The 144,179-nt window shown below is 46.1% G+C and overlaps 2 protein-coding genes and 3 long non-coding RNA genes across 11 annotated transcripts; 1 reads left to right on the top strand and 4 right to left on the bottom strand.

Moving 5' to 3' along the window:
* Positions 1-44,969: 44,969 nt before the first annotated feature.
* Positions 44,970-64,363, bottom strand: LOC113924235. Its single transcript, XR_004819915.1, has 5 exons — positions 64,138-64,363; positions 62,587-62,705; positions 47,902-49,591; positions 47,545-47,699; positions 44,970-47,141 (listed from the first exon to the last, which is right to left on the bottom strand). It is a non-coding gene; the product is annotated as an uncharacterized LOC113924235 (long non-coding RNA).
* LOC113924233 lies at positions 61,384-62,334 on the bottom strand. Its single transcript, XR_003520596.1, has 2 exons — positions 62,276-62,334; positions 61,384-61,710 (listed from the first exon to the last, which is right to left on the bottom strand). It is a non-coding gene; the product is annotated as an uncharacterized LOC113924233 (long non-coding RNA).
* Positions 64,364-65,327: 964 nt separating the features above from the next.
* ZNF596 (zinc finger protein 596) lies at positions 65,328-86,679 on the top strand. 4 transcript variants are annotated; one of them, XM_027597694.2, is made up of 6 exons: positions 65,328-65,357; positions 75,993-76,075; positions 77,699-77,825; positions 78,710-78,805; positions 79,260-79,342; positions 79,800-83,353. In XM_027597694.2, exons 2-6 carry the CDS (start codon positions 76,064-76,066, stop codon positions 81,042-81,044), a joined length of 1,563 nt encoding a protein of 520 aa, XP_027453495.1. In that variant the 5' UTR covers positions 65,328-65,357; positions 75,993-76,063; the 3' UTR covers positions 81,045-83,353. The 4 variants fall into 4 exon arrangements, with proteins under 4 accessions (XP_027453495.1, XP_027453492.1, XP_027453496.1 ...); XM_027597691.2 differs by having other exon boundaries at positions 79,797-83,342; XM_027597693.2 differs by having other exon boundaries at positions 65,340-66,001; positions 79,797-83,349.
* Positions 82,886-92,461, bottom strand: LOC113924234. Its single transcript, XR_003520597.1, has 3 exons — positions 92,245-92,461; positions 89,364-89,470; positions 82,886-83,012 (listed from the first exon to the last, which is right to left on the bottom strand). It is a non-coding gene; the product is annotated as an uncharacterized LOC113924234 (long non-coding RNA).
* Positions 92,462-96,072: 3,611 nt separating this feature from the next.
* Positions 96,073-131,707, bottom strand: LOC113924578 (zinc finger protein 14-like). 4 transcript variants are annotated; one of them, XM_035726133.1, is made up of 7 exons: positions 131,482-131,707; positions 121,940-122,096; positions 121,253-121,379; positions 120,423-120,518; positions 119,788-119,870; positions 114,540-114,577; positions 96,073-97,361 (listed from the first exon to the last, which is right to left on the bottom strand). In XM_035726133.1, exons 2-7 carry the CDS (start codon positions 122,042-122,044, stop codon positions 97,331-97,333), a joined length of 480 nt encoding a protein of 159 aa, XP_035582026.1. In that variant the 5' UTR covers positions 122,045-122,096; positions 131,482-131,707; the 3' UTR covers positions 96,073-97,330. The 4 variants fall into 4 exon arrangements, with proteins under 4 accessions (XP_035582026.1, XP_035582025.1, XP_035582027.1 ...); XM_035726132.1 differs by having other exon boundaries at positions 114,540-114,580; positions 131,482-131,704; XM_035726134.1 differs by lacking the exon at positions 96,073-97,361 and adding an exon at positions 108,963-112,273 and having other exon boundaries at positions 114,540-114,580; positions 131,482-131,704.
* Positions 131,708-144,179: the final 12,472 nt, after the last annotated feature.

Below are 144,179 nucleotides of genomic sequence, written 5' to 3'. Positions count from 1 at the left end.
CACAGAAACCTGGTAAGCCAGAAAGGGCTGGCAAGACATATTCAGGATACTAAATGAAAAGAATGTGCAGTCAAGAATACTTCACTCTGCAAGGCTGTCATTCAGAATGGATGGAGAGATAAAGAGCTTCCAGGACAGGCAGAAACTGAACGAGTATGCAACCACCAAGCCAGACCTACAAGAAATATTAAGGGGGATACTGTAAGCGAAGAGAAAACCCCAAGTGTGACATGGACAAGAAAGAAACAAAGAAAATCTATAGACAGGGACTTTACAAGTAATACAATGGCACTAATTCCTATCTTTCAATAGTTACTCGGAATGTAAATGGGATGGATGCTCCCATGAAAAGACACAGGGTTGCAGATTGAATAAAAAAGCAGGACCCATCCATATGCTGTCTACAAGAGACTTAGTTTGAGCCTAAAGACACCTCCAGATGGAAAGGGAGGGGATGGAGAACCATCTACCACACTAATGGATCTCCCAAGAAAACTGGGGTAGCAATCCTCATATCAGACAAATTAGATTTTCAAACAAAGACTATCATAAGGGATGAAGAGGGACACGATATCATACTTAAAGTGTCTATCCAACAAGAAGATCTAACAATTGTAAATATCTATGACCCCAATGTGGGAGCAGCCAATGATAGAAAACAATAACCAAAGTAAAGAAACATATTGATAATAATACATTAATAGTAGGAGACCTCAACACTCCACTCACAGCAATGGACAGATCATCTAAGCAGAAGATCAAAAAAGAAACAAGAGCTCTGAATGACACATTTGACCAGACAGACTTCGTAGATATATACAGAACAATGCACACTAACACAACAGGATACTCATTCTTCTCAAGTGCACATAGAATGTTTTGCAGAATAGAGCACATACTGGTGCTCTAGATCAGGTGTCAGACACAGATGAGGTGTCAACTGATACCAAAAGATTGAGATGATTCCCTGCCTATTTTCAGACCACAATGCTATGAAACTGGAACTCAACCATAAGAAGAAATTTGGAAGGAACTCAAACACTTGGAAGTTAAAGAGCGTCCTGTTCAAGAATGACTGGGTAAGCCAGGAAATTAAAGAATAACTTAAACAATTCATAGAAACCAATGAAAATGAAAACACAGTATTCAAAACCTATGGGATATGGCAAAGGCTGTCTGAAGAGGGAAAACATAGCCATCCAAGCCTCTCTCAAAAAATTTTTAAAAATCCCAAATGCACAAGCCAAACTTACACCTAAAGGACCTGGAGAAAGAACAGCAAATAAGGCCCAAACCAAGCAGGAGAAGAGAAATAATAAAGATTAGAGCAGAAATCAATGAAATGGAAACAAGAAAAACAGAAGATATTAACAAAACTACAAGCTGGTTCTTTGAAAGAATTAATAAGATCGATCAACCTCTGGCCAGACTTACCCAAAAGAAAAGGGAAAGGAGCCAAATCAATAAAATCATGAATTAAAGGGAAGAGATCATGATTAAAACCAAGGAAATAGAAACAATGATTAGTAATTATTACCAGCAAGTATACACCAACAAATTAAGCAATCTGGAAGAAATGGATGCATTCCTGGAAACTGATCAACTACCAAGAGTGACAGAGGAAGAAATATATTATCTGAATAGACCAATAACCAGCAAGGAAATTGAAGCAGTCATCAAAAACCTCCCAAAAAAAAACAAAAGCCCGGGGCCAGACGGCTTCCCAGGGGAATTCTACCAAACATTTAAAGAAAAAATCATACCTATTCTACTGAAGCTGTTTCAAAAAATAGAAATAGAAGGAAAACTTCCAAACTCTTTCTATGAGGCCAGAATTACCCTGATCCAAAAACCAGAGAAATACCCCATCGAAAAGGAGAATTATAGACCAATATCCCTGTTGAACATGGATGCCAAAACACTCAACAAGTTCCTAGAAAATAGGATCCAACAGTCCATTAAAAGGCTTATTCACCATGATCAGGTGGGATTTATTCCTGGGATGCAAGGTGGTTCAACATTAGGATCAATCAATGTGATAGAGCATATTAATCAAAGAAAAGACAAGAATGATATGATCCCCTCAATCAATGCAGAAAAAGCATTTAACAAAATACAGCATCCTTTCCTGGTTAAAACTCTTCAAAATATAGGGATAGAGGGAACATACAGCAATATCACTAAAGCTATCTATGAAAAGCCCACAGCGAATATCATTCTCAACAGGGAAAGGCTGAGAGCTTTCCCCTTAAGATCAGGAACACAACAGGGATGCCCACTCTCACCACTATTGTTCAACATAGTACTAGAAGTCCTAGCCTCAGCAATCAGACAACCACAAAACAACAAGAAATAAATAAAAGGCATTCAGATTGGCAAACAAGAAGTCAAACTCTCTCTCTTCATAGATGACATGATGCTTTATGTGGAAAATCGAAAAGACTCCACCCCTAAATTACTAGAACTCATACAGCAATTCAGAAACATGGCAGGATACAAAATCAGTGCACAGAAATCAGTTGAATTTCTGTATACTAACAATGAGACTGAAGAAAGAGAAATTAAGGAATCTATTCCATTTATGGTAGAACGAAAAAGCATAAGATACCTAGGAATAAACCTAATCAAAGAGGTAAAGGAGCTATACACTAGAAACTACAGAACACTGATGAAGGAAATGGAGGAGGAAGACACAAAGAGATGGAAAATTGTTCCATGCTCATGGATTGGAAAAATAAACATTGTTAAAACGTCTATGTTACCCAGAGCAAGCTACACGTTTAATGCAATCCCTATCAAAATACCATTGAAATTTTTCACAGAGCTGGAACAAACAATTCTAAAATTTATATGGAACCAGAAAAGACCCTGAATCACCAAGGGAATGTTGAAAAAGAAAATCGAAGCTGGGAGCATCATGTTGCCTGCCTTCAAACTACATTACAAAGCTGTGATCATCATGACAGCATGGTACTGGCACAAAAACAGACACACAGATTAATGGAACAGAATAGAGAACCCAGAAATGGACCCTCAACTCTATGGTCAACTACTCTTCGACAAAGCAGGAAAAAATATGCAATGGAAAAAAGACAGTCTCTTCAATAAATGGTGCTGGAGAAAATTGGACAGCCACATGCAGAGGAATGAAACTGGACCATTGTCTTAGACCATACACAAACATAAACACAAAATGGATGAAAGACCTCAATGTGAGACAAGAATCCATCAAAATCCTAGAGGAGAACACAGGCAGCAACCTCTGTGAACTCGGCTCCAGCAACGTCTTTCAAGACAGGTCTATAAATGTAAAGGAAACCGAAGAAAAATAAATTTTTGGGACTTCATCAAGATAAAAGCCTTCTGCATGGCAAAGGAAACAGTCAAGAAAACCAAAAGACAACCGATAAAATGGGAGAAGATATGTGCAAATGACTTATCAGAGAAAGGGCTAGTATCCAAAATCTATAAAGAACTTATCAAACTCAACACCCAAAAAACAAAGAATCCAATCAAGAAACAGGCAGAAGATATGAACAGACATTTATGCAAAGAAGACATCCAGATGACCAACAGACACATAAAAAAGTGCTCGGGAGGAGGGAAACAGATGGCAGAGGAGTAGGGGACCCTATTCTAACTGGTCCCTGAATTGACCTGGGTATCTACCAGACCACTCTGAACACCCACAAAATCAGCCTGACATGTAAGAAGATATATCTGGATCTCTACAAACAGAATATCACAGGCAGGTTTTTTCAAGGTATGAAACGGGAAGCTGTGATTCTGTGGAAACATACTGGAAGATAAACAGAAGGGGGAGGGAGCCGTTGGGATCCTGCACTTCCAGTGCACAAAAGCCTCCCACACTGGGGACAGGACTCACAGACCGATAGCAGCGGGCAAAGGACCTTAGGGCAGCCCCACGGACTAAAATCTGGAGTGTCAGGGCAGCACATGTGAACTGGGGGCGGCTGGTGGTTTTAGAAGCACAAAGGGCAGAGATATGCCCGACCTGGAGGTGAGGACTGGGAGTGCTGCTGACGGGGTGCACAACCCAGGACACTGCAGTTTACAGCAGCACAGACAGAAATGGAGATAGTGTGGCCTGGAGAGCTCACTGAAGAACAGACTGCAATCTCTCTGCTCCGAGGCAGAGGGTTGGAAACGGTCTCTTCTGCCCTGACTCTCGGAATAGATGCAAAAAGCCACCAGGGAAAGCCGCCAGAGAACAAAAGCCCCCAAAAACCGGTTTTCACTGAGCCCATCCCCCACCACAGGGTCAGGGCAACTCTGCCCCAACAGGGTTGCCTGAGTAGCAGCACAGCAGGCCCCTCCCCCAGAAGACAGGCTGGGAGAACAAAAGGCCAACAACCCTAAGGCTCCTATAAAACAGGTGCGTCTTGCTTGGGTTGTGATCAATAATTTGGACTCTATACATTCCCTCAACCACCCCTCAACAGAATGACTAGGAGGAGGAACCCCCCGAATAGGAAAGACTCAGAGACTGTGACGTCTACCACACATTTACAAACGGATACAGAAATAACCAAGATGTTGGAAATGGACTTCAGAGTAACAGTTGTGAAGACAACGGCTAGAATGGAGAAATCGATTAATGGCAACATAGAGTCTCTAAGGGCAGAATGAAAGCTGAACTGCAGAACTTAAAAATGCTATCAGTGAGATCCAATCCAGTCTAGATAATCTAACAGCTAGGGTAAGCGAGGCAGAAGAACGAATTAGTGATATACAGGACCAATTGATAGAAAAGAAGGAAAAAGAGGAGGCCAGGGAAAAACAACTGAAAATCCATGAAAACAGAATCAGAAAAATAAGTGACACCATGAAACGTTCCAGTGTCATATTTATTGGGATCCCTGGGGGGTGAGAGAGAGAGAGAGAGAGGAAGAGTATGTTTGAGCAAATCATAGCTGAGAACTTCCCTAATCTGGGGAATGAAACAAACATTCATGTCCTAGAGGAAGAGAGGACCCATCCCAAGAAAAGGAAAACAGGCCAATACCCTGGTATTAATAGTAAAAGTCGCAAATCTTAGAACCAAGGAAACCATCTTAAGGGCAGTTAGGGGGGAAGAGATTCCTTACATACAGAGGGAGGAACATCAGAATAAGATCAGACCTATCCACAGGGACTTGGCAAGCCAGAAAGGCCTGGCAAGACATATTCAGGGTACTAAATGAGAAGAACATGCAGCCAAGAATACTTTATCTGGCAAGGCTTTCATTTAGAATGGATGGAGAGATGCAGAGCTTCCAAGATCAGCAGAAGCTGAAAGAATACGTGACCACAAAGCCAGCCCTGCAAAAAATATTAAGGGGGGTTCTATAAAAGGAGAAAGACCCCAAGAGTGATATACAACAGAAATTTACAGGGACAATCTATAGAAACAAGAACTTCACAGGCAACATGATAACAATAAATTCCTATCTTTCAATAATCACTCTCAACATGAACGACCTAAATGCTCCCATAAAACGGCACAGGGTTGCAGATTGGATAAAAAGACAGGACCCATCCATATGCTGTCTACAAGAGACTCATTTTGAACCTAAAGATACATCCAGACTGAAAGTAAAGGGATGGAGACCCATCTCCCATGCCAACGGACATCAAAGGAAAGCTGGGGTGGCAATTCTCATATCAGACAAATTAGATTTTAAGCTAAAGACTGTAGCTAGAGACAGAGAAGGACACTATATCATTCTTAAAGGGTCTATCCAACAAGAAGAGCTAACAGTTTTAAATATCTACACCCCCAACATGGGAGCAGCCAACTACATAAGCCAACTGTTAACCAAAACAAAAAGTCATATTGCCAATAATACATTAATAATAAGAGACCTCAATACTCCACTCTCAGCAATAGATAGATCGTCTAAGTAGAAAATCAACAAAGAAACAAGAGCTCTGAATGACACAGTGGGCCAGATGGACCTCACAGATATATACAGAACATTCCATCCTAAAACAACAGAATACTCATTCTTCTCGAGCGCACATAGAACTTTCTCCAGAATAGACCACCTACTGAGTCACAAATCAGGTCTCAACCAATACCAAAAGACTGAGATGATTCCCTGCCTATTTTCAGACCATAATGCTTTAAAACTGGAACTCAATCACAAGAAAAAAAATTGGAAGAAATTCAAACACTTGGAAGCTAAAGACCACTCTGCTTAAGAATGCCTGGGTCAACCAGGAAATCAAAGAAGAACTTAAACAATTCATGGAAACCAATGAGAACAAAAACACATTGGTCCAAAACCTTTGGGATACTGCAAAGGCGGTCCTAAGGGGGAAATACATAGCCATCCAAGCCTCACTCAAAAAAATAGAAAAATCCCAAATTCACCAACTAATTTTACACCTTAAAGAACTAGAAAAAAAAGCAATAAACGATGCCTACACAACACAATAGAGGAGAAATAATTAAGATTAGAGCAGAGATCAATGAATTAGAAACCAGAAACACAGTAGATCAGATCAACAAAACTAGAAGCTGGTTCTTTGAAAGATTTAATAAGATTGATAAACCACTGGACAGACTTATCCAAAAGAAAAGAGAAAGGACCCAAATTAATAAAATTATGAATGAAAGGGGAGACATCATGACTAACACCAAGGAAATAGAAACAATTATTAGAAATTATTATCAACAACTATATGCCAGTAAGCTGAGCAATCTGGATGAAATGGATGCCTTCCTGGAAACCTATAAACTCCCACAACTGAAACAGGAAGAAATTGACAACCTGAATAGGCCAATAACCAGTAACGAGATTGAAGCAGTGAAAAACCTCCCTAAATACAAGAGTTCAGGGCCTGTTGGATTCCCTGGGGAATTCTACCAAACATTCAAAGAGAAATAATACCTATTCTCCTGAAGCTGTTTCCAAAAATAGAAACAGAAGGAACGCTTCCAGACTCATTCTATGAGGCCAGCATTACCTTAATCCCCAAACCAGGCAAAGACCCCATCAAAAAGGAGAATTTCAGACTGATATCCCTGATGAATATGGATTTCAAAATCCTCAACAAAATCCTAGCTAATAGGATCCAACAATACATTAAAAGGATCATCAACCACAACCAAGTGGGATTTATCTCTGGGATGCAAGGGTGGTTCAACATTGATAAATCAATTAATGTGATAGAACACATTAATAAGAGGAGAGAGAAGAACCATATGGTCCTCTCAATTGATGCAGAAAAAGCATTTGACAAAATACAGCATCCTTTCCTGATTAAAACTCTTCAGAGTATAGGGATAGAGGGAACAATCCTCAATTTCATAAAATCCATCTATGAAAAACCTACAGCGAATATCATCCTCAATGGGGAAAAGCTGAGAGCCTTTCCCTTAAGATCAGGAACACGACAAGGATGCCCACTCTCACCACTACTGTTCAACAGAACACTAGAAGTCCTACCAACAGCAATCAGATGATATAAAGAAATAAAAGTTATTAAAATTAGCAAAGAAGTCAAACTCTCTCTCTTCACAGATGACATAATACTTTATGTGGAAAATCCAAAAGACTCCATCCCCAAATTATTAGAATTCATACAGCAATTCAGTAATGTGACAGGATACAAAATCAATGCACAGAAATCAGTTGCTTTCTTATACACTAACAATGCAACTGTAGAAAGAGAAATTAGAGAAATGATTCCATTTACAATAACACCAAAAACCATCAGATACCTCAGAATAAACCGAACCAAAGAGGTAAAGAATCTATACTCTAGGAACTACAGAACACTCACGAAAGAAATTGAAGAAGACAGAAAAAGATGGAAAACCATTCCATGCTCATGGATCAGAAGAATAAACATTGTTAAAATGTCTATGTTACCCAGGGCAATCTATACTTTCAATGCCATCCTGATCAAAATTCCAATGACATTTTTCAAAGTGCTGGAACAAACAATCCTAAAATTTGTATGGAATCAGAAAAGACCCCGAATCGCCAAGGAAATGTTGAAAAAGAAAAAGTTGGGAGCATCACGTTGCCCAGTTTCAAGCTATGTTACAAAGCAGTGATCACCAAGACAGCATGATACTGGCACAAAAACAGACATATAGACAAATGGAACAGAATAGAGAGCCCAGATATGGACCCTCAATTCTATGGTCAAATAATCTTCGACAAAGCAGGAAAAAATATGCAATGGAAAAAAGACAGTCTCTAATAAATGGTGCTGGGAAAATTGGACAGCTATATACAGAAGAATGAAACTCGACCATTCTCTAACACCCTACACAGAGATAAACTAAAAATGGATGACAGAACTCAATGTGAGACAGGAATCCATCCAAATCCTAGAGGAGAACATAGTAACCTCTTCAACATCGGCCACGGGAACTTCTTTCAAAATACCTCTCCAACGAACCATGAGAGGCTATGGACTCTGAAAAACAAACTGAGGGTTCTAGAGGGGAGGGGGATGGGGGTTGGGTTTAGCCTGGTGATGGGTATTAAGGAGGGCACATTCTGCATGGAGCACTTGGTGTTATACACAAACAATGAATCATGGAACACTACATCAAAAACTAATGATGTAATGTATGGTGATTGACATAACATAATAATAAATAAATAAATAAATAAATAATAAAATGTAAAGAAATACCTCTCCAAAGGCTAGTGAAACAAAAGCAAAAATGAACTTTTGGGACTTCATCAAGATAAAAAGCTTCTGCACAGCAAAGGAAACAGTCAACAAAACAAAGAGGCAACCCACAGAATGGGAGAAGATATTTGCAAATGACACTACAGATAAAGGGCTGTATCCAAGATCTATAAAGAACTTCTCAAACTCAACAGCCAAAAAACAAATAATCAAGTCAAAAAGTGAGCAGAAGATATGAAAAGACACTTCTCTGAAGAAGACATAGAAATGGCTAACAGACACATGAAAAAATGTTCATCATCATAAACCATCAGGAAAATTCAAATCAAAACCACATTGAGATACCACCTTACACCAGTTAGATTGGCAAAAATTGACAAGGCAAGAAACAACGCCATCCTGATCAAAATTCCAATGACATTTTTCAAAGTGCTGGAACAAACAATCCTAAAATTTGTATGGAATCAGAAAAGACCCCGAATCGCCAAGGAAATGTTGAAAAAGAAAAACAAAGTTGAGGGCATCACATTGCCCAATTTCAAGCTTTGTTACAAATGTTGGAGAGGTTGTGGAGAAAGGGAACCCTTTTACACTGTTGGTGGGAATGCAGGTTGGTACAACCACTTTGGAAAACAGTGTGGAGGTGCCCAGAAAATTAAAAATAGAGCTACCCTATGACCCAACAATTGCACTACTGGGTATTTACCCCAAAGACACAGATGTAGTGAAAAGAAGGGCCATATGAACCCCAATGTTCATAGCAGCAATGTCCGCAATAGCCAAACTGTGGAAAGAGCCGAGATGCCCTTCAACAGATGATGGATAAAGAAGATGTGGTCCATATATACAATGGAATATTACTCAGCCATCAGAAAGGATGAATACCCAACTTTTACATTAACATGGATGGAACTGGTGGAGATTGTGCTAAGTGAAATAAGTCAAGCAGAGAAAGTCAATTATCATACAGTTTCACATATTTGTGGAACATAAGCAGTAGCATGGAGGACATTAGGAGAACGAAGGGAAAATGAAGGGGGGGTGGAAATCGGAGGAGGAGATAAACCATGAAAGACTATGGACCCCGAGAAACTGAGTGTTTTAGAGGGGAGGGGATGGGGGATGGTTTAGTCCAGTGTTGGGTATTAGGAGGGCATGGACTGCATGGAGCACTGGGTGTTATACAAAAACAATGAATCATGGAACACTACATCAAAAACTAATGACGTATTGTATGGTGACTAACATAACATAATAAAATTAAATTAAATTTTAAGAAAAAAGAAAGCAAGCTGGAGTCACCATACTCCAATTTCAAGTTAGATTACAAAGCTGTAGTCATCAAAACAGTTTGGTACTGGCATAAAAAGAGAAACAATGGAACAGAATAGAAAACTCAGAAACTAACCCACACATATATGATCTTAACTCACAACACAGGAGCAGAAAATATACAATGGGGAAAGGACAGTCTCTTCAGTGAATGGTACTGGGAAAACTGTACACTAAATGCAGAAGAATGTAACTGGATCACTTTCTGACACCACACATACATTTTAAATGGATGAATGACTTGAACCTAAGACCTGAATCCACAAACCTCCGAGAAGAAAACACAGGTAGTAAGTTTCTCAAACTGTTTTTGGCAAAGAGGCTCCTAGATCGGACACCAAAAGCAAAGGCAACAAAAGCAAAAATAAACAAGTGGAACGACATCAAACTGAAATCTGCATGGCAAAAGAAACCATCAAGAACTTAAAAGGTGACCTACCCAACGAGAAAAAATATCCGCAAATCATATGTGTGAGAAGAGGCTAATACCCAAAATACACAAAACACTCATACAAATCAAAACAAACAAACAAACAAACAGAAAACCTGTATAAAAAATGGGGAGAATACGTGAAGAGATGCTTCCCAAAGATGGCACACAGGTGGCCAACAGACACAGAAAAAGTTGTTCGACATCACTAATAGTCATCAGGGAAACATAAGTCAAAACCACAATCAGCTATCACCTCAAAACTGTTGGAATGGCAATCGTCCCAGAGACAGACACCAGGTATGATCAAGGGTGTGTAGACAAGGGGACCCACTGCACTGTTGGTGGGAATGTAAATTGGTACAGCCACTGTACCAACAGTATGGAGGTTGGTTCCTGAAAAAAATGAATACAACTATCATATGACCCAGGAATTTCTCTACTGAGTAGATTTATTTGGAGAACACAAAAACACAAGGTCAAAAAGATAGATGCACTCCCATGTTCACTGCAACATTATTCATAGTAACCAGACATAGAAACAGAGACCTTGGGAGCATTATGCTAAGTAACCCAGACACAGAAAGACAAATACCAGATGCTCTCATGGACATTCCACATGGAAAAAAAAAAAAAAAAAACACTGAACACATAGATACTGAGAACAGACTGGTGGTTGTCAGATTTGGGGATGGGGGAGGAACAGAGGAAGGTGGTCAAAGGCACAATATTTGAGTGATAAAATCCGTAAGTCATGGAATGTTCTGTGCAGCATAGAAACTAAAGCTAACCCTGCAGGACGGGGTATGGATTCCCCCACTATTTGAAAAGTACAGTGTTCTTAGGAATCTATTCACAGCAGGAATGGTGTATTAGGAAGGAATTAACATTCATTTATACAGGAAAATTAGTGAGCATGCTCAGACTCCAAAAATGACTTCTCTTTGCCTTTTCTTAGGCCTCAGGACACAACTTCCTGATGGATGCCCAAAATAAATGGGGATAAAGCACAACAGATGCTCACAGACACAATTCAAAGAGCTGGTGGCTGGACGTGGAGAGCGGTTCCCAGGAAGGAGCTGGTTGGGGTGTGTGCCGCCTGTGTAGTGGCTTCCAGCAAAACAGATGCTGAACGCGATGCTCACATTTCAATGTTTTCCATAAGAGGGAAATCCTCTTAGGTTTCTTCCTGTTACTGAAGCTGGGTAATGACATAGATCTTTCAAAAAAGCCAAGTGTCTTACTGTGAACTTTTAAAAAGTGGAGGATATTTGTACTTGAAAGTTGCTGAGGAAGTAGATGTTAAATGTTCTCCTGGACACAAACATCAGCAGATCCACCATGAAAGTCACCTTGCTCAGCATGTGGAACACGGACTACCTCCTACCCCCAGAAACATCCTCCTTCCCCTTGCTAAGGACAACCAACCACAGCTGGAAGTTACCCCAATTCTTCCTTTCTCCATTGCCAATATCTAACCCATCGGCAAATCCTGTGAGCTCCATCTTCAAAATGTACCCAGAATAGGACTGACCACTCCTTCCAAGGCCAGCTGTCTGGTCCATACTAGAGCCCATCTCTTGCCTGATTTCCTGGAAAAGCTTCATCATGGACCTCTCTTGCCCATCCTCAACCTCTGTTATCAGTTCTCAACGCTGTAGCCAGGATGGCCCAGTGAAACACGGTCCCATGGGGTCACGCCCTGCAATGGCTTTCTGTCTCCCTCTGTCACCTCCTTGAGGTCATGTCCTAAGCTGTCTCCTGTGGCCACAGGGTCTTCTTGCTGCTCCTGGACATACCTGATATGCTTCTGCCCCAGGGCCTTTGCACATGTTTTCCCTTCCATTTAGAATGCTCTTGATGTGGTATCACTCACCTTCTTTAGATCTTGACTCAAGGATCACCTTCCTAGTGAAGTCCCACTAGACCCTAGCCCTATGTGAAATAGCAAGCACCACCCCACCTCCCTCAGCACCCCAGCCCTGTCTCCTGCTCTGTATTTCCATAGCAGTTATCACAGTCACCAGTCCAACTCGTCAGGGCAGAAACAGAGGCCTACACTGACAGTTTCACCACTGACTCCCTCCGATTTCCTGGTCCAAAGCCCCAGAGGAAAAGGTGCCCCATGGCTCTTGCACAGCCAGGGTGCCCGAGACAAGGGGTTCCACCTACTGCACCCTGAACTCCATCAGGAAAATGAGCCATATGAGGAATCCACCAGCACATGAAACCTGAAACCAGACACCTTCCTCGATTACAGGTGAGCACTCACACTTCCTCTCCTTGCCTGAGGAGCTCATCTGAGAAAGCTGAGCAGAGATGCACCCCAAGGTCCAAACCTCCCTCTGGCCAAGGCCCTGGGAAACAGACATCTCTCCTCTCTGCACCAACCACCTATGATTGATGTCCAGAATACTCCTGTGGTCAGGCAGAGGGTTGCACCTGTCCCTCTTTCCTGTGACATCATCACAAACCAGGCTTTGCTACACAGTTTTCAGGAAGGAGCCTGCAGCAGGGTCAGCAGACCGCCCAGGTTCAGCCTCAGTCTCACACATCAGGACCCACACAGAACTAGACCTCCATGGAGACTGGTGTCCTGTGTGGCCTCAGAACCTACGAGCAGGAGCTGAGATTTCAGTTCCAAATGAAAAGTGACCTCTTCCACACAGCACAGGAATGTGGAGAGAGGATTTCTCAGGGGTGTGGCTCTGGAAGAAGTGCTTCTGCTGGCTGAATTCACAGACATCAGGCAGAGGACATCTGCTGTGCCTCCTCTGAGGAAGCAGGTGGCACACTGGGCAAGAATCAATAATGCTGCCTATGGGCCACTTCCCACCAACCACCCTGCTGAGCCAAGGGCTTGAGAACCAAACAGGAAGCACCTGTCTTATCACATTTGCAGCAGGAGGGCTAGCCAGGGTGAGGGGGTGAGGGGAGACCCCAGTCCCTGTCCCTGTAGCAAGCTGGCCTGCCCATCAAGAGCAACGGTCCACCACCATGGCATCACAACCTCTCAGGTATCTGATCCAACTACCTGCCAGGCTCAGACTTGCTCACACAGTGAGTCATAAGACCCAGCGACTTCTTTCCACTCCAGCTCAATGCTTCTCACAGAGAAGCAAACTCCAGCCTCACAAATGTGCTCATCATTAGCTCTGGAATTCCCTGGGTTGTGTCTACACTGGCCCAATTACACAGACCAGCCAAGTGACTCAGTGTGCTAGAACCTCGGACAACATCCTCGCTGAACACCAACGCTTCCAAGTCCAAGTTTCAAACCTTCAACTCACTGGGCACTGAGCACCATGTCAGCATCAACACTGCTCTTTCAATTCACTTGTCTCCCATTCCTTAAAATCAGAAACCAAGCTCCAGTCACCGCTCTATTTTCCCTTCAGAGAAATAAGGCAAATGATAAAATAAAACACTACGTGTGCAGAGCACACTTCTAATCAAAATATAATTCCTTGGTCTTTCTCATATGGGCAGACCTACATTACCAACACTAATGAGAGATACCACAAGTTCAATCATCATTATATATTTGAACTTGTGTTTTTCCTTTTGATATTTGTATCTCAAAGTCAATGTCTATATTGCTTTCTTTAAAAGAACAATAATAATAATGACATGGTCACATAAGTGTCTGGATCTCCATAGCCAGACAACATGGCTCTGGTCTAGATAAGGATGAAGACACAACCTCAGCCCAGGAAGCAAAGCCACACCCTCAGGGATTCCCAACATGACTCGAGGGTGAAGAGTTCCTTTGCTACGTGGTTTTGTCGGAGTACAAAGGATACAGGCAAACTCCAGCATTCATTCTGTTTTCTACATAAATTCCCCCAGTTCAAGTTGCAAGTGACTCACCGAGTCAAGCTTCCAGAGCCCAGGAGGGGCCACCAGGTAAGCAGCCCCTCAGGGAAGGCTAATATGAGGCTCGATTTCCTTTGGGAGCACAATGAGCCCTCCCCGAGCTCCTAAAGAACCTACGTTCCTTCTCCATGTGTCCCTCTCACAAAGGGCACTGCACCCTGTATCAGCTCTGAGGCTGTGTTTTATTTTAAAACATAATTTCTAATATCAGAATGTGGTTCACAGAAGAGAAAAACATGAACACCCACAAAGGATTCTTTTAATATTTCAAAAGATCATTTTCTCATTGTTTAATTAAAACAGGAAATAAAAACACACAGCCCTTTCCACTAGCAGGTCCGATTTACTTCACTGATTGAAAGAAGTGCAGGAAATAAAAGAGTAACAGATGTTCTGATGATCTGTCATTTCCATCATCTAAGTTAAAACTTCACACACTTGCAAAGAAAGAAGCACGAAGAAACATCTTGGCCTGGAAACTCTGAGTCTGAATTGGAGTGACAGGGACAGATGATGAGGTTGTCCTTGTTGGGTGAGGCCAGTGGCACAGAAGAAGGTGCTCTGCCAGCTGTCCACCTGTACCTCATTTTGTGCTTTAAGTTTGAGTCTGTTTCCTCATTTGCCTCTCTCTTCCAGCCCCCCACTATGTTCATCTGTTTCTTTCTGAAATTCCATACAAGTGAAGTCATATTGTATTTGTCTTTCCTTACTGATTTTGTTTAGCTTAATCCAATCTAGATCCATCCACATCCTTGAAAATGGTAATATTTCATTCTTTTTGAAGCTGGGTCATATTCCATTGTATATATATATCTCCCACATCTCCTTTATCCATTCCTCAGTGCATGGACTTTGGGACTCTCTCCATAGTTTAGCTATTGTTGATAATGCTGCTATAAACCTCACGGTGCTTTTACCCCTTCAAATCTGCATTTTTGTATCCTTTGGGTAAATATCTAGGAGTACAATTGCTGGGTCATAGGGTTGTTCAGTTTTTAGCTCTTGGAGGAAACTCCATACTATTTTCCAGAGTGGCTGTACCATCCTGCCTTCCACCAACATTGCGGGAGGCTTCCACTTTAAGCAGAACATTACCTGCCAGCAATTTCATATGGAGGCAACAGGAATTCTGTGGGATAACCTGACTCACCCAGCATCAGGCAAGCAGTTCCAGAATTCACCCCAGGGCTCCTGACGCCAAGCCCCTTGAAGCCACCAGCATGCCTCTATCCAGGAGAATTCCCAAACACTCTCCTTCTGACTTCACCACAAAAGAAAAATACAGAGAACATTTGGCATGTCCAAATATCTAGATGATACATTTAGTCAAACTAGGAAATCAAGCTCAACTTTTAAATGGTAAAAGGCTACTTTGAATCATTTTGAATTTTCCCTCTATCCTCATTGTAACTCTTTGTATGAAAAGACTAATCAGTTATGAAACATCACCTTTGACAAATGACAAGACATCATCCAAGTCTGTATCTGACGACAAAAAGCCACCTAACTCTAGATGCTGGCCACTCAACCATATCCTAGGTCCAATTGAATAAACGCTGTTAGATGAAGGAACAAATGATATATTAAAAACACACAAAGAGTATATCTCATCTTCCCCTTCTAATACAAGTGATTTCCTAGGAAACAGTTGTTCAAAATACATTTGTAAGCAATAAACGAACAGAGAAAATGGGATCCCCTGCAACGTTCTACCTGCAGGGAAATTAAGTAACTCCTGCACCAAATCCAGAATGCTGACAGCTACTTAAGTCTTACTTTGTGGCTCAACTAGAGAAAAGCAAAAAGCCCAGGAGGTTTTGGGTTAATGAGAAGTTTTACCTCCAGTCCTGACATGCATATGACATTGAACCAAATGTACCTGCTGCATTCACTGAACGCTGATGTCCTGTGACAAGCTGCATCACTGACTCAGATGCTTATGTTCAAAACATTGGGTCTCCTGGAGCCAGAGCAGAGAAGTGCTGTCAGGTGGGGATGAGAAGGCACCTCCGACCTATGGCCTGCACACCTGCTTCAGTTTCTGGGAGAAGGGGAAACACATACTTGTTTCTTAAGTAGTAATGGTCATCATTCTAAAGTAGACCAATGATATTGTCTTTTTTGGAAAAGCGAAATTACTCTTCCAAATTAACCCTCAACTCATCTGTTCCTCATGCAACTTGAGTGGGGTCTGGTTTACTCCAGCCTCCAGGCCCCCACCTGGAGGACCCACCTGCATGATCCTGACAGCCCATTACCACCAACCTGGGGGACACGGGGCACAATGCTGAGCTGGTGGACGGCTCTGGGGGTTGTTACCGCCACACCTGTGCCTGGGGGAACCGGGACTACAGCTCACCACTGCCTACTGTGAAACAAGCCACACTGTCACGCCTTCCTGCGTCTCTCCAACTGCAGCTCACCAGAGCCTCCAGGGGCAGCAAGCTGCAGTGGGACAACTTCCAGCGTCTCTTGCACTGAAGCTCACCACTGACTCCAGTGGCGGCAAACTGCACTGTCACATCTTCCTGTACTGTAGAAGAAGGCAGCTCACCACTACCTCCAGTGGCATCAGCTGCATTGCAACGTCTTGCAGCGTCTCTTGCACTGCACCTCAACACTGCTTCCAGTGGCGGCAAGCTGCACAGGCACTTTCAGCATCTCTTGCACTGAAGCTCACCACTGCCTCTGGTGGCGGCAAGTTCCAGTGCACGAAGTCCAGCGTCTGTCACACTGCAGTTCAATACTGCCTCCACTGGTGTCAAATAGCACTGGCACTTCTACATCTCTCTCACTGCAGCTCACCAATGCTTCCAATGGCCCCAAGCTGCACTGAAACTTCAAGCGTTTTTCCCAGTGCAGCTCACCACTACCTCCAGTGGTGGTTATGGGGCACTTCTAGAGTCTCTCCTACAGGAGCTCACCACTGCCTCCAGTGGCAGTAAGCTGCACCGTCACGCTTCCTATTCTATGGCCACTGCAAGCCACAGTGTCACGACTTCTAGCATCTCTAGCACTGCAGTTCACAACTAACTCCAGTTGCGGCAAAATCTGCAGTCATATCTTCCTGTGTTGTGGAAGACTGCCGCTCACCACTGCCTCCAGTGGCAGCAAGTTGCAATGGCACGTCTTCCAGCATCTCTAGCACTGCAGCTCACCACTGCCTCCTATGTCGGCAAGCTGCAATGTCATGGTTTTCTGTAATGTGGACGAATGCAGCTCACCACTGCCTCCAGTGGTGGCAAGCTTCACTGTCACAGCTTCCTGTCCTGTGAACGACTGTAGCTCACCACTGTGTCCTGTGGCAGCAAGCGGCACTGGCTCATCTTCCACCTCCATTCCAATATCTGTGGTTTCCCGACTTGTTAATTTTAGCCATTCTGACTGGTGTGAGGTGGTATCTCATTGTGGTTTTGATTTTAATTTCCCTGATATCGGAGCACCTGGGTAGCTCAGTTGTTAAGCATCTGCCTTTGGCTCAGGTCATGATCCTGGGGTCCTAGGATCGAGCTCCACATCAGCCTCCCTGCTCAGTGGGAAGCCTGCTTCTCCCACTACCCCTGCCTGAGTTCCCTCTCTCACTATCTCTCTCTGTCAAATAAATAAACAAAATCTTTAAAAAAAGAATTTCCCTGATATCTAGGGATATGGAACAGTTTTTCATGTGTCATTTATTTGTATGTCTTCTTTGGAGAAGTGTCTGTCCATGTCTTCTGCCTGTTTCTTGACGGGATTCTTTGTTTTCTGGGAGTTGAGTTTGAGAAGTTCTTTATAGATCTTGGATACTAGTCCTTTATCCAAAATGTAATTTGCAAATAACTTCTCCAATTCCCTGGATTGCCTTTTAGTTTTCTTGACTGTTTCGTTTGCTGTGCAGAAGCTTTTTATCTTGATGAGGTCCCAAAATTTCATTTTTGCTTTTGTTTCCCTTGCTTTTAGAGACGTATCTTGAAAGAAGTCACTGTGACCAATGATGAAGAGGTTACTACCTGTATTCTCCTCCAGAATTTTGATGGATTCCTGTCTCACATTGAGGTCTTTCATCCATTTTGAGTTTATCTTTGTGTGTAGTGTAAGAGAATGGTCTGGCTTCATTTTTCTGCATGTAGCTGTCCAATTTTCCCAGCTCATTTATTGAAGAGACTGTCTTTTACCCATTGGATAGTCTTTCCGCTTTATCAAAGATTAATTGACCATAGTGTTGAGGGTCCATCTCTGGGGTCTCTATTCTATTCCATTGATCTATGTGTCTGTTTTTGTGCCAGTACCAAACTGTCTTGGTGATCACAGCTTTGTAATATAGCTTGAAGTAAGGCATTGTGAAGCCCCCAGTTTTCAACATTCCCTTGGCTATTATGGGGTCTTTTCTGGTTCCATACAAATTTTATGATGGTTTCTACCAGCTCTGTGAAAAATGTCAACAATATTTTGATAGGGATTTCTTTGAAAGTGTAGATTGCTCTGGGCAGTATAGACATCTTCACAATGTTTATTCTTCTAATCCATGAGCATGAAATGTTTTTCCATCTCTTTGTGTCTTCCTCTATTTCTTTCATAAGTGTTCTGTATTTTCCAAAATATAGATCCTTTACCTCTTTGTTTAGGTTTATTCCTAGGTATCTTATGGGTTTTTGTGTTATTGTAAATGGGTCAATTCCTTAATTCCTCTGTCTTCGGTCACATTGTTAGTGTATAAAAATGCAACTGATTTCCGGGCATTGATTTTTTATCCTGCCACGTTGCTGAATTGCTGCATAAGTTCTAATAATTTTGGGGTGGAGTCTTTTATGTTTTCCACATAAAATATCATGTCATCTGCAAAGAGAGAGAGTTTGACTTCTTCTTTGCCAATCTGGATGCCTTTTATTTCTCTCTGTTGTCTGATTGCTGAGGCTAGGATTTCTAGTACTATGTTGAACAAAAGTGGTGAGAGTGGACACCCCTGCCATGTTCCTGACCTTAAGGGAAAAGCTCTCAGTTTTTCCCCATTGAGAATGATATTCGCTGTGTGCTTTTCGTAGATGGCTTTTATGATATTGAGGTATGTTCCCTCTATCACTACACTCTGAAGAGTTTTCATCAGGAAAGGATGCTATATTTTGTCAAATGCTTTTTCTACATCAATTGAGAGGACAATATGGTTCTTGTCTTTTCTTTTATTAATGTGCTTTATCATGTTGGTTGCAAATGTTGAACCACTCTTGCATCCCAGGAATTAATCCCACCGGGTCATGGTGAATCATCCTTTTAATGGACTGTTGGATCCTATTGTTGAGTATTTTGGCATCCATGTTCATCAGGGATATTGGTCTGTAATTCCCCTTTTTGAAGGATTCTTTGTATGGTTTTGGGACCAGGGTAATCCTGGCCTCATAGAAAGAGTTTGGACGTTTTCCTTCTATTTCTATTTTTTGAAACAGCTTCAGTAGAATAGGTATGATTTCTTCTTTAAATGTTTGGTAGAATTCCCCTGGGAAGCTATCTGGCTCTGGACTCTTTTTGTGGGGGGAGGTTTTTGATAACTGATTCAATTTCCTTGCTGGTTATTGGTCTTTTCAGATTATCTGTTTCTTCCAGTTACAGTCTTGGTAATTTATAAGTATCCAGGAATGCATCCATTTCTTCCAGATTGCCTAATTTGTTGGCATATAATTGCTTGTAATAATTACTAATCATTGTCTCTATTTCCTTGGTTTTAATCGTGGTCGCTTCCCTTTAATTCATGATTTTCTTGATTTGGGTCCTTTCCCTTTTCTTTTGGCTAAGTATTCCCAGAGGTTGATTGATCTTATTAATTCTTTCAAAGAACCAGCTTGTAGTTTCGTTGATCTCTTCTAATGTTTTTCTCGTTTCTATTTCATTGATTTCTGCTCTAATCATTATTATTTCTATTCTCCTGCTTGGTTTGAGCCTTATTTGCTGTTCTTTCTCCAGGTCCTTTAGGTGCAAGATTTGCTTTTGTATTTGGAATTTTTTTAATTTTTTGAGAGAGGCTAGGATGGCTATGTATTTCTTTCTTAGGACAGCCTTTGCCATATCCCACAGGTTTTATTTATTTCCTTAAATTATTTATTGTTATTTTAATCACCATACATTACATCATTAGATTTTTATGTAGTGTTCCATGATTCATTGTTTGTGCATAACACCCAATGCTCCAGGCAGAACGTGCCCTCTTTAATACCCATCATGAGGTTAACATATCCCCCCACTGCCCTCCATTCTAGAACCCTGTTTCTTTTTCGGAGTCTATTGTCTCTCATGGTTCGTCTCCCCCTCCGAGTTACTCCACTTCATTCTTCCCCTCCTGCTATCTTCTTTTTTTTCATAACATATATTGCATTATTTGTTTCAGAGGTACAGATCTGTGATTCAACAGACTTGCACAATTCACAGCGCTCACCATAGCACATAGCCTCCCCAATGTCTATCACCCAGCCACCCCATCCCTCCCACACCCCGACCACTCCAGCAACCCTCAGTGTGTTTCCTGAGATTAAGAATTCCTCATATCAGTGAGGTCATATGATACATGTCTTTCTCTGATTGATTTATTTCACTCAGCATAACACCCTCCAGTTCCATCCATGTCATTGCAAATGGCAAAATCTCACTCCTTTGATGGCTGCATAATATTCCATTGTGTATATCTACCACACCTTCTTTATCCATTCATCTGTCGATGGACATCTTGGCTCTTTCCACGGTTTGGCTATTGTGGACATTGCTGCTATAAATAATGGGGTACACGTACCCCTTCGGATCCCTACATTTGTATCTTTATGGTAAATACCCAGTAGTGCAATTGCTGGATCGTATGGTAGCTCTATTTTCAACTGTTTGAGGAACCTCCATACTGGTTTCCAGAGTGACTACAACAACTTGCATCCCACCAACAGTGTAGGAGGGTTCCACTTTCTCCGCATCCCTGCCAACATCTGTCTTTTCTTGAGTTGTTTATTTTAGCCATTCTGACTGGTGTGAGGTGGTATCTCACTGAGGTTTTGATTTGGATTTCCCGATGCCGAGCGATGTGGAGCACTTTTTCATGTGTCTGTTGGCCATTTGGATGTCTTCTTTGGAAAAATGTCTGTTCATGTCTTCTGCCCATTTCTTGATTGGATTATTTGTTCTTTGGGTGTTGAGTTTGACAAGTTCTTTATAGATTTTGGATACTAGCCCTTTATCTGATATGTCATTTGCAAATATTTTCTCCCATTCTGTGGGTTGTCTTTTGGTTCTGTTGACTGTTCCTTTTGCTGCGCAAAAGTTTTTATCTTAATGAAATCCCAATAGTTCATTTTTGCCCTGGCTTCCCTTGCCTTTGGCGATGTTTCTAGGAAGAAGTTGCTGTGCCTGAGGTCAAACAGGTTGCTGCCTGTGTTCTCCTTTAGGAGTTTGATGGACTCCTGTCTAACATTTAGGTCTTTCAAAGATTTGGAGTCTATTTTTGTGTGTAGTGTAAGGAAATGGTCCAGTTTCATGCTTCTGCATGTGGCTGTCCAATTTTCCCAACACCATTTGTTGAAAAGACTTTTTTCCATTGGACATTCTTTCCTGCTTTGTCAAAGATGAGTTGACCATAGAGTTGAGGGTCCATTTCTGGGCTCTCGATTCTGTTCCATTGATCTATGTGTCTGTTTTTGTGCCAGTACCATACTGATGATGACAGCTTTGTAATAAAGCTGGAAGTCCGGAATTGTGATGCCGCCAGGTTTGCTTTACTTTTTCAACATTCCTCTGGCTATTCAGGTGTCTTCTGGTTCCATACAAATTTTAGGATTATTTGTTCCATTTCTTTGAAAAAAGTGGATGGTATTTTGATGGGGATTGCATTGAATGTGTAGATTGCTCTAGGTAGCATTGACATCTTCACAATGGTTGTTCTTCCAATCCATGAGCATGGAACGTTTGTCCATTTCTTTGTGTCTTCCTACATTTCTTTTATGAGTGTTTTATAGTTTTCTGAGTACAGATCCTTTGCCTCTTTGGTTAGATTTATTCCTAGGTATCTTATGGTTTGGGTGCAATTGTGAATGGGATCGACTCCTTGATTTGTCTCTCTTCTGTCTTGCTGTTGGTGTATAAGAATGTCACTGATTTCTGTGCATTGATTTTATATCCTGCCACTTGACTGAATTCCTGTATGAGTTCTAGCAGTTTTGGGGTGGAGTCTTTTGGGTTTTCCACATACAGTACCATATCATCTGCAAAAAGTGAGAGTTTGACTTCCTCTTTGCCAATTTGGATAGCTTTGATTTCTTTTTGTTCTCTGATTGCTGTGGCTAGGACTTCTGATACTATGTTGAATTGCAGTGGTGATAGTGGACATCCCTGCCACGTTCCTGACCTTAGGGGGAAAGCTCTCAGCTTTTCCCCATTGAGAATGATAGTCACAGTAGGTTTTTCATAGATGGCTTTTATGATATTGAGGTATATACCCTCTATCCATATACTCTTGAATTGTTTTGATCAAGAAAGGATGGTGTACTTTGTCAAATGCTTTTTCTGCATCTATTGAGAGGATCATATGATTCTTGTTCTTTCTTTTGTTAATGTATTGTATCACGTTGATTGATTTGCAGATGTTGAACCAACCTTGCAGCCCAGGGATAAATCCCACTTGGTCATAGTGAATAATCCTTTTAATGTACTGTTGGATCCTATTGGCTAGTATTTTGGTGAGAATTTTTGCATCCATGTTCATCAAGGATATTGGTCTGTAATTCTCCTTTTGATGGGGACTTTGTCCAGTTTGGGATCAAGGTAATGGTGGCCTCATAAAATGAGTTTCGAAGTTTTCCTTCCATTTCTATTTTTTAGAAAAGTTTCAGAAGAATAGGTATTAATTCTTCTTGAAATGTTTGGTAGAATTCCCCTGGGAAGCGATCTGGCCCTGGACTTTTGTTTGTGGGGAGATTTTTGATGACTGCTTCCATTTCCTTAGTGGTTCTAGGTCTGTTCAGGTTTTCTATTTCTTCCTTGTTCAATTTTGGTAGTTGATACATCTCTAGGAATGCATCCATTTCTTCCAGGTTATCGGATTTGCTGCCATAGAGTTGCGCATAATATGTTCTTATAATTGTTTGTATTTCTTTGGTGTTGGTTGTGATCTCTCCTCTTTCATTCATGATTTTGTTGATTTGGGTCATTTCTCTTTTCTTTTTGGTAAGTCTGGCCAGGAGTTTATCAATCTTGTTAATTCTTTCAAGGAACCGGCTCCTAGTTTCATTGATCTGTTCTACTGTTCTTTTGGTTTCTAGTTCATTGATTTCTGCTCTGATCTTTATTATTTATCTTCTCCTGCTGGGTTTAGGCTTTATTTGCTGTTCTCTTTCCAGGTCCTTTAGGTGTAGGGTCAGGTTGTGTATTTGAGACCTTTCTTGTTTCTTGAGAAAGGCTTGTTTGCTATACACTTTCCACTTAGAACTGCCTTTGCTGCATCCCAAAGATTTTGAACCGTTGTGTTTTCATTTTCATTGGTTTCCATGAATTTTTTTAATTCTTTAATTTCCTGGTTGACCCATTCATTCCTTTGTAGGATGCTCTTTAGCCTCCATGTATTTCAGTTCTTTTCCAATTTCCTCTTGTGATTGAGTTCTAGTTTCAAAGCATTGTGGTCTGAAAATATGCAGGGAATAATCCCAATCTTTTGGTACTGGTTGAGACCTGATTTGTGACCTAGGATGTGATCAATTCTGGAGAATGTTCCATGGGCACTAGAGAAGAATGTGTATTCCGTTGCTTTGGGATGGAATGTTCTGTATATGTCTGTGAAGTCCATTTGGTCCAGTGTGTCATCTAAAGTCTTTATTTCCTTGTTGATCTTTTGCTTGGATGATCTGTCCATTTCAGTCAGGGGGGGTGTTAAGTCCCCCATTATTATTGTATTTTTGTCAATGTGTTTCTTTGCTTTCGTTATTAATTGCCTTACATAATTGGCTGCTCCCATGTTAGGGGCATAGATATTTACAATTGTTAGATCCTCTTGTTGGATAGACACTTTAAGTAGGACATAGTGTCCTTCCTCATCTCTTATTACAGTGTTTGTTTTAAAATCTAATTTGTCTGATATAAGGATTGCCACCCCCAGCTTTCTTTTGGTCTCCATTAGCATGGTAAATGGTTTTCCACCCCCTACTTTCAATGTGGGGGTGTCTTTGGGTCTAAAATGAGTCTCTTGCAGACAGCATATGGATGGGTCTTTTTTTTTAATCCAATCTGATAGCCTGTGTCTTTTGATTGGGGCATTTAGCCCATTTACATTCAGGGTAACTATTGAAAGGTATGAATTTAGTGCCATTGTATTGCCTGTAAGGTGACTGTTACTGTATATTGTCTCTGTTCCTTTCTGGTCTATGCTGCTTTTAGGCTCTCTCTTTGCCTAAAGGACCCCTTTCAATATTTCTTGTAGGCCTGGCTTCATGTTTGCAAATTCCTTTAGTTTTTGTTTGTCCTGGAAGCTTTTTATCTCTCCTTCTATTTTCAATGACAGCCTAGCTGGATATAGTATTCTTGGCTGCATATTTTTCTCGTTTGGTGTCTGAAGATATCATGCCAGTCCTTTCAGGCCTGCCAGGTCTCTGTGGATAGGTCTGTTGCCAATCTAATGTTTCTACCATTATAGGTTACATATCTCTTCTCCCGAGCTGCTTTCAAGATTTTCTCTTTGTCTCTGAGACTCGTAATTTTACTATTAGATGTCGGGGTGTTGACCTATTTTTATTGATTTTGAGAGGGGTTCTCTGTGCCTCCTGGATTTTGATGCCTGTTTCCTTCCCCACATTAGGGAAGTTCCCTGCTATAATTTGCTCCAATATACCTTCTGCCCATCTCTCTCTTTCTTCTTCTTCTGGGATCCCAATTATGCTAATGTTGTTTCATCTTATCGTGTCGCTTATGTCTCGAATTCTGCCCTCGGGATCCAGTAGTTGTTTATCTCTCTTTTTCTCAGCTTCTTTATTTCCCATCATTTGGTCTTCTATATCGCTAATTCTCTCTTCTGCCTCATTTATCCTAGCAGATAGTGCCCCCATTTTTTTTTAATTTTTTACTGTTATGTTAATCACCATATATTACATCATTAGTTTTTGATGTAGTGTTCCATGATTCATTGTTTGTTCATAACACCCAGTGCTCCATGCAGAATGTGCCCTCTTAATATCCATCACCAGGCTAACCCATCCCCCTACCCTCCTCCCCTCTAGAACCCTCAGTTTGTTTTTCAGAGTCCATCATCTCTCATGGTTCGTTCCCCCTCTGACTTATTCCCCTTCATTCTTCCTCTCCTGCTATCTTCTTCTTTTTCTTTTTTCTTAAAATATGTTGCGTTATTTGTTTCAGAAGTACAGATCTGTGATTCAACAGTCTTGCACAATTCACAGCACTCACCATAGCACATACCCTCCCCAATGTCTATCACCCAGCCACCCCATCCCTCCCACCCCCAACCACTCCAGTAACACTCAGTTTGTTTCCTGAGATTAAGAATTCCTCATATCAGTGAGGTCATATGATACATGTCTTTCTCTGATTGACTTATTTCACTCAGCATAACACCCTCCAGTTCCATCCACGTCGTTGCAAATGGCAAGATCTCATTCCTTTTGATGGCTGCATAATTTTCCATTGTGTATATATACCACATCTTCTTTATCCATTCATCTGTCAATGGACATCTTGGCTCTTTCCACGGTTTGGCTATTGTGGACATTGCTGCTATAAACATTGGGGTGATGCCCCCATTTTTTATTGCACCTCATTAATAGCCTTTTTGATTTCGACTTGGTTAGATTTTAGTTCCCTTATTTCTCCCAAAATGGTTTCTCTAATAACTTCTATGCTTTTTTCAAGCCCAGCTAGTATCTTTGAAGTCATGATTCTGAACTCTAGGTCCAACATCCCACTAATGTCCGTATTGAGTAGGTCCCTGGCAGACGGTACTACCTCTTGTTCTTTTTGTTAAGGTGATTTCTTTCATCTTTTCATTTTGTCCAGAGGAGAATAGATGAATGAGAGAACAAAATGCTAACAGGTTAACAACGTCCCCAGAAAATATACTCTAAACAAATCAGAAAAGACCTGAAACCAGGGGAAAGAAAGGTAAAGAAGGAAAAAAGAAAGAGAAAAGAAAAGAAAAAGATATAAACAAACAAAACCAAACCAAACAACAACAACAAAAAAAAACAGAATATGATCAAATATGATCAGGGTGGTGCATAGATCAGTGCCACACATTAGATTTTGGGTGTATTTTGGTCTGTTAGAAGAAAATGTCTCCTAAAATTTTAAAGAAAGAAAGACTTATATATGTACAAAATAAGGACTGATATGATGAAGGGATGGAATATGACTGTAAAGATGAAAATTATTAAAAATTTTTAAGAAGGAATTGATACAAAGTGTTTGAAAAAAGAAAGAAGAGGATTAAAAAAAGAACAAAAGAAAGGAAGAAAAAGGGGAGAGAATGTGATCAGGCAGGAGAGTAGAACAAAGCCATACACTAGAGATTTAGGGTATATTTTGACATGTTAGAAGAAACTGTATCTCAAAATTTTAAAGAGAGAACAACTTATATATATATATGCCAAAAATAAGTGTAACTACTATGAAGGGATATAATGACTCTAAAATTTAAAAATAAAAGTGTTTTTTTTTTAAAGAGATTGATAAGATGTTGGTTGAAAAAGGGAAAAATAAAAATTCAAAAAAAAACAGTTAAAAAATTAACTTTGAAAGACTAATGAGTCATGGTAAAAAATGAAGCCATGAATTCTATATGCAGTCTTCCCCTAGTGCTGGAGTTCTCCCGTTCTCATTGATTGGTAAACTTGGTCTTGGCTTGCTGGCTGTTCTTGCTGATCTTCTGGGGGAGGGACCTGTTGCTGCGGTTCCCAAATGTCTTTGCCGGAGGCGGAATTGCTCCGCCCTGGCTGGTCCGGGCTAAGCAATCTGCTCGGGTTTGCTCTCCGGAGCTTTTGTTCCCTGCAAGCTTTCCGTACAGCTGTGGAGGACGAGAGTGAAAATGGTGGCCTCCCAATCTCCACCCGGGAGGAGCCTAGAACTCGGGGCCCCGCTCCTCAGTGTGCCCCCAGAGAAAAGCAGCACTCCGTGCTCACCCAGCCTGTGACCGAGTGCCTCTATCTCTGGCACCCGACCCCATGTGGAGTCTCCAAACCCAGCAGATTCCTGCACTGTGCTCCCGTGCCGCTCCTCCCGGGGGAGGAAGGGGAGTCTCCCCGGATCTGCCGCTTGTTGGGTCCCTGCTGGAGGAGCTGTGGCCCGACAGGGCCGCAGATCACAGTTTATGGCAACCCCGAGCTGAGAGCCCGCGCCTCGGCTCCGTCTCTGCAACTGGCTTCCCCGCTCCAATACCTGGGAGCTCTGCCGCACTCATGCACCCCCGGTCTTTCTGTGACCCCGAGGGTCCTGAGACCACTCTGTCCCATGAGGGTTCCATCCCCCACTTAGCCACTGGAGCGATGTCCCTCAGCAGAGCCGACTTCTAAAAGTTCTGATTTTGTGCTCCGCGGCTCTATCACTTGCCAGAAGCGGCCAGCGGAGGCCCTCCCCCGCCGTCTATCCTCCCGAATATCACCTCGGATTCACTTCTCCGCACGTCCTACCTTCCAGAAAGTGGTCGCTTTTCTGTTCAGAGAGTTGTTGCTATTCTTTTCTTCGATCTCCTGTTGAGTTCGTAGGTGTTCAGAATGGTTTGATCCCTATTCAGCTGAATTCCTGAGACCAGACGAAATCCAGGTCTCCTACTCCTCCACCATCTTGCTCCGCCCCCGTATCCCATAGGTTTTAAAACCACTGTGTTTTCATTTTCATTGGTTTGTATGAATTGTTTAAGTTATTCTTTAATTTCTTTATTGACCCATTCATTCTTTAGTAGGATGCTCTTTAACCTCCAACTGCTTGAGTTCCTTCCAAAAGTCTTCTTGTGACTGAGTTCCAGTTTCACAGCACTGTGGTCTGAAAATAGGAAGGGAATCTCTCAGTCTTTTGATATCGGTTGAGACCTGATTTGTGACCCAGTATGTGGTCTATTCTGGAGAAAGTTCTGTGTGCACCAGAGAAGAATGAGTCATCTGGTGCTCTAGGATGGAATGTTCTGTATATATCTATGAAGTCCATCTGGTCCAGTGTGGCATTCAAAGCTCTTACCTCTTTGATGATCTGCTTAGGAACGTGTCTATGAGCTGTGAGTGGAGTGTTGAAGTCTCCTACTACTAATGTGTTATTATCAATACGATTATTTTGGTTAATAGTTGGTTTATGTAGTTGGCTGCTCCCATAGTGAGGGCATAGATATTTACAATTGTTAGATCTTCTTGCTGGGTAGACCCTTTAACTATGATACATTGTCCCTCTACATCTTTTACTACAGTCTTTTTTTTAAAATCTAATTTGTCTGATATGAGAATTGCTACCCCAGCTTTCTTTTGAGGTCCGTTGGCATGATAAATTGCTCTCCATCCCCTCACTTTCCATTTGGAGGTGTCTTTAGGTTCAAAATGAGTCTCTTGTAGACAGCATATGGATGGGTCCTATCTTTTTATCCAGTCTGAAACCCTGTGCCATGTGATGGATGCATTTAGCCCATTCACGTTGATAGTAACTATTGAAAGATATGGATTTAGTGTCATCATATTCCCTGTAAAGTCCCTGTTTCTCTCAATTATTACTCTTGGGATCTTTCTTCCATTATAGAATCCTCCTTATATTTCTTGCAGTGCTGGCTTGGTGGGCACATATTGTTTCAGTTTCTGCCGGTCCTGAAAGCTGTCTCTCTGTCCATTCTGAATGACAGCCTTGCTGGATAAAGTATTCTTGGCCGCATGTTCTTTTCATTTGGTACCCTGGATATGTCTTGCCAGCTCTTTCTGGCTTGCCAGGTCTCTATGGAAAGGTCTGACATTATTCTTATGTTCCTCCCTCTGTACATAAGAAACTTCTTCCCCCTAGCTGCTCTCAGGATAGTTTCCTTGGCTCTAAGATTTGCAAGTTTCACCATTATATGCCGTGGTATTGGTCTATTTTTATTGATCTTGGGAGGGGTCCTCTCTGCCTCTTGGACACAAATGCTTATTTCCTTCCCCAGATGAGGGAAATTCTCAGCTATTATTTGCTCAAATATACCTTTTAGACCTCCCTCTCTCTCCACCGGCTTGGGAATCCCAATAATTCTGATATTGTAACATTTCATGGTATCATTTATCTCTCCAATCCTTCTTCCATGTGCTACTTGCAGCCTATCTCTGTTTTCCTCAGCTTCCTTCCTTTCTATCAGCTTATCTTCTAGATCACTAATTCTCTTTTCTGCCTCATTTACCCTGGCTGTTAGAATATCCAGTTTAGACTTCATCTCATTCATAGCATTTTTAAGTTCCACCTGGTTAGATCTCATTTCTGCTCTTAGAGATTCTATATTGTCATTAATGCTTTTCTCAAGCCTAACTATTGACTTCATAATTGCTACCCTGAATTCTGTCTCTGACATCTTGCTTAGCTGTTGCAGAGTACATTGTCTCTGGTTCTTTTCTTTGTTGGGAGTTCCTCGTCCTAGTCATTCTGTTGAGGGATGGTTGAGGGAATGTACAGAGTCCAAAATATCAACCATGACCCAAGCAAAATGCACCTATGAAAAAATCTAAAGTGGTTGAAAGCTACCACAGATATGTCATAAAAGCCAGGATAATCCAAAACAAGAAAAAAGAAAAATAGAGGGGGGTGGGGAGAGAGATTATAATCTCTCACGGTGGACTCAGCAGGGTGATTTGCTGGTTCCTGCTTGATTGTTGGTCTATGTGTTAGAAGACACTATATCTTAAAATTGTAAAGAGATCAGAACTTACATATATAGCAAGATAAAATTGAATAGAGTGAAAAATGGGCTAGTATGGGGCATAAATCTATAAAAAGAAAATAAAAGTTAAGAAGTGACTTAAAAACACAGGTTGGGAAATACGAATTTATTTGAAACAGGACCAGGGTTAAAAAAGAGAGAGAGAGAAAGAAAGAAAAAAGGAATAAGAAAAGAAACTAAAAAAGAAATGTAAAATTTTAGCCTGAAGTATAAGCGAGTCATGAGGGAACACCTGGAGCTCCCTATATTATTTTCCTCTGGCGCTGGAGTTTACAGTCCCGTGGGAAATAAGCTTATCATTCACCTGTTCTTCCAGTCTGTCTTCTGGGGGAGGGGCCTGCTGCTTGGCTTCTCAGGCGTCTTTGCCTGAGTGGAGTTGCCCCATACCTTGTCAGAGGGATGGGCTTAATGTGAGCTGGTTGGCTGTGCTGCTTTTTTTCCCTGGCATCTTTCAACTTCTCTTTAGAGGGTCAAAGAAAAGATGGCCATGCTGGAATCTCTGGCCCAGGCCACCATGTTGTGGTTCCCCCACCCCCCCACCTCTCAGCAAGTCCTCCAGGTCAATCCTCTCCACCACTGTGCATACCAAACTCTACAGACTCACGCAATTTTTGCCCACCACACCTCTCCTGGGCTAGTCATGGGGACCTGCAAGCATCTCTGCTTTGTGACTTTGGAATTGCTAGCAGCCAGGGGCTCGCATGTGCACCCTCTTCTGCAGCTCCCAGGTCATGCTGACTGCTGCCTAGCATCTCCTCTGGGGCCACACCACCCCAAGAGCTGTCCCTGTCATGGGCACAAGCAATTCTCTATCTCCCCTAGGATATTAGACAGCCTGCACCCACTAGTTCTTTTCAGGGTGGTCAGGCAGAGGGCAGTCTCCCTACTGGCTCAGCTAGCAGTTTAGGATGTCCGGAGCTGAAAATCCCCTCTGGGCTCGCTGACCATAACCAGTCTCCCCACTCTATTGCTTGGCCGCTGTATCTGTTCGGGCTCCCCCATTCATTCTGGATCTCCTGGAATCCTGAGACCACAATGATCCCCCTAGAGTTCTGCCCTACTTACCCCCTGTACCCTTTTCAGAAGGGGGTGCCTCTCACTGGAGTAGATTTTCAAGGGTCTCGATTTTTTTGATCCGGTGTTATATCACTTTCCGGCAGCCAGTTTATGGAGGCTCCCTCCCCCACTCTGCTTAATTTTGGATATTTGCCCTGAAGATTCAAGGTTCTGCACCTCCTACCACAAAAAAAAAAAAAAAAAAGTAGTTGTTTTCCTGCTTGTGGAGATCCAGATAAGTCTTACATCTCAGGTTGAATTTGTGTGTGTTCAGAATGGTTTGATAGATATCCAGCTAAATTCAAGGGACCAGATGAAATGAGGTCCCCTACTCAGCCACCATCTTTCCTCAATCCCCATATTACAATCTGGCTAATTGAATTTGAATTTAAAAAATATATAAAATAAAATAAATAAAAAATAGGGGCACCTGGCTGGCTCAGTTGGTTGGGCGACTGCCTTCAGCTCAGGTCATGAGCCTGGAGTTCCGGGATTGAGTCCCACATCGGGCTCCCTGCTCAGCAGGGAGTCTGCTTCTCCCTCTGACCCTCCCCCCTCTCATGCTCTCTCTATCTTATTCCCTCTCTCAAATAAATAAATAAAATCTTTTAAAAAATAAATTAAATAAATAAACAAATAAAAAATAAACATAACAGTAAAGAATGTCAGCGAACCACATGGGAAGAGAGCAGGAGAAGAAAGGAAGAAAGAAAAGTACAAAAATAGCAGATAACAATTAACAAAAGTTCAATAAGTACATATCTGTCAATAATTACTTTAAATGTAAATGGACTAAATTCTTCAATCAAAACAGAAAGTGGCTGCATAATTAAAAAAAAAAAATCCACCTATATCCTGCCCACAAAAGACAAAACTTCATATGTAAAGAAACATAGATTGAGTGAAAGGATGTAAGAAGATATTCCCTGTACATAGAGACCAAAAGAAGCCCAGTGTAGCAATACAAAAAAAAAAAAAACAGATTTTAAAACAAAGACTGTAATAAAAGAAGAACATTCTATAACAATGAAAGTGTCAATCCAGCAAGAGCATATAACATTTATTAATATCTACGCACCCAACCTAGGACTCTCTAAATATATGAAACAAATATTAACAAACATTAAGGGAGAAAGACAGCAAGACAATAGTAGGGGACTTTCACACTCCACTTACATCACTGGATAGATCATCAAGATAGAAGATCAATAAGAAAACATCAGCCTTAAATGACACGTTAGACCAGATGCACTTAGCAAACATATGAAGAATATTCCATCCTAAAGCAGCACTGTACACGTTCTTCTCAAATGCACTTGGAACATTCTCCAGGATGGATCCTGTATTAGGCCACAAAACAAGACGTGATAAATTTAAGAATGTTGAAATCATATTAAGCATGTTTTCTGAAGTTGTTTCTTTAAGAATGAAACTAAAAGTTAATCACAAGAAGAAAATGAGAAATTTATGAATAAGTGGAGTTTAAACAACATGATACTGTGCATACAACGAGTCAACGAAGGAATCAAAAAAAATTAAAAATGCCTTGAGACAAATGAAAATGGAAACACAACAACACAAATTCTATGGGACACAGCAAAAGCAGTTGTAAGAGCTAAGTTCATAGCAACAGTCTTCTAAGAAAGAAAAGAAGGAAGGAAGGAAGAAAAAAGAAAAGAAAGAAAGAAAGAAAGAGAGAGAGAGAGAGAGAGAGAGAGAGAGAGAGAGAAGAGAGAAAGAAAGAAGAAGAAAGAAGAGAGAGAGAGAGAGAAAGAAGAAAGAAAAAAGAAAGAAAGGAAGGAAGAAAGAAAGAAAGAAAGAAAGAAAAAGAAAAAGGAAGGAAGGAAGGAAGGAAGGAAGAAAGAAGAAAGAAACAAGAAATTTTCAAGTCAATAATTTAGCTTTCAACTAGAAGTTGAAAGAAATAGAGTTCAAAGTTAATAGAAGGAAGGAAATAATAAAGATCAGAGTGGAATTAATAGAAACCAAAACCAAAATTACAAAGATCAATGAAACTAAGAGCTGGTTCTTTGAAAGGATAAACCATATTGACAAATATTTACCTAGACTTGTAAGGAAAAAAACAAAAAATAAAAGGCTCAAATAAAATTAGAAATTAAATAGAAGTTACAAATGATACAACAAAAATTCAAAGGATCATAAGAGACTACTATGAACAATTATAAGGCAACAAACTGGACAACATAGAAGAAATGAATAAAAGTCATACCAACATTAAAATCTTTCAAGCCTAAATCATGAAAAAATTAGAAAATCTGAATAAAAAGTTACTAATAAAGGAACACTGTAAAGAAAAAAAATTTATACATATGGGTGGTGTAGTGGGTTAAGCATCTGACTCTTAATCTCAGCTCAAGTAATGAGTTCAAGCCCCACATTTGGCTCCATGCAGGGCATGCAGCCTACTTTAAAAAAAAATACAGTAAGATGATTAAAACAGTAATCAAAAATCTCTTAACAAAATTACTAGACCAAACAGCTTCACCAGTTAATTCTACCATTCCAAGATTTAAAACTATCAATCTCAAACTACTAAAAATGAGAAGGGACTGCTCATGTGTTTGAATGACACACTGGACCAGATGGAACTTCACAGATATATTCAGAGCATTACATCTTAAAGCAACAGAATGCATATTCTTCTAAAATGCACATGGAACATTATCCAGAATAGATCACATACTGGGTCACAAATCAGGTCTCAACTGGTAACAAAATACTGGGATCATTCCCTACATATTTTCAAACCACAATACTTTAAAATTGGAACTCAATCACAAGAGAAAATTTGAAAGGAACTCAAAGACATGGAGGCTAAAGAGCATCCTACTAAAAAATGAATGGATCAATCAGAAGTATGGTCTGCCACTGATCCTGGGCTCCCAGCCAGGGGCTTGGGGACTGCATGGAAGGGCTGGATTGCTTTTGGGGGGAGGGGTGCTCACTGGTGACACCGCTCACCATCCCCCTCTGCACTCTGCAATCCAGGCTCTGTGCCCAGCTTACTGATCTTCTCCCTTCCTGAGTCAGCCTCCACTGATGCCTCCAGGTCCTCTGGCCCAGCCCTGCACTTAGCTGGACCCTGAGAGGGAGTCTGCATTCCAGGCCAGCTGGGTGGGGGGTATTCAGTGACCTTTGCATCCCCAGATGTCTAACCTACCTGGTCTTGCACCCTGAGGCTTTTGGCCCAGGGTGGGCATGGTTCTGGGGCTCAGAAGACTTTGGGGCCACAGAGCAGTTGGCAGTGATGAGGGAATGTAGGGGACTGGTCAGGTGTGGAGCCATGGGTCTCATGTACATCCGCCGCGGGACTGGGTCACTGTACATGTGCTGTGTGCAGGTCCCCTGTGCACACCTGGCCATGACACACCTAACTGGCCCTCTTGAGAGGGAGGCCTATGTGCCTGGTGCATCTGTCCCCCACCTACCCTGGGACGAGTGGCCATGTTCAAGCATTCCCATGTCCAACCCTCAGGGACAGTTGAGAACCTGGGTCAAGAGAGGCAGGGACTGGCCCAGGACAAATGAGGGGTGCAGAGCCCAAGGAGCAGGGCTGCTCTCCAGTCCTAGGCCAGCCCCAATGCTCCCATGAGGTTCGCTTTGGGGGTGAGAGCCCCTCAGATCCTCGGGGATAGTTACCCACCCCATCCCATGTGGGACATGACCTTGGCATCCCCAGGCACGTAGAGGCATGCGCACCTGCAAACCCACCCACACACACCACTCTGACTGCCCAGCTGGGGGTCAGAAGGGGAGGACACCCTGGGAGCGAGGTGGGTGACAAGAGGGGGAAAGAAGAAAGAGGTTGGAGACAGCTGGGCCATGGGGCAGGGCATCAGGACTCCTGGCAAGGACCCAGATCCAGAGCATGGGGAGGGGAGACAGGCCAGGCTGATGGTCAGGGGTCCCCAAGGGGCCCAGGAGGTTGCCAGTGCGCTGGGAGAAGACAGGGTCTGGGTTCCGGTGTCCACCACCCTGGGCACTTGGGAGTAGGAAGAGATACCCACCCCCAAGTCCAGAGGGCTACAGCACAAAAGGCCTCAGCTTACTCTGCTGTCACTTGGGCTGCAGAGATGCAGTGTCCCAAGGGTCCCACAGGCTTGTAGAAGAGCCTGTTGGCCTTGGATCTCCATCCCCGACCCCCTGTGATCCCAGTCTGGGGAAAATGTTTTCTACCCCCTCGAGGTCCTTCTCAGCAGAGGACAGACTCGGGGCTTGGGAGGCTGAGGACCTGGCTACGCAGAACGGGGCAGAGCACAGGGCCACCAGTCTGGAGACCAAGGTCAGGGCCCTCCTTGTTGTAGCCTCAGGGTCCCCATGTGGAAGAGGATCCAGAATCACTGCTCTGGTCAGGGTGAGGAGGCCTTAGGAAGGACTGGAGCACCGGGACCGGAGAGGGAAACGGGGACAAGGGAGGCTTCTGAGGTTTCTCACATCGCCCATGGAACCCACAGATCCTGCTCCTGGGAGAGACACAGACACAGAGACAGAGAAGGAGACGGAGAATGAACACAGGACAGAGGGAACCAGGAGAAGTCATAGACTTTCCTCCACCAGCTTGGAAATGACATCCCGGCATTTTGTGCCATTCCATTCCTGAGAGCGCCGTCACATAGGCCATCCACCCTGGAGGGCAGGGGATTCCACAGGGATGTGTGACCAGGACTCAGGGGTATTAGGGGCCACTGTGGGGACTGCCCAGCACACGGGCACAGACGAGGCCCTGGGACCTGAGCCTAACCCTAATGGGAGCCCCTGGAAGTCTGTGTCACCAGGGGACAAGGTCAGAATCAGTTCATTACTACCATCCCACGGGGGCTGGGACACAGGCAGGAGGGGGGTGGCTTTGCCTGGACCCCAGAGCAGACCCAAGCCCCTCTGAGCTGTGTTCCATGCCAAGCCCAGCTCCTTGGCTCATCCTTGCATTGCCAAGTATGCACCAGCCTCCTGTGATAGCAGGTACGGAACATGTGTAAGGTCCTACTCCTGATGGCGTCCCTAGAAGTAGAAGCCAGAATACCCCGATGTGCAGATGGGGAGCCTGGGGAGGCCCTGAGAGGCACGGGGTCTGTCCTGGGTCACAGCCCTGGCCACACGCAGGACCCCAGTCTGAACCCAGCTCTGTGCCCTCACAGCGGGGACACCAGCTGCACCAGGCCCCCCGGGGGCTAGGGATGGGCTGTGTGGGTGTCACTGTATGGATGGGGCATGGGGGAGGGTGAGCATTGAGCAGCTGGGGGGGTCCCTCGGAGGGCTCTTGTGTGAGGAGGATATTGGGTAAGGGGACCCCAGGCAGTGGTGACCTCACTTCCCTGACAACAGAGCCCAACAGAATTTGGAACCCTGGTAACCAGGCACCCACATTCCACAGACAGCCTCCTGCCCAGCTCATTTTGTTGGAGATCCTCAAACCAACATGTTTCCCTGTTGCCTGAAGTCCAGAGGCTGCAGGCTGAAGAAAGTGCGCCTTGCAGACGCTGTCCCCCGCTGGGGATGTCATGTCAGGGCTCCCCACCGCCTCTGGCCATTTGGCCGGAAGGACAGAAAGGTGACACCAGGAGGCCCAGAGCCAGCCAACCAGCCCCACTCACTCTGATGACCTGTGTAGCCCCAGGTGCCCTCCCTGTGTGTGTGTGTGTGTGTGCGTGTGTGTGTGAGTGTGTGTGTAAAGTGGGGTCATGGGGTGGGGCCACCCCGAGCAGGAGCAGGCTGATGAGGGGTCAGATACCCAGTGGGCAGGTCATGTTCAAGGTCAAGGCTGGCTGTGTGGGATGGGGTGTGCGGGCGCTGCCCCTTCTGCCCGAGGTTTATCCCAATAGCCCTGCAGGGATGGGTCACTGCATCCCGGGTGCAGGGCTGTGTGTGCACAGGTGTGTGTCTGATCTGGGAGCAGCAGGGGGACTGGGCAGGAGGACATTGCGGATGGCCGGGCAGGGCTGTGATGCCTCAGGGCCGGCTACCGGTCCCTGTCTTTGCAGAAGGCCACGGAGGACATGGAGAGGAGGCTGCTGGACATGCCCTCCATCTCCTCGACAGAGGGGGTGACCCCACAGGGGTCCCCAGGAGCAGATGCTGGGGATTGTAGGAGAAGACCTCCAACACCACCCAGACCACCGTCCCAGGTGGTTGTCCACTGGACAGTGGTCCAGGAGCCGGAGCCCACAGAGGCCGAGGCCGAGGGTGAGAAGGCTGGGGCTGGGTGTTTGTGGTGTGTGGGGATGGGTCAGTGCCGGCCTCACACGGAGGAGCCCCCAGAGGCTGGTGTGGGGCCAGGAGGAACAACTGGGCTCAGAGCACCCAGCGGGTGGACTGCAGTTGGGGAGACGTCCCCGTGAAGGTTCCTTCCCGGCTGTGGCTTCTCCGGGAGGCCCTTGGCTGGGCTCTGTCTCTGCAAAGGCCTGCAGAGAGCAGGCACGTGGGTGAGCTTTTCTCCTCTCACAGCTGCTCCACCACCTGAGGAGCTAGAGCCGGATCTGGAGGGAGGGCTGGTGCCTGCAGTGACTTCAGGAGGAGACCAGGAGCCTGCAGGTGACCTGGCACCTGCCCACGGAAAGCCTGGCCCTGTCCAGGAAGAACTGGCACCTGTGCCTGCACCTGCCCCAGCCCCTGCCCCTGCCCCTGCTACAGTTCCTGCCACTCCCCCTTCCCCCACCCCAGCCCCTGCCCCTGCCTCTGACCCAGATCCTGACCCTGCTCCTGCCCCTTCCCTTATCCCTGCCTCTGCCCCTGCCCCTGCTCCTACCCCTGCCAGAGCCACTGTCCCTGCCCCTGCCCCTGCTTGTGCTCCTATTTCTGCCCCGACCCAGCTCCTGACCCTGCTACAGTTCCTCCCACTGCCCCTGCCCCTTCCCCTGCCCCTGCCAGAGTCACTACCCCTTCCCTGCCCCTGCCTGTCCTCCTGTTCCTGCCCCTGACCCAGGTCCTGCCCTGGATCCTGCACCTGCCACTGCTGCTCACCCTGTCCCTTCCCTTGTCCTGCCCCTGGCCCTGCTCTTACCTCTGTCCCTGCCTCTGTCCCTGCCCCTATCCTAACCCCTGCCCCTACTCCTGCTCCTGCAGGGCTCCCACAGCCACATCCAGAGACCACAGCCCTGCAGGGAGAGCTCCTTGTACAATTACCCTTAGTTCCATCACCAGACCCCGATGCCCCACCAGATTGTTTCATCCCCTCCCTCTATGTTCTTTCTCTCTGGTTCATATTAACTGTTATTTTATCTTTTCATGTTCTGTATACTGTTTATTATTTGTTTTAAATAAAATTACTTGTTTTCAGTTGAACACGTCATGAGCATTAAGTACATTCCCAACGCTGTGCCACCACACCCCAGAACATTGCTGCAGAATATCTCTTTCCCCAAAGGAGTCCCCGAGCCAGAAGCCCTCCCTGCCCGTTTCTCCTCCAGCCCAGACCCTGACAACCCCTAAGCTGCTTTCTCTCTGATGTTTCTATAAGTGGAATCACACAATAGGGGCCTTCGTGTCTGCCCCCCTATTTTCAAAGGGGACTCGTTTTCTTCTGTTTATTTGTCATAAAATTTCCCTTATTCGATATTGAAATCCCCGATGGATGACACATCAGATGTAACCATAGAGGCCACTTTAGGAATTATGGGCACAATCTCGGGGCCGAGACCCCTGGTCCTGCTGGGACACCACAGCCTGACCCCAGACAGGACAGGGCTGGTTCCTCCTGTGACCCACACAGAAACCAGGGAAATGCAGAAAGCTGGAAGACACACCGCAAAGGGCAAAAGCATTGCCTACAACCCAAGGCCAGAGAAAGGTTTCACCTGACTCTGGTCCAAACCACGCTCCAAGTCACTGGGTTCCACAGGGACGGAGACCAAATACATGTAAGTGCCAGGGGGAGGGCAGGCATGTGGGGATTATGTGTCAGAGATGCAGGAGCTCCTGGGGAAGGACCCCGGCAAAGGAAACCCTATGGAGGCAGCGCTGGTCACCCTCAGACTGGCAGGTGTCTGGTCTGGGGACCAGCAGCCCTGGGGAGAACGTGAGGAAGTAGTGGTCCCCTGGAGAGAACGGTGACGGGCACCCCTGTCTGTGAGCATCACCCATCCCAGGCCACAGGTGCACCCATCCTCAGCCTCGGACTCAGCCCCGGAAACCCTGGCTCGGTTTTTCACACACCTACTGTCAGGAGTGTTCATCACAGCGGTGCTGGAGAGAGCAGGGAATGGAACAGCACTAATGCCCAAGGAGATGGATGGGATCCACGGTCCTGGTGCACAGGGTGGAGAGAATGACAGGTGGTGCTAATGCGGGCGTGGGGTCTCTCTGCACCCAGAGGGAGACCTCAGGGCCCTCTCCCCTGAGACCCACCATCTGCATCCAGGACCCCACCTGTAAGACCACACGGATGTGATCTCCACAGGGAGAAACCTAGATGGAAAGAGGTGTGCAGCTGTGAGAGAGAACCCGAGACTGGAGATGTGCCCCAATCCCATCCTGATGGTCACCTCAGGGTGGGACTTGCAAATGCCTCTTCTTCTCCCTTAGTGGTGTTTCCATGTTTCATGTACAGTGTGTCTTACTTGTGTAATTCCAAAAAGAGTCAAGTCCTAGGTTAAGTGTTCCCCATGTCTCAGTCATCCGCGGACCAAGTACATTATTCAGTTTTCATCATCAAGGATTTATTACAAGGACAATAAATGTTGATCATAGTAAAGTAAAGAGAAGCAATCTAGAGTGAAAGTAGCAGAGCCTCCCACCGCCGAGAGCCCTAACAGGGAGCGGTCACCTTTCCAGTCCTTCCCCTGTCTGTCCTCATGTGTAAGGTTGCCCGCCCTGGGTCCCATCCCACACGTGCCCGCAGGTCCCTGTGTGCCCCCCTGGGAAGCAGACTCACACCAGCTGGACAAACCCGCCCTGACACTGCTCGGTGACCTCAGCCTCCGGAGCACAGCCCTCCCCCACATTCCTTCTGTGAGCCACACCTTTAATGACACCCTCTGGCAAGAAGGCCCTCCATCTGCCCTGGAGATTGGACGGTGACACACACCTGTCCTCCCACATCCTCCTCCTGGGGCTGTGAGAACAGGTCTCACCAACACGGGCTTGTGCAGATGGACTGGTGTCTGGTGGTGCCCAGACGTCCTTCTGTGCTTAGGCCCCTGGAAGAAACCATTTCTTGTCAACAGGACATGTCTCCTTTTCTTCAGTCTCCCGGCTCCTTTGGCCTTTGGGGGTCGCTGTGCACGCACCCCCTTCCCGGAAGAGCACGCACACGTATGGGAGGTGGGCACCTGTGTGTTCGTGTGCGGCGGGGCGGGTGGCGGAGCGTGTGCTCTTCCTGCAACCTGCTCTTCCAATGGGTGGACGCTGGCCCCTCCATCCCCCTCCTCCCTGGCTTTTTCTGTCTCTGCATGAGAATTTGCCCAGAGCCCGGGCTCTGGACCAGGGGCCATTCCGCTGTTTTGTCTGCATTGCGGAGCTGCAGGGAACATCTGTGACCTGTGACCGTGCTCCTTGTTTATTTTGGACAGGCCTCCAGCATAAAGAGTCTCCCTCTCGTGGAAAACTGATGTGAGGTCCTGCCTGCAGTCTAGCACATCCGCAGTCTCCTTGTCCACTCTTCCCCACATGTGTTACCTCACTGAATCCCCCTGACAATTCCATGAGGAAAGAGGGATCGTTGTTCCATGTCACTGATGGGAACACTGAGGCTTCAGGAGACTTGCCCAATTGCACCCAGCAGAGGGCAGAGCCAGGATTTGAACCCAGGGCCTGAGGACTCTGCGCGGCCCACCTCAATGGGAGACTGCACCCTACAGCCGGGTCCTGGGAACCTTTGGTCTGGTGCCCACATAAGCCTCATGCTGCCAGGGGGCAGACAGGCTGGACCAGGTCCTGGGCATACCCACAGAGCCCAAGGCTGGCCCTTCCCTGGCCACCCTCGCCCAGCTCCAGGCACCACCTGGCCATCCTCGCCCAGCTCCAGGGCTTAGGAAGGAACACAGTCTCCAGCATCAGGTAAGTGGAGTTCCTAGTCCCTGCTCTTCCTCTTTCCAATCCGTGACCCCAGGCACATCTCTCAGCCTCACCTGGGAAATGAGGAAGTAACTGGGCCTGCTGAAGGCTTGTAGAATTTCCTGTGGAATGACTTGTGCATACCTTGCCCAGTGCCTGGGAGGTATTTTGAGCCACTGCCAGGCTGTCCCAGCAGTCCTCAAGGACGCAGAGTCCAGGAAGACCCTCCTCGGGGGCCCTTGCTATTGCTTTGCTCCCAGGATATTCAGCCTGGTTTGGGGATGGGATGGAGAAGACCTGGGACAAGAGCGTGTTGCAGGCAAAGGAGGCTCAGTGGCTGGAGGACAGCTGGACGTGCCCTGTGGACCATTCAGGGCCCATGCTAAGATGCCCTCTGTCCCCATCCAAATCACGGCTCCTGGTGCATGGTCCTGGCTTCTATGGTTTCACTGACTCCCTCATTCATTGACCTACGAGCTAGTAATTCATCATGGCCACCAGCTGAGCTTCATCAGTGAGCCTGACCCTCCTTGCCCTGGGTGGGCCACATGCAATCAGTGGAAGGCCATTTGAGGAAACGGACTGAGGTCCCTGGAGGAAGAGGGAATTCTGCTTCCAGAATGTCTTCAGGCTTAAGGTGCAATGCCAGATCCTCAGGGGACAATTGGGAAACTGAGGCCAGGGGAGAGGCAGAGACTGGCCCAGGACACTCGAGGTGAGTAGAGTCCAAGAAGGGAGGGTTCCCTCCTCCTAGACCAGGGCTCCACCCTCCCATGGGGTTTGCACTGGAAATGGGAGCATCTGAGGTTTGGGGGCCCCCTGCCCACACCCTTCCATGGGGGGCCCTCTTCCCTGGGCATCTCCACCTGGCACAGTTACACACACACACACACACACACACACACACACACACACACACTCTGCCCAGCTGGGCATCAGAAGGGGAGTGCACATAGGGGAGGTGACAAGGGGGAGAGAAGAAAGAGGTCGGAGGCAGCTGGGCCATGGGGCGGGGGCACCCCAAGTCCTCGCAACATACTCAGTGCCTTGAATCTGAGGAAGGGAGACTTGCCAAGCTGATGGCCGGTGTCTTCCAAATGGCCATGGGGCACATGGGCTGGGGCCATCCCTAGGCCCCATCAAGAACTCAAGGGGCTAGGGTTCTGTTTCCATTCCCCTTTGTGTCTAAAACTGGGAGGAACCCCCTAGTGTGCGGGCAGCCAGAAGAGAAGCAGCCTCAGTTTCTTCTTGTCAGTCAGGAAGCTTGGAGGGAGCGACCCCATGGCACGTGCAGCCAGGACACGTGTGTGTTCAGCTGGGTTCTCGAGAGGTGGCGAGTGCACCTTGGACGTCCTGTGCATGGTCCGCAGAGCCTACAGCTCCCGCCCCTTTGCTCCAGGGGCCCTGGGAGGGCCAATGGCATTTCTCAGTCCAGATCACCTGAGCCCTCTGGGAGAGGGCGCCTGTGTCCCCGGCCTGCCATTCCTTGTCCCTCCCCCATCTCTGGGTGGAACCAGTGGGACACAAAGACCCAGAGCCAAGCTACAGAGAGACTCTTCTCCAGCAGGGCTGACACCCTCCCAGGAGTAAACACATGGTCAAGGACACAGAACAACTTCAGCTCCATAGTCACCAAAGTGCACAGGGCACCTTTCCTGCCTTGCTCTGGGGGCACTAGCACAAGAGAATCCTTTCTGAGCAGGGGTCCCATATCCTAAGGCACACAGTGTGTCCTACAAAGGAGGCTTCTGGGTCCCCAGTGTGGCAGTTAGGGTACTAACCAGCTAGAGATCACCTGGTTGGTTCACCGTGTCTTTACAGATGGGGAGGAGCCTGAGACCGGGAGGGTGGTGGGCAGCAGGCCCCAGGGAGTTTTCCCTGGAACTCACCTGGAAGACACATGGACTCCAACCCCTTCATGCTCCTGCCTCTGTCACAAGGCACCATCTACCACCTCCCCAGCCCAAGAGGGAGGGAAGCAAGAACAAACAGGGAGCCAAATTTATGGAGCTCCTGTGGAGCACCAGCAAGGACTTAATCCTCTAAGGAAGACAGAGGTACCAAATCTGACCCATGAAAAAGGTGACTCCCAGAGTTCATCAGTTGGTCAGGGTCTCCAGAAACGAAGAGGTTAGACCCAGGATATGAATCTGTGCCCTATGATGCCAGAGTCGGGGGCCCAGCACTGTGCGATCTGGCCTTGGGACTAACCAGAAAAGCACTTTATCATCGTGTGATCGGGTTTGCAGGCTGGAGCAGAGCACACATACCAACGGTCTGGGACTCATACTTGCAGCACTGCATGAACCGTGTGAGGGGAGCACAGCGGGAAACAGAACCCACGGGACCCCTCACTGCTAACTCGCTGGACACCCCCTGATGCGCGCATCCCACGTCCCTTTCCTCTCTCCCCCAAGGGGACCCCATACTGTCACTTCCAATTCGTTTTCTCTGTCTCTGACCTTCATGGAAGGGAATCAGACAGAGTGTCCGCTGTCATGCCTGGCTACTTTTGTTATGCTTCTGAGACTCATCCCTCTTCTTGGATGCGGCTCAGTTGATTTTTATTTCCATAGAGTATTCCACTCTAAAGCATGTCACTCACTTCATTTACCCATGCCGTGACTGAGCCACTTTTGGGTTGTTCTGTGCTGACAGGTGGAAGAACGCTGCTCTGAGTCCTGCCCGCACACAGGGGCGCATCTGGGTTGGGCGTGCGCCTACCATGGAATGGGTGGGTCAGGGAATAAGTGTGTGTCGATCTTGGGAGATCGTACCAAAGAGATTTCCAAGTTCACACTCCCAGCGGGGTGTGAGAGTTGCCGTGGGGCCACATCCTCACCAACATGAGGTCTGCTCAGCGTATTTCAGCAATGGGGTCTATGCGTGGAAGTGTCTCACCGTGGATACCACTTGCATTTTCTTGAGAAGGAATGATGTGGGCACCCTTTCATACACTTCTTCCCATTTGGCTACCTTTCTTGCTAAATGCCTCGTCAGATCTTATGTCCATGTTTTCTGGTGGATTGTCTGTATGTTGATCAATACAGTAGGTACATATCCTAGATATGAGTCCTTTTGATGTAGCTGGTAGTAGTGGTGTAGGGGTCTAGAACCAATGGCCTAGAAACAGTTCTTGAGACCTCTTTGGCGCAAAAGGGCAGTTTTATTAAATTAGGGGGATAGGACCCCTGGCAGGAAGAGCTGCTGTCCAGGGATTGTGAGGAGCAACTGATTATTATACACTTTGGGGTTGGGGGAAGTAAAGACAAAGGAAGTTATAAATGGATTTTCATATGCTAAAGAGGACTCACAGGATTTTGGAGGCCTTGCTACGGTCAAGCTAAGGTTGTTTTTCCATCTAGCAAGGCATTAACATTAAGACAGTTGGGACTTTCCTGGAGGAATCTTATACTCTGCCTGCCTCAAGTATTTGTCAATGGGATACAGGTTAGGACATTTATGTCCGTTTCCTTCTGCCTTTGTCTCCCACATCACTTTGTCCAATAAAAAGATGACAAATGTGTATCCCCATTCTGTGCCTGCCTTTTTTACTCTCTTAAAGGTGTCTTTTGATAAACATAGGCATTCATTTCAATGATTCCCAATTAATCCATTTTTTTCTTTCTGTTTAGTACACTTCATGCTCCAATAAATCTTTGCTGGCCCCAAGATCTTGAAATTATTTCCTAAGGTATCTTTTAAAAATATTATTCTCTCAGGTATCTTTTAAAAATATTATTCTCTCAAACTTCCACATTTTATTTAAGATCCACCTGGTATTGATTTTTGTTCATGGTATGAGATAAGAGTAAAGATGAATTTTTTTCCCATATGGTAACCAGTTGACCCTGGACCATTTTCTCAGAAGTCCCCTCTGTCACTGCTTTGCAGAACCTCCTTGCTATAAACAAAATGTCCCTGGGAGTGAGTCTGTGTCTGCCTTTATTTAAATGGAATCTTGTAAACTATGGGAGGAGTTAAGATGGTGAAGTAGGGGGACCCTGGGCCTTCCTGGTCCCTGGAACACAGCTGTATTGAGGCCACATCACTTGGAACACCCAGAAAATCGATGCAAAGATAGGAAGAAGGATGTCCGCCATTGGAGGGAGATAGTGGGGCAGGTGCAAGGTGCCTAGAAAGGAACTGGGGGAGAGAAAAGCTGCCCTGCTCTGGTGGGGAGGGAGCCCTTTCTGTGGGGAGAGAAAAGGAGAGGGAGAGAGGAGTTGAGAGAGGGTGGTGTCATGTTTGAACAAGAAGAAAACCTCTTGGACCAGAGACTGGGGAGACGGGAGAACTGAGTGTCACAGGTTTTTTGCACACAGTTAGTGGAGCTCAAACGAAAGTTTTGGAAGTGTGGGACCTTCCCAGGATTGGAGTTTTAGGATGGGCTCCTGGAGAGAAGGAGGGTACTGGCCCCGCACCCTCCTGGTGATTCCTTTGCAGGAGGAGGGACCCCAGACAGAGGAGTGGGGCAGGCTCTCCTGAGGAAGGCAGGAAGGCTCACACCAGTGATGGAGGGCTCCCTCCCATGGAGACTGCTGACTCGCATACTGGCCAGACCTGCCCCTGCCTGGATGGCCGGTGGGGGTGGGCTGGGTGGGCCTGGCCTCTGGATGGAACATCTCCAGGGCTGCCCAGGGGGCTGTGTGGAAGGAAGGGCCAGGCCACTGACTTTGCTGTTTGTCCTCCTACCTCCAGGGCCATCTCCTCCATTCTGGGCCTCTGGCTGGACCAGTACTCAGAGCACTTGTCAGCCCCAGACATTCCCTGCCTCAAGCAGCTAGTGGCCTATATACAGCTCAACATGCCCGGTTCCAACCTAGAGCGCCACGCCCACTTCCCTGGACTCTGCTGGAGGGCCTGGACCCACGGAGGTCATGCCCAAGGTTGAGAAGACCAGGGGTGGGTGTATGTGGGTGTCTGGGGATGGGGCGGTGCTGGGCCCCACCAGGAGATGCCCTGACAGGCTGGGACCAACAGCAAAGACTGGGCTCAGTGCACCCAGCTGGTGGACTGCAGTCGGGAAGAGGTCCTGGTGAGGGTTGCTGGTTGCGGCTTCTCTGGGAGGCTCTGGGCTGTGCACACACAGGTGTGTGTCTGATCTGGGAGCAGCAGGGGGACTGGGCAGGAGGACAGTGCGGATGGCCGGGCAGGGCTGTGATGCCTCGGGGCCGGCTACTGGTCCCTGTCTTTGCAGAAGGCCACGGAGGACATGGAGAGGTGGCTGGTGGACACACCCTCCATCTCCTCGACAGAGGGGGTGACCCCACAGGGGTCCCCAGGAGCAGATGCTGGGGATTGTAGGGAAGACCTCCGACACGACCCGGACCACTGTCCCAGGTGGTCGTCCACCAGACAGTAGTCCAGGAGCCGGAGACCACGGAGGCCGAGGCCGAGGGTGAGAAGGCTGGGGCTAGGTGTTTGTGGTGTGTGGGGACGGGTTGGTGTGGCCCCACACGGAGGAGCCCCCAGAGGCTGGTGTGGGGCCAGGAGCAACAACTGGGCACAGAGCACCCAGCGGATGGACTGCAGTTGGGGAGATGTCCCCATGAGGGTCCCTTCCCGGCTGTGGCTTCTCTGGGAGGCCCTGGGCTGGGCTCTGTCTCTGCGAAGGCCCATGGAGAGTAAGCATGGGGGTGAGCTTTTCTCCTCTCACAGCTGTGAACCCATCTGATCCATCAGAGATGTCTCCGACTGCAGATTTCGAGGAGCCAGGTCCAGGAGTGGGAGCCAGTGCACCTCCAGAGCCAGAGGGCAGACCACCTGCAGCAGCTACTTCTGAGCTGCAGGCCACTTCACCCATTGCATCAGCAGCTCTGGAGGGAGGGAGATGCCTCCAAATGCCACATCTGCCCATTGTGAGGAGCCAGGTGCAGGAACAGGAAACAATGCAGCTTCCATGCGGCTCTGCAAAGACAGGGACTGGTAGCTGGCTCGGGGGCATCACAGCGTTGCCCAGCCATCCTCACTGTTCTTTACCCACTCACCCTGCTGTTCCCAGATCACAGCCCTGCACCTAGGATGCAGTGATATATACCTACAGGGCTTGGGATAAACCCTGGGGAGAAAGATGCCGCCCCACCACACCCCATCCCATCCAGCCAGCCTTGACCTGGGGTGTGAACATGATCCAACCACCAGGCATCTGGCCCCTCATCACCCTGCTCCTGCTCAGGGTGGGCTACCCAGAGTGAGACCTCTATACACACACACACACACACACACACACACAGGAGGGGACCTGGGGCTGCACGGTCGGATCACAACAGTGTCTGGCTGGCCTGGCTGGCTCTGGGCCTCCCTGTGTTACCTTTGGGTCCCTCCAGGCAAATGGCCAGAGGTGTCAGGGTGAGACCTGACCCCGAGTCTGCAGTGTAGGAAACGGCTCTCACTGTCGGCTTTCCTGAGACCACGTCCTCGGGACATCGGGATACAGCAGGATCGGAGCATCTCCAGCCAAGTGAACTGTTTGGAAGGGGGCTGTCTCTAGAATGCGGGTGTCTGTGACAGCCCTTGGGCATCTTGGGGACGCCCTGGCCATCAGCCTGCCATGTCTCCCCCATCCCCCATGCCCCAGGATCTTAGGGGCCCTCATTCCCAAAGGAAATCCCATGGGAGGTGAAGGCCTGGCCTCGGAAGCTGGAACCCTCCCTGTTCCTCTGCTCACCTGCCTCCCCTGCCCTCAGCTTGCCGACTGTCCCACGAGGGGTTGGAGGAGGAACTCCATTAGCGTGGTTCTGGGTGGCCGGTCGGCTCCCACCTTTTGGGTGGACGTGGCACAGGTGCACTCTGGTGGGCACGGTCCTCCCACCAACGGTCGTCGGAGGCAGGTGGATCCTGCGCAGGCGCGCACACGGCCAAGCAGACGGCGCATGCGCGGGACCCCACCTCCCAGCAGGCACGAGCACCACCGAGGGGCTCGCTGTGGGGTCGGTCCCACGGGTCCCGGTCTCCACTGCCTGCTCAGTGACGCTCACGTCCCCTTAGGCCGGGGGCCAGCCCCACTCCCGCCAGGCAGGACCGCTGGACTGAGTGGACATGGAGACCGGGGGACTAGAGAGAAATGAAATATACCCCCCACCTTGCCGCCCTGGCCGCCACGGTCCACTCCAGTGTTCGTCCCGGTGCATGGCTGGTTCAGGGGAAGGGGGAGTGGGGACACGTCTGGGCAGGGAGGAGGTCAGGCCGCGTTTTTCTTCCCTACATCCCCTCCCCTGTCTTCCTGGCAGCACCCCGTCTCCCCAAGATCCGGCACTCAAACACTTTCATCTCCCTGCTTTAATCCCCAACACATCCTCCTGGGGTGGGAGTCACTGACCCCATCTTCAAAGTAGAAAACTGAGGTCCCAAGAGTTCCCATAGGAGCTTGCCAGTCACAGGGCTATGACAGAGCCCTGCTGTGGGTTTGATCCAGATCAATCTGACCTGTAAGCCTGAGCTTGCACAGAAGCCTGAGGAAGTGGTCTTTGAGCCCAGCCTCGGAGGTGAGGCCATCCTGGATGGCCATGGGGAGGGATGGCAGGGGCCTCTGAGGGGCCAAGGCTTGGCAGGCTCCCTGGAGGAGGGTGGTCAGGGTGAGGGGTGCACGCTGGGAAGAGCATCTACCAGATCATGCAGGGCTCTCTGGATGTTGGGCAAGGAGTTGGGGGTCACTGCAGGTTGGGGGGCACAGGGGACACAATCTAAGCAGTCTTTTTAGAGCCACTGCATCCTAGATTTGGAAGGAGCTTGGTGGGCATGTTATTGCCCCCACTCAAGCGTGGGTATCCAAGCACCAGCCAGGGGTGTTGAAGCTGCCTCAGTTTCCTCCAGTGTAGAGTGGTGTTCCTGGTGGTCGTCTGCCTCCTCCCAGACCTGGGCATGCTACCTGGAAGGTCCAGACATGGCTTCCTGTCAGAGTAGTTGTTCCAGTGAGGTCAGTACCCACAGAGGTCTGAGTGAGGGGACGAAAAGGATGCCCCACATGCCCAGTTCAGCAGGATGCTCTTGTACATGGTGCCAATCTTCATGTCCAGGGTGATGGGGATGAGGCAGCATCGCCCACCTGCTGGATGGAGAGCGGCAGCGAGGAGCTGTGGTTGCAGACCCTGAGACACAGCTCGTGTGAGCCCAAGGCTGCCACGGATATGGTGGAGACTGAGGAGGAGGAGGAGATGCTGTCTGAGGCTGAGATGATGCCTGAGGTCTCCAGGGACGACTGGGAGGTCAACTCCAGAATGAGAGGAATTTCAAGATGAGCAGAAACACTGGATTGTGCAGGGCACCCCATGCCAGCGTAGCCCAGAGGCTTCTAGAGACTGAGGATTCCTGGCCTCCTGTGGGTATGGAGTGGGGACCCAAGCTCCAGGAAGGGATGTCTGTCAGGGAGAAAGAGTAAGGAGGTCACCTTCTTTTCCTGGCCATCAGGGACCCTGGGACAAAGCATGTTGATCTCCACATCTGGCTGGAGTTGCTGGCTGAGTGCATGCAGAGCAGGCAGGCAATGTCCCTAATGCTTAGGTAGGGGCTGCATCTGAGCTGCTCACAGGACTTGGAGTGAGGGTTCCTTTCGGTCTTGGGTGCTGTGTTGGGTGTCTGGTGGTGGAACTGGAGGGCTGACATTGCATTGATCAGACACCCTGGGTGAATGGGTGCTCTTGGAGCTCAGACAACCTGGGTATCCATGGACACAGGTGGCAGTGACCCACACATGGGAAGGTGTGAAAGAAGTACACAGAAGACAGTGCCCAGTACCACATAGGGTTTCCTACCCATGGACAGTGCTCCTTGGCAAAATTCAGCTAGTCTTCTTGTTCCCAGAGCACAGAAGTTGCTCAAGGCTGTGATTGGTCCATGGGAAGCCCAGTCAGTCTACTGCTGGACATCATACCTTGCAGTAGGAAAGGTTCAGCCTGAAATTACAGTCTGGGGGTGGCCTGGAATGCCAGGTGAGGTGGAAGTTGCCCAGGTAGCCTGATCCACTCCAGTCTGTAATTGCTTCTCTACCCACAACCCAGACCTACACGGTGGCCTTCTGACTGGCTGGTGTCTGTTACTGCTATTGGGTTCCTCTGGTTAAGAAGAAGGAGGAGAAGGAGGAGGGGCACAAGCAGAAGAAGAGGAGGAAGGAGGGGGAGGAGGAGAAGGCCAAAGTTAGTAGAGCAAAAGAAACTGTGAAGTTAGAGCAGAGATATATGGAAAAGAAGAGCACCCAAGAAAATTAGTGAAAACAATAGTTCTTTTTGAGATTTACCAAATTGATAAAACAGACAAAAATGGAACCACTTTATACCAACAAATTGGCTGAGATGAAGCAGATAAATTTTGAGAAGCACACAAACTACCAAAACTGCCTCCAGAAGAAATGGAAACCCTGAGCAGACCTATAATAAGTAAAGAGACTGAAGCGTAATGAGAACTTCCCAACAAAGAAAAGCCCAAACCTGATGCTTTCCCTGGTGATTTGTCCTACACATTTAAAGAAGATGTAACATCAATGCTTCTTGAAATTCTGCAAAAAGTACAAGAGGAGGGAACACTTCCTACGTCACCCTAGAATGCCAGCATTGTCCTGATTCCAAAGACTGACAAAGACCTTACAAGAAAAGACAACTGCAGGCCAAAATCCATTATGAAGAGAGATGTAAAAATCCTCAACAGAATTCCAGCAGACGGAATCTAGCAGCACACTGACAGGACTATACATGACCAAGTATGATTTACACCAGGAATGCAAAGGCTGTTCAATGTAGCTAATTAATGTCACAGACCACATCAATAAGAAACATGATTGTCTCAACTGATGTAGGATAAGCTTCAACAAAATCCAAACCTTTTCATAACAAGTGCTCTCAATAAAATAGAAATAGATTAAATTGTGATAAAGGAGGGGCGCCTGGGTGGCTCAGTGGGTTGAGTGTCCGACTCTAGGTTTGGGCTCAGGTCATGATCTCCTGGGTGGTGAGACTGAGCTCCAGGGAGGGCTCTGCACTCAGTGGGGAGTCTGTTTGGAGATTCTCTCCCTCTGCCTCTTCCCGCTCTCAGGTTCGTGCACTCTCTCTCTCTAAAATAAATGAGTTTTTAAAAAATTATGGTAAAGAATATTTATGAAAAGACTCATATGTATATCATTCTCAGTGGTGAAAGACTGAGAGTTTTCTCCTTAAGATGATAAATAAGTCAAGGATGCCCACTTCCACCACTTCATTCCAATGTATCATGGAAGTCTGGCCAGAGCAATTATACAAGATGCATAATTAAAAGCCCCCAAATGGAAAGGAAGAAGGAAAAGTGTATTTATATATGACATGAGCTTATATCAAATGATCCTAAGAATTAAAAAAACTCTGTTTGAGATTATAATATTTCCTGCAAGGTACGAGCAAAGAAGACCAACACTTAGGAGTCAATGGAATACCACTGAGAATCAAGGAATACAAACATGTACAGTCAGTTGTTTTCCAACATGGATACCAAGATCATTCAATGAGGCAACAACTGGTGCTGCGAAACTGGATATCCACATACAAAAGAGTGAAGTCACAACATTACCTTACACCATGTAAAAAAGTTAACTCCAAATGAATCAAAAACCAAATCTAAGAGCAAAAACTCTTCACACCCTAGAAATAAACTAAAAGCACATCGGGGTAAATCTTCATTCCCTTGGATTTGGCAATGGTGTCTCTAATATGGCACCCAAAGTACAAGAAACAACAACAACAAAAAAAACAGAGACACAGGACTTCATCATTCCTAAAAACTTTTGTGAATGAAAGGACAATCTCAAGAGACTGTAAAGAAACCCCCCCCCAAAAAATGGTAGGAAATATTTACAAATCATAAATCTGACAAGGGTCTTGCATCTAGACTATATAAAGAACTCCTACAACTTAAAAACATAAACAATCCCCTCAAAAATAGTAGACATTTCTCCAATGAAGATAGACAGATGGCCCAGTAAGCACATGGGAAGATGATCATCATTAGATAGTAGGGAAATGCAAGCCAACACCACAATGATGTACTTTCCATGCCCGGGCAGGGGTGGGCTATACTGAATAAACAGAAATAACAAGTGTTAGAGAGGATTTTGAGAAATAGGAACCCTCATACACTGCTGGGGGAGATGTAAAATGGTAGAACCACTGTGGCAAAGGGTGTAGGAACTCCTCCAAATGTTAAGCATACCATTATCATTTGACCCAATTCCACTCAGTATCTAACCAAAGGAATTGAATACAGGTACTCTAACATAAGCCTGCATTTAAGTGTTCATAGCAGCACTATTCGCAATAACCAAAAGATGAAAACAACCCACATGTCCATCCACAGTTGAATGGGTAAACATGAGGTGTGTTCATACAATGGAATTCATTCAACCATAACAGGGATGAAGTATTAGTACTCGCTGTCACCTGGGTGAACTTCGAGAACATTATACTGAGTGGGAGAAACTAGATGCAAAATACCACATGCTATATGATCCCATGGGTATGAAAAATTCATCATAGGTAAACGAGTAGGAACAGGTGCCAGATTAGTGGTTGCCAGGGAGCAGGGGAGGTAGGGAATGACAAATGGCTGACTGTTTAGTGGGGGTGGGGTTTCTCTATGGGGTGATGGAAATGTTTTGGAACTGGATAATGGTGATGGTGCATAGCATGGGAAAAGTAGTTAATGTCAGTGAATTGTACAATTTTAAATGTTTAAAAAGATAACACATTTTATCTTAAATTAGAAATATACCTGGAAACATGAAGAGAAAAAGAAAAAGCCAAAAGAGAAGAAAGGGAATGCCTTCGCCGGTGAGGACAGGCCAACTCTGGTGCTGGAACTGGCCCTGGTGGTAGCTCATCAGCGGGTCCGGGAGCTGGGGCCGGAGCTGGCACTAGCTCTGGAGCTGGTGCTGGGTTGGGGCTTGCTGCGCAGAACCCACTGGCTCTAGCTCTACAGGGGGAGCCAGCGCTGGCTCCGTGTCCGAGATGCTGCTGGAGCTGACTGTGGAGCTGGGCCAGCTCGGACTCTTGCATTGGCTCTAGCTCTGGAGTTGGTGATGGAGCAGGTTATAGCTCTAGAGCTGGCAGCGGGCTGACCCCAGGATTGGTGACCCAGTAGTCTCTGTGTCTGGAGTTGCTGCTGGTGGTGGTGCTTGAGCTCCTGGGAGCTTGTGTGTAGGAATTAGAGCACCGGCTGTAGCTGGCGTTGGCTCTGGAGCTGGCCAGGCTCCAGCTTGGTACTGGTGTGCCAAAGTGAGTTCTGGACCTGTCTCCAACCCGACCTCATTCTAGCTCTAGATCTGGTGCTAGACAAGTATCACTGGAGCTTTCACGGGAGTTGGTGGTAAAACTGCCTCTATTTCTGGTCTTTGTGTTTGAGCGGAGACTAGTGTTTTCTGCCTCCAGTTTTGGTGGTGCTGCTGCTGCTGGAGTGTGTTCTACCTCTGGAGTTTGTCCCAGATCTCCCTGTCCTCTGGAGCTGGTGCAAGACTCCTGCTGGCTCCGGCTGTAACACTGGAGCTCATGCTCGAGCCAGGGCTGCAGCTGGCTCCTCCTCTAAGCCTGGCATTGCCCCTAACTCTGCAGGTACTAGTGGAGCTGGTTCTAGCTCTAGAGGAGTCCTGCTGCACTTCCGTCCTGTGGAGAGCATGGGGCTATGCTATCCCTCTTTCCAGGGAGGGGCATGCTGCCAGGAAGTCCCAATGGGCTCATTCACAAGGAGCCTTTCAAAAGAGGTCTGTAGGGAGGAGGCAAGATGGTGGAAGAGTAGGGGACCCCATTTCAACTGGTCCCCTGAATTTACCTGGATGACTGTCAAACCATTTTTATCACTCAGGAAATCAGCCTGAGATGTAAGAAATGTATCTGGATCTCTACAAGCAGAAAAGCACTGCTTTTTGCAAGGTAGGATGTGCAGAGTCATGAATCTGCAGGGAGATAATCGGAAGATAAACAGAAGGGGGAGGAAACCTCCCTAAGCTGGTTCCTGGAAAGTGATATAACACCAGAGCACAAAATCAGAACCCTGAGAAATCTGCTGAGTAAGAGACATCCCTCTCTGAAAGCAGCTCAAGAAATGAAAAGGCGGAATTCTAGGTAGGGCATCGTGGTCTCAGGTTAGGAGGGACCACAGAACAAAAGGAGATTCCTGAAAGGGCAGAGGGCCTGAGCATTGGAGGCAGGAAGCAGGTTATGGTCAGTAAGCCCAGCAAGGGACTCTCTGCTCGAATCGCCATAAACCACAAGCTGGGCTAGTCTATAACTGCTCTTTCCTTGAACAGCCTGAAAAAATCTGGAACCTGCACCTGCAACTGGGTAAAAACCCACAGAGCGGTAGTGACCTGGAAGGGGCTCTAGGGTGGAACCCAGACCTGCTCTGGAGCTCCGGGTGGGCAGAGCACTCAGCCACTCATGGTTTTAGAAGCACAAAGGGCAGACACTCCCAGGCCCCCGAAAACACTTCTGAGAGAGTTGCAGTGGGCACGCACCGTCGGAGGCTGCGGTTTTCAGCAGATCAAGCAGAAGTGGAGACTGTTTGTCCTGGAGAGTTTATTAAAGACGGCAGACCAAATTTTCTGCCCTGGGCCAGAGATTTGGCTGTGGCCATTTTTGCTCTGATCCTCTGAAGAGAAGTGGAAAGCCCCCAGGGAACAAAAGCCACACAGAAGGCCAGTTTCCACTGAGCCCATCCATCTGACAGGGGACGGGGCAACTGTGCACAAGCAGGGTTACCTGAGAAACAGCGGGCAGTCCCCTCCCCCAGAAGACAGGCTGGAACAAGTGGATGACAACCCTATGGACCCGTAAGACTGTAAATTCCCAACACCAGGGGAAAACTGTATATTGAGCTCCAGGTGTGGCCTCAGACTTGATTATTTTTCAGATATAATTCTTTTCCTTTTTTCCTTTTCTTATGCTTTTTTCTCTGTTGTATTTTTCTTTTTGCCTTCTCATTTCAACTAGATGTCTATTATATCAACTCAATTTTCATACTCCTTTTTAACTTGTATTTTTACATACCTATATTTTTTATAGATATATGCTTTATTTTAGCCCATTTTTCACTCTATTCAGTTTTACCTTTTTATATATACAAATCTTACTTTCCTAGTAATTTTGGGACATGGTGTCCTCTAACACACAGACCAAAATACATGCAGTAACAACGGAAACACCCTGCTTTGTCCACTCTGAGACATTATAGCCCGCCTTCCCCTCCTCCCTTTTTAAAAATTTCTCAATTTTATTCTTGTGTTTCATTTTGGCTTTGTTTTTCGGTGGTGGCTTCTGACTGCTCCAGATTTTGCTAGGGTGCATCTAGCTGGGGTCATGGTTGATATTTTGGACTTGCTCATTCACTCAACCATCCCTCAACAGAATGCCTAGAAGGAGGAACTTTCAACAAAGAAAACAGAGACAATGTCCTCTGCCAGAGAACTAATGGATATGGATCTAAGCCAGACGTCAGAGGGAGAATTCAGGATAACAAACATAAAGTCAATAGCTAGGCTTGAGAAAAACATTAACAACAATATAGAATCTCTAAGGGCAGAAATGAGATCTAATCAGGCCGAACTTAAAAATGCTATGAATGATGCAGTCTAAAATGGATACTCTAACAGCCAGGGTAAATGAAGCAAAAGAGCAAATCAGTGATCTAGAAATTAAGCTGATAGGAAGGAAGCTGAGGAAAATAGAGATAGGCAGCTCATGAAAATAGACTTAGAGAGATCAATGATGCCATGAGACATTCCAATGTCAGAATTATTGGGATCCCTGAGGGAGTGGAGAGAAAGGACTAGAAGATATATCTGAACAAATCATAACTGAGAACTTCCCTAATCTGGGGAAGGAAACAAGCATTCATGTCCAAGAGGCAGAGAGCACCCCTCCCAAAATCAATAAAAAAAAAGATCAACACCCCAACATTTAACTGTGAAGCTTGCAAATCTTAGAGCCAAGGAAGCTATCCTGAGAGCAGCTAGAGGGAAGAGATTTCTTACGTAGAGAGGGAGCAACATCAGAATAACATCAGACCTATTCACAGAGACCTGGTAACCCAGAAAGGGCTGGCAAGACATATTCAGGGTACTAAATGAGAAGAACATGCAGCCAAGAATACTTTACCCAGCAAGGCTGTCATTCAGAATGGATGGAGAGATAAAGAGCTTCCAGGACAGGCAGAAACTGAACGAATATGCAACCACCAAGTCAGATCTACAAGAAATATTAAGGGGGATTCTGTAAGTGAAGAGACACGCCAAGAGTCACATAAACCAGAAATAAATAGAAAATCTATAGAAACAGGGAACTTACAAGCAATACAATGACACTAAATTCCTATCTTTCAATAGTTACTCAATGTAAATGGACTGAATGCTCCCATGAAAAGACACAGGTTTGCAGACTGGATTGAAAAAGCAGGACCCATCCATGTGCTGTCTACAAGAGACTCATTGAACCTAAAGACACCTCCAGATGGAAAGTGAGGGGATGGAGAACCATTTACCACACTAATGGACCTCAAAAGAAAGGTGGGGTAGCAATTCTTATATGAGAAAAATTAGATTTTAAACCAAGACTGTAGTAAGAGATGTAGGGGGACACTATATCACACTTAAAGGGTCTATCCAACAAGCAGATTAAATATGCCCCCAACATGGGAGCAGCCAATTATACAAACCAATTAATAACAACAAAAAAAAGAAACATATTGATAATAATACATTCACAGTAGGAGACCTCAACACTCCACTCACAGCAATGGACAGATCATCTAAGCAGAAGATCAACAAAGAAACAAGAGCTCTGAATGACACATTGGACTAGACGGACTTCGTAGATATATACAGAACAATGCACCCTAACACAACAGAATACTCATTCTTCTCAAGTACACGTGGAACTTTCTCCAGAATAGACCACATACTGGGTCACAAATCAGGTCTCAACCAATACCAAATGATTGAAATGATTCCCTGTGTATTTTCAGACCACAACGCTGTGAAACTGGAACTCAACCACAAGAAGAAATTTGGAAGGAACTCAAACAATGAAGTGTTAAAGAGCATCCTGCTCAAGAATGACTGGGTCAACCAGTAAATTAAAGAACTTAAACAATTCACTGAAACCAACTAATGAAAACACAAGGCAGTCCTAAGAGGGAAATCCAAGCCTCTCTCAAAAAATTAGAAAAATCCCATGTGCAAAAGCTAACCTTACACTTAAAGGATCTGGACAAAGAACAGCAAATAAGGCCTAACCCAAGCAGGAGAAGAGAAATAATAAAGATTAGAGCAGAAATCAATGAAAAAGAAACCAGAAAAACAGTAGACCAGAACAACGAAACTAGAAGCTAGTTCTCTGAAAGAATTAATAAGATCAATAAACCACTGGCCAGAGTTATTCAAAAGAAAAGACAAAGGACCCAAAGAAACAAAATCATGAATGAAACGGGAGAGATCATGACTAACACCAAGGAAATAGAAACAATGATTAGTAATTATTACCAGCAACTATATGCCAACAAATTAAGCAATCTAGAAGAAATGGATGCATTCCTAGACACTTATAAACTACCAAGACTGAAACAGGAAGAAAGAGATAATCTGAACAGACCAATACCCAGCAATGAAATTTGAAGCAGTAATCAAAAACCTCCCAAAAAACAAGAGGCCAGGGCCAGATGACTTCCCAGGGGAATTCTACCAAACATTTAAAGAAGAAATAATAGCTACTCTACTGAAGCTGTTTCAAAAAATAGAAATAGAAGAAAACTTCCAAACTCATTCTATGAGGCCAGCATTACCCTGATACCAAAACCAGACAAAGACCCCATCGAAAAGGAGAATTACAGACCAATATCCCTGATGAACATGGATGAAAAAATACTCAACAAGATCCTAGCCAATAGATCCAATAGTACCTCAAAAGGATTAATCACAAGGTGGGATTTATTCCTGGGATGCAAGGGTGGTTCAACATTCAGAAATCAATCAATGTGATAGAGCAGATCAATGAGAATAGACAAGAACCATATGATCCTCTCAATCAATACAGAGAAAGCATTTAACAAAATACAGCATCCTTTCCTGATTAAAACTCTTCAAAGTACAGAGATATAGGGAACATACCTAAATATCATAAAAGCCATCTATAAAAAGCACGCAGTGAATATCATTATCAATGGAGAAAAACTGAAAGCTTTTCCTTTAAGGTCAGGAACGTGACAGGGATGCCCACTCCCACCATTATTGTTCAACATAATACTAGAAGTCCTAGCCTCAGCGGCTCCTATTACCCACTTACATCAAAGGTTCTACTTCCAAATGAGGTCCTGAGGTTGGGACGTAGACCTCTCCCTCTTTGGGGACACAACTTACCCTACACTCTGAGATAATCTTGCTCAGAAAAGAAGAGAGTTCTCCTACTTAAACCAGTCCCTAGAAAAGGCCTGCCTGGTCTATTAAAAACCCATGTGGGCAGGAGAGTGAGGCCCAACAGGCCCATATGTGAAAGGCACCCAGGAGTCTGATGATTTCCTCTTGGCCCGTTGGGCTCAGGCCAGCTCCCCTAGATCTGCGCATCCTGGGGTCAAGATAGCTTACTCCCCCAAATTCTTTCAAAGGTGGCAGCTTGAAACTGGCCAGAGACAGACTCCTTTTGGACTGCATGCTTGATTGGGCCCAGGGAGCATCCCACACCCAAGGCTCCCAGAGGTCTGTGTTTGGTGGGTCCCCCAGACAATTCCACAAAGGCTCATCCGGGGGAGGGGGGGCTCACCAGATTCCTCAAGCTCTGCCCTCAGAGCAAGGTTCAATGATGAAAACGAGGCAGACCCTTCATACCCTCAACCACCCACTCACAACACCTGCGCTGGCCCTCTGGCTCTGGGTCCCCTGCCTTGTGCAATTCTCACAGTGCCCCCCCCTTCTACCGCTCCCCCACCAAGGACAGTGGGGCCAGCCGGGGCCCTCCAGGCCTCTGGGGTCTCCAGTGGATCTCAAACCATCTGAACACCCCACGGGGCAGAAGGTACCCTCCCCTACAAAATGTTTCTGAGTCAACAGTCAGTCCCCACCACAACAGACCCTGATGGCATCCCAGGGTTACCAGGAATCAAGGTTCCTAGGCATCTTTTCGCGAAGGATACCCTGAGAGCCCCACAGGCCCTGTTTGGCAAAGGCAGTCCATGCTCCTCCAGCTCTACCTTGGGGGGGAACAGGATTCTCTGTGTAGCGGAGAGCTGGGAATTAGGCAGAAGACTTGGACAGCCAAAGACCCATTCACAAGAGCCTACCCCTCCGCACACTTGCCCTCCTCAGGTCCCTGGCTCCCCGCATCTGCATGCCTAGCCACCCCTTCACCTGTCTTGAGGAGGCCGGGGCTCGCTCCGCCCGTGCAGCTCTGCCCGCACCCCAACACCCACAGAGCCTCTTGGGTAGAGGGGTCCCACCCCCGAGAATTTTTCAGAGGAGGAACTTTGAAAGTGGTAGCAGTCAGTCCCCATCGAGCCTGCCTGCCTGATGGGGTCCCCAGCTTTACCAGCAATCAAGGCTCCCAGAGGTCTTTTGTGGGAGGGTACACCAGCCAGGCAGCCTCTGGCCCAGTGCTGACAAGGGAGTGCAACTGCTTCTAGCTCGGCCTTCCGTGGAAGTATGTACGTCTGTGTCAGCTAAGACTTGCAATGAGACTGACTTCAGGGATCCGCATAGCAGACTATACCTGTGACACGGCCTCTTCCCACAACTGCCCCCCCTGTTCCAGGTCCCTGGCTTCCCTGACCTGCAACTTGCTGGCCCACCAGCCCACCTTGGCCTCCAGTCCTGTGGAGCTTCAAGTCAACCCCAGAGCATCAGAATGGCCTCAGGGTGGAGGGAACCGACAGGAAAACAATCGTTCTGAGGTGGGAGGTTGAACCTGGACACAGTCATCCCCAGGTGGACTGGCTGCTTGAGGGGTCCCAGGCTTCTCCAGCAAAGGAGGCTCCCATGTGTCAGCAGGACATCTTGTCAATCGGCCATGGTGGGCTACTGGGGTCAGCAGCATGCTCTGGGGCCAGGGTTCTCCCTATGGTCTCCCGTTCCAAGTCCAGGCCTCCTTCCCAGGCCTGAGCAACCTGTGTGTGTGCAGTCAGCCCTCCTCATTCACCTGCCCCCCCCAACTTTGTTGGCCAAGCCCCTCGTGGAACACTGGGCTCAGGCCAATGCCCCAAACTGCACCACCCCAGGGTGGAGAGTGGTTACTCCCTGAAATTCTTTCAAAGGCAGCAGCTTCAGACTGGGGGCTTCATGAGTCCCTGGGCTTCTCAAACAACCAGTGCTCCCTGGGGTCTGTGTTGAGGTCAGAGGGGTCCATCCATAGCCTGCTCCAGGGCCCAGGCTCTCCCTCCCTATTTGCCTTTTCAGTTGCATGAAATTCCCTCAGGCCTGGGTTGCCTGTTCATGCCCAGTGAGACACCTCTCAGCTAGCCGCTGACTGTGCATGCATAGCGGGTCCCTGACAATTAGGCTCAGCCTGAAGGTGCACAGTTGGCCCCTTCTTGCTACCTAACCTTTGTCTGCCAGTAACCCTGTGGGCTGTTGGGCTCAGCTTCGGCCCCCAAACCTACATACCACCACGGTAAAGAGTGGTTTCTCCCTCAAATGCTTTCAAAGGCGGCAGCGTGAACCGGATGCCCCACTGGGCCCAGGGATCCTCCAACACCCAAGGCTCCCAGAGGTCTGTGTTTGGAGGGTCCCCAAAACACCCCACACCACCCCACCAGATCTCTCCAGTTCTGCCCTTAAGGCAAATACGCTCAGTGGTCCTGACGACTGATGAAATGAGGCAGATACCTCCTGCTCCTAACGGGCCAGTCTCCATGCTGCCTTGTGCCCATATTACTGGCTTTGCTGCGGTTTGTGGCTCAAGTATGCAGAGTCCAGCACCTCTTCCACCATGTGAGGGCAGTGGGGCCAGTCCAGGCCCTCCAGGCCACTGGTGCCATGATTCGCTCTGGAACCACCCCAACACCATCAGGGCAGAAGGAGCCCTCCCATCCCAAAGTACTTCTGAGGTGTCAGTCTTCACTTCACCTGAGGGGCTGCCCATGGGGTCCCGGGCGTACCAGGAATCCGTCTCCAACTGTCTTAGTGAAGAATACCCTAGAAACCACACAGTCCTTGCAGAAAGGCAGTCCACATACTTATAGCACTATATTCTGGGTGAAATACATGCATTTTTCTAATACAGGAATATAAATTAGGCAGATTATCGGGGCCAATACCGAAAAACTTCCACCACATTAAGAGTCCAAGTCTGTCTGTACAACCTCCAGGTAGAGGGAGACCGCCCGCTGAAACGCTTTCTGACTCTGACGTGGCAGCTCTCAACTGGCAACAGTCGCTCACCCTGCAGACAGGCTGCACCACAGGCTCCCAGGTGCTGCATTTGGCTGGCTCCCCGGTCGGTGGGCAGGCCCCAACCTAGCAGGGCAATCCAAGTCTTCCAGGTCTGCCCTAAGGAGGGATAGGCCCAATTATGCAGGTTAAGGCTTGGAAAAAGGCAGATGCCATGAAGCCCCCCAACAATGTCCTCCTGTCATCCAGCCAGGCCAGACATTGCCCGGTTTCAGGTCCCAACCTCACCCCACCTTCCCCACCCACCCATGCACAGTCAGCACCCTGTGAGCAGGGGGCACTCCAGCCCCACAGAGGTCTGGTCTACCCCACCCACTGGCCATAGCCTTCAGGGTGCAGGAGACTCACACTCCAAATAGCCCTCTGAGGCTTATCTGAACTAAGAACTATCGGTCCCTTTGGTACTGGCTGCCTCTGTGGACTCCGGGGCTTCTTCAGCAATCAAGGCTTCCCAGGTGTCTCTCCTGGGAGGTCTCCCAAAAGTGCTATTTGGCCAGAAGCAGCAAATGTCCTTCTCTTCCAAGCTGAATGACTCAGTTTCTCATATTTCTAGCCAGAAAATTTACTCAAAGCTTTTATCAATAACATCAATTACTATAATGCCAAGTTAAAACAACCCAACAACTCCAACCCTTCTAGGTTATTCCCATCTAAAGAACATTACCAGTAGGGCGCCTGGGTGGCTCAGTCTGTTGGGCATCCGACTCCTGGTTTCGGCTCAGGTCATGATCCCAGGGACCTACGATCTGCCCACACTGGGCTCTGCGCTCAGCTGGGAATCTGCTTGAGATTCCCTCTCCCTCGTCCCCTGTTCGCACTCTCTCTCCCACTCTCTAAAATGAATAAGTAAATCTTAAAAAAAAAAAAAAAAGAAAGAAAGAAAGAATGAACGAACATTATCAGCACCCTTCAACAGCTGGAATAAAAGTCAGGCCCCTCAACTCAAATTGAGGAGGTCAGGATATCAGAACTCACCCAACAAATCCATGAGGTGCTGAGAAGTCGGAGGGGCACAGAAGTCCAGGGCTGGTACCAAGTGTCGAGTTCCAGACTACACCCGCTGTTCTCACAGAGTTGCTCTGATACCCTGCTGACTACAACAGGAAATGCTGATGCAAAGTGAACACACTTTTCAGAAAGAAAGTAAGAGAGATTTTCATTCGAGCCTGAGTTCAGACACCTGCCCGGGAAGGAAACACACTCTTCACAGAGATGAACCCGCTCCGGAGAATGAACAGTTTTTACAGGGTTATATACTTTTTACATCTTGTAAAAGCTCAAAAGATTATAGATTAACACACTGGCAGGAATCACCAGTTCTATCCTAAAGGACAACATGGTTTTCCTTTAGGCTACTACTTTGTGAAAAGCAGATGTACAATGTGCGTGTGGAGGGCCATAAATCAAGTTTGGGGTTTGAACAAACTCTATATGCAGTTATGTTGATTTGGAAACCTAAAATGGCTTCCATTAGCCTTTAGCAAGTTTTTTTCTCATCAGCACAGAAATGATACCTTCCACATAGCAGATTTAATTCCAGCCTTCAGGGAGAAAGAGAAGAGTCTGAGTGTCCTTCTTGCATAGGATGTCTCTTAAGTAATTTTTATTTAAAATAATCAAGATGTCGGGGAGCCTGGTGGCTGGTTAAACGTCTGCCTCTGGCTCAGGTCATGATCCCAGGGTCCTGGGATCAAGCCCCGAGCCTGCTTCTGCCTCTTCCCCTGCTCATGCGCTCTCTGTATCGTTCTGTCTCAAACGAATAAATAAAATCTTTAAAACAAAAAGTTAATATGTCATTGTACATTTTTGGGCAGCCTGCCCTTAGCCCCCACATACCTGGGCCGATTCCTTATCCTCCACTATCCCACAATCCTGGACGGTCTTCAACAAAAAACCTATTAAGTCATTTCACTCACAACTCCTCAACCCTCATATTTCCTCCTAGTAATCTGCTATCCACTGGCCCCCCCAACTCTGCTCCTTGGCTATATAAATTACCAATTGCCACACTGTATTCCCAGTTGAGTCCAATCTCCCCCTCTCCACTGCAAAACCCCGTGGCAGTGTCCCTACACCAACTGTGGAAATAACCCCCACCCTAAAGAAAGTATCCCTAACTGTGCTTTAACACGTGTCATTTTTTTTCTTAAACAATTACACATTTTCGGGTAGCTCGGGCAGCAGACGTCGGACAACGGGAACTCGCCATCCACGGCGCACTTAACGACCTACACCGACCCTCGGATGCCAGCCCCGCTTCGCCCCAAGTCCCGACACGGAGCCCGCGGCCGCGGCTCTGCCTCCCGCCGAGGACGCCCCGCTCTCGCCCCCTGGCCTCCGCCACCCCCGCTCGCTCCGCGAACCGCGCCCAGCGCAGCAGCCGCGGCGGCGGCGGCCAGGGTCCCGCCGGCCCCGCGCCCCCAGCCCGGCGCGTCCACACAACCGGGGGCCGCGCACACACCTGTCACCCCACCCGGGAGGCGTCTGCGCACGCAGGGCAAGAGGCCTCGCGGCTCTGAGTCTCACCTGGAACTGCCCCAAACAGCTCCCCGGAAGTAGGGAAGCAGCGGCCGGCTCCCTCGGACACCAGGCAGCCGCCAACCGACCCGAGCGGCCAGCCGGCCGGCGCGCGGCAGCGGACGAGGGGCCGACCGGAAAGTCTGCGGCCGCCTCTTCCTACCTCCGTACGCACCCCGCCCGGGCCCCGCCCCACGCCGGCCGCGCCCCGGCCGCGGCCCCGCCCCTCCGCCGACGTCCCGTCCGCGCTTTCTGCTCCCCCTCCCCAGGCCCCGCCCCACGCTGGCCGCTCACCGGCCCGGCCCCGCCCCTCCGTTGACGTCCCGTCCCGGCTTCGTGCTCGCGCTCCCCAGGCCCCGCCCCTCCGCCGACGTCCCGTCCGGGCTCCGCGCTCGCCCTCTCCGGGCCCCGCCCCACGCCGGCCGCGGCCCCGCCCCTCCGCCGACGTCCCGGCTTCGTGCTCGCCCTCCCCGGGCCCCGCCCCACGCCGGCCGCGGCTCCGTCCCGCAGCCGACGTCCCGGCTTCGTGCTCGCCCTCCCCGGGCCCCGCCCCTCCGCTGGCGTTCCGCCCCGGCCCCGCCCACGCCGGCCGCACCCCGGTCCCAGCCCCGCCCCTCCGCAGACCCCGTCCCGCCTCCCCCCTCCACGCTCTCCTGCTCCCCGACCCTCCCACGTTCTCCCTCTGCTCACCCTCCCCAGGCCCCGCCCCACGCTGGCCGCGCCCCGGCCGCGGCCCGCCCCTCCGCCGACGTCCCGTCCCCGCTTTCTGCTCCCCCTCCCCAGGCCCCGCCCACGCTGGCCGCTCACCGGCCCGGCCCCGCCCCTCCGTTGGCGTCCCGTCCCGGCTTCGTGCTCGCGCTCCCCAGGCCCCGCCCCTCCGCCGACGTCCCGTCCGGGCTCCGCGCTCGCCCTCCCCAGACTCCTCCCCACGCCGGCCGCACCCCGGCCCCAGCCCCGCCCCCCGCCGACGTCCTGTCCCGGCTCCACGCTCGCCCTCTCCATGCCCCGCCCCACGCCGGCCGTGGACCCGCCCCACGCTGCTCCGGCCCCGCCCTCCCTCGGCTACGTCACACGCTGGCCGCGCCCCCCGAACCGGCCCCCCCACGTTGATCACACTCTCGCACGGCCCCGCCCCACGTTGCCCTCTCCCTCCCGGACAAAGGCCCCGCCCTCCACGTAATTTCCTACTAACCCGGAAGGGGATTTCCGGAAGCGAAGGTCCTGCTCTGGTAAGTGAATTCTGGTCTTGGAGGTTTAAACCCGGGCTCCTCAGCCCGTTCCTGGCTCCATTCTCCACGCCCGGGGTTCGCGGATTCCTGCGGGCGTCCTGGGCCCCGCAGCCGCCCGTCAGACCCGCGGCGAGTTCGGGGTTGCCCTGAGATGCTCAGGGCGCCGGTCCCTCGGCTCCCTGGTCCCGTAGACCGAGTCTGTTTCCGGTCGAAGTCGCCCCGAGCCCTTCCACAGAACGCAGTCCTCTCCTGAGACTCTGCCGCCGCCGTCGCCCTCCCGCGGCCGGGGGCACCGTCGCCGCCTCGGGGAGGCCCGTGAGCCCCGGACTGAGGGCGCAGAGCGAGCCCGGCCAGGGGCACGCCGTGTCCTTGCGCCGCACACCCGCTCCCCGGGCTGTGTGTGACGGTGTGCTCGCGTGCCCGGTCCCGCGGGAAGGGAGCGCCTCTGTCGCGGGGAGTGTCGCACACTCCAGCCAATGTCGGGAGTGTGTCGGGAGCGGGAGGAGAAGAGGAGAGGGGACCAAGAAGGGACGGCGAGGGCGGAACGGCGAGTTACGCGGAGGATGGGAGGTGGGTGGTTACGGAGGACTTTGAGGAAGCCGCGAAAGTGAGGAGGAAGGCGGACCAGCGCGGGAATGGGGACCGTACGTGAGACCCTGACCTCCACTGGCGGCGGGCGATGGAAGGGGACACTGCAGACGCGTTAGATACGTTTTTAAGGCTCTAAATTGCTTCCCCTCTTAAATTAATTAAGTCGCATTCAGACGATGAGTCCACAGTGCTTTCCCTGTATCATAAAGTGCACGTGTCTGTCGATTAGTAAATAACGTTACACTGTTTCTGCGTGCAGTTGTTGGATATATTGACGATTGTTGTCTTCGCATTCAAAACCGGGTTTATTTTAAACAGGTAGTCTAATATCCAACACCTTTTTTCTTCTATGTAGTTTTTAAAAAGATTTTATTTATTGAGAGCTCCCATGAGCAGCGGGAAGAGCAGAGGTCAGAGGGAGAAGCAGGCTCCCCGCGGGGCGGGGAACCCGATCCCGGATTCGGTCCCACGACCCTGGGATCATGACCTGAGCCGAAGGCAGATGTCCAACCGACTGAGCCACCCAGGCGCCCCGCTTATGTGATTTTTTTTTTTTAAGATTTTATTTATTTGACAGAGACACAGCGAGAGCGGGAACACAAGCAGGGGGAGTGGGAGAGGGAGAAGCAGGCTTCCCGCTGAGCAGGGAGCTCGATGCGGGGCTCGATCCCAGGACCCCCGGGATCATGACCTGAGCCGAAGGCAGATTGCTAAACGACTGAGCCACCCAGGCGCCCCGTGATCTTTTAATTACGTGATCTGAGAGCTAAAGTTTCCAACTCAGTATATGATTTGTTCAAATCTCTTTTTTAAAACAAAAAACAAAAATTGTAGGATGGGCTGCATCATTCTGGAACTTTGTTCTAACATGTCTCATCTGATCATAATAAATACATTGCTCAAAGGTACTTCCATACTTGCCCTTGTATGTTTTCCCATGCCAATAATTAGGTCCTCTCAACAATACATTTTTCTGATGTATTGATGTGATGTTCTGGAAAAAAAGAGAAATTAAAAGCTTTTAATCAGTGTGAGTAAACCATGAAATAGAGAAGTTGCTCTTGCTCAGGAGGATGGAATGTGGGCTGGAATCTTCAGGGGCATGGGATGAGAAGGCAAGACTTGCCCTTCTGACTGACTACTGGCTGCAAGCCAACGCATGCACAAGGCCAGTGATGGTTTACCCTCCACTAGCCTCTCCTCTCATCTCTACCTGGCCCAGAACACACACACAAGAGCACAAGGCGCTTGGGAAGGGAAGACCAAGAATTTTAAAATAAGCACAGAACAGGTATATCTCTTGGCAAACCTTGGTTCTGCGATGGTGTTACTGGGTGGGAGAGAGCCTGGGAGCTCAGAGACAGGAGAGGACAGCTCCACATCCTCCCTTGGTGATCCTGTGTTCAGCCTATACTGCAGGAGACTGCAAGGATTGTGACTTGAAAGGGAGGGTCACACAGACTCCTGTTCCTCCGAATGCCAGGTGACAGGTGGGCTTCACCAGGGTTCAGGGGTGTTGAGAAGGGCAGGGCAGACACTTGTTCCTCTCCATCTGCAACTTTATCATCCCTGTTCCCTGGTGCTTTAGTAGACTGCAGAGGACCACCTATTCTGCATGCTGATTTCCTCCCCCCATGAGTGTTGGAGCCCAGGAATGGGACAAGTTATTCAAAGACCTGAATGGCCCGTGTTCCAAACTAAGAAGTAACGTCTCAAGACTGGTCTTGCCTGAGAGTTGCTCAGAGTAGGAGCAGGATGATGATGATGCCTCTTTCTCTGGAAAGAGTTCACTTATCTGTTGATTATTCTCCCTTCTTCCTGAATTGCTGTTTTTAGGACATACTAATCTCTGACTCCCAGGTACCCTGCCTGACACATTTCCTCACCCACTCATGGCTTTCCCTCCGTACTCTCCTGACTCCAGCCAATTCCATCTCTCTGTGACTAATCGACATGGAACTTGTGAGGTGGCTCCATTTAGGGGATCTTCATGAGAACTGCTTCATGCCCAGATACTGATTAGAGACAAGGACTGGGCACCATGGTATCAGTGAGGTTTGCCAGTAGGTATTGTATAAGGACCAAATCTGGATGTACCGTTAGCTCTTTACACACCAGGATTAAAGTGAATTAATCTCAAGAATACTGGAAAAATCCTGGAAAAGAATACCAATAAGGGGAAATGTGTACCTGATTGTATAATGTATTTGAAGCTTAACAAAGTGAATGTATGCATTTGAGCTACGCCTGGGTGGCTCAGTTGGTTAAGCGACTGCCTTCGGCTCAGGTCATGATCCTAGAGTCCTGGGAATCGAGTCCCACATCGGGCTCCCTGCTCGGCAGAGAGTCTGCTTCTCCCTCTGACCCTCTTCCCTATCGGGCTCTCTGTCTCTCATTCTCTCTCTCTCAAATAAATAAATAAAAATCCTTAAAAAAAAAAAATAAATAATAAAATCAACCTAAATATATAACATAAAAAGGATTTTAAAATTGTTCACAGCACATCGATCCCAACGCGCCATTACTGTTAACGGATCAGCAAAGAGTCGATTCCTCTGCAAGTTTCTGAGGGTTCCTACAGTCTGGTAATGCTGGGCCAAGAGATGGCACCTTTCACGTTGTGATAGGTTCTGGCCTGATGGCCCCCCAGAATTGCAAAGTAATCTTTATCCATGACCAACTCACGAGGTTGCCCCCCTGCAAAAGCCAGAATTCGTTATGTATATACATACGTGTAGATTTGGATGAAATGACAACTCTTTATTTCCATTTTACTAATTACTTAAGAGACCGAATATATTTTACTTTTATAGAGATATTAATGTTTTTCTAATTCATTTCTCATGTGCATTTACCATACTATTTTTTTATTTGTAGTTTAATCATATATAGGGGCTCCGGGTGGCTCAGTTGTTTAAGCGTCTGCCTTCGGCTCGGGTCATGGTCCCGGGGTCCTGGGATCGAGCCCGACGTTGGGCTCCCTGCTCAGCGGGAAGCCTGCTTCTTCCCCTCTCCCACTCCCCCTGCTTGTGTTCCCTCTCTCGCTATATCTCTCACTGTCAAATAAATAAATAAAATCTTTAAAAGAAAAATGATATATACACAGACACATACTTTGTTCTTATAATGAAACCACAATCCTTTCTTCATGCCTTTGCTTTTCATTTTCCTGTGGAAGGCATCACCTATTTCACATTAAAAAATACTTTATTCCATTTATTTCTAATATTGTATCATTGAATATTGTTTTTTAAGTACTTAACTTCAATTGTGTTAAAGCTTCAGATAATGTATCTTCAGAGGTAATTTGACCTACCTTCATTTTTTTTTCTGTTCCAAATTGTTTTTGGCTATATTGTCACCCAAAATCAAAAATCGACACAAAATTGACTTTTAAGGTAATTCTCAGTTTTTATGTGCAATACCACGTACTTTTTTTTTTAATATTTTATTATTTACTTGTCAGAGAGACAGAGAGAGAGAGAGCACAGAAGGGGGGCAGAGGCAGAGGGAGAAGCAGGCTCCCCGCTGAGCAAGGAGCCTGATGTGGGACTCCATCGCAGGACCCCGGATCATGACCTCGGTGAAGGGCAGACACTTAACCGACTGAGCCACCCAGGTGTCCCACCGCGTGTTACTTTAAATTTGGATTACACCAAATTTCTATAGTCACTGAGGTTTTTATGTCACGGTGTCCTTTAGTTTAAGAATCGGTTTGGTAGGCTTTACTCCTGTCATTTTGTGTCCTCAAAAAGTTCTTACAACATTTTTACATGGGTATACAAAATGATTTCAAATGGGAGCCATAATATTTTGCTGTTGTAATAGACTTTTTTTTAAATGTGTTTGCTTAGTTTTTAAATTACTGTAACTAAACAGAAAGTATTGATTTCAGTATATTAAGCATAGATCTGTCCACTTCTGAAAATATTTGTATTAGGTATGATCATTAAGGATTCTTCTGTTCTTTGGAATTTGAAGTCATCTCTTCTGGGAATAGCTGCGGTTCCAGCTTCTTGACTCTGTGTTTGTGTTTCCGTTTCCTGTCTGTTTCTCTTTGTCCTGACTCAAGCGTCCTGGGCAGTGGTGAGGCAACAACCGAGGCCAGCCCCCTCTTCTCAGCCTTAACTTGAGTGGGACTGCTCCTTTGCTGCTGAATATGTTTGCTGAGGTTTCCTTGATTAACAAGAAGTATCCCCCACTAGTTGACATGAATTTTAAAGATCCTCAATTATTTTGGGGGCGCCTGGGTGGCTCAGTTGGCTAGGCGACTGCCTTCAGCTCAGGTCATGGTCCCAGGGTCCTGGGATCGAGCCCCGCATTGGGCTCCCTGTTCAGTGGGAAGCCTGCTTCTCCCTCTCCCACTCCCCCTGCTTGTGTTCCCTCTCTCTGTCTCTCTCTGTCAATTAAATAAATAAAAATCTTTTAAAAAAATAAAAAGATTCTCAATTATTTTGAAAGGTCAAATGTTTTTATAAGGACCTGTTGATGTGATCTAATTATTGCGGTATTTAAAATTATTTAAGGGACACCTGGGTGGCTTAGTCAGTTAAGCATCTGCCTTCAGCCCAGGTCATGATTCCAGCGTCCTGGGATCAAGTCCCACGTGGGGCTCCCTGCTCAACCAGGAGTCTGCTTCTCCCTCTCCCTCTGTGATCTCTCTCCTCTCAAATAAATAAATAAAATCTTTAAAAAAAAATAAAATAATTTAGTGAAGATTGTTTTCCAAGATTGAATCTCTCATTATTGCACTAAACTAACTTGACAAGTTGTGTAAGTGCTTTAACATACTGAGAGAAATCACAAATCCATTTTACAGATGGAATGTGATATACATAAATTATATATTAAAATTGGCTAATCACATTCATTGTTCTTTGTGAATGAGTATTCACAACATTTTCTTGGAAATTAATCCATTTATCCTACATACACAGTAAGAATAGAATTCCTGTTTTTCTTACATTTTTTTAAAGATTTTATTTATTTATTTGACAGAGAGAGAGATCACAAGTAGGCAGACAGGCAGGCAGAGGGAGAGGGAGAAGCAGGCTCCCCACTAAGCACAGAGCCCGATGCAGGACTTGATCCCAGTGGGGATCATGACCTGAGCCAAAGGCAGACGCTTAACCGACTGAGCCACCCAGGCGCCTCTTTTACATCTTAAATTACTGCTTTTAAATGAATATGTGGTCTGTTTTATTTGCCAGCGTTATTTTTTTCATAAGTCCTTGGTAATTGCTTGATTTCACTGTGCAAACTTCTATTGATTTCTGTCAAATCTGTTTTTTCATTTCATTCTTTTTTTTTAAGATTTTATTTATTTATTTGAGAGAGGGAATGAGATAGAGCATGAAAGGGGGGAGGGTCAGAGGGAGAAGCAGACTCCCCGCTGAGCAGGGAGCCCGATGTGGGACTCGATCCCGGGACTCCAGGACCACGACCTGAGCCGAAGGCAGTCGCCCAACCGACTGAGCCACCCAGGCGCCCTCATTTCATTCTTTAAAATTTATTTACTCCTTTTATTCTTCTAACTTTTATAAATATATGCTTTATTCGTAAACATTTGAAAACTCAAAAGTCTTGTTTCCTTTTTCCTTTTCTTGGTTTATAAATGTTTATAAGTTCACTGAAAGTTTTGGCTGTAACTCTTTTTTTTTAAGATTTTATTTATTTATTTGCGAATGAGAGATAGAGAGCACGAGAGGGAAGAGGGTCAGAGGGAGAAGCAGACTCCTTGCTCAGCGGGGAGCCTGACGCGGGACTCGATCCCAGGACTCCAGGATCATGACCTGAGCCGAAGGCAGTCGCTTAACCAACTGAGCCACCCAGGCGCCCTAGTTTTGGCCTTAACTCTTACCCAGAGACTTAAAACTTGGAGCAGTTCTCGGTACAGACTTCTTTTCACTGTGCCGAAGCCAAGTACAAAGTTTACTCTAATAAAATGCCTTTAGGTTATACAGTAACATAGTATTGAAACTTAATATTTATGTCTTTATCGTATTTTAAATGCATTGAGAGGGGAAAATAATCTTTTTTTTAAGATTTCATTTATTTGAGAGAGAGCACGAGCGGGGCTGTGAGGGGGCAGAGGGAGAAGCAGACTCCCCACTGAGCAGGGAGCCTGATTCAGGACTCGATCCCGGGACGCTGAGATCATGGCCCAAGCCAAAGGCAGATGCTTAACCGACTGAGCCACCCAGGTGACCTAAAAATATTTTTTTAAGTGCATGCACAGCCCGACATAATTAGCACAAAGTCTGACTCATAGGGTTCAGTAACTGATAAATTTTAAAATTCATTATTTTTTTGATACTTCCTTTTCTTTTGCTCTCATATGCTTCCACCTGCCCCACCAGTTTCACTATCAATACCCTCTGCCAGACAAATATATTATTCTTAAAGTTAATCAAACCTTTGTTTTACTGCATTCTTCAGCAAGACTCATTTACAGACACAAATCTATTTGTTTCTTGCTTTCAGTTCTCCAGTGGATTCCTATTAGCTTTAAAAATTAAAGGGCCACCTGGGTGGTTCAGTCAGTTAAGTGTTTGCCTTCAGCTGAGGTCATGATCCTCAGGGTCCTGGGTTCAAGTCCCACATTGGGCTCCCTGCTCAGCAGAGAGTCCACTTCTCCCTCTCCCTCTGCCCCTCCCCATGTTCATTCTCTCTCATGCACACTCTCTCTGTGTCTCAAATAAATAAATAAATTTTTTTTTAAATTAAAAGACCAGTCCAATTACAATGACCTTTGATCCCTGAAATCTGCTTGTTTGCCTCCATCTCAGGTTCATCCCATAACTCAACTACCTTCCAGTGTGTCCTCGCTTCCTGGGGCACAGCAGGTTCTGCAGTGTGTCTACAGTGTTACACTTGCTCCCTCATTGGGGGGGCGGCCTGAACCTATTTCTATCTTTGCTAAACTTTCTCATGCTTTCCCAACTAAATTTTAAGGTGTCAGATAAATTATGTGCGCATTTTAATAGTGTTTCCCCACCTCCACAAATGAAATGCTTTAGTATTTTCACAGAGAATATTCTTGTCATTATTTCTTTAATCTCTTCTAAACTAGACTTACCTCCACAACGATGATCTTTCCATGTAATTTCACTGTCTGGTACAGTCTTTGTTCTGAGTTGACTTGGAACATTTATTAATGAAAAAAGGAGATCATCACTTATTCTCAAGTACAAATGTTGCAGTAAATAGGTTAAAAAGACATAGAACACATCAAAGAGAGCGCCTGTGTGGCTCAGTGGGTTAAGCGTCTGCCTTCAGCTCAGGTCATGATCCCAGGGTTGTGGGATCGAGCCCCACATTGGGCTCTGTGCTCAGCGAGGAGCCTGCTTCTCCCTCTCCCTCTGCCCCTTCCCCTGCTTGTGCTCTCTCTCTCTCTCTCAAATAAATAAAATCTTAGAAGGAAAGAACACATCAAAGATACATGAAAATCAAAAGTTCATCAACTAATGGTTTACTACTAAAATAATACATACTAAAGATCTTTTACTGTCAGAAGATTAAAATGTTAAAATGACAAAGCATTCCTTATGGCATCCTACCTAAAAGGAAAATATATTACATGATTTTTCTTCAGAAACAATATATTCTATAAAAAAAGTCTTAAGATTTTAGAATTTTTATTCTTTTACCATCAATTTAAAACATACACTATTTAGAGATAAAAGTAGAAATTCCATGGTTGTCAGAAGGTGAGGGTGGGGGGAGGAATGGGAACTGGTTTAGAAGATGGAGTTCTGGAGATAGATGGTGGTGATAATTGCGCAACATTATGAATGTATTAACATCATTGGACTATACACTTAAAAATGATTGGGGTGGGCGGCGACCGCTGGCTCAGTCAGTGGAGCGTGTGAGTCTTGATCTCAGGGTTGTAAGTTCAAGCCCCACATTGGGTGTAGAAATTACTTAAAAAATAAAATTAAAAAAAAGATTAGGATGGTAAATGTTATATTGTGTGTATTTTGCCACAATAAAATAAAATGGAAAAATATCCTATTTATAGTAAAATCAATGCTTACAGTGATCATTCACTCTAGAAATCATCTGTTAAAAAGAAAAAGAATCTGTCAAGTTATTAATTCATTTACTTAGGAAAAAAATCTCATTTTTTGGAAAGTGAGGGGAGAAATCAGAATGTGTGAGTTCAGAAGCATGGAGGTTTGAAGTATTTAAGGAGCATCGAAGATTTATTAGTTACCAAACAAGAATGGTGTTGCCAGATACATTTGGAAGCTACTACGAGTTGTGAGTTGACGTACACAGGAGGGTCAGTGTCTTGGTCCTGTGTTGCCACCTACAGTCATGGAATAGGCAGGTATGTGGAGTCACCTTCTGTTGGACCCTTGATCAGCAGACATAGTAAAAAGACATAAATAACATTAGTCTGGGTAAATATCTATAGAAGTGAGTAACTGAACTAACCTGGGCAGTAAAAATGAGGAGGGCTGGAGGCTGATGTTTGGGAATTGGGGCAGTGCTGTGGTTCTCATGCAGTAGAAAACTTGGACACAGGATCTAATTCTGTGAAAAAGCAAGGACAATGGGTTGTAAAAACAGGGTGGGGCCTCTGATTGTTAATGTTAGGGGTACTGTTCCAGGTAAAATCTAGGTGTGATGTGTAACCCTTAAAATTTGAGAGTAGGAGAAAGGGAAAGGGAAATTGAAATTCTGCCTGTAACACTTTTCTAATGTGCTTCTGTGCATGTATATGCTGGCGTGCATGGGGTTTTGTCATACTACTAAAGCTTCCTGAAACTCTGATGATGGCATTTATTAAATTAATAATGAAATCATAATTAGCAGAATTCTTTTGAGGAAGAAATGAACAAATTATGTATATCTCCCAAGCACAGGATCACATTAAATAAAACTTTATCTTTTCTTGACGTGAGATACAAATGGGTAAGTTAAACCTACTTCTTTTTATGACTCATTCTTATCACTTGTCCATGAAATACATTTACTTACTATGGATGTTTTAGGGGAGGATTTACAATTTATAAATGCTTTCACAGACACACAGAGACACAAAATCAAACAATGAAATTCAGGGAAGTTGCAGCTAATGCAGATTTCAGTGCAATTTTCTAAAACTTTAGGTGGAGTAAATAAACATCCTCCTAAAATCCTTTCATTCTATAGTTTTTGGAAGTACTACCCTGTAAAGATTGTTGGACTTGACGTTGTGCTGTAACCCACATATTCCTGTAATTTCCTGATGCAGGGGATTTTAAAGGGTAAATTTGTAAGATGGGTGTCTTTGATCGCTCAAAATGAAGTAAGTCACTAAATTAATCTTACCATAAAATACATTTTTTTAAAGAGTCTTTATTCATTAGAGAGAGCAAGAGCACGAGCACGGGTAAGGGCAGAGGGAGAGGGAGGAGCAGACTCCCCCCTGAGCAGAGAGCCTGATGATGCGGGGCTTCATCCCAGGACCCCGGGATCATGACCTGAGCTGAAGTCAGACGCTCAACTGACTGAGCCCCCAGGCACCCCCATAAAATGCATTCTTAATAATCTTGTTTCATAACCAAACTCATTCAGAACAAATCTAAAGGTCAGTGTTGGAGTGGTACTGCTGGAGACCTTCCTTGGAGGAGACAATGATGGATGATATGTGTATCCAGAGGGAGGGCTGGGACAGGGAAGAACAGGGATAGAGTGAGACACCAGAGGGCTGAGGAGGAGTTAGGGAAACTGCTAATAAACTAATACCTAAGTCTGAGAAATTTCACAATGCTTACACGTTTGGCAAGTGCCAGAAATCCTGTTTTGGAATCAGGAGGGAATTGGCTTTTCACATTCTTCCTAAATTGAGGGTACTTCTATCTTCTCTCCAAACAACAAGAAAGCCTTAACTTTGGAGAGGTGCCCTCCCCTCCCCATTTCCTTTGGAGCACACTGCATGTTTCTGTAGGTTCTGCTGGGGATTACTTCCAGGTGAAGGAGTGGGGCTTCGTGAGGGGTGGGTAAGGAAATTGTGGGCAGCTGGAGTGTCATGGTTCCTTTCTCCTTCCTCAGCTTTGCCTCCTATTGGTGAGACTGTGTATGAGTGAAAACCCAGAAGACACTTGACAACCGAGCTACTAAGAATGGACTCACAAGTGAGTAGGGAGTTATTCTTTCTACTGAAATAGCATGTCTGTTGCCATCATGTGGACATATATCTACAAGCATTTGTGTTCTAAGTACACTCAAGTTTTTCAAGGATCTGAACTTTAAGCGTTCCAAGAACTGTGGAATGGTCCTGTTTGGTCAAGGACTCATCACGTGGTAATCTCTTTCCCAATGTTATGCTAAGATATCTCAGCCTCAGTTAATGCCCTGTATTTTCTGGAGAGATGAGAGGTTTTTTTCATATCCATCCCATGCCCTAGTCGGCACCAAAAATTCACTCATTAACCATTTTATTGACTGTAATGGGCTTAGGATTCAGGTCAATGCAGGTGATAGAGATGAATAAGGAGCAAAACTTTACAGCCCAATAGGAAGGCAGATGTTCCCACATGTGAGCTTAGTCAATCCAGTATTATATGTGCTGGGGCGGTAGGTTGCGGGGGGTGCTAATTACTGAGGGAAAGTAAATGATGGTCATGCCAGAGAAGTCAATGTGGAGTCAGTCTTTTTTTTTTCCAAATGTAAACCTCTTATAAGTTGTGATAGAATGTATTTGTACTTTTTGAAACTTATAAAAGAGAAAACTAAAATTCATTACTTCCCTTGTCCCAAATGAGGGGATTTTTTCCCCCTTCTTTGTAATTTCCCTTAGTTCAAATTCGGTAACTGGAAGCAATGTATAGGGAGTACTGTTTTCTTAACTTTGAGTGTAATTCAGGAAAAGGAATATAGGAGGTAAAATAAAACCTAAGGAACTCTGGATATTTTTGATGAGCTGAAGAGATAAGAACAATAAAATGGCTTTAAGCATGCTTGAACAGAGAGACCAGATAAAGAAAAGCACAGTGATAACTGGTATGTGGAGGGCCTCAGGCAATAGAAGGGTCGGGGATAATACTGTCCTTCATTATGGAAGTCTCAGAGCCTCTGGCTTGTACTCATGAACCATTTAGGCTTATACTTTATAATGAATACCTGTTATGTGAAGATAAAAGGATGTGCTGCTGATCTCATATCCTGTGTGAATTCTGTTCCGTTTTGCAGAATTATGGAGATTGCTTCAATACTCTGACAGTTACTGGATAATAAAACTAGAAGTTGTGTTTAAGAAATGTTTGCTATTGACATTTACTATGTCATTGGATCTTTAAGAACTCATAAAAGGTCATTACACCATTTCATGGATGGCGAAACTGAGGTCATATAAGGGAGTAATCTAATCAAAGTTCTTAAAAAGTGGCAGGTTGTGTAATGAGTCCATAGATTTATTTGAAATTGGTGGAGAATAGTGTTTTAGTTTTAAGTTTTCCAGAGAGACTTTTATACTCATGACCTGGAATTCTTAATTACAAGTTTATTGGGAAATCCACAGGTTATATCCACATCTCATCTGGTATCTCTATAATGAAATATATGTACTTTGAATGTGTGTCTGGGTATATCTGAAAGTCCAGTGTCCAGGTGTGCACTGAAAATGAACTGAGGCCAACATCCTGTTTGAGCTCTCTGTACATGCAGCCCCCACTTCCTTAGTGCCATCACCTATACCAGCCTGCCCTGAATATTGGCAGAGATAGCCCTGTCTGAAAACAACGTCCATCATCTTCTAGGAATCGGTGACCTTTGAGGATGTAGCTGTAGACTTCACTCAGGAAGAGTGGACCCTGCTGGACAGGTCCCAGAGAAAACTCTTCAGAGATGTGATGCTGGAGAACATCAGTCACCTGGTCTCAATTGGTGAGTCTCTTAGTGTTTATTATGTATGTATATGCCCGTTCACTCATTCATTCAACAGCTGTGTGGAAAAGATTGCTCATTTCTGTGATTTCTGAAGACTCTTATTTCTTACCCACAACTACCTCACAGCAATCTTCACATTTTACTTTTGTCATCCCACTAGAATTTCATGTCTTTCTTGCTACTCAATCTCCACAACAACCAAACAGTGGTGGGAACTCATTATTTTTGAATTGGTAAGTAAATATACTGACTTTTTTTCCTGTGAGGACTGATCAGACCACAGTATTAAAAAACAAAACAAAACAAAACAAAAAAAAACGGGCACCTGGGTGGCTCAGTCTGTTGAGTATCTGACTCTTTGTTTCATCTCAGGTCATGATCTCAGGGTCGTGGGATTGAGCCCTGCATCACGCTCCATGCTCAGTGCAGAATCTGCTTAAGTTTCTCTCTCCCTCTCCCCCTCCTATCCCCCCAGTCTCTGTAAAATAAATAAATCTTTAAAAAAAAAAACAAAACAGACAAATGGTTTTCCATGTAGAACCAAGATTTTTCTGGTGGAGTTGTATTATTAGATTCATTTAGGATATACTATTCAAACACTGTGAGAACTTGTATCTTCTCGCTGTGTTAAAATATTGAAGATTACACAGTTTGTCCCTGAACTTAGGCATCAACAATGATAGGTCCTTAATGTCTTTGGGAAAAGTCAAGAGTTAAACTTCTGTTCGTGAAGGACTATCCATGTTGTTTTCAACATACTCTTACCTGGGATGACTTTCAGAGGTTACCTTATTCTGTCTCATTAGTTGGCCCTATATTGAAGATCATGCAGTGTTATGGGTACAGAAGTCAAAATCCAATTATCTTTTTTCTGTGAACAGGCAGACAACTCTACAAATCAGATACAATTTCCCACTTGGAACCAGGAGAGCACCTTTCAAAAGAAGGGAGAGGTTTGCTGCAATGCCAGAGTCTAGGTGAGCTACAGTAAGAGCCTAGTCAGTGAGTAGGCCCTAAGAATCATCAAATGAAATCTAGAAGAAATAAAACAATATGAGAGGGGAAAATTTTTTCAGATATTGTCATTATACTTAACAGGTGTCAGTTTCTATTCTGTCTTTGGGAAGGTAATAGTTATGTACTTATTGGAGTTAAAATATACAAAGTGTCCCTTTCCATGATTCTCTTCTATGAAGATTTTCCCTCTCTTTTCCTCCCCAACTTACCATCTCCATCTTATTTTTCTCATATTTCAGTCCTGAAAAGGTCAACTGTTGATGTCCTTTGTGTTTCTTCTCCTTATGGTATTCCTTAATTTGACATTCTTTCCCAACTCTGTCAGTATTTGAAACATACTCAACAAGCATTTAGTGTCTTCAGCATTTTAATTCCGTCAATGTCACTATGGCAATTTTTTCCCCATCATTTCAGATAGGGAAGATGATCTTAAAAAACAAGAAATGATATTCGTGCAACATATCTGCAAGAAGGACACAACATTAATCAGTGCAATGGTAAGCTTTAAGGGAATGAACCTGTGCTTCTAAATGATGTGGGTATTGAATAAGCAAGGAATTGGGCACAATTACCCAACCATACTTTAAGTTGAAATGAAGGGTTTTCACAGCAGGAAGTTTTGGTTAGTTTGATTTTAGGGAAGAAATTAATCTGAAGTCAAAACCATAACCTGAGGTCTTGTAAACAGATAGCTGCATGATCATGACTTACATACCTAAAATTTGAAACATAATAATGTCTTTAATCAGATATCTCTGCATTTGGAATGCTACAAAAAAGAAAATCTCTATGCTTGCTGGAGAGGAATACCCCCTGTTTATGTAACTAATCTTGAGACAATGTTGTAGGACTCTCTCACTGAATGATGACTGTAGAATTTATATGTAGATGAAGGAAGGAAGGAATAACTGTGAGGGAATTTTTAACAGTCTCTTATTTCCTTTCAAAAAGCAGAGATCTCACACTCAAGAGGATACTTTTGAATACAATGATTTCGGAGAAAATTTTACTGAAATACTAACATGGACTCAATATGTGGTACCTAAAATGGGAAAGAATCCCTATATCAGCAAAGAATGTGGAAAAGACAGCAGTTATTTGACATCTTTTAATACACATAAGCAGAGTCACACTACAAGTAAATCATACGAATGTCATCAACGTGGGAATGCCTTTATTCAAAGCTCTGCCCGTAGACAAACCAATAATACTCAAAATGGAGAGAAAACATTTGAATGTCATGAATGTGGGAAAGCCTTCGGAAAAAGTTCCAACCTTAGGCGACATGAGATGATTCACACTGGAGTGAAACCACATGGATGCCATCTGTGTGGGAAAGCCTTCACTCATTGCTCTGACCTTAGGAAGCATGAGAGAACGCACACGGGAGAGAAATCATATGGATGCCATCTATGTGGGAAAGCCTTCAGTAAGAGTTATAACCTTAGGCGACACGAGATGATTCACACCAGGAAAAAACCCCATGGATGCCATCTATGTGGGAAAGCCTTCACCCACTGTTCTGACCTTAACAAACATGAAAGAACTCACTTTGGAGAGAAACCATATGGGTGCCATCTATGCGGGAAGACATTCAGTAAAACTTCTTACCTTAGACAACATGAGCGAACTCATAATGGAGAGAAACCATATGAGTGTCATCTGTGTGGGAAGGCGTTCACTCACTGTTCTCACCTGAGAAAACATGAGAGAACTCACACTGGAGAGAAACCATACGAATGTCATCTGTGTGGGAAAGCTTTCACTGAATCTTCTGTCCTTAGACGACACGAGAGAACGCACACTGGAGAGAAACCGTATGAGTGTCATCTCTGTTGGAAAGCCTTTACTGATTCTTCTGTCCTTAAACGACATGAGAGAACTCACACTGGAGAGAAACCGTATGAATGTCACCTATGTGGGAAAGCTTTCAATCACTCTTCTGTCCTTAGACGACATGAGAGAACCCATACCGGTGAGAAACCATATGAATGCAATGTATGTGGCAAAGCCTTCAATAGAAGCTATAACTTTAGACTGCATAAGAGAATCCACACTGGAGAGAAACCATATAAATGTTTTGTATGCGGGAAAGCCTTCAGTAAATATTTTAACCTTAGACAACACGAGAAAATACATGTTAAGGTAATAAATGTGGAAGACTCACCACCTATAGCTTCAAACTACAAACACTCTTGAGGGCTCAAATACTCAAGAAACACCATATTTATAATCAGTGTGGGAGAGCATTTATTCATCCTTATTACTTCATTCAACTGAAGGTAATCCAAAGTGGAGAGAATCAGTATGTGGGTCATCTATATGACAAAACCTTTAGATAATGGACTGACATGGAAGGATGTAAATGAAGTGAGTGAGGAAGAATTTTCATCCACAGTTCCGTCAAACAAAACGGAGAAGTTACATGTCAGAGAAAATATGTCTGTAATCAGTGCAGAAATACTTTGATTTATCCTTTTGTGCAGGGGAGTCTAGATCTGTAATCACTATGCACTCATTCAATTTAGCAACTCATTTGGCATGCAGAAGAAATCTGCTAAAACAAGAAGTAACTGGGGAAAAAAATCATTACTAGGAAGACAAGAGAATTTTGTTGCCAAAGGGTTGTGTTCAGTGAGAACTAGGACATGAAAGAGACTGAGGATATTTGGAGTATCCTATTTCCAGGATGCCTGACACACTCACGCTAACATCTGTAGTGACAAAGCACTGCCTTAGCAGCAAAAACCACAGTTTGGCACAGCTGAAAGCTGAAGCAGACAATCCAACTTTGCCCATATCCCTGACACACCAGCCACGAATGCATGTACCACCCAAGTGAGGAGACCTGTGTGTCCCAGTTCCCCCCACAGGCAAATGCAGAAAGCCAGGAGACCAGCTTACAGGCCAAGTCATTGGTCCTCACTCACTTGAGTGTGACTGGTCCTCGTTCACACGTGGCAAGAAAGAGAATGCAGATGCTTATAATTAATTTATAACGTTATGAGTGAGTATGCAATGCCCTTGTCAATCCCCACTTTATCTCTGCCCTTTGGTTTGGAGATATTATTGATGTGTCCTCACACTAATTTGTTTTCTATGTGTAAAGTCTTAAACTCACCCATTAATGTCACCAACAGGACATAGTTTCCCAAACCTAGAACTATTGAATTTCTCCATCTTCTCATGTTTCTTATAACTTCTATTTTGTGTAGTAATATTATAAATTTTCCTCCTAACTCCAATCTAAAGATAGATATGGATTTGTGCATTGTGTCTTTTTTTTCCCATCACCTTTCCTGCTGCTTTACAAAAATGGTTTTGTATTTTTTAATTTCACACATTGTTTTGAAAAAAAGGGAGACTGAAGTTGATATGGTTTTACCCAGACAAGTTTATTTTTCTCTTAGAGTGAGGAAACATCACTTCTTCCATCCAGGAGTTGGAATAGACTCAGGCTAGGTGGCAGCTTTGATTTCATTCAGACATTCATGTCTTTCAGGTCATTCCTCTAGATTTATTGAAGATACCTTCCAAAGTAGTATAAACTGCGAAGACAAAACGCTTTCTTTTTCTCTTTATCCGCACCTAAAAACCTATGGGGAAAAGGATCCCAGTACTGGAGATTCTCTATATTTCAATCAGCCTGTGTCAGTCCACATGTTTATATATCCATCTACTTGTTATTTCCTCATAGTGATTTTGCCCATGATTTTCACTGTCTATACGAAGCAAATTCCCCCAGGTGTGGAAATCAGATGGTCTCTTCCTGGTTCTTAGAGTCCTCTCTGGTTTCACAAATCTCTGAATCTAAAACATCTAATTTCCTGTTGTCTGTCTTGTCTCTACTCAACATCTTACCTGGAAGCAGAAGCCTCAATATTTTGCTTGAACAGATTTCCAGCTGATTTTGTTCTCAGTCAAGAAAAGCTGCCTATTTCTCTGGACTGTCCTTCCGTGGTGTTCATTCCCAGATGCTTCAGTAGAAAAAGCCAGTATGAATATGAAAATCACATCACCAAGCTTCCCTTTAAGACTGTATCACGTCATCTGAACAGGCTACACCTCAGTGCCTCTGTGCAGTTGCTTGTGTACTTTAGTTTCACTGCTGTCACTGGTTAGTTGGTCCAGTACAAGCTACTCAGGGCCAAAATGGAAATAATTCACCTGGAGACATTTTAAACCAAAGAATGATTCATCTCTATTTTTAATGCATAATATATTTGTCAGAATTTTGAAAATAGTAACTATTTATATTCTCCAGTTTACAAGTTGGAATCACATTAAAACTTTGATACTTTCTCATGGGCTTAATTATCTACACTTCCCTAACTTAATTTCTTGGTACTGTGTTTGTATCAAACACCCATAGGTCAGCCATACAAACCAGTTGTGCTGGGTTCTGATGGAGGTCAGCATACATTTCATTCTTGTGCCAAATGCCTGGCCTTCTCAGCCCTGGGCTTCCATGCTGATGTCCAAGGGTGAAATACCCTATTATCGAAGCACACACGGGCACAGCCGGGTTTTCCTTTGAGGACTGTGTCAGCAATTGTGTGTGTGGGCAGAGGGCACATGGTGATTATATGACCTGTATACAGTCATGTTTCCTTGTTTCTGTGATTTTAGAAAGCATAGGTCATTATGGTGTCTGAGAGTATGTGATCAATGTGGAAGGTACACAGGTGACTGTCAGAACACAGACACGTGTTACCAGATCTCATCTGCGCACATGCACGTGTCAGGGTTTGCATGTGTTGAGGGTGTTGTGTCCAGTGTGGGATCAGTGTGTGTGATGACCGTCTTAGAGGGCACACGAGGTAGAAAGCACCAGCTCAGCAGTTCAGGAAAGACTCACAGAGCACACCCACAGGGGAGCCTGGGAAAAGTGAAACCAGCATTGTGGGGTCAGGCCTGTGGGACTTGCAGGGGCTCTGGAGAAGGGAAGACTAGAATCCAGGGTCTGAACAGTTCAGAGATGTGGGAGCTGTGGGCACCAGGGATGGGGGCTCTGAGTGAGAGTGTTAAGTTTGGGCAGAAGGTTGAGGAGTGAGTTATAGAGCTATGTGGTGGAGAGCCTATAGGTTGGGGGATCAAGGATTCTAAATTCTCCACCAGGGGAAAGGACCAAAGCTACTTTGAAGCAAAACCCCAAAGCAAAAATGTGAAGTGATACATACTGGTGGAGGAAGGGGCAGGTGCAGAAACACCTGAATAGGGTAGGTGGGGCATGGACTGCTCACACTGGCTCCCTGTTTCTCAAGGCCCAGCACCATCTCACCGAAGCCTCACTGCCCCTGCCCCTTCCTGGGGGAAGCCCCTCTTTGACCAACACTACCTGCCCTATAGCTTCCTGCTGAGCTAGAAGCAGATTTGCTGGAGCAAAAGTACCACCCAAGTGGACCAGGTGCTCCTGTCTTCGAGACTCAAATCCTGCATTCGCTGGCACCTCTCCTCCCCACCCATGCTTCACACCTGGTTGCAGGAGTCCCAGCAGATAGCACAGTCCACGCACCTGCCCATACCATCAGCAGGGAGACCCCCTGAGAGGCTCAGGACACTGGCTGTTCTGCCACCAGGTCTCACTCACTTCGTTTCTAGTTAAAACGGATGGGAAGCTATCCCTGTTTGGACTTTCTGCCTTTGGATTCTTCACCGTCTCCTGTCCCAACGCTATGACAAGTCACATTTAGGGAAGTGGATTATTGCCTTTCACCATCAATCCTGTTGGCCCTCCAGACCATCCCCCAGGCGCCATGCCATTCCCGGTCCTAGCATTCTGCAGACCCCAGTCCTCTCCTGAGATCCCTCTTCTGTTCTCCTGGGAGCTGCGCCCTGCTGTTTCTCAGGCCCGCCCTTCAGGCTGCCTCAGGAAGGTCCCAGGGTGAGGGGGGGCCGCCGACCTCTCCTGTTCCAAATGTCACCTTCCGTGCTGTGTCTGGCACGGTATGTTTACATTCCCAGTGTGTCACTGGGAAGTGGGCTCTTCCTAGGAGGGCATCTTTAGTACATCCACATGGATGTCTAGTCGGGTGTGGGATACGGAGGAAAGAACACGTCACAGAGGGAGAGCAATAAGGGAGACGGAACAAGTCAGAGAAAGTAAGGTCGAATGGGAGTAAAATAAAGGATGGGGGGCAGGTGGATCCAATGGGCTCATAAAGACATAATGGCACCACAAGAAGAGTGATCTAGACAAGAATCAGTGGGGTCATCAGGGAGGGAGGACAGAACAGACGCCTTAATAGGGGCATAGGACACAGGAAGAGCTAATTATCATGTTTTTAAAATTTTTTAAATTACTTTCCCCTCAAAATTTATTGTCACGAGGCCTCAGTGTTTTTCAGTATCATATACTGAAAATATTCTTCAGTCCTTGTTAAATAATTTTACATTATCTCAATATGTAGTTTGTAAAGACATTAGATTTTTTATATTAACTAGTAAAACCCTGTTTAACCAGCTAGTCTATTATCAGCAGTACCCTTGCTTTCTTTACGTGATCTTTTGACTCAATGAGCAGTGAGCTCAACATGACTGATAAATTGCACAGAGCCATTTCTATGGCAAACTTCTCAGGTTTTCCTGGATCTTTTCCTTAAAATTTTCATGCAGTCAAACATAAAACCTTCCCTTCATGCCCTCTTTCTTGCCTTCCTGTGAAAGGGCTCCAACTGTTATTATAAAATATTACTTTCTGAGAAAACAGACTTCATCAACATGCCAGGACACTTTTCTACTGTCTTCCTCTCAAAGAACACTGATTAGACAATCATCCAGCATGAGAGGGCCTTTGTGGAAATTCGGGAGCCCAGCAGAGAAGGTCCAGCACACTGCTGGAGCAAGGAAATAAGAAGAAGTCGTCAAAGACTAGGTGCATTAAAAAGGATTAAGAGTAACAGTTTCACTTTAACTGGATCACCATTCTCCCGAAATGGCACATCTCAGTGGCACATCCTGACCCATGTTTTCTCCCACGGGAGAAAGGGAGAGCATCTAAGTGAGTGACCTGCTCCTCTAGCCAGAGGCGCCCAGGTCTTCCTGCACTCCCTTCAATACTGGGCTGTGGTGCATGACCTGGGGCGGGGAAGCCCCTGTGAAAAGAGCAGGTGGAGGTCTTACAGGGCAACGGAAGAGATGCGGATCCTACTAACTCCACTGCAGACTCCATCAGGAAGCCTGTCCATGAGCTGCCAGGGACACTGCACCTCTGAACCCCCCAGTGCTCAGTGCACATCACCCACACATCTCTCAACCTGGTGGTCAGCTACCTGAGTGCGCTCCCAACTGCGTCCAGAGTGAGCCTCGCAGGAGGCTAGAGAGCATGCAGACAACGCTGGCCCAACTCTGTGGGACTGTGCGTCAACACTAAACAGGAGCATTTAGCACCACACTAGGGAAAGCAAAGGGAAGGCTGTCAGCACCTGGCCTGGCTTTGCAGTATCAAGAGAAGGCCTATAATCAGGAATTCCACAGCTCCCAAGAGGAGACAAGAAGTGCAGAGCAGGACCATACATAGAAAAGGTGTGAGAGAGGATACAGCAAATTCAAGATTTGTTTTTTTACCAAAGTCTGGCAAGATTTAAAAGAACATGGGCACCTGGGTGGCTCAGTCAGTTAAGTATCCAACTCTTGATTTTGTCTCAGGTCCTGATCTCAGGGTCGTGAGATCGAGCCCCACACTGGGCTCAAAGCTCAGCAGGGAATCTGCTTAAGATTCTCTCTCCCTCTGCCCTCTGGACTTCCCGCCGCTCATGTTCTTGCTCTTTCAAATAAAAAAATACATCTGTTTTGGGCGCCTGGGTGGCTCAGTCGTTAAGCGACTGCCTTCGGCTCAGGTCCTGATCCCGGGTTCCTGGGATCGAGCCCCACGTCGGGCTCCTGGCTCAGCGAGGAGCCTGCTTCTCCTCTCCCTCTGCCTGCTGCTCTGCCTACTTATGCTCTCTCTCTCTCAAATAAATAAAATCTTTAAAATAATATAAATCAATCAATCAATCAATCAATCTGTTTTAAAAGGGGCGCCCGGGTGGCTCAGTCGTTAAGCATCTGCCTTCAGCTCAGGTCATGATCCCGAGGTCCTGGGATCCGAGCCCCGCGTTGGGCTCCCTGCTCCGTGGGAAGCCTGCTTCTCCCTCTCCCTCTGCCCCTCCCTCAGGGATGGAGGACAGAACAGAAGCCTTAACTTTTAAAAACGTGGTAATTAGGACATTGGCTCTTCCTTTGTGCCCTACACCCATGCTTGTGCGCTCTCTCTCTCTCTCGGACAAATGAATAAAATCTTTAAAAAAAATAATAAAATAAGCATATAATGTAGTTATATACCCAAACTCAGAATACTGCAATCCTATTATATGGTGATACATTAACCACTTACTTGCAGTGTCAAGGTTAAAGGACAAAAGTACTGAGAATAACTATAGGTACCATAATTTTTAAAGGACACGCAATGTGAAAGGAAATAAATTGTGACATCAAAAACATAAAACAAAACAAAACAAAAAAAAACATAAAACATATGGGGGAGAGTAAAGGTAAGTTGCTTATCAGCTAACATTAGACTGTTATATCTAGATGACGTTTTATGAAGTCTTCCGATGACCGCAAAGCAACAGTAGATACACAAAATAAAAAGACAGGAGTCAAAGCACACTACAGAAACTCATCAATACACAAAGACAGTGCAGCACGAGACCTGCAGAACATCGAGAAAAGAATGAGATGGCATTAGCGAGTCCTTGTCTATAGTAATTACCTAAGACATGAGTGGATAAATTCTACAATGAAAAGGCAGAGTGGGGGTGCCTGGCTGGCTCAGTCAGCATTTGACTCTTGATCTCAGGGTTATGAGCTCCAGCCCCATATTGGAGCTTACTTAAAATTTTTAGGGGCACCTGGGTGGCTCAGTCGTTAAGTGTCTGTCTTCGGCTCAGGTCGTGATCCCAGGTCCTGGGATCGGGCACCGCATCGGGCTCCCTGCTCGGCGGGAAGCCTGCTTCTCCCTCTCCCGCTCCCCCTGCTTGTGTTCCCTCTCTCGCTGTGTCTGTCAAATGAATAAATAAAATCTTAAAAAAAAAAAAAAGGCAGAGTGGGTGACTGCATTAAAAAAAATACCCAGATATACCCTACCTACAAAAGATTCGCTCCAGCTTTAAAGACACATGCAGGCCCGAAGTGGTGGGGTAGGAAAACGTATCCCAGGCCGACGGCAACCCCCAGAGAGCAGAGGTACATCAGACAAAACAGACTTCGACTCAGAAACTACAACAAGAAACAGGATCATTGCATGCTGACACAGAGGTGAGTTCATCAAGAAGATAGAACATGTGCAAGTATATCAAACATGATACTCACACTAAAATGAACAGAATATTTTATAATGACAGAATAAGGGAAGACTTCCAAAATAAAATTAAAAACCTGATAGCATGAAGTAAAGATTTCTATTTCACTGTATAAAGATTATAACTAAAACAGATCAAAGTGCACATACATGTGTATGTATAACTGTGTGTGTGATAAAACTAGAATACAAAATATTTTGTAAAATTACTTGAAAAATGAGCCAAGTAGGAAAATTAATTTACATGGACATATCTATAAATACAACTGTATTAATAACATTTATTCAGTAATCAGTGAAATATAAAGTTATTTTCCTTATATACATAAAAATAAAGAATGTAATATTGAGCCCTGTTTGCAGTTGAGTGAGAAGCCCACATTTTGGTGATGGTTGATGGTACCACTGTGACTCTAGGCAGGGTGTCTTGCCAGAATCTATCAAACCATGAATGCACCATACTTCACACCAGCACTCAGACGCCAACTTGCCCAGAGCACAGGAGCACACAGAGCTCTTCAGAGAAGTCACTGTGCTTAGAGGCAGCCACTAAATGATTCTTTACAAATCCAGTAACATAAGGTCTCTGGAATGTATGTGTTGTGAGCTATTTTTAAAACTCCTACTCTTAGACATTTAGGCTGAGTTCCTTTTTTTTTAAGATTTTATTTATTTATTTGACAGAGAGAGCACAAGCAGGGGGAGTGGCAGGCAGAGGGAGAGGGAGAAGCAGGCTCCCCGCAGAGCAGGGAGCCCGATGCAGGACTGGACCCTAGGACCGTGAGATCATGACTTGAGCTGAAGCAGATGCTTCACTGACTGAGCCACCCAGGTGCCCCTGATTTCATTTTTAAAAAGCAATTGTGGAATAAAACCCATCCCATCATGTGGATTAAATGAACGCAACCTTGATTTTCATGATCAGTTTCTGCATTCTCCCACTTTATTCCAAGTAATTAATATTTTGAGGCCAGATCCACACGGGTTCAGTTTGCTAAGGTTGGAATGCATTATAAAGTCAGGGAGATCAAGTTTTCCATTACCAATCTTATTTTCCAAGATTTTCCAGCAATTCCTGCACATTAATTAGTCCTTATTCATAGAGAATTGGCAGGGCATCCTGCTTTGGTCCCTAGGAAATCCCTGCTACCCTACCTTATTGAAACCGTAGTACTCACCCCATCTCCAAACCCTATCTGAACATGAAGTCCTTCCAACGATTCAACCCCAAATGGAAATGCTTCACGAGTTTGATGTCAGTGGTTCATGGTGAGATGGAATCTGTCTAAAGATGGAAGAGGGTTCAGAAAACACCATGAGCGACTGTGAGCAAATGTGTTAGGTAGGATACTTGAGAGCTGAACATTAGTAAGGTTTAAATCGCATTTCAGAGGGAGAGAACATAACGATCAACAGAGAACAATTTTTCTTCTAAGAGAGAAGCATTCCTGAGTCCTGCTCATCTTCCCTTCTGAGCGTCCTTCTGAGGCAAGGTCACTCTTCACTCACTCCTGAGTGTTGACACTATGCCTTTCAGGGCTTGGAATCAATACACCTTCTTGTGCCACAACCGTACATATCAGGAGTCCTGTTTCTACTGAAACATGGGGACACCTCCCACAGTAACTCCTACACTGTATCCTACGGATTGAGGTTTCTGTGATTTGTCCGGCGTAACCTTCCACCCCGACCTGCACGAACACAGGCAAGCTAAACAATGACGTGTGTGAGACTCCTTCTGCGGCATGAGTGACCTCGGGAGCCTGGTCAGTGGACATTAGCTGGCTTCCAGGTCAGAACGGGCCCTTCTGGTCCGAACGCCAAGAGCTGTGAAGTCTTGCCTTACATCCCCTCCTGCTCCAGGCTGGGCTGTCCCCCCAGAATGGAATCTGGGAGGGAGGCAAACACACATAGCCTCGACTCCTTGAAGATGCAAAGACGTGATAACACAGAAATGCAGCTCACTGCAAACTGCATGGAGGCAAACGTTTAGCTTCCGACCCCATCATGTGCCCTCTAAATACAGCCCTTGTGGGGATGGTCAGTGGGAAGTTTCAGCTGAGGGGAGGACGGAGGACGCTCTGCCCAGGCCTCTCCATCGGGACCGCAGCCCGGCTGTTTGTGTCCCCGGGGCTTCCCCAGCTGATGAGGCTGGATGTTCTAAGTACCCAAGGTGATGTAACTTTGTCTTGTTCTCCTTTACTGCTTACTCCTGCCTCATGTATGGGCAGATCTCCCTTTCCTTCTTTTGGTTTCTATTAGATTTTTATAGTATCAATGAGCGGACTACGGCTGCCGTGAATCTTTGCTTCAGAACTTGCATCGTCAATAACTTCAACATGGAGACCCAGAGTTTGGTTTTTCTGTTTCTTCAGAAAGTCTTCCTACCTTAGTGAAGCCACATGTCACTTGGCAACAGTGGGCACGTGACTGAAATCAGACACTGAAGACACTGCTAGTACCTGCTGAGCACAGATCTCCAGGTGAACATAGGCAGAGATTTTCATTTCTCCTATTTTGGAGCTTCCCAGTGTCTCACCCTCTCCTGGTTCCTTAACCCCCTTCTGCATTCTTCTTTTCCTCCCCCCAGCTCAGGACACACCACCGGGTGACCCTCTTCTTGGGAGAGACACCTACATTCTGTGCTTAGTGTAAACAGTCTTGGTCCTCACCTCCCCAACCGTCCTGAAACCCTGTTCATGTGCGTTGGGACGGGCAAGGTCAGCAGAAGCCGCAGGATGCAACCACCCATCACAGGAACAGGCTTTCCCTTCCCAGCCCTGCCCCACAGATTGCAGGCCATATCTCATACTCCTCAGCTACTTCTCTCTCCTGGTTTTAATCATAACGATCTCAAGTAGTTCTCTTTGCTCAAAGATCACATCAGACTCTCAGAAAATATGAAGTTAAGAACTAACTAGTGGCGCTGGGAATCATGAAGGATAGGCACCCACGTGAACAGCTCGATGTGATGTATTCATCCTGAACAGATGGGCTTTGTTAGAACAAAACACCCCTGTCATTCAGCCCATCCTTGAACATTCACTGAGAAAGGATAAAAGGAGCACACACTTAGTGGGACACTTCAGTTCACAGCCACAAGGTTAAAAGATCACAAAAAGAAAATACATTACTAGACAAACTGCTTAAACAAAACTTTGCAGATACCAAAATAAAAAATAAAAATCACTATCCTTAATAAATGCACATTGAGAGAGTGGAAAATTATTGGGTTCCAAGAATATTTTCAGCATACAACAAAGAGCGGAAAACTACCGAGTCTTCATAATCCGAGTGCGACACTATAAACATAGAAGATAAAAAACAAAACTATGACTCTGGTGTCTAACCCTTCAGTCACCCGCCCCTCCTCCATCACTATGCTGAGCCCCTTTCTGTCCCTTCTCCCTGCTGCTTGCCCAGGTCGCTGTGCTTCGCCTTCCGAGCGTGCTCCCCTACCGTCAGCCCTCTGCACCCCTCCCCCACGTGCACACGGGCCCGTCCCCCGCTCTGCACCCCTCCCCCCGAGTGCACACGGGCCCGTCCCCCGCTCTGCACCCTCCCCCCGAGTGCACACGGGCTCGTCACCCGCTCTGCACCCCCTCCCCCACGTGCACACGGGCCCGTCCCCCGCTCTGCAACCCTCCCCCCGAGTGCACACGGCCCGTCACCCCCTCCCCTGCGCCTTCCCCCACGTGCACACGGGCCCGTCACTCCCTCCCCTGCGCCTTCCCCCACGTGCACACGGACCCGTCACGCCCTCTGCACCCCTCCCCCCGAGTGCACACGGGCCCGTCCCCCGCTCTGCACCCCTCCCCCCGAGTGCTCACGGACCCGTCACCCCCTCTGCACCCCCTTCCCCCACGTGCACACGGGCCCGTCCCCCGCTCTGCAACCCTCCCCCCGAGTGCACACGGCCCGTCACCCCCTCCCCTGCGCCTTCCCCCACGTGCACACGGGCCCGTCACCCCCTCTCCTGCGCCCTCCCCCGCGTGCACACGGGCCCGTCCTCCCTCCGCACGCCCTCCCCCGTCCCGTTCCCCCCACCCCCGCTCCCACCTCCACCAGAGGGCCTCCGGGGGAAGCGTTGCCCGGCGGAACGTAAACACACCCTGGCAGGCACAGCCCGCGGCAGGGTCTCCGGACAGACGGCAGGGGGCGTCCCGGGCACGGCCGGCCTTCCCTCCCAGCTCGGGACTCTGGGGCAAGACCCGGCCGCACCCCTGCCGCGCAGCGCGGCTCCGCACCAGACGCGAGCTCACACTCGCAGGCGGGAGCGGCGCTTCCGGACAGCGCTTCCGGGGCGCGGGGCGGGGCCAGCGGGAACGGTCCCAGCACTTCCGTCCGCCTGGCCGCGGCGCTTCCGGCCTGGGCCTCTGCCCGCGCAGTTTGACGGTCCGGCTTGCGTCGGCGCCGGTGTTCCTCCCGATACTTTAACGTTGCAGCGTGAAGTAACAGACTTGATAAACGCTGAGGTGTTTCCTTCCCAGCCGCCTGGAAAGGGCGTTTCCTGTGTTCCCCGGGGGCGCGGCGGGAGCAGGGGCTGCGGTGGCCGGGGCCCCGGGCGGGGGCGGGCCGTGGGGCGGGCGGAGCCCGCGGCTGCGGGGAGAGCCGGCGTTTGAGCGGCCCGCGCTGGGCCGGGGCAGGGAGACTGGCGGGCCTGACGCCGCTCCTGGTGCGGGTCCACGCAGGGTGGAAACACAGGCAGGCCCGTTCACGCCTTTCTCCTCTCCGTGTACGTCGTTCGTTCGGAGCTCGAGGAGATGATTTATGAGTTCTAGTATCTTTGGGTCCCCCTCCCGAGGACATGAGCGCGTGACGGGGTAGGGGACCCAAGTGTATGGCTGCTTCCCGGTGCCGAGCGCGCAGCGAAGGAAACAGTCCAGAAGCAGAAAGTGGGGCCTGGTGACCACAGACGCAAGGCGCGTGTGATCAAAACCCGTCGGCGAATGCGACCCTCACGCCCGGGCTAGCCACGGCCTTCAGAGGGCCTGGCCCCAGGCGGGATCTCGGGTCATGTCCAAAGACAGACGTCCGTGCCCTGGGCAACAGAGTCACCCCCGAGCCCAGAGAGCTCTCCACCGTGTCCGTCCGGGGGGACCACCAGCTGCCGGGGTGTGCGGCGGGTTAGAGGACAGCGCGCTGAGGACCACAGCGGACCCCAGCAAGCCTGAGAGCACATGGTAAGTGAAGGAACCAGCTGGTTCTCAAACACTGCCTTGCTCAGACAGGACTGACTTCTCTCAGTTAGTGAAAGGGTCAGCAAAAAAGAAGGGCAGGGGGACTAACAGGTATGTCGCTGGAACCACATCTGTGTGCGCTGAGAAATGACGGTTGAGTGTAAGGGACCGTGTGTGCAGTGCTCTTTCCTTAGCTTCGTGCTACTTGAGGGGGTGTCTGGGCGACCAACGTCAGCACCAGCAGTGACTTGAAAAGTGAAATTTCGGGGCGCCTGGGTGGCTCCGTCGTCAAGCGTCTGCCTTCGGCTCAGGTCATGGTCCCGGGGTCCTGGGATCGAGCCCCGCATCGGGCTCCCTGCTCCGTGGGAAGCCTGCTTCTCCCTCTCCCACTCCCCCTGCTTGTGTTCCCTCTCTCGCTGTGTCTCTCAGTCAAATAGATAAAATCAGAAGGAAGGAGGGAGGGAGGGAGGGAGGGAGGGGAGGGAGAGAAAGAAAAGTGAAATTTTATGGTTGCATCCCAAACTTCTTGAATTATAATTTCCTGGTGTTGAGTTCTGGATCTCCAAGAGATCTGTAAGCATGTTAGGGTTTAAGAGGTAATACTTAGCTAAATGGTTCTCAATACTGATTTCCTATCGGGATCCCTTGGGTGGTTGTAAGAAATACAATCATCCCAGACATCATTGCAAATGTTCTGGAGCGGAGCCTAGCATCGCTGCTGTTTTAACAATACCTTCATGCCTCCTGACCCTGATCTCTGAGTTTGCTTTTCAAAGAAGATGTAGCCCGCTCCTTGCCCCCCACCCCATATTCAAGTTGCTATTTATGTTTGACCCTAAAATTCTTTTAACTCCCATAGTTATTAAAAGATTGCAGAAGGGAGAGGAATTTTCTCTACTTCTCCAGACCCTTTCAATATTGCCAGAAATGAAGAGCCACACTAGAGTAATGAGGCAGGATTTGGACCATGAGACCAGGGCCTAGTACTAAAACTAAACAGCCTGTGACCTAAGCTACATGGAGACTGGATCATCTCATGGGTCACAGAGGATTTGGGGACTGGTCCAGCCTTGGGTTCCTTTCCTTGCCCCTTGTGCTTTATGGACGTTTTCTTGCTCTACAGGAGAGAGTCTGCACTTAAGGGACAAAATCCTGTCAACAGAAAGAAGCACCGTTGAGGAGAGTGCTAGACAGAGAGGAAGGAGAAGCTACTTGCTCTTCCCCTACAGAGCTATACAATCTTTCGGGTTGATAGTTACAGTTTTTCCAAAGTTAGAAAATGTAGACAGCATGAGCATATGATCTCTTCGCCACCAACTCCGTAGTTCTCAAATTCTGCTGCCTGTTACCACCATCTGGACACAGTTTAAAGACTCAGGCACAGACCTTGAAATAGACAAAAACGACCACAACACAAAATTGGTATCTTTGGGGTAGGGCCTAGAGATAAAAAAATTTTTTAAAACTCAACACCTGGGGCACCTAGGTGGCTCAGTCGTTAAGCGTCTGCCTTCGGCTCAGGTCATGATCCCAGGGTCCTGGGATTGAGCCCCACATCAGGCTCCCTGCTCCGCGGGAGTCTGCTTCTCCCTCTCCCACTCCCCCTGCTTCTGTCCCCTCTCTCGCTGTCTCTCTCTGGCAAATAAATAAATAAAATCTTAAATTAATAAATAAAACATTAAAAAAAAAGCAAAACTCAACACCTCTTACCAAAAAAAAAAAAAACAAAAACAAAAACAAAAACTCAACAACCATTTCCAATGTGAGAAAAACAGAATCAGTCTGTATGCAGTGCTTTCCACAATTTAATATAAGATCCACTAAGGAACATTGTTTATATGCATACCTTGATGCACTGGGCTGAATTGTGCCTAAGATTTCATGTTTTTAATAATACACAGGTTCTACCAAACTTCTTTTTATTCCCAGATAAATAAACTTTGATGAATAAAACTAATTTACAAAATGATCTTCAATGCTTAAATGTATATAAATGTATATCATATTTGGGAGAATTCTATTAATATTGAAATAATTGTATGTATTTTAAAGATTTTATTTATTTGGGAGAATTTTATTAATAGTTTATTTTTTTAAAGATTTTATTTATTTGACAGAGAGCACGAGCAGGGCGAGTGGGAGAGGGAGAAGCAGACCTCCCATGGAGCAGGGAGCCCAATGCGGGGCTCGATTCCAGGACCCCAGGACCGTGACCTGAGCCAAAGGCAGATGCTTAACCATCTAAGCCACCCAAGTGTCTCTTATTTATTTTAAAGATTTTATTTAACAGAGAGAGAGAGGGAGAGGGAGAGAACATACACACGCGTCCGCATGCACACAAGCAGGGGGAGGGGCAGAGAGAGAAGCTGACTCCCCACCGAGCACGGTGAGGCTCGATCCCAAGACCCTGAGATCATGACCTGGGCCAAAGGCAGACGCTTCACTAACTGAGTCACCCAGGCAGATCCTGAACTAATTTTTGAAATACTTATTTCAGAGCCTGGGTGGCTCATTCAGTGAAGTGACTCCCTTCGGCTCAGGTCATGATCCTGGGAACCTGGGATTGAGCCCTACATCGGGCACCCTGCTCAGTGGGGAGTCTGCTTCTCCCTCTCCCACTCCCCCTGCTTGTGTGCAAGCTGTCTCTCTCAAATAACTAAATGAAATATTTTTTTAAAAATAAAGTAAAAGACATTTATAATGATGTTTAATAACCAAAATATACAAGACAATAGACTATTGCCTATAATGGTTCCCACTGAAACACTTCAACAGAGCCAAAAACGATTGTCTCTGGACAGGTCACTGCTTAAAAGATGCACACCAGATAGGCTGGGTCCTGTTCCCAGATTTTATCAAAATGTAATCATTCACAGACCCAAGTCAGGTTAATTTCATAGCATTCTATTTACATTATAGTTTAAAACCTACTCACACAACTTGACTCATTTTTAATAAAAGCCATTAACAGTTTAATAAGTTCCAGTTAAAAACAGTTCAAGTTTACGTAACTATGCGGGGTCTGCCCGTGTGTCCCCAGAGCACGGTCTGGGATTCCACCATCTGCACACATGCCGGAGCTGGGAAGCTCTGCAGAGCCGTAAACAGCGGCTTCCTACCTCTTTCCCCGTGTGGATGCTACAGTCACGTCCACGCCCCGTGAGGCTGGAGGCTGAGCTCACCTCCTGCACGGCGTCCCGCTCCAGCCGTCTTCTCAGAGGGGTTCACAGGGGACGCTCAAGGGGACATCGGGACAGTCTGGGCAAGCGGAGGGCTCTGAACTGGAGGCGTAAGCTTCGCCCGGGGACCGAGCGGACCGGAGGGCGGCACGAGAACTGCCGTAGGTCTGGAGCCCCGTTGCGCACCGTCTGACGTGGGGAGGACCATTCGGAGGGACGGGCCGAGAACGTGGCTGGCTGGTGACGATGAGGACCAGTGCGGGTCCACGCGGCACTCAGGCGGGTCAGTGGTCTGCGCCCCAGCCCGCAGCTTCCTGCCACGTGGGGTTGCTTTTGGTCCAAAGCCAGTTGCGATGGACAGAACCTGCAGTCTGCACAGCCTCCAGCCTCCAGTCAGGTCTCTGAGAGCTCTCCTGCGTGATCTGGAAGGGACCGAGTCTTAGTTTATTTGGGGGCTTATGGGGAGTCTGGATGGGCATCTGGTCAGATCTCTGGCCCAAAACCTGGAGGCTGAGCTTGGAGTCCTGGCCCAGCTTTGAGTTCGTATTATGACACTTGATCGGGACGAGGCTCAGGCCATGTGTTTTAGGGGCAAACTTCAGGCCTGTCTGTCAAGGTGATGATCAGGGCAGGGTCCTGGCAGCCATCTCCGGTCTCGTCTTCTGCCCGTGGCGGGGCTCACTTCAGGTCTTTTAACGGGAGACCCTTTAGGGCACGTGGATCTCACAGTAGGTTTCTTTCCCAGCAGCTGACTTGTGAGACGGTCCAGGGTCCACGTCCCCTTGGTTATGTCAACAAGCATGGGCCTGATTGGAGGCTGTGGGGGAAGACACCACACACACGTATGTAGTGTGGTATGTACGTATGTACACACGTATGTGTGTATGTATGATGTATATGTGTACGTGCACACAGCTGAATTGCACAGGACACTTACATATGCCTTGTTTTCAATACCGTAACACACTGTAAATGTATTTTCCTTCTGTTTTCTTAATATCAATAATTTCTTTTTTTTCTTTTCAACATTGCATTGAATATCTTAGTCAATTCAATGAGGCAAGAAAATGAAATTTATTATTTTATCTTTTTTTAATGTTTTATTGTTATGTTAATCACCATATATTACATTATTTGTTTTTGATGTAGTGTTCCATGATTCATTGTTTGTTCATAACACCCGGTGCTCCATGCAGAATGTGCCCTCTTTAATACCCATCACCAGGCTAACCCATCCCCCTACGCTCCTCCCCTCTAGAACCCTCAGTTTGTTTTTCAGAGTCCATCGTCTCTCATGGCTCGTCTCCCCCTCTGACTTACTCCCCTTCATTCTTCCCCTCCTGCTATCTTCTTCTCTCTCTTTTTTCTTAAAGTATGTTCCGTTATTTGTTTCAGAAGTACAGATCTGTGATTCAACAGTCTTGCACAATTCACAGTGCTCACCATAGCACATGCCCTCCTCAATGTCTATCACCCAGCCACCCCATCCCTCCCAGCCCCCACCACTCCAGCAACACTCAGTTTGTTTCCTGAGATTAAGAATTCCTCATATCAGTGAGGTCATATGATACATGTCTTTCTCTGATTGACTTATTTCACTAAACATAATACCCTCCATTTCCATCCACCTCGTTGCACATGGCAAGATCTCATTCCTTTTGATGGCTGCATAATATTCCATTGTGTATATATACCACATCTTCTTTATCCATTCATCTGTCGATGGACATCTTGGCTCTTTCCACAGTTTGGCTATTGTGGACATTGCTGCTATAAACATTGGGGTGCACGTAACCCTTCAGGTCCCTACATTTGTATCTTTGAGGTAAATACCCAGTAGTGCAATTGCTGGATCGTATGCTAGCTCTAATTTCAACTGTTTGAGGAACCTCCATACTGTTTTCCAGAGTGGTTGCACCAGCTTGCATTCCCACCAACAGTGTAGGAGGGTTCCCCTTTCTCCACATCCCCGCCAACATCTGTCGTTTCCTGACTTGTTAATTTTAGCCATTCTGACTGGTGTGAGGTGGTATCTCATTGAGGTTTGGATTTGGATTTCCCTGATGCCGAGCGATGTAGAGCACTTTTTCATGTGTCTGTTGGCCATTTGGATGTCTTCTTTGGAAAAATGTCTGTTCATGTCTTCTGTCCATTTCTTGATTGGATTATTTGTCCTTTGGGTGTTGAGTTTGATAAGTTCTTTATAGATTTTGGATACTAGCCCTTTATCTGATATGTCATTGGCAAATATTTTCTCCCATTCTGTCGGTTGCCTTTGGTTTTGTGGACTGTTTCTTTTGCTGTGCAAAGGCTTTTTATCTTGATGAAATCCCAATAGTTCATTTTTGCCCTGGCTTCCCGTGCCTTTGGCGATGTTTCTAGGAAGAAGTTGCTGCGGCTGAGGTCGAAGAGGTTGCTACCTGTGTTCTCCTTTAGGATTTTGATGGACTCCTGTCTCATGTTTAGGTCTTTCAACCATTTGGAGTCTATTTTTGTGTGTGGTGTAAGGAAATGGTCCAGTTTCATTCTTCTGCATGTGGCTGTCCAATTTCCCCAACACCATTTGTTGAAGAGACTGTCTTTTTGCCATTGGACGTTCTTTCCTGCTTTGTCAAAGATGAGTTGACCATAGAGTTGAGGGTCCATTTCTGGGCTCTCGATTCTGTTCCATTGATCTATGTGTCTGTTTTTGTGCCAGTACCATACTGTCTTGATGATGACAGCTTTGTAATAGAGCTGGAAGTCCGGAATTGTGATGCCGCCAGCTTTGCTTTGCTTTTTCAATATTCCTCTGGCTATTCGGGGTCTCTTCTGGTTCCATACAAATTTTAGGATTATTTGTTCCATTTCTTTGAAAAAAGTGGATGGTGTTTTGATGGGGATTGCTTTGAATGTGTAGATTGCTCTAGGTAGCATTGACATCTTCACAATGTTGGTTCTCCGAATCCATGAGCATGGAACGTTTTTCCATTTCTTTGTGTCTTCTTCAATTTCTTTCCTGAGTATTTTATAGTTTTCTGACTACAGATCCTTTGCCTCTTTGGTTAAATTTATTCCTAGGTACCTTATGGTTTTGGGTGCAGTTGTGAATGGGATCGACTCCTTGATTTGTCTCTCTTCTGTCTTGTTGTTGGTGTATAGGAATGCCACTGATTTCTGTGCATTGATTTTATAGCCTGCTACTTGACTCAATTCCTGTATGAGTTCTAGCAGTTTTGGGGTGGAGTCTTTTGGGTTTTCCACATACAGTATCATATCATCTGCAAAGAGTGAGAGTTTGACTTCCTCTTTGCCGATTTGGATGCCTTTGATTTCTTTTTGTTGTCTGATTGCTGTGGCTAGGACTTCTAATACTATGTTGAATAGCAGTGGTGAGAGTGGACATCCCTGCCGCGTTCCTGACCTTAGGGGAAAAGCTCTCAGCTTTTCCCCATTGAGAATGATATTCGCTGTAGGTTTTTCGTAGATGGCTTTTATGATATTGAGGTATGTACCCTCTATCCCTATACTCTGAAGAGTTTTGATCAAGAAAGGATGGTGTACTTTGTCAAATGCTTTTTCTGCATCTATTGAGAGGATCATATGATTTTTGTTCTTTCTTTTGTTAATGTATTGTGTCACGTTGATTGATTTGCGGATGTTGAATCAGCCTTGCAGCCCAGGGATAAATCCCAGTTGGTCGTGGTAAATAATCCTTTTAATGTACTGTTGGATCCTATTGGCTAGTATTTTGGTGAGAATTTTTGCATCCATGTTCATCTAGGATATTGATCTGTAATTCTCCTTTTTGATGGGGTCTTTGTCTGGTTTTGGGATCAAGGGAATGGTGGCCTCATAAAATGAATTTGGAAGTTTTCCTTCCATTTCCATTTTTTGGAACAGTTTCAGGAGAATAGGTATTAATTCTTCTTTAAATGTCTGATAGAATTCCCCTGGGAAGCCATCTGGCCCTGGGCTTTTGTTTGTTGGGAGTTTTTTGATGACTGCTTCAATTTCCTTAGTGGTTATAGGTCTGTTCAGGTTTTCTATTTCTTCCTGGTTCAATTTTGGTAGTTGATACATCTCTAGGAATGCACCCATTTCTTCCAGGTTATCTAATTTGCTGGCATAGAGTTGCTCATAATATGTTCTTATAATTGTTTGTATTTCTTTGGTGTTGGTTGTGATCTCTCCTCTTTCATTCATGATTTTGTTGATTTGGGTCATTTCTCGTTTCCTTTTGATAAGTCTGGCCAGGGGTTTATCAATCTTGTTAATTCTTTCAAAGAACCAGCTCCTAGTTTCGTTGATCTGTTCTACTGTTCTTTTGGTTTCTAGTTCATTGATTTCTGCTCTGATCTTTATGATTTCTCTTCTCCTGCTGGGTTTAGGCTTTATTTGCTGTTCTTTCTCCAGCTCCTTTAGGTGTAGGGTTAGGTTGTGTATTTGAGACCTTTCTTGTTTCTTGAGAAAGGCTTGTATTGCTATATACTTTCCTCTCAGGACTGCCTTTGCTGTATCCCAAAGATTTTGGACAGTTGTGTTTTCATTTTCATTGGTTTCCACGAATTTTTTTAATTCTTCTTTAATTTCCTGGTTGACCCATTCATTCTTTAGTAGGATGCTCTTTAGCCTCCATGTATTTGAGTTCTTTCTGACTTTCCTCTTGTGATTGAGTTCTAGTTTCAAAGCATTGTGGTCTGAAACTATGCAGGGAATGATCCCAATCTTTTGGTACCGGTTGAGACCTGATTTGTGACCTAGGATGTGATCAATTCTGGAGAATGTTCCATGGGCACTAGAGAAGAATGTTATTCCGTTGCTTTGGGATGGAATGTTCTGAATATGTCTGTGAAGTCCATTTGGTCCAGTGTGTCATTTAAAGTAATTCCTTGTTGATCTTTTCCTTAGATGATCTGTCCATTTCAGTCAGGGGGGTGTTAAAGTCCCCCACTATTATTGTATTGTTGTCATTGTGTTTCTTTGCTTTTGTTATTAATTGCCTTATATAATTGGCTGCTCCCATGTTCGGGGCATAGATATTTACAATTGTTAGATCTTCTTGTTGGATAGACCCTTTAAGTAGGATATAGTGTCCTTCCTCATCTCTTATTACAGTCTTTGTTTTAAAATCTAGTTTGTCTGATATAAGGATTGCCACCCCAGCTTTCTTTTGGAGTCCATTAGCATGGTAAATGGTTTTCCACCCCCTCACTTTCAATCTGGGGGTGTCTTTGGGTGTAAAATGAGTCTCTTGCAGACAGCATATTGATGGGTCTTGTTTTTTAATCCAATCTGATAGCCTGTGTCTTTTGATTGGGGCATTGAGCCCATTTACATTCAGGGTAACTATTGAAAGGTATGAATTTAGTGCCATTGTATTGCCTGTAAGCTGACTGTTACTGTATGTTGTCTGTGTTCCTTTCTGATCTTTGCTGCTTTAGGTTCTCTCTTTGCCTAGAGGACCCCTCTCAATATTTCTTGGAGGGCTGGTTTCGTGTTTGCAAATTCCTTTAGTTTTTGTTTGTTCTGGAAGCTTTTTATCTCTCCTTCTATTTTCAATGACAGCCTAGCTGGATATAGTATTCTTGGCTGCATATTTTTCTCGTTTAGTTCTCTGAAGATATCTTGCCAGTCCTTTCTGGCCTGCCAGGTCTCTGTGGATAGGTCTGTTGCCAATCTAATATTTTTACCATTGTAGGTTACATATCTCTTCTCCCGAGCTGCTTTCAGGATTTTCTCTTTGTCTCTGAGACTCGTAAGTTTTACTATTAGATGTCGGGGTGTTGACCTATTATTATTGATTTTGAGAGGGGTTCTCTGTGCCTCCTGGATTTTGATGCCTGTTTCCTTCCTCACATTGGGGAAGTTCTCTGCTATTATTTTCTCCAATATACCTTCTGCCCCTATCTCTCTTTCTTCTTCTTCTGGCTCCCAATTATTCTAATGTTGTTTCATCTTATCGTATCACTTATCTCTTGAATTCTGCCCTCATGATCCTGTAGTTGTTTCTCTTTTTCTCAGCCTCTTTATTTTCCATCATTTGGTCTTCTATATCACTGATTCTCTCTTCTGCCTCATTTATCCTAGCAGTTAGTGCCCCCATTTTTTATTGCACCTCATCAATAGCCTTTTTGATTTCGACTTGGTTAGATTTTAGTTCTTTTATTTCTCCAGAAAGTGTTTCTCTAATAACTTCCACGCTTTTTTCAAGCCCAGCTAGTATCTTTAAAGTCATGATTCTGAACTCTAGGTCCGACATCGTACTAATGTCCGTATTGAGTAGGTCCCTGGCTGACGGTACTACCTCTTGTTCTTTTTGCTGAGGTGATTTTTTTCGTCTTGTCATTTTGTCCAGAGGAGAATAGATGAATGAGAGAACAAAATGCTAACAGGTTTACAACGTCCCCAGCAAATATACTGTATACAAATCAGAAAAGACCTGAAACCAGGGGAAAAGAAAGAGAAAGAAAGAAAAAAGAGAGAAAAAAAAAGAAAAAAGATAAAAACAAAAACATAACAATACAAAAAAAGCAGAATATGATCAAATATGATCAGGCTAGTGCATAGATCAGTGCCACACACTAGATTTTGGGCGTATTTTTGTCTGTTAGAAAAAAGTGCCGCCTAAAATTTTAAAGGAAGAAAGACATATATGTACAAAATAAGGGTTGATACAATGAAGGGATAGAGGATGACTGTAAAGATGAAAATTATAAAAGATTTTATAAAAGGACTTGATAAGATAAGAAGTTGTTTGAAAAAAGAAAGAAGATTTAAGAAAAAAAAAAGAAGAAAGGGAGAGAATGTGATCAGGCAGGAGACTAGAACAGAGCCATACACTAGTGATTTAGGGTATATTTTGATCTGTTAGAAGAAACTGTATCTCAAAATTTTAAAGAGAGAACAACTTATATATATATGCCAAAAATAAGGGTAACTACTATGAAGGGATAAAATATGACTCTAAAAATGAAAAATAAAAAATGTTTTTTTTTTAAAAAAAGAGATTGATAAGATGTTGGTTGAAAAAGGGAAAAAGAAAAATAAAAAAAAACAGTTAACAAAAATTAACTTTGATGAACTATTGAATCATGGTAAAAAAAAGCCATGAATTCTATGTGCAGTATTCCCCTAGCGCTGGAGTTCTCCCATTCTCCTTGATCGGTAAACTTGGTCTTGGCTTGCTGGCTGTTCATGCTGATCTTCTGGGGGAGGGGCCTGTTGCCGTGGTTCCCAAATGTCTTTGCCGGAGGCTGAATTGCCCCGCCCTTGTCGGTCCGGCCTAAGCAAGGTGCTCGGGTTTGATCTCAGGAGCTTTTGTTCCCTGCAAGCTCTCCATACAGCCTTGGGGGACCAGGGCAAAAATGGTGGCCTCCCAATCTCCACCCGGAGGAGCTGAGAACGCGGGGCCCCGCTCCTCAGTGCGCCCACAGAGAAAAGCAGTCACTCCCTTGTCCCTGGTCTCCGGCTGCTCTCCGCGCTCACCTGGCCTGTGACCGAGCATTTCTATCTCTGGCACCCGACCCCGTGTGGAGTCTCCAAACCCAGCAGATCCCTGCGGTGCGCTCCCGCGCCGCTCCTCTCCGGGAAGGAAAGGGAGTCTCCCCAGCTCTGCCGCTTGTTGGGTCCCTGCTGGAGGAGCAGTGGCCCGACTGGGCCGCGGATCACACTTTATGGCCACCCCGAGCTGAGAGCCCGCGCCTCGGCTCCGTCTCTGCAGCCGGCTTCCCCGCTCCGATCCCTGGGAGCTCTGCCGCACTCAGGCACCCCCGGTCTTTCTGTGACCCCGAGGGTCCTGAGACCACACTGTCCCGGGAGGATTCCACCCCCCGCTTAGCCACTGCAGCGACGTCCCTCAGCGGAGCCAACTTCTAAAAGGTCCGATTTTGTGCTCCGCGGCTCTAGCACTTGCCAGAAGCGGCCGACGGAGGCCCCTCCCCCGCCGTCTATCCTCCCGAATATCGCCTCGGATTCACTTCTCCGCACGTCCTACCTTCCAGTAAGTGGTCGCTTCTCTGTTCAGAGAGTTGTTGCTACTCTCCTCTTTGATCTCCTGTTGAGTTCGTAGGTGTTCAGAATGGTTTGATCCCTATTCAGCTGAATTCCTGAGACCAGACGAAATCTAGGTCTCCTACTCCTCCGCCATCTTGCTCCGCCCCCCAATATCAATAATTTCTTTTCTCTGGCTTACCTCATTGTAAAAATACAGTGTATAACACATATAATGTACAAATATCAAATTATCTCGGTAAGTCTTCCAGGCAATGGTAGGCTATTAGTAGCTCAGTTTGAGGGGGAGTCAGAAGTTACACGTGGATTTCCAGCTGGTGATATATGTGTTAATTAACTTGACCGTGGGAATCCACCACTATGTATATGTATGTACATATATATCAAATCATGTTCTATAATTTAAGTATATCCCACTGCAATTTGCTAATTATACCACAGTAAAGCTGAAAAAAACAAAAATTTTCTTTAAAATGTTAAAACATATGAATATTATGTATACATATATTACATATACATATATACCCACACACATAGAAGCAAAAAAGTTCAATAATATATAAAAAGGGTAAGACACTAACAATGTAGAGATCCTCCCAGGAATGAAAAGCTGAATCAGTACTTCTTTTTTGAATCAATACTTTTTAAATGAATGTAATTCACCATATTAACACAACAGTGAAAATCAGTATGACTCTCTCAAGAGATCAGGGAAACATAGGGCACATTTCAATGTCTAGTCATCGTGCAAACTCCAAGCATAGCCAGAAGGGAAGGGAATTGCTTTAATCTGAAAAGTGCATCTCCAAAACAAACAAAACAAATCCTTGAGCTAACAGGACACTTAATGGTGAAAAGAAAAAAAGGAAAAAAGAATGTTTTCCCTCTGAGATCTGGAAGCAAGCAAGGATGTACCTTCTCACAGCACGGTTACATGGGGGCCATGGGCTTGGGGCCTGGAAGAGGCAGTGGGCCATGGGAGGTTATGGGCAGAAGGAGTCTCACGTGTGTCACGAGCCCCCCCCCGTCAGCGTCTGATTGTCTACAGTCTCCACAGGGAGTATCTCCACCGACCAACATCAGCACTTCCGTCTACTCTCCATTTCTTTTCCTCAGCATGTTTACTACTGGTATTATTATCAGTAACGATGTTTATCCTGGTTGAGGTTTATATTGTCTTTTTCTGTGTCATCTTATACTCTTGTCTTTATTTTCTTCCTTCTATGTGCTTCCAGCATTTGTGTCCTTTTTTACTTCTTAAGAAAGACACGAAGGTGACTGATTTCAGTCTTTCTTCTTTTCGCACGTGTCCATGTAAGTCTATAAGTTTGCTCCTAAGCACTGATCGAGTTGGGTCTCATGTCTTCCCTCTTGTCTTCTCAAACCCTCTGCCTGCCAGCCGTGTCTGTGCTCCAGGGTCACCACGCCACGTCTTCTGGGGTCCAACCCCTGTGCCCATGACCCGTGTCTGTCATCACGTGTTTCTAATCCCTCTGCCAGTGGTTCTTGCCAGGTCTCCAAAATCTACATCCCTTGTGCTTGCATCCACATGGTAAATCGTCCCGTTCTACAGGCACATCATGAGCTCGCGGCACCGTTTCCCTCTATGCCCATACAGCCCATGGCAGGAGATCAGCCGACCCGGGGGAGGCATCTGAGTTGCCAAGTGTCAAAGCAGCAGACAAAACCATCGACTCAAAAATGAGAACGTGAGCCATCTAATCACTTACTGTGGTGGCATAAGCAAGAGCCCTGGCCATAGAAGAAGTTCTCCCCCTGTTGGATGGGGGAGTGTGCATGGGATATTGTACAGATCACAGAGCAGTGCACATGAATGTGGGGCTGGTCTTGCTGTTGAGGAAACCCCAAACAAAAGGTTATGGCATTTTCATAGACCCTTGGGCTGGAGGGAGAGTGAGAAGCACTGATGCAGGAGAGTCCTGAGCACTGTGTCAGAGCTGGAAAAGTGTCTTCCAGGTTTCCCCTTCTTCTCTCCCTACAAGGGGATCTCAGCAGAAGCATCTGGGGAGGACCTCATCACAAGACTCAGATGAAGAGAAGCATGTGTGTTTCAGGAAATGCTGTCCTTCCCTGAGGTTTCTTATGACGAAATACAATTATCTGTTAAGCACCAAATTCCCAAGTGGCACCATCATTTAATGATGAATGGAGAAATGGGATCCCATGAAGAACGTTAGGAGAATGTGTCAACAGTTGAGAATATACACAAGAGCTTAATTTCACGGGCGCACCTGGGTGGCTCAGTCGTTAAGCGTCTGCCTTTGGTTCAGGTCATGATCCCAGGGTCCTGGGATCGAACCCCGCATCGGGCTCCCTACTCAGCGGGAAGCCTGCTTCTCCCTCTGCCTGCCACTTCCCCTGCTTGTGCTCTCTCTCTCAAATAAATAAAATCTTAAAAAAAAAAAAAAAAAGATTCATTTTGGATATACTGCTCTCATTCCAGAACAGTAACAGGATGAATTTGTGTTCTATGTCAAAGAAACAGAGTAATTAACAGAAAGGAACACACACACAGCACTAAATTCATATAGTCCAAGAGGGAACCTCTGCTAATGAACTAGTTGTAAAAGCAATTCAACTATTTCAGAGTACTGCTTTAGCCGAGCTTTCCCAGTGGTTTTTATAAAGATTGATAATAGATCCTTCCATAAACTGGCCCATATAATACATGTCAGACAAATATGACATACGCAAAGAAATGTTAAAATATTACACAAAATACAAGTAAACATTGCATCAACCTAGTAAAATATTGTGCCATGATCAAGGGACCTTTATGTCAGGATGCCAGTGTGATTCAGATTTAGGATATCCATTAAAACAACTATATTAACAGAAACGAGAAAATGATGTGCTCATGTTCATAGATGCAAAAACTATATTGGAAGAACTCTACAGAAATGTGTTTTAATCAAACAAATAAGTAAATGCCACAGAACAAAAACTATAAGTCTGTACTCAATATGCATGCTTGTTGGGCTAAACATCGCCTTGGTGTGCACAAGAAAATTTAGTGTAGGGTAACTGCTAAAACAGGAAATAAGTGAAAAAGAAATCTCCAGAAGGATTAAATCTTCTATGAAAATAGGATAATTCATGCTGGAGAAGTTACTTTATGAAAAATCGTCAGAAATTCTTTATTAACAGATCAAGTAAACACTGATGGTGCAAGAGTTATCTTCCTTTAAAAGGACAGTTAGTACTGCCATCAAAACTTTAAAAGTAATAAGGGGCGTCTGGGAGGCTCAGTCGGTAAACCTCTGCCTTCAGCTCAGGTCATGATCCCAGGGTCCTGGGATTGAGTCCTGCATCGGGACCCTGCTCAGCGGGAAGCCTGCTTCTCCCTCTGCCTCCGTTCCTCCCCCAACTTGTGCTTGCTCTCTCTCTAATAAATAAAATCGTTATTAAAAAAAATAGCCACTGCAGATGTCTTCCTGCAGTTGGAAGCAATCCCCCAAATACCGTGGGATGGTATTATAGCACCTTTCTTGCCACCCCCACCTCCTAGCCTGCAGCCCTGTTTTGGGGGACTGTGCCCGTTAGCTTGTTTTTACTCACTTGTGACGTCCTTCTCCCTAAGACTGCCAGTGTCCACACTAAGCAAGGTCTTCAGGTGTGGAAACGCCTGGTGATCTCACCGCCCCCAGTGAGGACTTTTACCTCTGCAGCATCTTAGTTCAGGGAAACTTTTTGGCCCCACAACTCTCTAACTTTCACAAATACACCCTTTAAGCGAATATTTCCTACTGCCACGTCACCTCTGCTCACCACGTCTTACTGGGAAGCAGAAGCCCCAGTACTTTGCTTGCACAAAATTCCACCTTATTTCTACTAAGCCCAGAAAGGCCCCACTTTTCTCCTGGGACTTCATTCTCGCTCCCTGATGGTTTTCAGTTGCCCCCATAGAAACACCAGTGTGCGTGAGGCAGTCCTCTTCGTCTGGTACCCCAGAAACTCCTGTTTAAACATCTACGTAGCAATGTCTTCAAAGATTTGTATATTTTAACCAGATTTTACTATTGCTTTTTATGGGTTGGACCAATAAAATCTACTCCCTCATGGCAGAAACTGACATTCTTTTACTTCATGTATTTTCAAGCAAAGAATGCTTTAATATTTTTATGTACAAAACACTTACATCCATATTTTAAGAGCAATAGGACTGTTCTGAGGACAAATCCTCCTAATTGACCATCTGGATTCATACTGAATCTTTAATGCATTCTTATGGGACCCTGGTTACATTTTCTGCATTTTTTTAAAAGATTTTATTGATTGATTGACAAAGTGAGGGAACACAAGCAGGGGTAGGAGCAGAGTGAGAGGGAGAAGCAGGCTTCCCGCTGAGCAGGGAGCCCGATGCGGGACTCGATCCCAGGACCCTGAGATCATGATCTGAGCCAAAGGCAGATGTTAACCAACTGAGCCACCCAGGTGTCCCTTTCTGCATTTTTCCCATTGATCTTTTTGCTGGTATGTTTGTAGCAAACACCTCAGATGTAGACCCTTGGGCTCCACCTGCGTCTTACACTATCTGCCAAGAATGAGGCAGTACGGCTCTGTGCATGGGCTTTGAGCTTCTCCCTGCCAAGCCCTGGGTTTCTGTGTCAATGTCCAAGTGTGATATGCCTCATGATCAAGACACACATGCGCAGCCAGATTCCCTGCATATAAGGATGGCCAGAGAATATATGGCCCTCGGATCTGCACAGTTGTTTCCCTGGTTTGTCCGACTGAGGGTGTTGGCCACTATTTGTCTGTTGAGTGTGGTCAGGGTGGGGGGTGCACATGTGACTGTCAGAACACAGACACGTGTTACCAGATCTCATCTGCGCACACGCACGTGTCAGGGTTTGCTTGAGGGTGTTGTGTCCAGTGTGGGATCAGTGTGTGTGATGACTGTCTTAGAGGGCACACGAGGTAGAAAGCACCATCTCAGCAATTCAGTAAAGACTCACAGAGCATGCCCACTGGGGAGCCTGGGAAAAGTGAAACCAGCATTGTGGGGTCAGGCCTGTGGGACTTGCAGGGGCTCTGGAGAAGGGAAGACTAGGGGCAGAGTTACTGAAATGTGTAGTGGAAATCCTGTAAGTTGGGGCTACGATCTGCAGTTTGTGATTTGGGGGTCTTGTAGGGTCAGTGATCATGGGGACAGCAGTTTGAATGCCTCCAAGGAGTCAGCAACGGATGCCCTATGGGTCAGTCAGCCAACCTGTGAGGGACAAACACAGACATCCTTGTGTGGTTTGATATGGGGGACATGTCATGTTGGTGGGCACCCCCCTCCCCTGGGAGAGTGCCTTGCCCTCTGCAGTCACCGTGCCAGGCTGAGGCCCCACCGTTCCTCATTCACTGCCCGTAGAGCACACCAGGCAAAAATCCCTGCACCAATCACATCCAACAAGTAGGGGGCCTGGGCGGCCTACTCTTGGTTTGGGCTTGGGTCACAATCTCAGGGTTGTGGAATCGAGCCCTGCATCAGTCTCCACGTTCTGCGTGTGCCGCTCCCTGCCCCACCCCTGCTCACGCACTCCCTCTAAAATAATTTACAAGACCCATCTTCACTGCCAGCCTGAGAGACCTGACCAACTCCTCGCTGAGGACACGAGTATTAGGAAATCGTCATTTAGAAAGTGCATGAGAGGGAGCGCCCGGGTGGCTCAGTCAGTGAAGAGTCTGCCTTCAACTCAGGTCATGAGCTCAGGGTCCTGGGATCGAGTCCCACGTCTGGCTGCTTCTCCCTCTGTCTCTTCCTGTGGCTCCCCCCGCTCATGCTCTCTCTCAAATAAATATAATCTTTAAAAAAAAAGTGCATGAGAAAACTTTCACTTCCATCATACGTCGTATATAGAAAGACTGTTTTCCGAGTATAATCGGCCACAATAGGACCGACTGCTCGCCCCACCCCCGTACCCTTACTGCCACTTGGAACAGTCGGCTCGCTCTACATCTGACATACAGGCAGGAGCTACGCTCGGCAGTAAGACTACAACAGAACAAAAAGTTGGGAAAGAAGACTATGTGTACATGAAGTGACTGTGTATGCAGAAAATCCAACTAAAAAAAAAGTTCTGAGAAAGTTATTAAACTTACCAAGTTCAGATAATTCAAGGTCATATAAGTCAATTATACTTATCTGTTAGCGATGAATAAATGTAAGTTAAAACATGAGATTTACAAAGGCATAAAAATATAAAACCTGGGGATGACTGTGATGGAAGTTGCGTGAGCTCCTACAGTGACAGGCCACTGTACATGTTGTTCTCTCCCATGTACAAGGACCTACGGCCCCAGCTCCAAAATGGGAGATCATGGGTCTTGTTGCTGGGGGCTTGACTTTACTGTAGTAGACCCCCACGTACTTGCTAGCCGCTTCACATACAAACCAGCAGCCTCTCCCCTTCGTCTGAGGGCTTCATCTGCCCCCTGCTCACGTCGCCCCATGCCCCACTCCCCTCCACCCAAGGAGGTCCATCTGGTTACTTTGCCCTCTTTTCTTAGAACGCTGTTCGCTGTCTCCTGGGAATGCATTTTGCCGGGTTGATTCCTCCCTTCACCTACCTCGGCTCCCCTCCTCTCTGGGCCTCATGTCCTCTGAACTGGTTTTGCCGGGAGCCAACCCCGTCCCCCCCCAACAGGAGCATCTACTCTCTCCAGCGCTGGAGCCTCCCATTGCCCCTCTTGCTCCCCACCCGCCCTGCTCTTGCCCAGGTCGCTGCTCCGCTTCACCCCAGTCACCTGCAGCTCCTGTCCAGGGGTCCTCTCCCTCCATGCCCTTGACCCCATCCAGGGTGGGGTATCCGAGCCAAGAACCCCTAGAAGGGATTAGGGGCAATTCTTTCACCTCAAAGTTTTGGTGCTCTGTTTGAGACCTTCTGAGGCACAGAGGGACACACTCTTCTGGGGCTGCAAATGGGGTCCTGGAACTCGTCACTTCCTACCAAAGTCGGCCCTCCCGGGTCTCGTTCTGTAGTACCTGGTGGCAAACATCTGCCAAACTGAGAAGAGCTGCCACAAGAGACCGACGAGAAAAGTTTATTTGGGGTTGAAGAATTGTGCTTTGGGGAGTACAGATTCCAGCAGTAACCAGAAGTGTCCCATGTACGGGGTGAAAGCAAGGGGTTTTTATGAGAAACAGACGGGCAACTACATGGCTGGGGTAAAAGAGAAAACGGTTGTCCTCTGGTACCGGCATATGGTCAATCCTGGAGCGTTCTCCTGTGCACTTGAGGATGCACTGTGCTGTTTGTGGATGGAGTGCTCAGGATCCATCTGATCTAATGTGTCATTGAAGGCTCATGTTTTCTTACGGATTTTGTCTGGTTTAGCCATTGATGAAATTGTGTATTCAAGTTCCCCTCCTATCATTGTATTACTGTTTCTCCCTTTACATGTGTTTGTTTTATATACGTAGGTGTTCATTTTTTAAAAGATTTTGAGTCAAAGAGATAGATCATGAGCAGGGGAGAGGGGCAGAAGGAGAGGGAAAAGCAGACTCCCTTCTGAGCAGGGAGCCCAATGTGGAACTCGATCCCAGGACCCTGAGATCATGACCTGAGCCAAAGGCAGATGCTTAACCGACTGAGCCACCCAGGCGCCCCTATATGTAGGTGTTCCTATGTTGGATGCACAAATATTTACAGAGGTTCTACTATCCTGCTGTTGAACTGACCCCCCTTATTGTCAGGTGATACCCTTCATTGTCTCAACGCCATTCTAAAATAAAGATTTATGCAGAATTCGGTCACAAACTATGTATTAATCTTTAATTCATCATTATAATCTACATACATGGTTAACAATATGTAGTAATGACACATCATCCTGTGCTGTTTTTCAGTTAATATTCAACGTTACTTTCTAGTTGAACCCAATCATAATTATTGCTGTATGAAAAATAGGACCTAACCAATATAATGGATATTTTAGCAACAACTTTGCTTCATATGCAGTTCTACATACTAGTCCATTAAGAAAGAAAATCATTGTCATAAAATTCTGCATTCAGAATTTCCAGATGATGTCACAATCCTACATATGTTTCTTACATTTTTATAATAGGCCATCAGGCAAAAATATAAATTAATGTCTAAACTGTGGGGTTAGACATTCTCGATAGATGTTTTTCCTAGTCAGGAATTTCTAATGCAAACTCTAACCTTTCATCTGATTTTAGCAATGGCATATATACAATGTGAGAAATTGCATGTTGACTAAAGAATTAAAAATCACTGAAGACTTCCATTCGTTCACTATTCTACAGTGTGAAACTTCACATGCCTACAATAGTTTTTCTACTAGTAAATGTTTTTTCCATGCATATTACAATGAATAAGCTCCCCAGCATCAATTTTTGTTATTCTCCTAGAGTGACCTCCTTTTGTAAGATTCTCCTGTGTAATTTCCCATTCCAGGGAGATTACATTATCATTCATACTGAATTTTCTTGTGCACCCTACAACCGGAGATCAGCTAATGTCTCTTCCTCCTTGATGATAAATATTGCATTCCTCCAAATGGAGTTCACTCATGTTGTGTAAGGATAAACTTAAAATGAAGGCATTTCCATAATGAATATGGCCATAAATTTCCCCCACTTATGAATTCTCGGATTATAGATTAGAGCTGTGGCTGAAGACTCTTCCATGTTCTTTCACTACATTTAAAGTGAGTTCTCTCATGTCTTCAAAGGCAAGAGCTCGTAACAAAGGCTTTTCCACATAAAGGACATTTATACGGGTTTTCTGCAGTATGAGTTCTCTCAAGTTCTTTAAGATTAGAGCTTTCAACAAAGGCTTTTCCACATAGAGGACATTTATATGGGTTCTCTCCAGTATGAGTTCTCTCATGTTCTCTAAGATTAGAGCTTGTAACAAAGGCTTTTCCACATAGAGGACATTTATATGGTTTCTCTCCAGTGTGGGTTCTCTCGTGTTTTCTAAGACAAGAGCTTGTAACAAAGCCTTTTCCACATAAAGGACATTTATATGGTTTCTCTCCAGTGTGGGTTCTCTCATGTTCTCGAAGACAAGAGCTCGTAACAAAGGCTTTTCCACACAGATGACATTTATATGGTTTCTCTCCAGTATGAGTTCTCTCGTGTTCTCTAAGATTAGAGCTTGTAACAAAGGCTTTTTCACATAGAGGACATTTATATGGTTTCTCTCCAGTGTGAGTTCTCTCGTGTTCTCTAAGATTAGAGCTTGTAACAAAGGCTTTTCCACATAGAAGACATTTATATGGTTTCTCTCCAGTGTGAGTTCTCTCATGTTTTTTAAGACAAGAGCTTGTAATAAAGGCTTTTCCACATAGATGACATTTGTATGGTTTCTCTCCAGTGTGCGTTCTCTCATGTTGTCTAAAACAAGAGCTTTGAACAAAGGCTTTTCCACATAGATGACATTTATATGGTTTCTCTCCAGTGTGCGTTCTCTCATGTTCTCTAAGATTAGAGCTTGTAACAAAGGCTTTTCCACATAGAAGACATTTATATGGTTTCTCTCCAGTGTGTGTTCTCTCATGTTGTTTAAGATAAGAACTTTGAACAAAGGCTTTCCCACACAGATGACATTCATAAGGCTTCTGTCCAGAATGAATATGCTTATGTCTAGTTAAAGATGAAAAATACCTGAAGTGACTCCCACACTGATTACAAACAAATGGATTCTCTCCTGTGTGAGTTATTTTATGGGAACGAAGGTGGGAGTTTCGACTGAAGTTTTTTCCACATTCATCACATTTATAGGGTTTCTCTCCTGTGTGAATTCTCTGGTGTATGCAAAGCTTCCTTCTATTATGGAAGCATTTCTCACATTGATTACATTTATAAGGTTTTGCTTCCATGTAAGTTTTCTGGTGTCTATAAAGGTCGCTTCTATGACTGAAATGTTTCCCACATTCACTCCATTTATAGGGTCTCTGTCCAGTGTGAGTTAAGACATGTTGAGTCAATGTGTAGGTTTGAGTGAAAACTTCATCATACCCAATATGTTCAAACGGGTCTTCTCCTGAGTGATATTTCTGCTGTTGGGAAAGAGATGAGACTGTTATAGGAACTTCTCAGAAATATTTATCCATAGGTTCTCTATATATAAATTCTAGGCTGACCACTCAGTGATAATCTCCAATTAATTCCCCAGGTTACTTACGTGCACATGGGGTATTCATCTCCTGCACACACAAACATTTTTTACCTTTGCATATTATATGGATGGAGGTTTCTGTGATTTGTCCCACATAACGTTCCACCCTGACCTGCACGAACACAGGCAGGCCAAACAATGACGTGTGTGAGACTCCTGCTGCACGAGTGACCTTGGGAGCCTGGTTAGTGGACATTAGCTGGCTTCCAGGTCAGAATTGGCCCTTCTTCTGGTCTGGATGCCAAGAACTGTAAGAGTTGATTTAACTTTCTTATTCTCCTTTACTGCTTACTACTGCCCTCATCTATGCACAGACTTCCCTTTTCTTCTTTTGGTTTCTATTAAATTTTTATAATATCAATGGAGTATTTTTTCCCCTTTGAAACAGAGTATGGCTGCTGTCAATCTTTTATGTAGAATGTAACTGGTGTAGTCAGCAGGATTCACGACACGACTTTTCTGTTTCGAAGAGGAAACCCCACCCTCATTCTGATATTCCTGAGTGGGAAGATCTGCAGTTTTGCTGACTGGCAAAAGAATGGTCTAAGCAGGTCAGTCTGTGTGAACAATGGGAAGGTAAAATGAAGTCAGCCGAGCCACCACTGCTCACAGACACTTTGCGGACCGTAACTGGGATAGATGGGTCATTCCTAGCTTGCTGGGAATGGTGTTTGTTAACAGCCTATAGACAAATGATCACATCGTGGTAAGTGCCAGGAGGAAAAACTAAAATTAGAAAAGGAAATAGCGGATTTACAATCTAGAATGGCTATGCTTCCACGTCAGACTTACCAAGTCCACACCTATCAGCATGGGGCAGAAAAAACGGCCATATGGTTCGCCAGGGAAAAATAAAAGAGAGGGAGGATGGGCACTAAGAAAAAGCACGTGGCTATGGATGCTGCTGGGTGTGAGTGGGGTGGCGACATCTGGGATGATGACGACAGGGGGACGCACAGCACCTCGCAGAGACACCTGGGGCAGCAGAAGCACCACCCCGCAAGAGTGAGGAGAGATACTCCGAGGATTCTGAGAAGAGAATGCCCTATGAAGAGATGTTACAATTACAAGAGACTGTGCTACATGAAGTTTTAAGAAAAGGTGGATTCTGAATGCACTGCTACATCTGTGGCAGTTTCAAAGCGATCTTACCCTAAGATGGATGGAAATAATGGAAGCAACTCTGTATGTATAAAAGTAGGAGATATGTAAAAAAAAAGATATAAGGAACAGGAATGTATTTTTTTGAAGGTAAAAGAAGGTAATTTTGTTCTGGATGAGACTGATTGTTTGGAGAGAAATAACTTAGGATAAAATCTGAACGCAAAGTAAACTTGTGGAAGGTTTGTGAAGGGAGATCTTTGGAATTTTAAGTGTGATAAGGACAGACTAAATAAGATTGAAATAAATGGATTTTAAAAGTACATGGTATAAAATTCTGCTTTTCTCTCTGTTCAAAAGACAAGTTTCTCAAATTATTGGTCTGCACTTGCTAAGATATAAACAGTTGTTTTCTTTTTGTCTGCTCAGAAAAACCAGTTTCTGTGTTTTGTCTTTATCAGGTCTTTAAGAATCTATAATCCAATTTAGGCATGTGCTTTAAAACTTTCTAGGGGTTTAACAAACTTCCCAAGATTTCAATTGCAAATGACGTCTTTTTGAGCGAGGCCTTTTTATTTGGTGTGTTACTTGGAAAGCACTACTGTCAAACAAATCATGTTAAGCCTTATGTTGTTTGGGTAAATGCTATAATTTTTCTAGAGATTATATGCAATTCCTTAAGTTTTTTTTTTTTTTTAAGATTTTATTTATTTTTGACAGAGAGTGGGAGAGGAAGAAGCAGGCTTCCCGCCGAGCAGGGAGCCTGATCCCAGGACCCTGGGATCATGACCTGAGCCGAAGGCAGATGATTAACAACTGAGCCACCCAGGCGGCCCTGCAATTCCTAAAGTTTTAATAAAGATCAAATAAGCCCATGCTATCTTGGTTGCAATTTATCAAAAGGATGACTTAAAAAAAAAAAGAAGATAGCAGGAAGGGAAAAATGAAGGGGGGGAAATCGGAGGGGGAGACGAACCATGAGAGACTATGGACTCTGAGAAACAACTGAGGGTTCTAGAGGGGAGGGGGTGGGGGGATGGGTTAGCCTGGTGATGGGTCTTAAAGAGGGCACATTCTGCATGGGGCACTGGATGTTATGCACAAACAATGAATCATGGAACACTACATCAAACACTAATGATGTAATGTATGGTGATTAACATAATTTTAAAAAAAGGATGACTTAAAATAATGGTTAATTTAGTGTCACCAAATTTTCATGGGTAATTGTTAAGATAGCTTTAGCTTTCAAAGTCTTTGGTAACCTAGAACTTTAAAAGTTTTGCTTGGATGGTAAATTGGGATTGAACTCGTTGGATGTCTAGGTCTTTTCCATATAGGATAAAGTGCTAAAGCACTGATTACTGAAACAGGCTTGCACTTCTGATTTCTTACTGCAGAGAAACTAAAGATATTTGAGTCTTTTGATAAACATGCTTTGTGCTTAATTGATTCATAAATTTGCCATCCAAAGAATTCTAGTGTGACAGTTCACAACTGGTTACTACTTAGTTTTTATTGAAGACGCCTATGGGAAGACATTTGGCAGTGGGCCCCAAATACTAAAATTACTGTTTTTCATGTAGATGCTCAGTGTGCTTACCTCCACAGAGCACACCTTCAAAAAAGTAGCTAACTCACTAGCTCAATCACGGCAAACACAGTTAAGCCTGTGACTGACACTGGACTGGTGGAAAGTGGACCCTTGGGAAAGTAGGCTACTCACAGGTGGGCCCAGGACTGTGGGATACCCATCACTCGGGATGCCATGAAAAAAAAAATGTATTAAAATGTCCACCTTGTCAGATTTGGCAAAAGCAAGAAATCCCACAACAGTACAAGGGACAGAATCAGCAGCAAAGACCCCCTGCCCAAATTTGGCAAATACGTTATGTGGGGCCATTACCCTACTTCCAAGGCTGTCAATAGATTTGTGTGACAGTGGACACTCTCTGGGTATTTAATAGTTGGCCCATTTGCCCACACCACCCAAAAGGAAACTATCAAAACCTTAGAGACTATTCTATGATGATGTACCTACTCAGACCCAGAATGATAACGGCTCCCCCTTGACAGCTAAGTTAGTAAAAGCTTTTGCCTCCTCCTATAATACTGAATGGATTTGTCATATTTCTCTATTACCCCCAGGCGGCTGAATTGATGACACAGATAAACAGATTTTTTTTAAACAATTAAAAAAAGTAGGGGATGGCTCTTCATCAAAACGAAACTTATACTTAATGGAGGCTTTAAAAATCCTGAACGACAGACCGATTGGTCAAAATGAGACTCCATTAGGGCAGATTAAGACCCCTAATTTACAAATAAGCTGTAGGACAAAACCCTTCTAGCCAATATTAATATGCTGGAACATTAATTCAGATGCTAACTTACCTTCCAAAGCCATCCGACAACATTCCCACTTCTGCTGAAGTTACCTGCTCAAGGAGGGGTTGCTACGATGATACTCATGTACTCTGATGCTAAAACATTCTATCACGTTTGGGTTCGATGCTGTCCCATCGCCTGGACTCAAGCCAAGGATATCTCCACCAAAGCAGGACAACCACTGACCCTGCCCTGTTGGGCCCACCGCTCTCTACATGTAGGACCTACATGCTGGTGTCGTGATGGACACAAGATTTACTCCCAAAAACACATCGGATGTCTTCTTGACCTCACTGCCCAAACTCGTCGAGAGCACTACAATTTCACTCTAGGATTAACAGCTATCACCTTGTCTGATGATGGTAAACATACACATGTAAAATTGAGAAAGCAAATTCCCAATGATGTCAGTTTAAAACGAGAATCTATGCTTGTGACAGAGCTAATTTTCCATTACCAGCTGTCAATTAATCAGGTTAATACTTGCTCTAGCTTATTGGACTGGTTACCCCATTGAGGACGGTTTCTACAGGGTGCTGTGCTCATAACAACATTCACTGTTATTTATATGTTGTTGGACTTGTGGATGTACCAAAAGTGCCTTGCAGGTACACATGGTATCGTATTATGCATGACAACTCAAGGACCGAATGTACTGTATGGATGGAGGTTTCTGTGATTTGTCCCGCATAACCTTCCACCCCGACCTGCACGAACACAGACAGGCTAAACAATGACGTGTGTGAGATTCCTGCTGCATGAGTGACCTCGGGAGCCTGGTCAGTGGACATTAGCTGGCTTCCAGGTCAGAACGGGCCCTTCTGGTCCGGACGCCAAGAGCTGTGAAGTCTTGCCTTACATCCCCTCCTGCTCCAGGCTGGGCTGTCCCCCCAGAATGGAATCTGGGAGGGAGGCAAACACACATAGCCTCGACTCCTTGAAGATGCAAAGACGTGATAACACAGAAATGCAGCTCACTGCAAACTGCACGGAGGCAAACGTTTAGCTTCCGACCCCATCATGTGCCCTCTAAATACAGCCCTTGTGGGGATGGTCAGTGGGAAGTTTCAGCTGAGGGGAGGACGGAGGACGCTCTGCCCAGGCCTCTCCATCGGGACCGCAGCCCGGCTGTTTGTGTCCCCGGGGCTTCCCCAGCTGATGAGGCTGGATGTTCTAAGTACCCAAGGTGATGTAACTTTGTCTTGTTCTCCTTTACTGCTTACTCCTGCCTCATCTATGGGCAGATCTCCCTTTCCTTCTTTCGGTTTCTATTAGATTTTTATAGTATCAATGGAGTGTTTTTTCTCCTTTGAAGCGGAGAGTTTAGCTGCCATGAATCTTTTGTTCTAGAACACCTTGGTAGCATCTTTATTGGAGGACTGAGTGCTTTTGAAGATGTCATTATGTTTCATGCAAATAAACCAGTTATACAATTATCCTTTTATCAGAGCTGTTAAAGTTTAAATACAGCCTAATTTCTTCCCCAAATTAAATTTTTGACCACATTCTGTGGCAATATGTGATTTTTCTGCATTGTTAACATATCCGACTCCCAGGCCTACAACACGGACAGGCAGGGTTTGTCCTCATGAAACTTACTATTGTGTTGCAGTTAGATGGGTCCTCCTTGAAGATATCTTGCATAGATATTGTTTCTTCCTTTTTATGGCTGTTTTCCAAGCCTGAAATAATTGAAAATAATAAGAAATAAACCTAAGAAATATCTTGAGTAGAGTAGGGGAACTAAAGTGTTGAAAAACACACAAGACCCATGTGTGTTCCTAACACTGACCACTGCATGACCAAATAATGTGAAACTGAGGATTACACTGGTGAATAGACATGCACTTTAGAATAATGTCAATCAGAATAATATCAATTAGAAAAAACCTCAAAAAAGAAAAATAATGATGGGCTGTTGTAGAAAATATGGGAGTGGAAATCATTTAAAATAAAGAGAAAGAGCAGGAATCATGACCAAGACCACAATGTGAAATTTTACTTCCTATGAGGACAGGAACATTGCTTCTCTGAGGTCCAATGTAAGTACAGACACACCAAGAGAAACCAATGTGTGACAAGTTAATGACAAAGTCTGAGGAATGCAGGCTCACTGGCCACTTGGTCTTCTGAAGCTATCATTCAGTCAAGGAAACGTGCGTGACATCAGTAACAAGATCCCGCTCATTCACTCACTAGACTTCTCTCACTGAGCGCCTATGTCCACGGCTCACCTGGACTCCAGCCTTGGGCAAGTCTTCTGTCTTCCCTCCACAGCACCCCTCCTTGTTCCCACTGGGAGATCACATCTGATTGGAAGAACTGACACCCTAGATCAATGGGAGAAGGGTACGTGACTTTAGAGTTCTGCGCTGAGAACAGTGCATGATATCCTACTGTGCAGGCTGCTGCAGAAGGACAGTGTGAGCACTGCACAACAGCCCCGAGAACACCACCTTCGACCCGGAAACATCAATAAAGGCCTCAGCCTGACACTGCACCCAGGCCAGTCAGCACCTCTGTTTGCTGACGCTCCTGCCCAAGCTCAGCAAGTGCAGAAGGCTCCGTGTGTGCATCCAGAAGGAATGGAATCAGTGTTCTCACAGGGCGGGTAACATTATTTCCAAAGGAAGACAATAAACATACGCTCCACCAGAATATTCTGTGGAGTTTTATGTGGAAAGTGATACAGGATGTTCGATTTTCTACTGTGCTCAAACTGCACCATAGTGCCCAGAACAGAAAATAGTTAAGATCTTTATTTATCCAACGAAAAACTATTCATTGTATTCCCAGCATTGTTCTGGGTCTTGGAGAAAGTGCGACAGGACGACACACAATTGTAGCCAAGACGACTGTAATTCAAATTACTATGTAACACACCTGATGACAGTCAAGAAATCTACAAATTTCATCTAGTCAGAAGAGAAGGGCTACAAAAGAGTAGGAGTTAGGGCAGAGAGCTGTTAGAATTTGTGGAAGCTGTTGCCTACACGGTTCATAAATAAAAAGATGAATGAACGAACGAATGACTGAATGAACGGACAGATGGTGGCCGACTCACCCACGGAGACCAGATGAGTGATGTTCTCCAGCATCACATCAATGTACATCTTCCTCTGGGACCTGTCCATCAGCGTCCACTCCTCCTGGGTTAAGTCTATGGCTACATCTTTGAAGGTCACAGATTCCTAGAATACCACAAAGAGTGTGTTTCGATAGGCCCATGCTTAGTAATCCATAGGAGAGAACTGTCAACAGGATACTGATGGCAAAGGGGGAAACTGTGGATAGGAGGTCAAATGCCATATGTGGCTCAAATCACACGTTCTCCCGTGACCTGCCTATGCCTTTCAGACACAATCAAAAAGAAAGACGCACACAGTAGGCCCACAATCACTTCGTTTTCAAGGAATCTCAATGTGAAATCACCTGGCAATTTCCCAATAAACTGTTAATTTTGACTTCCTGGTTGGCAATTATAACCTAGATTAAATAGCACTGAGGGGCACCTGGCTGGCTCAGTTGGAAGAGCATGTGACTCTGGATCTTGGGGTCATGTGTTCGAGCCCCAGGTTCATAGAGATTACTAGAAAAACGAACTTATACATAGTGGTGCTGCGATTTCCACTGAGCTAATGTGCAAATGCTTCTGTCAGCGCCAACACTGACCACACATGTGATCGGTCCACTCATATGAACAGGCAGAGATTCATGAAGCAAGGCCCCCCACTCATCGTACAAAACTCACTTGTTCTTTAGAAGAGATCAGGGCAGACAGTATCGTGAGGGGCTCCTGAGATTGCTCTTCTGAAGGATGGCCCCACAGTGCTCCCTCTTGCAGCGAGCTCTCCATTCTCAACAGCAATTATCCTTGGATCGATTCTCTGTATATTAATCCTGTTTTTCTGTTCAAAGGCAAGAGAATCCTCTCAATTAGTTCTGGCCTCTCTTGGTCCTTCAAAAATTGCTTCAGGATTTTAAATTTTACTCTAATTTAATGCACAGCTAATTTTTAAAAAATACTCCCCGGGCACTGTTTTCAGATTTCCAATTTTAACAAAGTTTAATCACAAAGAGGGAAAATGCGTGAAAGGGATAAAGGTAGTAAAGAGGATTTTAGTCATCTTTGGAAGCTCCCAAACTTCAAGTACATGTTAACAAAACTTTTTAAGTTTAAAATCGAGAGAAAAACATGATTTCTTCTTTCTTCTCTTACAGATGTTTTTTGTGTTCTCTGGAAAACTGCACAGCTTGAACACCTGTCCCCTCACAGGCTGAATGTCACCCCTCCCCACATTACTAGGACTAATGAGCACACCATTTCCCAACTAAGACCATACGATGGAGGAGAAAAGAAAACTCTGCCAATTTCTTTTCTGAAAGGACATCCTTCAAGGAGACTGAGATATGTAAATGTTGGAAAGGAGATGATTTCCTGATCAATCCCTGACCAAACACAAGCATCCCTAAGTCCTGGGAACAAGTAGTGCCCAGCTCCCTGAACATTGCCTGGGTGCACTGAGGAGACTCAGGCCAAGAGAGGCCTTCCCATCCACTGGCAACAGAGCGAGAGCCCATCTCCACTCACCTGCAGCTGCATTCTCAAGAATTCAGCCACCCCCTCGCCTCCTCTGGATCTCCACTCACAGAGAGTACAAGCAATATGCAGGAAAAGCTGAGCAAAGAGAGAGAAGCCAAGAGACTCCAGTCTTATCCCCCATTCCTGGAGACCCTAATCATGAATCCCTGAGACCCCTGCATGCAACCCCCCAGCTCCCTCTACAAGAACATGCCCTCAGAGAAGTGGGCAGCTCTCACAACTGCCTGGAGCAAAAGTAAGAAGGCTCTGGCTACCGTTGCTAGTAAATAAAATATGAAGATTCTTTTCTATTTCCAGATAAGGGAATGAAAATCATAGAGTTTGTAAGTTAACCAGCAAGTTGGGTTTTTTTTTTTTTTTAAAGCTTTTACTTATTTTAGAGAGAGACAGAGAGACAGCAGGAGCAGGAGTGAGGGGCAGAGGAAGAGAGACTCTCAAGCAGACCCCATGCTGAGCATGGAGGCCAACATGGGGTTCGATCCCAGGACTCTGAGATCACGACCCAACCCGAGACCAACTGTGCCACCTGGGCGCCCCTCAGACAAGGAAGTGAAAATCATTGAGTTTGTAAGTTAACCAGCAAGTTTTTCAGAGGGTTATTTAATTCTTTCTCTAAATCCCAAACCAAAAGTCCCTAACTTAGAAAATGTAGAATGCAAGCATCTTAAAAGGAAATTTGTTCAATCTAACATTTTAGTAAAATTGTAACTGGAATACTGTCCTACGTTAATCACCAGCACAAACAACACCCAGCATTTCATAAATCTTACATTTAAAAATATTGGTAAACTTTATGGGGCGCCTGGGTAGCTGTCAGTTAAGCATCTGCCTTCGGCTCAGGCCATGGTCCCAGGGTCCCGGGATCGAGCCCCGCATCGGGCTCCCTGCTCGGCGGGGAGTCTGCTTCTCCCTCTGCCCCTCCTCCCACTTGTTCTCTACATCTCTCTCTGTCTCTCAAATAAATAAAATCTTTTAAAAAAATAAATAAAGTATTGGCAAACTTTGAATTCTTACCAAAATTTTGTTAGTACGTAATTGTATTTCATGGAAAAATGATATTATCACAAGAAGTAGATTTAACTCACCTCCTTATACCTAGAGTCCAGAAAATAAGGAAGACAAAATAAAGGTTTAATAAATATGACTCTCTGCTTGGAAATTTAAATACATTCACTTAATTAATCCTTACAAAGACTTCGGTGTATTTACTGCTACGGACTGAATGCCCATGTCCCCTCCGCCCCCACACAAATCCACTAGTCAAAGCCCTACTTCCCAACATGGTGGTCTCTGGAGGTGGCTTAGATGAGGTCATGAGAGTAGGTCCCCCAAGAAGGAACCGGTGACATTATTAGAGGAACAGACCCATAGCTCTGTCTGCCACGCTGGGACTCAGTGAGTGCCAGGCTTCTGCAAGCCCAGAACTGGTCCATCACCAGGTCCCGAATCTGCGGACACTCTGGTCTTGGGAGCTGCCAGGCTCCAGAACTGTGAAAAATAAATGTGTGTTGTCTAAGCCACCGAGTCCACTGTGTTAAAGCCACCCAGAATGACCACAGCATGTACTTCTTTAACAAAGGACATGAACATAGTTTTGGAAAGCTATAGTGATATGACAAAACTACATGGCTAAAGAATGAAACAGCCAGCACTTTAATTTTGGTCTGTTTCCCAAACTCAGATTTCTAAGCACGGTCCTCTTCAGGGGTTCAAACCACCCCTAGGTCTTAGCAGGAATGCCCCTCAGCAATCCCCGCTGTGCCTCCTTCCAGCAGCTGCTCAGAACCACTCCTCCCACCTGGGGACCACCTTTAGTCTACCAGCCCATTTCAATCCCCATATCCTCCTTTCCACATGCATCCAGGACAAGAAAATGCAGTTTTGTTCCAACTGCGTATGAAAGACCTATCCCAATGCCTGGTTACATGGCTTGTGCTCAAAACTATCGGAGATCAAAAATCCCCTTTTGTTAGATCTGCCTATCTCCCTGATACATCCATTTCTTCCACTGGATTAATGACCAACACCCTGTAACAGACAACAGTCCTATTTCTCAAAATCCAAACATTCAAATAAGTAGTCTTTTTTTTTTTTTTTTTTCCACACCAGCAGCTAATTCTCTGACAGCAACTGGGTGTGCTAGGGTTCAGCTCAATCCTGGCAGTCTCCTCCCCGAGTCCTCATCAGATCCCCACAAGCCTTCCTCTACTCCAGATGCCAGCAGCACACGTAGTGCCAGGCTACTCACACTTCTGCTGGGCACACTGCAGGTCCAGGGGTTCCCACAACCCCTCAAAGGAGGTTTGGTAATTTTCTAGAATGACTCCTAGAATTTAGGAAAAACTTCACTTGAGCTTATTGGTCTGTTATAAAGGACAAAAATGAGCAGTCAGATGAAGAGGTACATGGGGTAAGGTCCAGGAGGGTCCCCAGTGCATCATCCCTGTCCCCGTGGAGGTGGGATGCACTACCCTCCAGCAGGTGGAAGCTTTCACCAACCTGCCAAGTCTCCAAAAGGCCGTTCAAGAGTTTATAGAGCTCAACCTCCAGCAAGCTCTCCCCTCCCCAGAGGCTGCTGCGTGGGGCCGATATCATTTACAAGCACAAATCTATTCGTAACACTCTCCAGCTTTAATTTCTTCCATGCCTTCTCACTGGCCTTGCAGTAGGGCCTTTAGACCTGCCACGGTCTTCAGGCCCTGAAACCCTCTTCCTGCTGCCACAGCTCATCCACCCAGCTCCTCCCACTGTGGTCGGCTCCCTGCCTGTCTCAGCAATTTTACACAAGTTCTGTTACCATGAAGAAAACAAGTCTTTAAAATTATTCGTACTTCCACGAGTATTCCTAAGGCTTTGTTCAAATAAATTTTTTAAAGGTTTTATTTATTCATTTGAGAGAGAGACAGAGAGCTCACAAGCAGGGGGAGGGGCAGAGGAAGGAGAGAAGCAGGCTCCCTGCGGAGCAGGAAGCCCAACACCAGACTCGATCCCAGGACCCTGAGATCACAACCTGAGCTGAAGGCAGATGCTTAACTGACTGAGCCACCCAGGCGCCCCTGCTCAAATAAATTTTTAAGAATTAACTAAAATATCTGTATTTTATGTAAGAGTTTTCCTAAAGGATATAATGACATCCTTTAGGATTACATACAGTTTTTTTTCTTAAATTTCTTTAAATTATCTCTCCTAAGTTAGCCTTTAAACAACAGAGTCTGACAATTTACCCTTCTTATTCTCTAGTACAACTCCTCTGTCTGGCACAAGCCCTGTTCAGAGTCTCCTACCGCACAGCGTCCGTCTGATGAAGAGATCCTCACTGCCGCAAGAACACTGCAGTGTGACTAGGCTGCCAAGACGACACAGAGAGGAACCCTGGAGACAGAGCACTTGATTACCTTAAATGCCTGCTACAAAAATAATACTCACTTTTGAGAGTTAGTATAGATTCACTTTTATATTTGATATAAATACACTGAAAAGAAAACAAGACAAACCATTCTTTCTGGAATCAAATGCCTGTGCCTAAAATGAAAATATACTGCCTAATAATTTTCTTCATAAGTCATTTATTCTTTTAAATATTAAGATAGGTCCTAAGACTTATCAACTTTTTCATATTATTAAAAAATAGTTGAAACACATCCTACTTATGGGAAAACCAACACTAAAAGTATAATTTATTCTTGGAACCTATAATATTGAAGCATGTCGAGTATTACAGTCACTAGGATTTCAAGAAATCTGACTTGAAGAGATCTGTGTTGGATGGTCTTTCTCTCTTCCCAAGAGCTAATGGGAGAGAAGGGTCTGCACAAAGATTTCATTCGCCTGCCTCAAGATGACCAGGCGGGGTTGCTGAGGGCAATGTCCTGGGCCTAGAAGGATACACAACGTCTCCCCTTCCAGGTTTTAACTACAGGCACCTCATTTTAGTGCACTTTGCAGAGTTGTTGTTTTTTTTTTTTTAAGATTTTGTTTATTCATTTGAGACACAAAGATAGAGAGACCATGAGCAGGGGGAGAGGCAGAGGGAGAAGCAGGCTCCCCGCTGAGCCAGGAGCCAGATGCGGGGCTCGATCCCAGGACCCCAGGACCATGACCTGAGCCGAAGGCAGATGCTTAACCATCTGAGCCACCCAGGCGCCCTGCAGATAGTTTTTTACAAAGGTTGTTGGCAACGCAATGTTGGTTGGTGCCATTTTTTCCAACACCATTTGCTCACTTTGTTATCTCTGTGTCACATTCTGGTGATTCTCACAGTTTCAAATATTTTCATTCTTATATTTGATCATTAATGACACTATTACGATTGGTTTGGGGTGCCGTGAGCTGTGCCTGTATCAGATGGCCAACTTAATCAATGTTCTGTGTTTTGTTTTTTTTTAAAGATTTTATTTATTTATTTGACAGAGAGAGACACAGCGAGAGCAGGAGCACTAGCAGGGGGAGTGGGAGAAGGACTCCCGCGGAGCAGACTGTTCTGTGTGTTCTGACTGCTACACTAAGCTGTCCCCTTGTCTCTCCCCTCTCCTTGGGTCTCTAGTCTATGCGACACAACAGTATTGGTATTAGGCCAATTAATAACCCTGCAGGGACGCCTGGGTGGCTCAGTGGTTAAGCGTCTGCCTTCGGCTCGGGTCATGGTCCCGGGGTCCTGGGATCGAGCCCCGCATCGGGCTCCCTGCTCCGCGGGAAGCCTGCTTCTCCCTCTCCCACTCCCCCTGCTTGTGTTCCCTCTCTCGCTGTGTCTCTCTGTCAAATAAATAAAATCTTTAAAAAATAGTAAAAAAAAAAAAAAATTAAAAAAAAAAGTGCTGGTCCAGTGAACACATGAATAAGTGAAGTGAAACAAGCTTATAGCTTATATGGAGAAAGTCTGAGTGGTCTGGATGGAACACAACATTCCCTGAGTCAAAGCCTAACCCATGGCGAGGCCCTAACTGTCTTCAGTTCTGTGAAGGCTGAGGGAGGTGGGGAAGCTGCAGAAGAAAAATCTGAAGCTAGCAGAGACTGGCTGGTGAGCATTAAGGAAAGAAGGTGTCTCCATGAGAGGACAAGGTGAGGCAGCAGGTGCTGATGGAGAAGCTACAGCAAATCATCCAGAAGATCTAGCTCCGAGAATTCAGGAAGGTGGCTACACTCAACAACAGACTGTCAGTGTAGACCCAACAGCCTTCTGTTGAAGAAGATGCCATCTAGGGCTTTCATAACAGGAGAAAAGTCAATGCCTGGCTTCAAAGCTTCAAAGGACAGGCCGACTCTCTTGTGAGGGGCTAATGCAGCTGGTGACTCTAAGTGGAAGCCAGTGTCCATGAACCATTCTGAAATCCCAGGGCCCTTCAGAATCATGCTGTATCTACTCTGCCTCTACTCTGTAAATGGAACAACGCAGCCGGGATGACAGCACATCTGTCTACAACATGGTTTACTTGAATATTGTAAACCACCATTGAGGGTCTACTGCTCAAAAAAGATTCCTTTCAAAATACGACTGTTGTTGATATATGCACCTGATCACCCAATGGCTCTGATGGAGACGGACAATGAGATTGTGGTTTTCAGGCCTGCTAACGCAGCATCCATTCTGCAAAATGGCAGGGGAAAAAGGGACACAGACCCAGAACTTTGACAAATTATAGGGGAATAAAAGCTTATAAGGATCTCTACAGAAAAAAATCCCAAAACAGAAGTTTCCCCCCATTAACCTGTAGGCTCAGAGAGCCTGGGGGGGCTCAGTGGGCAAGCATCTGCCTTTGGCTGACCTCGGGGTCCTGGAATGGAGCACCCCCCACCCCGCGTCGGGCTCCCTACTCGGGGGAGTCTGCTTCTCCCTCTCTGACCTGACTCCCGACCTGTGCTGTCTCAAATAAATAAAAATCTTCAAAAAATAAAAATAAAAATTGTAGGCACAGTTGTAAATATGAAAGAATTGAATAATATTTGTTAGGGAAGAAAAGGTGTGGTGCTGAAAAAGCAACATTTGTGGGGACTGAAAAGTGCTGCTGAAGGTCATTCACGAAGAGGCCCAGGGAGACGAGTGCAGAGAAGGAAACAGCATATGCCAATGTCCCAAGGTGAGGCAAGCTTGACAGGACCGTGAATAAGCCAAGTGGTCTGTGCACTGGAACAGTGAGTTACAGCCCTCTGGTGACAGTTAACAACCGAGGTTTTAATATTACATTTCATTTCTGTTTTGTTCAGTGTTCATCTCTGGCAAACAAATACGAAAATCATCTGTTTGTGTATTTTTTCCACAAACAAAAGACCATATGGAAGCTTTTGTGAAAGGAAAATGGATAGAAGCATTAAGATACAATTGCTGAGACAGAGCTCCTTATATTCAATCCAGCTCAGTTATATCTGAGAGGCAGAGAGTTGAGAAGGGAGATGCTAATCTTAAAGTAAAAAGATTAAAGATATTCTATTCGGATCTGAGATAGTTGGCTTCTTACTGCTGGTTCTTTCTGTCCTTTAAGTTAGCGGTCCAGGAAAACTGGTGTTTATTAGATATAACATAAGCAGTGGTCCTTTCAGAAAATAAGAGAATATCAAATCCCTATGTTCTCCCCTGTTAACACCCACGAAAAAGCCCATGCAAAGTCAAAATTCACATGATTATGTGAAATAATTTATAACCTCAATGGAAAGTGGTCCAAGAACAATTCCCATTATAATAAGCACTACTTATGTAGGGATGCATTTTCTTCTGAAAAACGGATGCAAGGAAACAGAGACTCGGAGACACGGTGTACAGTTTAGTTTGGTTTACTCAGATACCTTATGGGCTCAGTTTGTCATAGGGAGATATGCATCCCATACAGACTCAAGAGGACTCATTCCATTTGATGTGGAGACTCCCAAATACACATTATATATAAACCTAAACATTGAGGATTTGATGGAGAAGGCGACCTGGAGGCTGGATGGGTTACATAGAATTCTATCACTCGACTCCTATGTAAGCAGAGAGGGGGTGAAGAAAAAGTAAATGGAGAGTCCAAATGTTAAGACTCCTTGACCACCAATGGTATAAAGTCCTGGCTCCTTAGTCAGAGTCCACTTCCCAGCAGGTCTGAGAGAGGAGTAAGCTGAGCTCAGGGGAATGGAGATTTGGAGATTTGGAGGACAGCAGGGCCCCCCTTCTTTGTAAGAACTCCACAGTGGTTACTGTTCTATTGCCTAACAGAAAAATATCTTCCAAATCCTCAATTGATTTTTGAGTTCAAATATTAATATTAAATCAACCTAAAAGTTTTGAGAAAGCCATGGGGGCGCCTGGGTGGCTCAGTCATTAAGCGTCTGCCTTCAGCTCAGGTCATGATCCCAGGGTCCTGGGATCGAGCCCCGCATCGGGCTCCCTGCTCCGCGGGAAGCCTGCTTCTCCCTCTCCCACTCCCCCTGCTCGTGTTCCCTCTCTCACTGCCTCTTTCTGTCAAATAAATAAAATCTTAAAAAAAAAAAAAGAAGGTTTGAGAAAGCCAGAAAGGTGTCCTCTCTTAAAATCTTTGGGAAGTTCTGCAGCATGAACAGTTGCAATCTGGTATTAACAAATTCCAACCAGCATAAACCTCAGTGTTTCCAAAGGAAACATTAAAAAAATTATTAATTTACAGATTCTTGTAAGTTTATTAAGGGTATAAATGAAGCTACTTAAATTTGAAAATCCCATTTGATTATTGTTTTTTAATGTTTATGGTGTGAAAATTCGTAATGGGAAACCTCCCTAAAATGGAGTCGGGAGATTTGGCAGGGAGAACTCTCAGGCAACTGCAGACCCAGTAGGAAGAGGGACTGGACCTTTCAGGGGACTTGACCTTGCACGTGGATAGTACTCTACAACTCCAGCAGGAGGAAGAAAAGCTCTCCTCATCCCCCCAGGACCACAGCTCAGCCAATGAGAAGCCACCACACTTCAAACTCCCAGTTTCCTCCAATGGACTTTTAGTTCACAGCAACCTTCCCAACTTACCCCTTTTCTCCTTAAAAAAGCATGCCTCTCCTTTGTTCCCCTACTTGCCTACAGTTTTTCAGCAGCTTGTTTGTCCCGGATTGCAATTCTATTCCCAAATATTCCCCAATATTTGCCAGCTGGTAAAATAAATGGCAGTTCTACTTCTAAGGTTAACAATGGGAAACAATAAACATCCGTATCAAATGTCCTCAGATACTAAAAAATTAATTTTTCATTAACTAAAAGCAAAAACCACGTATTTCCTAAACAGTATCCGTTTTACAGGCCTCATTATCCTAACTGGACACAAAACATCGAGAAATAGAAAACAAAAACCCTGATTAGAATATCCCATACTTCTCAAAATAAAACATTTTCGGGTAGCTCGGGCAGCAGACGTCGGACAACGGGAACTCGCCATCCACGGCGCACTTAACGACCTACACCGACCCTCGGATGCCAGCCCCGCTTCGCCCCAAGTCCCGACACGGAGCCCGCGGCCGCGGCTCTGCCTCCCGCCGAGGACGCCCCGCTCTCGCCCGCCTGGCCTCCGCCACCCCCGCTCGCTCCGCGAACCGCGCCCAGCGCAGCAGCCGCGGCGGCGGCGGCCAGGGTCCCGCCGGCCCCGCGCCCCCAGCCCGGCGCGTCCACACAACCGGGGGCCGCGCACACACCTGTCACCCCACCCGGGAGGCGTCTGCGCACGCAGGGCAAGAGGCCTCGCGGCTCTGAGTCTCACCTGGAACTGCCCCAAACAGCTCCCCGGAAGTAGGGAAGCAGCGGCCGGCTCCCTCGGACACCAGGCAGCCGCCAACCGACCCGAGCGGCCAGCCGGCCGGCGCGCGGCAGCGGACGAGGGGCCGACCGGAAAGTCTGCGGCCGCCTCTTCCTACCTCCGTACGCACCCCGCCCGGGCCCCGCCCCACGCCGGCCGCGCCCCGGCCGCGGCCCCGCCCCTCCGCCGACGTCCCGTCCGCGCTTTCTGCTCCCCCTCCCCAGGCCCCGCCCCACGCTGGCCGCTCACCGGCCCGGCCCCGCCCCTCCGTTGACGTCCCGTCCCGGCTTCGTGCTCGCGCTCCCCAGGCCCCGCCCCTCCGCCGACGTCCCGTCCGGGCTCCGCGCTCGCCCTCTCCGGGCCCCGCCCCACGCCGGCCGCGGCCCCGCCCCTCCGCCGACGTCCCGGCTTCGTGCTCGCCCTCCCCGGGCCCCGCCCCACGCCGGCCGCGGCTCCGTCCCGCAGCCGACGTCCCGGCTTCGTGCTCGCCCTCCCCGGGCCCCGCCCCTCCGCTGGCGTTCCGCCCCGGCCCCGCCCCACGCCGGCCGCACCCCGGTCCCAGCCCCGCCCCTCCGCAGACGTCCCGTCCCCGCTCTCTGCTCACCCTCCCCAGGCCCCGCCCCACGCGGGCCGCGCCCCGGCCCCGCCCCTCCGCTGACGTCCCGTCCCGGCTCCGCGCTCGCCCTCCCCAGAACCCTCCCCACGCCGGCCGCACCCCAGCCGCAGCCCCGCCTCTCCGCTGACGTCCCGTCCCCGCTTTCCGCTCACCCTCCCCAGGCCCCGCCCCACGCCGGCCGCGCCACCCTCTAGCTCGGTCCCAGTCCATCTGACACCGCCTCTGCAAGCCCCGCCCCCCGAAGGCTCCGCCCCAGTTCGTAATTTCCTGGCGCCAGAACTTTTCTTGGCGCGAAGGATCCCCTGCGGTGGTGGGTGGGCGTTGGTGTTTGTGGTTCAAAGCGGCGCTCCGCGGCCGCGTCCCCGCCCGGTTCTCCCGGACCGCACAGGCCCCGTCCCTGCCCGCCCCGCCCGCGCGGAGCTCCGCGTCGCCCTTAGACGCCCCGAGGCCGGGCGCTGGGGCCGGGCCAGCGTCTGCCCGGTTGGAGTGGTTCCGAGGCCTGCACGCTCGGCCTTCCACCTTTGCGTGTCTTCCCTGTGTCCCCGCGCCGCGTCCCCACTCGGGACGTGGGGCCTGGCTCTGCACGTCCCCCCACAGCGCGCTGGCGGCCGGGCCGCCCGACACCCCCCGCCCCGGCGTTCAGCTCACCGCAGTCCTCGCCCGACACCCGCCTCCCGCGGCCGGGCCCCGCGGCCCCCGGGCTCCTCCGCCGCAGCCTCCGATGGCGGAGGGGACGACCGCGCTCTGGGACCCCGCGTGCTGTTCTGTCCCGAGGCCGGTCCCCCCGGCCGTACCTGCCCGAGCTTGGTTACTTTCCCAGTGCCCCACTGCAAAGTCAGCGCTCCCTAGGCAGCCGGCATCTCCGTTCCAGCTCCGAGTGTGGAGTGGGCGGGGAGAGGAGGGAAAAAAGAGCCCAAGAGGGAGAGCCCGGGAGACAGCGTGTAAGGGAGAGTGAGTAAGAGCAAGCTAGAGGGTGAGAAGGGGGAGGGCCTGTGGGGTTGGAAAACCAGTAACAGTGGAAGAGAGGGGCCTGGGCAAGAAGCAGCGGGGTCAGAGAGATGGAGGAGGGGGCCTACGGCCGCAGCAGTGGGGGCAGCGGGAGGGCAAATGCCAAATTCATTCCAGTTTTAGTTTGCACACCACTCTCCTCTTTAAGTTTATTGTGTGAGGTTCAGATGAGAGGCCTCGATGCTTCCCCAATCCTTACTACATATTGAAAATACTATCTGGTACTCAGTAATTTTACACCAATTTAATGCGCACTCAGTGAAGATATTGATACTTTTTAATATTAACAGCCAGACCCAGGGTAATCAGTCTAATAGGTAACAGCTTCCCTTCTTCGCTTATGAGATCTTTTGACTTAGCTGGCTGTGAGCTAAGGTCTCCAACTAAGCGTGAGTTCCCTTCAAGCTTCCTTTGTCCTTTGTCCTCAACAAACGTTGAGGGATGGGCTGGATTGTCCAGCCATTCTTGTTCTTAGCTGGCCCTCTGGGGGGACATGTATGGGTCCTTCCCTGGTTCCGCTGGGGACTGAGACAATCCCTTGTGTCTCAGTGTGTGCATCACTTTCTCAGCGGCGCCGACCAGCCCCAGTCTCCCCTCCTCGGCATCCAAGGTAGGCCTAGAAACCCTTCCATGAGAGTCCCGCTTGGGGCAGTGGCATTTCCCAGGCTCCTGAACTGACCTAGGAAATTCTGCAGAGGGATTAAGTAGCGTAGACACCCTCTCCAATCTTTCCAGGCAGACACTAGTGGCTCTTGGGTCCTTGTGGCCACTTGGAAAATTTCAGTAGAGTCAGGCAGAGCACGCTGAAGTTCACTGCTGGTCCATGGTAACAAAGGCGGTTCCTGGCTTGATTTAAACCTTTTTTTTTTTTTTTTTTTGGTGGCTCCAGTGGGCCAAAATGCCCTGGTTATTGTTTTCACTTTTCCCATTTCCCACTAGAAAAAGAAGCTAAAATAGAGGATGCAGATGATCTAACGGACTTGGAATGACACAATAAGAGGGAAAGGGAGTGGGTGAATATCATATTTTGATATTCAAGTTTTACTACAATACAGACAATACAATACCCATTTTTCCTCTTTAAATGTTTATTCATATGGTACTTCAATGAGCTTCTTTTGTATTTTTAGAATGGAAATAAAAATATGAAATTGATAAGGCTTCTTTTCAAGAAATGATATCTATGAAGTGTGCAATATGTGTGAGATGTGAAAGGCCAACAGGACAATTTTTAGGTTCATAATGTGTAATGAGTCATGAAAAGTTTATTCATATCTTATTTCCCATCATGCATTAGAAACGTGCATTTAGGGGCAGTAGGAACTCACTGTCATAGGGCTCATGATTTTTGTCAACGAGGTCAAGTGAGGGGTGCCTGGGTGGCTCAGTCGGTGAAGCATCTGCCTTTGGATCAGGTCATGATCCCAGGGTCCTGGGATTGAGTCCCGCATCGCGCTCTCCCTGCTTGTGCTCTCTCTCTCTGTCAAATAAATAAATAAAATCTTTAACAATTTTTTAATGTAAAAAACTACTTGCATGGATTTTGTTTTCTTGAGATATGGTTTCCAAATGACACATTATATGTTTAGTGTAAGTTTTGTTTATATCAAGAAGGACATCTAGAATAGATGGTCATATGTATTTCTTATGTAATCCAACTCATGTCCTAGGAGCAATATTAGATTATTATTTACATGTGCTTATGGTTCCAAAACGCTGAAAATAGAAATTAGCAACATAGGACATGAAAATTCATCTGGAAAACAAATTGTCACTCAGAGGCAGTTCTTTTGATTCCTATAAATGTGTTTGTGTGTATGTTCTCCAGGGAAGCTGGACTTAGGATCCATTTTTGCCTCCATCCAAAGCCCTGCCTACAGCAAACATTAGGCCACAGTCCTGTCTCAGTACTGACTGCCTTGCTGCACTTTCTGCTAGCTACACTCATATCTGGACTCCTGGATTTGGGCTCTTTGTCTGGGGCTGTTGATGGACCATGAGATCAGTCCCTGGGCATCCTCAGTGTTCCCCAGCCACTAGGGGATGCCTTGGGGTGGCCTCACTGGCTCCCAAGTTCTGGGATATTCTTAGAAAATTCTGGGGATGCCTGGGTGGCTCAGTCGTTAAGCGTCTGCCTTTGGCTCAGGTCATGATCCCAGAGTCCTGGGAACGAGTCCCGCATCGGGCTCCCTGCTCAGTGGGGAGCCTGCTTCTCCCTCTTCCTCTGCCAATCCCCCTGATTGTGCTCCCTTCCTCTCTCGCCCTGACAAATAAATAAATAAAATCTTAAAAAAAGAAAAAAAAATTCTGCACAGGCGCCAGTAGGTGGGGACTTCTCTCAAGACTTGTCAACTTGTCCCCAGTGGTGTTTGAGCCCTGGGGGTCTTAGGAAATTTGAAGCGACTCTGGTGGTCTAAAGATGCCCTCCCAGTACCTTTAAGCAGCCATGAGCCCTTACTGGACTCCAGGTACCTTAGAATATTTTCCAGGGGCTCAGGCAGGACAAGATACCCTCCTTAAGTCTCCCCTGTAGAAATAGTGGTTCTGGGCATCTGGAAAGGAACTTGAAAATTTCCAGGCACTTATCAGGGGAAATGCCATCGAGTGAGGGAGCGCCTGTATGTTTGCATATGTTGGGAATACCTAGTCATCCTATCCAGTAAATCCTACCCTGATTGGATGGAGAAACATTATTTAATGTTTTATAACAACAGCAGTGATTAATCATTGCAGCAATAATTATAATAATGCTGATGAATATCAGTAATAATAATGACGATGCTCTTTATGATGATGACAATAATAAAAACCATCAGAAGAATCCTTGGAAGCTGGGAGAATAGAAGACAGGGCCTCCTGGAGTGAATGGCAAAGTGTCCAAATCAGGATTTGTGGAATGATGTGAGTCAGAGTTCCAGTTCTGCACAGACTTGCTTTGTTTTCTGGTGCGTCGCAGGTCCTGTTTCTCACAAATTGAAGGTGTGTGGCAGCCCTGCAGAGAGTAAGTCTGTTGACACCATTTTTCCAACAGCATTTACTAACTCCGTGTCTCTGGGTCACATTTGGAAATTCCTGCAATATTTCAGATTGTTTCTTTGGAAGTGGAACCTGAAGATGGGACTGAATTGCTGATTTTCTTTTTTGTTTGTTTGTTTGTTTTTTATTTATTTATTTGAGAGAGAGGGAGAGAGTTGTGAGAGGGAGAGAAGCAGGCTCCCCCTGAGCAGGGATCCTGACACGGGGCTTGATTCCAGGACCCCGAGATCATGTCCTGAGCCCAAGCCAGACACTCAACCGACAGAGCCACCCAGATGCCCTAATTGCTGCATTTGCAGGATCAAACTTGGACAGATGAGGATTACTTCTTGTGGATGAGCAAAGAAAGTGGCTTCCTGAGATGAAATCCATTCCTGGTGAAGATGCTGTGAAGACTGTTGAAATGACAAAGGATTTAGATCATTACGTAAACTTAGTAGATAAAGCGGCCTCAGGGTTTGAGAGGACCGACTCTGATTTTGAAAGAAGTTCTACTGTGGGTAAAGTGTTCTCAAACAGCCTCAGAGAAAATCATGAAAAGGAAGAGTCAATTGATGTGGCAAACTTTATTGTCTTATTTTAAAGATTGATTGATTTATTTACGAAACAAGAGGAAACCAGAGAGGGAGACAAACCATAAGAGGGTTGCTGGAGGGGAGGGGGATGGGGTGGCTGGGTGATGGACTTTGGGGAGGGTATGTGATGTGGCGAGCGCTGTGAATTGTGCAAGACTGATGGATCACAGACCTGTACCCCTGAAACAAATAATACATTATATGTTAATAATAAAAATAACAGAAATATAGTAGTTAAAATACTATATTAAGGACCATAGTTATAAGAAAGCCGATTGGACAAAAATGTATCTTTGAGTTTTATACTCTCTAGTTGGGTTGTTTTCTGTAGCAGAAATACAGATCTTTTTTTTAAAGTTACCAGTAGAAAGGAAACTGCATTCTTTTTTTTTTTACCTTGTCATCCCAGTTGCTAGGAGTCCTACATTTATACCAGAAGCCAAGCTGCTGCCCTGGCAGCCTCCACAAGGGGGGAAAGTACAGTCTGGGCTGTTCAATTGTCAGGATGTACTTCTTTTGAAATCATCTTATTGCCATGATTCTTCTGTGTCCTCTTTTGCAGTTAAAATAAGGAGTTTCAAAAAGGAGTGAGTTATAGAAGCGAATATGTTTCACAGTCTGATATGTGAGTGAGTGTGGCAAAACTAAAACACTTAACTGTTGAATACCTACTGGCTTGCTAAGCAGTGGGCCACAGATTCTGTGAATTAATCTCCATCAGGCCTTTACATTTTGCCAAGTCTGTAATGCTAAAAAATAAAGCTACAAATCAAGCACTTAGAAATATTTTTTTTAAAAAGATTGATTGATTTATCTCTTTTTTTTTTTAAGATTTATTTATTTATTTGACAGAGAGACACAGCGAGAGAGGGAACACAAGCAGGGGGAGTGGGAGAGGGAGAAGCAGGCCTCCCACCGAGCAGGAGCCCGATGTGGGGCTCGATCCCGGGACCCTGGGATCATGACCTGAGCCGAAGGCAGACGCTCAATGGCTGAGCCCCCCAGGCGACCCTGATTGATTTGTCTTAAAGAGAGAAAGAGAGAGACAGAGCTAGCAGGGGGAGGGATCAGGAGAGAGGCCGGCTCCCCGCTGAGCACAGATTCCCAGAGCACGGCTCCATCTCACGACCCTGAGATCCTGACCTGAGCCGAAGCCCAGCTGGATGCCTCACTGACTGAGCCGCCAGGCGCCCCCGCTGTCTTATTTTAAGAAACTGCTATAGCAGCCGCCCTGGCCAGGCAGCCCCCATCAGCACTGACACGAGACCCTCCACCAGCAAAGAGATCAGGACTCACTGAAAGTTCAGAGGATGGTTAGCATTTTTTAGTAACGGAGTCTTTTTCAATGAAAGGCAGTTACGTTGGGTTTTTTTTACAGTATCGTATAAACATGACTTTTATACACATTGGAAAACAAAAAAATGCATGTGACTCACTTTCCAGCAAGACTGGCTTTGTTGCAGTGGTCTGGACCCGAATGGCAGAATCTCTGGGGAATCTCCGGGCCTTGAAACGCAGCCCATGCTGGGCGCCTGGGTGGCTCGGTCGGGTAAGTGTCTGCCTTGCTCCCGGGTCGTGATCCCGAGTCCCAGGATTGAGTCCCGCTTCGCGGGGGGCGGGGGGGGAGGGTCCGTGCTCAGCAGGGAGTCTGCTTCTCCCTCTGCCCCTCCCCCCACTTGTGCACAATCTCTTATTCTTTCTCTCTCAAATAAATAAATGAAATCTTAAAAAAGAAAGAGAAATGTAGCTGTGAAAGTGAAGAACAAGGAGCAGAAAGGAGAAGCAAACCATAGAAGTACAGCTGTGGAGGGTTCCTGGGTGGATGCTGGATGAGAGTGTGGTAGGAGCCCCTCTGCTCCCCACACACAGCTGCTTTCTGGAGCGCAGCCCCCTGCCGAGCAGACAGGACTCCTGACCCCAGGCCCACGTTCCTGCAGTGCAGCAGTCCTGTCAGCCATGAGCATTAACCCCTCAGCCCTATGTCATCCCTCTCCACCATGCCTCCCAGGCCCAGAGGTCCAGATAGCTGTTGGCAAACGCCCACCCAGAGCCACCGGAGGGCACTGACTTCAGTGATCCCAAGCCAGCCGGGGGACACGGGCTGGCTGGTCTTTGTCCATCAGCAAAGACTTCACATCTTCCTTCTCCATCACTTAACCACCATCAGGTATGCTCCACTCACCTGGCATCGGTTTGTCCTGGAGAAATCTGTATTTTCTGTCCCCGACACCTGCTTTCTAGTTAGTAAGTTACTGAGACCAATAGATCAAATCACACCAAATATTATATTGGGATACCAGAAGCCTGAAACCTAAGTCCAACTAATGGTCATCCCAAAAACTGCATGGAAATCATCCACTAATTCCACATAAATATGGTGTCTTTGTACAGTTACAATACATCACCGTAAAAAACACAAAGTTCCCACTTTCAGATCTCTTCTAAAGTCTATTTTTTCTGTAAGTGGTCAGATAGTAAATATTTTGTGTTTTGCAAGTCTTGAGTCTCTATGACATGTACTCATTTTTTCCATAATTGTACAAAAACAGCCATCAACCATACACAAACAAATGAGTGTGGTTAAATTCCAGTGCACAAAAACATCTGAATTTCAGATATAATTTTTATACATCAAAAATGGGCTTTGGGGCACCTGGGTGGCTCAGTCGGTTAAGCGTCTGCCTTCAGCTCAGGTCATGATCCCAGAGTCCTGGGATCGAGTCCCGCATCGGGTTCCCTGCTCAGCGGAGAGCCTGCTTCTCCCTCTGCCTGCCGCCCCCCGGCTTGTGCTCTCTCTGTGTCTCTGTCTCTCTCTCTCAAATAAATAAATGAAAATCTTAAAAAAAAAGGGGGGTCTTCTTTTGATATTTTTAAAAATTGAAAAATGTAAGACACGGTTTAACTCGCAGGCTTAAAAACATGCAGAAAGCAGGATTCAGCACACGGTCTGCAGTTAGGACCCTGACTTGCATCATTGTTTCCAGAGCCAACTCTTTCATCCTTAACAACAGTATTTCGGATCGACTCCACCCAACTTCTACCCCAACCCACTCAACACGTTTTTCAAGTCTTTTATTGATGTGTTCATTTTGACATCATGTGTCCTGTGTTCAGAACAGAGCTGAATTCAGAAGGAAGACCTCCGCAGTTTTAGAAAGTTGAGCCAAGCAGTATTCTGTATTTGGTTTTCATTGGGTTAAGAATCCCCGTGTCCCCTCACAACTAAGACTTCTCTAATTTACATCCGTTGTACAGCATTTGAGTGACTGTTGCTTCCACCCAGGTTTGTTGTACAAGGTGCATGTATTAGACTTTTTATTTTTTTTTGAGAGAGTATGCGTGCTCCTGGTGTTTGCCAGTGGGCAGGGTGGGGGAAGAGGGAGAAGGAGAATCTTAAGGAGCCTGACACCGCCTACCACCCGGCTTAGACTCACGACCCTGAGATCATGACCTGAGCCCAAATCAAGAGTCAGAGGCTTAACCCACTGAGCCATCCAGGCGCCCCTCTGGCTTGATGATTTTGTATTTGATTCACTGGGGAAATCATATGACCTGGCTTATTGAAATTGTGAATTCAGCAAATAGCCAGGTCTGAATAAGCATTCAAAGTTCCTTCCTGATTATTGAAAGAAATGTATCTTAGGGCAAAGATTTTGCCTTTACTCAGTTTCCACACTAATACTCCTACTGATAATAATTATAAACCTAAGGAGATCGGAAAGTCAGTGAACAGACTTCTTGAAGAAACTGACAAGTTACTAATGTCTGGGCTCATGGGGTATTTTCGATTCAGGCTCCTAGGTTGACACAAGAAAACTGTCCCATAGGCAAAAATGATCAGCTGGATGGAAGAGAAACCCAAACAGGAGGAGGGCATGCGTGAGCTCGGAAGTACACAAACCCTAGAGGAGAGGTCTAAAGGATGGGGGTGGAGGCTCCAACCCTGGTCCCAGCCTGCCCATCAGGTGACAACCAACAGATTTCAGAGGCTTGGCCAGCTGCATGCAGGGGCGTGGTGCCTGGCAAGAAAGGCAGGAGCCAGATCCACAGACGGCGCCAGAAGCTGCACTTGGGGCGTAGGTTAAGTCTGGAGTCAGCATCTGGCTGCCCTTCTTTTTTTTAATTTAAATTCAATTTAATTAACATAGAGTGTATTATTAGTTTCAGAGGTAGAGTTCAGTGACTCATCACTTGCATACAACACCCAGTGCTCATCACATCACATGCCCCCCTTCATGCCCATCCCCCAGTTACCCCACCCCCCACCCCTCCCCTCCAGCTACCCTCAGTTTCCTAGAGTTAAGAGTCTCTTACAGTTTCTCTCCCTCCCTGTTTCGTCTTATTTTTCCTTCCCTTCTGCCGTCTATTCCGCTCAGACTCCTGGGGCCCAGACATCTCTCTTTGCATATTGAGCTCAAGGCCCAGGAGTGTTGGAAGGAGGTAGCCCCCAGCTCCCGATGCAGCAGGGGTGGGGCGACAAGGACCAGCAGACTCTTTTCCTGGATCTCCCAGAGGACTTAGAAAATTAAGAGGTGGGGGCGCCTGGGTGGCTCAGTCGTTAAGCGTCTGCCTTTGGCTCAGATCATGGTCCCAGGGTCCTGGAATCGAGCCCCTCATCAGGCTCCCTGCTCCGCGGGAAGCCTGCTTCTCCCTCTCCCACTCCCCCTGCTTGTGTTCCCTCTCTCGCTGTGTCTCTCTCTGTCATAAATAAATAAAATCTTAAAAAAAAAAAAAAAGAAAGAAAGAAAATTAAGAGGTCGCCGAGCCGGCATGCTGCTATTTTGTGTCTTCCTGTGCAGCAGCAAGCTTTTCCTGGGACAACAAGGAGCTCAGATCTTCCAAAAGCTCAGACTGGCTCAGGGTCCCCTCAGTTTCTCAGCTTTTGGCAGTGATGATGCCTGGGCTCTGAGCACAACCAGAAAGTTTTTTTTTTTTTAAGATTTATTTATTTATTTATTAGAGAGAGAGAGAGAGAGAGAGAGAGCACAAGTAGGCAGAGAGGCAGGCAGAAGGAGAGGGAGAAGCAGGCTCCCCGCTGAGAAGGGAGCCTGACGCGGGGCTCGATCCCAGGACCCTGGGATCACGACCTGAGCCGAAGGCAGCCGCTTAACCAACTGAGCCACTCAGGCACCCCACAACCAGAAAGTTTTAAAGACACTCGGGCAGGCACTCAAGTTTTCTCCAGCCCTTTCTGAGCCCCCCAGTTGGCTTAGATACATGTTTGGTGACTCTTTTTGGCTAAGGGTAGTCTCTGGGTATTCCAGTTCAACAGAAGAGGGTGCTGGGCCCTCAAGGGAACAGGTAAATTTTTCTGGAGTCATGGGCAAGCCAAAGGCATCCTTCCTGGGTCTTCCCTGCCAGCACTGGGGATGGCATGCCTCCTGAAGGGGACTTCCAGTATTTCAGGAGCTCTCCTACCAGCTGGGGCCAGTAGTACAACAGCAGACCTGGAGCCTCAGTGTGTACATAGGTCATTTGAGGTGCCTTGGCTTTTCTCTTATTTTGTTAAAATGAGATATAATGCACATATCAAATACTCACCCCCCCCCCCCCTTTTGAAAACATATTTATTTGACACAGAAATAGAGCGAGAGAACACAAGCAGGGGCAGTGAGAGAGGGAGAAGCAGACTTCCCGCGGAGCAGGGAGCCCGATACGGGGCTTGATCCCAGGACCCCGGGATCATGACCCAAGCCGAAGGCAGACGCCTCATGACTGAGTCACTCAGGCGCCCCAAAAGATCATCTTTTAATAACAGCAATATTGTCCCAATTCAGTGCAGAGCACATGATTGCATATCATCTTCCTAGGTATTGATAAGCTGGGTTATCAATCAGTTATTTTCTTTCTTCTTTTAAATTTTATTTATTTGAGAGAGGGGAGAGGGAGAGCACGAAGCGGGGGGGGGGGGGGGCGGTGGCAGTAGGCAGAGGCAGAGGGAGAAGCAGGCTCCCGGCTGAGCAGGGAGCCTGACAAGGGCTTGGTCTCAGGGTCCTGGCATCATTACCTGAGCAGAAGGCAGACACTTAGCTTAACCGACTGAGGCACCCTCGCGCCCCTCAATCAGTTATTGTTATAAAGTCGCCCATTGCCTCTTTTATTTTCCCATAGAACTGCAGATATGTTTATTGTACAAATTATGATGGGTACCATAATTTTTTGTGCCCCCACTAATCGTTGGAAGGAGGGTATATGTGCTTTTGCATTTCTTTGTTTTATAAATGTCTTATTCTACATTCCCAGGAACAAATGCAGCAACTAGTACAAAAGATATTTTCAGTGATTGTTTTTTGCTTGGTTGAATGAATAAAAGACAGGTACTGGAGCTGGTTCAAGAAGAGCTCATACATTTGAATACAGACATTATTTGCAAAGTTTGTTCATTTTCTCTTTCAGCTGCTGGAGAGGTCAGTAGGAACTGGAAGGGTTGAGTGTAAACATCCAAGTTGCTCTGAGTAGATCAGAACTAACAATAAAGTGGAAATAATATGTTGTGTTTTAATAAATGAGAATTTGAATGTTTATGCAATTTTTTAGGGTTATTTTCTGAATCTCAGGGTTAGTATAAGTGAATTAAATATACAGTTTACATTGACTAAGGTAGAACATTCTTGTAAAAACATTAGGAATCTTGCATGTGATCTTTATTATTTATTTTTTAAAGATTATTTATTTGAGAGGGAGAGAGAGCCCAACCAGGCGGCAGGAGCAGAGGGAGAGGGAGAAGCAGGCTCCCCACCGAGCAGAGAGCCTGACATCACACTGGATCCCAGGACCCTGGGACTGTGACCTGAGCTGAAGGCAGACATTTAATGGACTGAGCCACCCAGGCGCCCCAGATCTTTATGTTTTTTAAATTTTAAGTACTCTCTACACACAATGTGGGGCTCACACACCCCAAGATAAAGAGCTGCATGCTTGGGGCACCTGGCTGGCTCAGTCAGTAGAGTGTGAATTCAAGCCCCACGCTGGGTGTAGCGATGACTTAAAAAACAAAACAAACAAACAAACAAACAAAAAAGAGTTGCATGCTTTACTGATGGAGCCAGCCAGGCACCCAACTGTGCTCTTTATTACAACTTAATGCCAAAGTATTTTTCACCTTGAGAAAACATTTATAAAATTAAAAAAGACATTTAGCTAGAAAAAAGTACATCAAGAAGGAAATGCATCTTGACCCACCTGTAGGATCTGAACGTGGTTCATTAGTGTTATCGGCAGATTGTCCTACACATTAGCATATACTTAATAGATTGCAAATAAATAGTGAACTTCCAGGAGCTAATTTTTTTTTAAAGATTTTATTTATTTACTTGAGACAGAAAGAATGAGACAGAGAGAGTATGAGAGGGGGAGGGTCAGACGGAGCAGCAGACTCCCCACCAAGCGGGGAGTCCGATGAGGGACTCGATCCCAGGACCCAGGAG

Source organism: Zalophus californianus, chromosome 2, assembly GCF_009762305.2.
Source record: "Zalophus californianus isolate mZalCal1 chromosome 2, mZalCal1.pri.v2, whole genome shotgun sequence".
Classification (NCBI taxonomy): domain Eukaryota; kingdom Metazoa; phylum Chordata; class Mammalia; order Carnivora; family Otariidae; genus Zalophus; species Zalophus californianus.
This window is presented reverse-complemented; position numbering and strand designations above follow the sequence as displayed.

Bases quoted from the DNA above. Each gene is read 5' to 3' on its own strand.
- ZNF596 (XM_027597693.2), top strand. The intron at 77,826-78,709 runs GTGAGTCTCTTA...TTCTGTGAACAG, and splicing joins CAGTCACCTGGTCTCAATTG to GCAGACAACTCTACAAATCA. The intron at 79,343-79,796 runs GTAAGCTTTAAG...CCTTTCAAAAAG, and splicing joins CAACATTAATCAGTGCAATG to CAGAGATCTCACACTCAAGA.
- LOC113924578 (XM_035726131.1), bottom strand. From the start codon at position 119,832: ATGCAAGATATCTTCAAGGAGGACCCATCTAACTGCAACACAATA. The intron at 114,581-119,787 runs GTAAGTTTCATG...CTTTCCCAACAG, and splicing joins CATCTAACTGCAACACAATA to CAGAAATATCACTCAGGAGA.